Source organism: Anser anser (assembly GCF_964211835.1).
Source record: "Anser anser genome assembly, chromosome: 1".
Lineage (NCBI taxonomy): Eukaryota > Metazoa > Chordata > Aves > Anseriformes > Anatidae > Anser > Anser anser.
In genome coordinates this window covers 68,171-182,440 of record NC_139720.1, presented here as the reverse complement: position 1 = coordinate 182,440, position 114,270 = coordinate 68,171, and the positions used below count along the sequence as shown (strand labels likewise).

General features: G+C 44.3%; 3 protein-coding genes across 14 annotated transcripts; 1 reads left to right on the top strand and 2 right to left on the bottom strand.

Annotated features, from left to right (window-relative positions):
• Positions 1 to 9,842: 9,842 nt before the first annotated feature.
• Positions 9,843 to 21,349, top strand: LOC310902380 (olfactory receptor 5AP2-like). The gene has a single exon (XM_083843865.1). It carries the CDS (start codon positions 18,263 to 18,265, stop codon positions 19,250 to 19,252), a length of 990 nt encoding a protein of 329 aa, XP_083699991.1. The 5' UTR covers positions 9,843 to 18,262; the 3' UTR covers positions 19,253 to 21,349.
• A 131-nt stretch (positions 21,350 to 21,480) lies between these two features.
• LOC310902373 (hematopoietic lineage cell-specific protein-like) lies at positions 21,481 to 37,427 on the bottom strand. 5 transcript variants are annotated; one of them, XM_083843826.1, is made up of 15 exons: positions 37,287 to 37,427; positions 34,916 to 34,999; positions 33,316 to 33,389; positions 32,296 to 32,425; positions 31,422 to 31,532; positions 30,686 to 30,740; positions 28,750 to 28,860; positions 28,252 to 28,362; positions 27,504 to 27,559; positions 26,240 to 26,309; positions 25,860 to 25,996; positions 25,127 to 25,237; positions 24,333 to 24,636; positions 23,960 to 24,031; positions 21,481 to 23,570 (listed from the first exon to the last, which is right to left on the bottom strand). In XM_083843826.1, the coding sequence occupies exons 2-15, from the start codon at positions 34,997 to 34,999 to the stop codon at positions 23,434 to 23,436; spliced, it is 1,563 nt and encodes a 520-aa protein (XP_083699952.1). In that variant the 5' UTR covers positions 37,287 to 37,427; the 3' UTR covers positions 21,481 to 23,433. The 5 variants fall into 5 exon arrangements, with proteins under 5 accessions (XP_083699952.1, XP_083699954.1, XP_083699953.1 ...); XM_083843828.1 differs by having other exon boundaries at positions 25,127 to 25,234; XM_083843827.1 differs by having other exon boundaries at positions 25,860 to 25,993.
• Positions 37,428 to 39,878: 2,451 nt separating this feature from the next.
• GOLGB1 (golgin B1) lies at positions 39,879 to 112,358 on the bottom strand. 8 transcript variants are annotated; one of them, XM_083843737.1, is made up of 24 exons: positions 109,993 to 112,358; positions 105,713 to 105,866; positions 100,488 to 100,584; positions 99,727 to 99,879; positions 99,127 to 99,279; positions 93,598 to 93,756; positions 91,402 to 91,524; positions 90,839 to 90,952; positions 85,906 to 86,314; positions 84,311 to 84,396; positions 83,910 to 84,009; positions 76,518 to 76,591; positions 73,463 to 73,553; positions 71,838 to 71,905; positions 65,440 to 70,484; positions 59,443 to 61,393; positions 57,200 to 57,378; positions 55,769 to 55,934; positions 54,486 to 54,617; positions 52,769 to 52,927; positions 52,545 to 52,639; positions 51,749 to 51,883; positions 42,868 to 42,973; positions 39,879 to 41,605 (listed from the first exon to the last, which is right to left on the bottom strand). In XM_083843737.1, the coding sequence occupies exons 3-24, from the start codon at positions 100,575 to 100,577 to the stop codon at positions 41,471 to 41,473; spliced, it is 9,723 nt and encodes a 3,240-aa protein (XP_083699863.1). In that variant the 5' UTR covers positions 100,578 to 100,584; positions 105,713 to 105,866; positions 109,993 to 112,358; the 3' UTR covers positions 39,879 to 41,470. The 8 variants fall into 8 exon arrangements, with proteins under 8 accessions (XP_083699863.1, XP_083699864.1, XP_083699867.1 ...); XM_083843738.1 differs by having other exon boundaries at positions 110,265 to 112,358; XM_083843741.1 differs by having other exon boundaries at positions 110,420 to 112,358.
• Positions 112,359 to 114,270: the final 1,912 nt, after the last annotated feature.

The window sequence follows — 114,270 nt, the reverse complement described above, 5'->3', positions numbered from 1 at the left end:
CCAATGCGGTAACCCCATTGTAGAAGGCCACCAGATTTGTCAGGCGTGATCTGCCCACAGTGAAGCCATGTTGGCTGTCACCAATTACCACTTTTTTCCATGTGCCTTAACATATTTTCCAGGAGGATCTGCTCCATGATCTTGCCAGGCAGATGTGACACTGTCTTCCTTTTATCACCAATATGCCTATAGAAACCTTTCCTGTTGCTCTTGCTGTTCTTGTCCAAATTTAATTCTAATTGGACTTTAGCTTTCCTAACCTGTTTCCTGGCTGCATGGACAATGTCTCTATCCCTCCCAGGCTTCATGTCTTTGCTTCCAGCCTATGTAGGCCTTCTTTTTCTGATTGAGTTTGGCCAAGATCTCCTTGCTGCAGTGCTGGACATGCTTGAACTTCAATATGAACTTGAATCAAAGGCAGCCAAGTGGTATGTCACAAATGATATCTCTAAAGCGTTTTTCTCTATCCCTTTGGCAGCAGTGTGCAAGCCACAGTTTGCTTTCACTTGGTGGGGCATCCAGTACACCTGGAATTGACTGCCCCAGGGGTGGAAACACTGCTCTACCGTTTGCGATGGACTGATCCAGACTACACTGAAATGGGGAAGCTCCTGAACACCTGCAATACATCAGTGACATTGAGTGGGGCAACACAGCAGCAGAGGTTTTTGAGAAGGGGAAGAAAATAATATAAATTTTCCTGAAAGCTGGTTGTATCATTAAATAGAGTAGGGTCAAGGGACCTCTAGAGGAAATCCAGTTCTTGGGGGTAAAATGACAGGCTGGATGTTGCCACATTCCAACGGATGTGATCAACAAAATAACTGCTATGTCTCTGTCAACTAGCAAAAAAGAAACATAAGCTTTCCTAGGCCTTGTGGGATTCTGGAGAATGCTTGTTCCAGGCTATAGGCAGCTTGTGAGCCCTCTATATTGAGTGACTCAAAAAAGGAACTATTTTTAGTGGAGCCCCAAGAAACAATAGGCGTTTGAACAAATCAAACAAATAATAGTTCATGCGGTAGCCCTTGGGCCTGTCCGTACAAGACCAAGTGTGCAAAATGTATTTTACACTGCAGCTAGGGAACATGGCCTCACCTGGAGCCTCTGGCAGAAAACCCCAGAAAACTCGAGGTCAACCACTGGGGTTCTGTAGCTGGGGCTATCGAGGATCAGAAGCCAATTACACCCCAACTGAAAAGGAGATACTAACAGCATATGAGGGTATTCAAGCTGCTTCAGAAGTTGGTACAGAAGCACAGCTCCTCTTGGCACCACAACTACCTGTGTTTCACTGGAAGTTCAAAAGGAGAATCCCCACTACATGTTACGCAACCAACACTACGTGGAGTAAGTGGGTAGCGTTAATTACGCTGCAGGCTTGAATGGGGAAACCCAACCACCCAGGAATCCTGGAAGAGAACATGCACTGGCCGGAAGGCAGAGATTTTGGAGTATCAACCGAAGAGGTAACTTGTGCCAAAGAGGCACCACCATATAACGAGTTGCCAGAAGACGGAAAGCAGTATTTATTATTCACTGACGGATCCTGTTGTGTGGTAGGGAGCCATCAGAAGTGGAAAACTGCTGTGTGGAGTCCCCCGCTCTGAGCTGTAGAGGCCATAGAAGGGGAAAGTGAGTTGAGTCAGTATGCAGAAGTGAAAGCCATCCAACTGGCTCTAAAAATGGCTAAAAGAAAAAAAGTGGATAGTATTCTATCTCTACACTGATTCATGGATGGTGGCAAATGCCCTGTGGGGGTGGCTGCAGCAATGGAAACAGAGCAGCTGGTAGCGCGCAGAGGTAAATCTATCTGGTCTGTGGCAGGATATTGCTGCCTGCATAGAGAACCTGGCCATAAAGGTATGTCACATAGATGCTCACATGGTCAAGAGTCGCGCCACGAAAGAACATCGGAATAATGAAGAGGTGGACTGAGCTTTGAGAGTTGAAGTGTCTCAGGTGGACCTGGACATACAGGTGAGATGTTTGTAGCTTGATGGGCCCATGAAATATCAGGACATCTGGGGAGGGATGCCACACACAGATGGGCTCATGTTTGAGGGGTGGACCTGACCACTGAGGCTATCACACAAGTCATGTGAGCTGCGATGAGGTGAGCTATGAGAGTAATATTCTCCCTGGAATAGGGGTCAGTGTCTAGGATTTCGATATGGTGAGGCCAGGCAAATTAACTATATTGGACCACTCCCACAAACTTGTCAAGGCAAATGTTACATACACACCATGGTAGAAGCAACTAATGGGTGGCTGGAAACATACCAGTAAACCATGCCACCACCCGAAACACCGCCTTGGTCCTGGAAAGGCAAGTTCTGTGGCATCATGGCAGAACATGGCATCACTTCATTAATGACCCTGTATCAGGGAGAGTTGTGATAGAACAAGGGGGAATTATTTTAAACTAAAAGAGGGTGGCTATAGATTAGGTATTGGGAAGGTGGGTGGTGGTGGTGGAATTAGGTGGTCTTTAAAGTCCCTTCCAGCACAAACCATTCTATGATTCTGTGAAAGTAAGATGCGCCTGTGAGAGAGTCAACTTGTTTGTGTAGTTAGATTTAAAGAGACAAATCTTGTCTTTATTGTTATCACCATTTTATTTCTCCACAATTGTGGCAACAGCTGGATGCTAGCTACTGAATAAGGTCAAATGTGTAAAAGGAAATACTAAATAGCAATGGACACCACCTGAGCTGGGCATGGTCTGGATTATGGTCAGAATGGGAGGAGGGAGAGATTGACCTGTAACTCAGGTACCCACATGCCCACTTTGCATCATCTGCAGCTGAGCTCTACTGCAGCCCCACTCTAGAGTCCTCACCAGAGATACTCAGGCTCCACCACATGTGCCACGCATGTGCCACCTTTGCCCAGGTCACAGAATCACAGAAAGATGGAGTTTGAGAGACACCACCAGAGACTAGCTAGACTAACAACCCTGCTCAAAGCAGGGTCTCCTACAGCAGGTTGCTTTGGTGGTTGTTTTGTTACCTTTACTGAGGAAAAAAAAAATAAAAATAAAATAAAGTGTTAAGTGAATTTTTTAGTCTTTCAGTTTGTACCTGTTGTCTCTCATCTATTCACTGGATAGCACTGTTTTTCTTTACTGCCTCCCATCAGGTATTTATGTGCACTGGTAAACCCTTCTGAGCTTCTCGTCTTAAGATTGAACAGTCTCTTGGCCTCTCCTCACGTCAGATGCTTAAGTCCCTTAATCATATTCATGGCCCTTTGCTGGACTGCAGTTTCCCTATGGCTGTCTTGTCTTGGGGAGCCTAGAAGTAGTGAGAGTACTCTAGAGTAGCCTTACAGGTGCCAAACAGGGCGTGAAAGATCTCCATTGACTTGCTGGCAATGGATGCTAATGCATCTGACGATGCAGTTGGCGTTTTTTGCCACAAGGGTGCATTGTTGGCAATGCTGCTGACCAGTGTCATGGTAAGCTTGTTGGTCACCAGGACACCCACGTACTGAGCATTGGCACATGGAATTATTCCTGCCCAGCTGGAGGATATAATATTCCCCTTTACTGAACTTCATCAGATTCCCGTTGGCCCATTTCTTCCTTAAGGAAATGAAGCCCAGGGAGGAACCGCGCCAGATCAGGAATGCCCCCAAGGGACTGAAGCCTGTGGAGGACCCATACTGGAGCAGATTCAGTCCTGAGGGAACTGAAGATCATGGGTGAAACACAGCTGAGCAGAGAAAATAAGAAAGAAAAAGTGTTAGAAGAAATAAGTAAGAAGCAAGGAGTGGCAAAAGATAGCACAATGTGCTGACCTCAGCCTCCTGCAGTCTCATCTCACCAAAAGAATTGGGAAGAACTGAGCATAACATGAAAGAAAACAAAGGGAGTTGGTACCAGAGAGAAGAGGAGTTAGACTGAAGCTGAGCCTTGGAAAGGGGAGGAAAGGTTTTTATTTTATTATTTTTTTGGCATCTTGTTTTTAACTCAGTACCTGAATGAGTAATTAAAAGTTTACATTAATTGGCAGTGAGTTAAGTGAAATTCCTCAAGCTGAGATTGTTTTGCCCATAATAGCAAAGGTTAAGGTCCAGGGATGACAGGCTCCTGGGACTGTGGGCAGAGAGGGGGTGGAGGTCCCAGGTGAGAATAGTCAGCAGTATTAAGGCATATTAGTACCCTCAGGTCCTTACACTTTTTGCCTTGCTTGTTCCTCTCGGTTTCCTGACTTCCTCCACGTTGTGGTTACTGCATGTAAGGCTGCCCCCAGCCTTCATATGCCTGAAAGCTCTTTCTTATTCATGAGTACCAAGTCTGGTAGAGAGCGACTTCCTCTATCAGGAAGTCAATGGCAATGCTCTCTTGAAACCTGGATTGCTTGTGCCCTGCTTGGCATTGAAAGTGGTGCATACCTGCAAAATTGGCTTGAAAATGCCAAAGGTCAGAAATGCTGGTTATTGGAAACAGATTCCAAGGATGCTCAGGCTATCTTATGCCTGGCACTGGTCTTCAGCGGGAACATGATTCTGAGCTGTTCCAGCCTGACAGGTCAGGCAAATTGTTTCCTGGCATGGTTTTGGCTGGGATAGAGTTAGTTTTCTTCTTAGAGACTCACACAATACTGTATTTTGGATTTTTGAAGAAAATAGTGGGATAACACACCACTGTTTTAATTGTTACAAAGCAGTGCTTACACAGATCTAAGAACCTTTCTGCTCCTTGTGCTGCCCTGACAGTGAGGAGGCTGGGGGTGTACAAGAAGTTGGAAGGGGACGCCGCAAGGACAGCAGACCCAGGATGACCAAAGGGATATTCCCTACTGTATGACAACATGCTCAGCAATAAAATCTGGGGTAAATAAGGAGGAATGAGGGTGGGGGTGGGGATTTGAAGTGATGGCATTTGTCTTTCCAAGAAAGTTATGTGTGATGAGCCCTGCTTTCCTGGAAGTGGCTGAACACTTGTTTCCTGATAGGAAGTAGCAAATGAATTCTTTGTTCTGCTTTGATTGCATGCACAGCTTTTGCTTTACCTGTCCTTATCTCAACCCCTGCATCCTCAAGCTTTTACCTTTCTGGTTCTCTCTCCCATCCCACCTGGGGAGAGTGAGCAAGCAGCTGCATGGTACTTAGCTGCCTGTGGGGTTAAATTACAACACTCCCCAAAACACCTGTTGCTCTCCATTGTTGAGCAGAGAGCACAGAATGACTACTGCAGGTGAGTTTGTCATCTTTGTGCTACATTCAGTTACTACTCTAAACACGTCAAGAAATCAGTGATTTGTCTTTAAATTTGGTTATCATACCAGTAGCACTGTCTTTCTATGCAAAACTTTTCTCAAGGGCTCTTGCTGTGCTCCCTCCATTTGCTCAAGGCATGCTGCATTCTGGCCTCCTGCATTGCCGCAGACACTCTTGCTAAATTATTCAAGCAGGAAACCATTTCTAAAACTTTAAAACATACATTTCTAATTCTCTGTCCTAGCTTCACATGGTGAGACCACTCTCCAGGTGCTTACAGCAGACACTGAAGCTCTGACCAACGTGCTTTTGCAGCACCCGTGTGCAGCTGTGATCTGGCTCATACCACTCATGAAGTGGGTCTTGTTGCTAAATGCAAACATCTATCTCCCTATGCACACACCCTACAGATGGGTCAGGAACCTGTTACTCCCAGTAAAAGGAAGGAATATCAAACTGCCCTTCCTAACTATAACAACTGGGATATCTGATATGGCTGTAGTGTACATGTATAGCATAGACATACTGCCTCTGTGTAGAGCAGGAATTTGAGCACGAAGGTAAAATCAGTATTACAAGTGGTTATGGAACTTCAACTTCGTATTTTCTGTTGCAATAATTTGTGTTTTCCACAAAGTTTGCTGACATTCAGGTATTTCATAATGACTGATAAGGCACTGCTAAATTATTTAGCTTTTTCTCTTTTTAATACTTCAATAACTCTGTGTGTACTTTTTTGGCCTAGAGTGCGAACATTTCAAAGATGGGAAGGTGTTCTTTCTCCATTTTTCATTCTTTTTCTACATTCTGATGCAATTGATTACAGCAGATGTAAACAGATTCAAAGTTATTGCATGAGTGACTACATCAAACTTCTAATAGCTCCCTATGTGCCTTGTTTAGAAGTTTCACAAAAACATGCTAGGTGGCAAAGTGAAGTGCTCTGGGCATTTAGTACTTGGCACCGAAACCCTGGTGTCATATTCTCTGTGGAGGGAAGCCAGTAGGGAATGTATACCAAGCAGACAAACTGGAAGCAAGAAAACTTTTCTCTCAAACTTCAGCATTCTATTTAATTCTATTCCATTTAGCATTCTATTTCATCTTGTTTGAAGTGCAGTAATTGGTCCCCGGGGCAGGCTTGGTGCCCAAGTCTGGGCAAGGCCCGGGTGAGAAGCCTTAGAGGTCTGGCTCTGTGCAGCATGAGGACAGGGCTGGCCAAAGGATGAGAAAGGGATGGAGATAGGGCTGCAGTTGCCATAGCTGTCCACTAAATAATCATTAGGCAAGAATCATAGAATGATAGAATGGCTTGGGTTGGAAGGGACCTTAAAGATCATCTAGTTTCAACCCCTCTGCCATAGCCAGGGATGCCTCCCACTAGATCAGGTTGGTCAGGACCTCATCTAACCTGGTCTTGAACACCTCCAGGGATGGGACATCCACAGCTTCTCTGGGCAACCTGTGCCAGTGCCTCACCACCCTCTGAGTGAAGAACTTCTTCCTAACATCCAATCTAAATCTCCCCTCTTTCAGTTTAAAACCATTCCCCCTTGTCCTATCATTATCTACACGAGTAAAGAGTCCCCCTCCATCCTTTCTATAAGAACCCTTTAAGTATTGAAAGGCTGCAATGAGGTCTCCCCAGAGCCTTCTCTTCTCCAGACTGAACATCCCCAGCTCTTTCAGCCTTTCCTCATAGGAGAGGTTCTCCAGCCCTCTGATCATCTTTGTGGCCCTCCTCTGGACGCATTATAACAGGTTGACATCTTTCTTGTACTGGGGGCCCCAAACCTGGACACAGGACTCCAAATGGGGTCTCACAAGGGCAGAGCAGAGGGGGACAATCACCTCCCTTGACCTGCTGCCCACGCCTCTCTTGATGCAGCCCCGGATACGGTTGGCCTTCTGGGCTGCAAGCACACGCTGCTGGCTCATGTTGAGCTTCTCATCTACCAGAACCCCCCAAATGCCTCTCTGCAGGGTTGCTCTCAATAGGTTCTTCTCCCAGTCTATATTCATGCCTGGGATTGCTCCATCTCAGGTGCAGCACCCTGCACTTGGACTTGTTGAACCTCATTCGGTTCACGTGGGCCCACTTCTCCAGCTTATCCAAGTCCCTTTGGATGGCATCCCTTCCTTCTGTTGTATTAACTGCACCACTCCGCTTTGTGTCATCTGCAAACTTGCTGAGGGTGCACTCAATCCCATCATCTATGTCATTGATGAAGATATTGAAAAGCACCGATCCCAAGACAGACCCCTGAGGAACGCTGCTTGTCACTGGCCTCCACCTGGACAAAGAGCCATTGACCACTACTCTCTAGGTGCAACCTCCAAGCCAATTCCTTATCCACTGAATAGTCCACCCTTCAAATTCATATCTCTCCAACTTAGAAATCAGAATGTCACGTGGGACCGTGTCAAAAGCCTTACAGAAGTCCAGGTAGATGACATCACTTGGTCTTCCTTTGTCAACTGATGCTGTCACTCCATCACAGAAGGCCACCAGATTGGTCAGGCATGATTTGCCCTTCGTGAAGCCATGCTGGCTGTCTCAGATAACCTCCTTGCTTGTCTTGCACGTGCCTTAACATTGCTTCCAGGCGGATCTGTTCCATGATCTTGCCAGGCACAAAGGTGAGGCTCACTGGTCTGTAGTTCTCCAGATTTTCCTTTCTACCCTTTTCAAAAATGGGAGTGATGTTTCCCTTTTCCAGTCACTGGGGACTTCACCTGACTGCCATGACTTTTCAAACATAATGGAGAGTGGCTTGGCAGCTACATCAACCAATTCCCTCGGAACCCTGAGATGGATGTCATCAGACCCCATAGACTTGTAGCTGTTCAGTTGCATCAAGAGGTCCCGAACCTGTTCTTCGCTTACAGTGGGAGGGACTGTGCTCCCCCAGCCCCCGCCTAGAGGTTCAGAGCCTTAAGAGGTGTGGGAAGCCTGATTGGCAGTGAAAACCGAGGCAAAGAAGTTGTGAAGTACCTCAGCCTTCTCCATGTCTGTTGTTACCAGTCCTCCATCTACATTTTTCAGAGGTGGTACACTCTCCTTAGTCTTTCTTTTCTGGCCAGTGTACTTGTAGAATCCTTTCTTGTTATTTTTTTGCATCCCTTGCCATGTTTAGCTCTGTCAGTGCCTTGGCTTTCCTGAACCCATCCCTGCACATCCGGACAGCGTTTCTGTACTCTTCCCAGGGCACATGGCCCTGTTTCCACTACCTGTGCAGTTCCTTTTTTTGCCTAAGTTTGACCAGAAGGTCATTGCTCAGCCATAACAGTTTCCTGCCTTCCCTGGTTGATTTATTGCACATGCGGACGGAGAGCTCTTGCGCTCTAAGAAAAATATCCTTAAAGAGTTGCCAGCTCTGACCAGGTCCTCTTTCCCTAAGGACAGTATCGCACGGGATCTCATCCACTAATTCTTTGAATAACTGGAAGTTTGCTCTTCTAAAGTTGAGGGTCCTGACTTTGCCCTTTGCCAGGCCCACATCCCTCAAGATCACAAACTCAACCAGGGCATGGTCACTGCAACCCAAACTGCCTCCAATCTTAACCTCTTTAATGAGGTCATCCACACTGGTGAGCACCAAGTCCATAAACGCTTCTCCTCTGGTTGGTTTGTCTAATACTTGGACTAGGAAGTTGTCCTCAATGCACTCTAGGAGTCTCCTGGATTGCTTACTACCTGATGTGTAGCTTTCCCGGCAGATATCTGGGTGATTGAAATCCCCCAGCAGGATGAGAGCCCATGAGCATGATGCTTCTTGTAGTTGGAGCAAGAAGGCTTCATCAAAAGGCTCCCTTTGAACGCTGCTCATTAGTCACAGGACAGCCTTTCCCTATCCCTTTCCTAGTGCAAGCTGGCCAGGAAGAAAAGCTGACCCTGGGGCTGGTGACAGGGCCCTGTGAAGTTGTTACACCTCCCCCAAACCCTGCAACGCAGGGATGATGCCACAGGTTAACAAGTCACTTTACATTGCCTGATCCATTTATGCAAACTCTCAGCCCCTGGCAAACACAAGTAAATCAAGTCAGCTTTGGCCCTCTTTATAGATGGATTATGTAGGTGCAACCATTACTGACTTTTTTATTTTTCCCACAAAGTAAATACTATTGGTCAATTAAATGGAATGAAAATCATAGAACCATTTAGCATGAAAAAGAGCTCTAAGAACATCAAGTCCATCCATTAACCTAGCAGTTCTAAGTCTACCGCTAAACCATGTCCATAAGCACCACATCTACACATCTTTTAAATAGCCGCAGGGATGGCGGCTCAACCACTTCCCTGGGCAGCCTGTTCCAAAGCTTCGCATCCCTTTCAGTGAAGAATATTTTCCGAATACCCTCTGATCCAACTTGAGGCCATTTCCTCTTGTCCTGCTGCTTGTTGCTTGGGTGAAGAGACCAACACCCCCACCTCACTACACAGTATCAAACCAGTCATGCCTGTTCCCTGCTACAGAGTAGCTTGAGGCACTGCAGTTTTCTTCAGAAAATTAATAAATAAATGCAAGTCTTAGAAACAAATGTCACACTGTATTCCATTACCACTTTCAGAAGATACAGTGTGAGGCTTTTGTCCTATCTTGGGCAGACCGAACTGGAAATGCCAGATTTTCCTTATTCTTGCTTATGGACTGGTCTAGTTAGCAGAGTATTCCAGGCAATTTATCTGAAAAAAAAAAAAAAAAATATATATATATATACACACACACATATACTTCTTGAAGGAAACTCAACTCTTTACTGGAAAAAAAGCAATGAGAGAAATCTGAAATAATGTTCTTACAAAACCTGATAATAATTTAATTTCAGAGGTCAGACTTACGCTAGTGGGAAAGAGGTCCAACCCTGCTCAGATCAGGACCCATTAGCACAGGTTGCTCAGGGCTGTGGGCAGGTGAGGGCTGAGTATCTCCAAGTACAAAGAGTCCATAGCTTCTCAGGGCTTAGATATAGTGCTTGAAGGATTTTTCTTCCCAGAGGGGGATGTCTCTCATTACAACTCGGGCCTGTTGCCCCTTCTCATCACAATGCACCTGTGAGAAGAATCTGTCCCCATCATCTCTTCCTGCTCGCATTAGGCAGCTGCAGACTGCAATGAGGTCTCCCCTTCACCTTCTGCTCTTCAGGCTGAACAAATCGAACTGTCAGCATCTCTGCATACATCCTGTGCTCCAGCCCCAGAGCCTCCACAGAAACCACTGGGCAATGTATGGCAATGACTGACTCGTACAAGGGAGCTGGAAGTTTGGTATGCTCAATTGTGTCGATGCTATAGTAAAAGAAGGCATTTTCCTATAATCTCTGTCAAATAAGTCTGAGTGCTAAAACTGTGGTATTTATAAGAAAATCATGAAGAATATTGCCCATGGAGCTTTCTAAACAGGGATATTCAGGGGAAAAAGAGAACACAATGCTGAGCCAGTTTGTATTAAAACTATTGGAACTACTGTTTGGATGACATCTGGCAGAGCAGTTTTAGCACCATCAAAACTACATCAGTAATAGTCCAAATCACTGAGGAAAAAACAAACAAACAAACAAACAGAGAGCACAAGCCTGCTGCAGACAACAGGAAGAAACATTGCCATCAACAAAGCACTGAGCTCCTCAATCAGACATGACCACAGAAAGGCTGGGCAAATGGAGTTGCCCAGCCAATAGAAGTGTGTTTAAAAAAAAAAAAAAAGAAGAAAAAAAAAAAAAGACAGGAAGAAAAAACAGGAAGAAAAATGCATTCAGCTTGCATATGTCAAAGCAATAGTGATATCAGTGAAAGCAGTGGTATAAAATTATCTGGATCATCAGGTTCAGAGAATGGTGATTAACAAGTCATTCTCTGCCTGGATACCAGTGACAAGTAGAGCATCGCAGGTATCTGTCCACCTCACCTGTATTGTTTAGCATCTTCATTAGTTATATGGAAGAGATGGCACTCTTGTCAAATTTGCAGGTGACACCAAATCGAGGGTGTGTATGTTCAAGGGTTTCCTTCCAGAGGGACCTGGGCAGGCTGGAGGCCTGCTGGAGGCCAACAAGAACCTCATGAAATTCGACAAGAACAACTGCTAAGTTCTATGCCTGGAAAGACAGAGCACCTGGCAACAAGACAGGCTGGGGATGCCTGGCCACGTAACAGCTCTGTGGAAAAGGCCCTAGGAGCCTTTGTTGGACAGTGAGCTGGATATGATGCAGCAGTTTGCCCTGGCAGCAAAGGTGGCCAAGAGCATTCTGGGCTGTGTGAACTGAAGCAAAGAAAGTAGAATGAGGCAAGTGGTTATGCCCCTCTATTTGGTACTCCTGAAACCATATCCAGATACTGGATCCAGTGCTGGGCTCCCCAGAACAATATGTCAACAAACTGGAGGAAAGTTTCAGTAGAGAGCCACCAAGATGACCAGGACTGGAGCACTTGCCTTGTGAGCAGAGGCTGAGGGAGCTAGGCTTGTTCAGCCTGCAGAAGAAATGGCTTCGGTGTGTATCAGCTAGCAGCCTTACTGTACATATGGGAAGGATATCAAGAAAATAATGCCAGGCTCTTCACAATGGGCTTGGAGAGAGGAAGAGAGGCAGTAGGCAAAAGTCAGGCAACAGGCAAAGATATTTCAAGTTCAATATACTTCCTTCTGAATGGATGTAAGGAACAACAGTGACTCTGAAGCTTGTGAGGTAGTTGATCAGGGTCTCAGAGAGGCTGTGGCATCTCTGTCTTCAGGCAGTTTCCAGGCCTGATTGGATACAGCCCAGAGCAGCCTTGTCTGACCATGGAGCTGGTTGTGTTTTAGGCAGTGGTTGGACCGTGCAGGCAGATTACTGCCACCTGGAACAACATCATGAATTGCATTGTTTTCCTTGGCTCTGTGTCCAAAGGAAACATTTGTGTCCAGGTGCAGTCCATTAAAAGTGAGTAGGCACTACAGCTATAGTGAGCTGTGGTATAAGCGATGGTGGTTTTTGCTTGAGAAAGAATTCTTAAGCTGGTAAAGATACATCTGTCAAAGCAAACAGGGAAACATAGAGAAGTTCACGATTTTTTACAATAGTGTATTTGTTTTTTGAAAAGCTCAGCCATTACAATTGGACAAGTTAAGGGCTCTGCACCCAGTTGAGTCTGATCTCCAGAACTGCTTAGTACTCACAGGACCTGAGCCCAAACCTCGTGGTTACACAACCCAAGGATAGATTTGATATGCCTTGGTAGAGCAGAGGAGGATACAATTTTGAAGTTTCTCCTCATAAAGTCTGCCCTGAAGAAATAACTACAAAAAAATGGACATGGATTGCCAGAAATTGATACCAAGTTTCTGGCATCTGACAAGATTTCAGTATATTTTAATATTTCTGCCAAGTGTTGATGGTCTCAGCAAAGCCTTATTTCAAATATCAGTGTGGGAGGCGGTTTCTCCAAGTGCTGCCAACATGTGTCCTCATCTAGAAACCTGAGAGAGTAGCCAGGTTACACGGGAATACCATGCCACTGAATTTCTGTGTGGAACAAGGAAATATTCATCATTGCCACAGGAGAAAGGCAAAATTTTTTAAAGTCTAAGCAAATGACTGTGTCAAAAAGTCCTTTTGTCATGGTGCTTCTACCCTGTCAGCCCAGCTTCCCTGAAAATGCTCTCTCAGACAGGGCCTGGCTGAGCTGCCCTTGGCACAGCCTGGAGCAGCATGTGGGGTCAAAGTGAGTCCTGTGTCAGGAGGGCTTCATCCCAATGGCTCAGATCCCACTTGTGTAGGCTGACTGGGGTATGTGTCTCTGCTCCTTGCCAATGAACAAGAACTACCTCTGCAAGCCTCTCCCCCAGGGTCCTCATGAGGTTAAAAGCAGCTCCTCTGCTCACAAGCCTAGCGGACACAGAGGCCCTTCCTCATGCAGGTAAGATGCTGTGGGCAGCACTCATGAACATTGCTAGTTTTCCTCTTGTAGCAAGCACTGGATGTCTGCCAGAGTTTGCTGTTGGACATGGAGGTAAGGGAGTGCAGGAAGGGCAGGCCCACTGCCCATGGTGGGGACAGCAGTCCTGTTTATGGTGGGATGCTCTTAGGGGTCTTACTCATGGTGGGACCACCTCAGGGGATCCTGTCAGCACACGGTATGGCACCCAGGGCTCCTAGGTGTTCCAGGCATGCAAGCAGGCTGTGGCTGCTAGTGATGCCTCAAGCAAAATAATCCAGTCTTTTTCAGAATAAATTAGTCCTGCATTATTGCTGGCTTCCTTAGTTCAGCCATCACCTCAAACTGGTCCTGGACCATACCCAAGTTTCAGGATTCTACCTCCCATGGCTACTTGCTCCAGGCTATCTGGTCTGCTCAGCTTGGTGCAAATGGGCCTTGATAGCTTGGAGAAGAAAGCCACATCCTCCTCCAGGAGCAGCTAGCTTCCTTGGGTGGGCACACAGCATATTTGGCTTCCTGTAGGAGGTAGGGTGACACATTGCACCCCAAAATGCTGGATCTATGTAGAAGTGCACTGAGGTGATGTAAAGCACCTTCTTTAGGCATTGCACTAGTGGTAAGTTGGGTCTCAAACCAGTGCATCGCTATCACACCAATCAACAGTGCCTTCCTCCACCTACGGGGAGCGAGAGAAACCAACTGCCTCCCCAGCACTAACAGCACCAGTGCTCCCTCTCTGCTCACCCATCCAGCCTTTTGGGGCCGGTCAGCAGTGGACAGTGGTGTAGCTTTACTGGGAAACAGTTGGAGGTCATTAGTGACCCTGAGAAATCTTTTTCGGTGCAAGTGAGAGGGTAAGGAAAGGAGCTGGTGCAAGGTGGAGACTTTCAAGGCTCAATCCTGTGCAGTGTGAGGGAGGACGGAAGATTTTCCTACCATGTTTCCATTTCATTGTGTACAGGATGTCTGAGGACAAAAGATTTAAATCAGGCATTTCTTGTCATGTGGCTGTGTCACTGACTGCTACATTGCTCCATACGATGGTGAAAGATTAGGTTCAGCTTCTGTGAAGCTTCTGTGTCTGCACTGTAGTCCTGTGCCTTCACACCTAATCCAGTCTAAATTTGTCAGCATGGGGAGTACATCATGGGCAGGTCTCCAGCCCTCTCTCACTCCTGCAGCAGAACTAACAATTCCCCGCGGTGCTGGAAATACCATGACTGACATATCATCACTGTGTACTTGCATCGACCCAAGGGCTCATTGACATCATGTGATGGGCTCACTCACCTCTTTCTCACCTACTCTTATTTTCAAGGGTTGAGCTCAGAACATAAACAGATGACTAGCCCTTACATACCTAATCTCCTACTTTGAATTTATTCTTATTTTTAGCACTCCTTGACATTCCCCTGTCCCTCCTGTGTAACAGGGAGGTCCCCACCTTAACTGGAGCCATCTCCACTATAATTTGTCAGTAGACTCCTGCTGCTGGCTAGCAGGTCAGTAGTAAAAGCACCTGACAAGGTCCTTAGCAGAGCATGCACTCACACCTGGACCACGGAGGCATCTATGGCCTACCAAAACTAACTGCCTCAGTGCTGTGAATGTTCATGCATACATAGTTTTGAACTTGTACAGAGAAATGTGCACATTATGCAGCTTTGCAGACAGGAACAAATGGAGACAGGAGATGTTTCCAGGGGAACACTGCTATGTGCTGTTCCAGCTCTTGTCTCTCTCAGGAACATGATACTGGTTGCTTTCAGGACCAAAGCAACACTGGGCCAAACAAGCTGTGCTATTCTTGCATCAAAATCCATATTGCTTTGGCTGTGGACTGACTTGAAGGAAGAGATCATTCCTAATTTCCAGAATAATGGATGATATAGTCCTTATGTACCAGTCAAACATATGCAGAAATAGTAATTAAAACAACAACAAAAACACTGTTAAAGAATACAATGACTTTGGACACTGCTGGAGAGCTTGACCAAGCAGTTGCATCTCAGCGTTGCAGCACCCACACTCAAGATGGAGTATCAAGTTTTTATGTCATTGGATGTGCTAATATGGATGTGTACAGACTTTTCAGGACAGATAGGCAGGGTAGGCAGAGCTGGAGTAGCCCTCTATATGAGGGAAGGTCTTGATTTTATGGAGCTTACTTATAGTGATGAAAGGGTTGAATGCCTTTGGGTAAGTCAAGAGAAAGGTCGACAAGGGAGCTATTGTGGTAGAAGGATGCTATAGACCACCCAACCAGGATGAAATATTTTATAAGCAACTAGGAGAAGTGTTGCAATTGCTAACACTCATTCCCATGGGAGACTTCAACTTTAAGCGCAGGAAGTTCTGGCTGAATATGAGAGGGCACTTCGTTACTGGGAGGGTGACAGCACTGGAACAGATTGCCCAGAGAGGTTGTGCAGTCTCCTTCTCTGGAGGTATTCAAAACTCGCCTGGATACCGTCCTGCGCAATGTGCTCCAGGTGATCCTGCTCGGCAGGAGGGTTGGACTAGATGATCTTCAAAGGTCCCTTCCAACCTCAGCCATTCTGTGATTCTGTGATTCCCAGTTGTCTGCTGGAAATACAATACAGTGGAGAAGAAACAGACTAAGAGATTCCTGGAATGTGTGGCGGTAACTTCCTGACACAGGTGGTGAGAGAACTGACTTGGGAAGATGTCCTACTAGACCTGTTGTTTACAGGGAAGGTCTTGTGGTTGATGTGTTGGTTGGAGGCTCTCTTGGGCATAGCGATCTCAAGATAATAGAGTTCTTGATCCTTTGGGAATCAAGGAGGGCAGTCTCATTCTCACGGCTTGGACAGATGTACTGTTTGTTGTGTAGAAAACTATCTGGATGGCTGGGAGTAATGGAAGTAATGCTTAGGGACACGGTTTATAGGTGGAGTTGGTAGTGTTAGGTGATGCTTGGGCTTGATAATATTAAGGGTCTTTTCCAACTTAAATGATTCCATGATTATGGTGAATTAACCTTTTGACTGAAAGTTTTCCTCTCAGTATTAAAATTAGAACCAAAAAAATAGAGAGTAACAGAAATGAAACAGAACTAAAAATAGTAAACTTCACCATGGAAACATTAAAGCTCTTAGTCTGCTTAGCACATTGAAACAAACACTAAGACTGATCACAGTGTGCAAGTGTAGAAACAAGGAGAAAATACTATCACAATAGAGACTACCTAATCTGGAAGAGAAAGACCTGAAAAGCATAAATGGGACAGAGCTGACATTCCAGCAATTCCATCAGAAAAAAAAAATGCACAAAAAATTTAGCAATGTTTTTAATTTCTTAGAGAGCCTAAGGAAAAAAAAAAAACTCCAAGAAAAAGCAGTAAATTCTCCATTGCTCACTGTTTTAACATCATGCTGCAATATATGACAGGGGCTGCACAAATGGAGAGCAACTTGGCAGAAAAGGACCTGGGGGTCGTGGTAGAATACAGGTCAAACATGAGCCAACAACGTGCACTTGCCACAAAGAAGGCTAACAATATAATGGGCTGCATTAGGCAAAGTATTGCCAGAAGGTCGAGGGAGGTGATCCTGCACCTCTACTCAATACTGAGGAGGCCACACCTCAAGTGCTGGGTCTGGTTCTGGGCTCCCAAGTACAAGAGAGACATGGACATGCTGGAGAGAGTCTAATGAAAGGTCTCAAAGATGATGAAGGGACTGGAACTTTTCACCTATGAGGAGAGTCTGAGAGAGCTGGAACTGTTCATCCTGGAGAAGAGAAGGCTGGGAGGGGATACCTGAAGGGAGGGTGCAAAGACGACAGAGCCAAGCTCCTTCCATTGGTGCCTACTGACAGGACAAGAGGAAATGGGTACAAACTGGAACACAGGCGGTGCCATCAAGAAACATTTTCTCACTGTGTGGGTGACCAGGCACGGGTTGCCCAGAGAAACTGTGGAGTCTCTCTTCTTGGAGGTCTTCAAAAGCTATTTGGACATGATCCTGGGTAAGCAGCTCTGGGTAGCCCTGGTTGAATAGATGGCCCTAGTTGGACAAGATGATCGCCAGAGGTCCCTTCCAAACTCAGCATTCTGTGATTCTGTGTTACATGCTTTGGACAGAGAAATTAAAAATGTATAAATGAATGCTAAGCAAGGATTTCTGCCTGAAATAATTTAATCATGTTATTTAATATAGTGAAGAGACAGGACAATTGTAATCAGTTGCTAAAAACGTCTTTAAAGAGAAAGGGATTTTGTGTGTGTGTGTGGCATATTCCCTTTGGCCTTGTATAATGGCAATGGAACCCTGAATAAGCATCAGGAAATATCTCTAATGTTCACTAAATGGAGAGTGACAGGAACTGATAGCTTGTGTGGGGACATTGCTGAATCCTGATCACAGGAGGTTTGTCAGAGAAGACTGAACTGTTACCCATGAGGAAAAGCTGCTCACAGATACCCTTTACAGATGCAGGCAGGCAGACATGATGGCGTCTTGTTTTGAAGTGTACAATTTCCATGTCAGAATAGCAGAGAACTACTTCCTTGAGTTCAATGATGTGCAGTACCCCACCTTGCACTCCAGCCATACCTGGTGCTGTCAGTGAAAACCAGTCCAGAACCCAGCAGCAGCTAGAGTTCTTGGCAAAGACATGCTCAGTGGCGGTTGCTACACTGGCCAGTTACCTTATTCTCTGATTCAGGAATATTATAGAGTACTAACATAGAATCATATCATAGAGTGGCTCAGGTGGGAAGGGACCTTAATGAAGTAGGGAAGCGTGCGGTCACCATAAGTGCAAACAGGAGAAAAAGAAAGACATGCTGGGTCTTCTTCAATGCAGTGGGTGAACCAAGGAAGTGTAGGTTAGTCAGGATGCACAATGGTCATGGTTTCTCCTGTGTGACTCTTGCAGTCAGGTCACCAACACTGAGTAACACATCTCTTGACTGTAAAATGCCACCATCTATGAAATACCAGTATGGGAGGCTTTCAACTGTTATGGAGATAGGACTAAAGCCATTATACCAGTGAAATCCTTGCTTTGTGGGTGGGTGTGCATCAGTCCCGTTGCTCACAATCTCCACCTCTCCCCAGTGCTTTCTGCCTGCAGACCAAACCAGCTGGCCCCATGGCAGGAGAGAACCAGACTCGGGTGACAGAGTTCATGCTTCTGGGCTTTTCCCATGGCCAGCCCTTCCTCTTCGTCCTTTTTCTGGTTATTTACCTGGTCACGCTTCTGGGGAATTTTGCAATACTTGCCCTTGTGTCCCTGGATCCCCATCTCCACAACCCTATGTACTTCTTCCTCAGACATCTGTCCTTCTTGGACATCTGCTACTCATCAGTGACAGTACCCAAGATCTTGGCAAATGTGCTACGCTCACAGGCAACCATCTCCTACTGCGGGTGTCTGGTGCAAATGTTCTTCCTGATGGCATGCGCAGGGGCCGAGTGTGCACTCCTAGCTGTCATGGCCTATGATCGCTATGCAGCAATATGCCAGCCCTTGCACTATGTCCACACCATGAGCCAGGGTGTCTGCACAGTGGCAGCTGCAGGCTGCTGGCTCTGGGGTATGTTGGATTCAGCCGTGCATACACTCCTGGTTTCTAAGCTGTCCTTCTGCGGGGCTGCCCATCTCCAGCACATCTTCTGTGATGCTCCCCCACTGCTGAGGGCAGCATGCAGCAACACCCACCCTGTCGAAGTGGCACTCCATGCTGCTAGCTTCTTTGTGGGCCTCAGCCCCTTCCTGTTTGTCATCATCTCCTACCTCCGCATCCTGGCTGCTGTCCTTGGGATGCCTGTGGCTGCTGGCCAGCACAAAGCCTTCTCCACTTGCTCTGCCCACCTGCTTGTGGTCACCTTGTACTTCGTGACAGCCAACCTGAACTACAACCGACCCAGCACTGGCTACTCGCCAGTGGCTGACACAGTGGTCTCTGCGCTGTACTGCATTGTCACCCCCATGCTGAATCCTCTCATCTACAGCCTCCGCAACCAGGAGGTGCAGAGGGCCCTGCAGAAAGCCCTGCAGGGATGGGGTGTTTGGGGCTCCCCCGGCAGCAATGCTGATGTGGTGTTGGCCCCTCATCAGCTGGCTGTAGGAAGTCTGTGATGGCAGCAGTAGGCTCGGGACTGCCTGGGAAAGCAGGGGCTGCTTATAGTATACTGTCATCACATGTCTGACCCTTGGCATATCACTGATAAGAAAATGGCAAAATCAAGTCGGGATCAAGGCTATAGTTCCAGGATTATGTATCACATGCTGAGCTCAGTACAGGACCCACCGCAGCCACATTATCATGGAATCATAGAATCATAGAATCAATCATAGAATAGCTTGGGTTGGAAAGGACCTCAAGGATCATCTAGTTCCAACTCCCCTGCCATAGCCAGGGATGCCAGCCACTAGATCAGGTTGCTCAGGGCCTCATCTAACCTGGTCTTGAACACCTCCAGGACTGGGGCATCCACAACCTCTCCGGGCAACCTGTTCCAGTGCCTTACCACTCTCTGAGTGAAGAATTTCTTCCCTATATCTAATCTAGATTTCCCTTCTTTTAGCTTACAACTGCCCACACTACCATCCCCCCATCCTATCACTGCCTGCCCATGTAAAAAGTCACCCTCCATCTCTTATAAGTCCTCTCTAAGTACTGAAAGGCTGCAGTGAGATCTCCCCAGGCCCTTGTTTCTAGCCCTCCTCTGTTGCAGAAAAGGCTGAGTGGATTGAAAGCAGGATAAGAGGAAATGTGCATGATATTTATTTATTTATATATTTATTAATATTTAAAGCAGTATTCAGGGGACAATCCAATGCAAACTGAAGCCCTCCCCTAACCCAGTGTGTTCCAGGCTAGATGCTCAATATGCCACTGTAAGAGTTGGCTGTTGGTATGTAAGTAGCATCAACAAGTCCAAGTGCAAGGTGCTGTACCTGGGCCAGGGCAATCCAAGACAGAAGTACAGACTAGGAGAAGAACTCATTGTGAGCAGCCTTACAGAGAAGGACTTGGGGGTTCCAGTAGACAAAAGGCTCAACATGAGCCAGCAGTGTGCACTTGCAGCCCAGAAGGCCAACTGCATCCTGGGCTGCATCAACAGAGGAGTGGCCAGCAGGCTGAGGGAGGGGATTGTCCCCCTCTACTCTGTGCTCGTGAGACCCCGTCTGGAGTCCTGTGTCCAGGTTTGGGGCCCCCAGAACAAGAAAGATCTGGACCTGTTAGAGCAAGTCCAGAAGAGGGCCACAAAGATGATCAGAGGGCTGGAGAACCTCTCCTCTGAGGAAAGGCTGAGAGATCTGGGGGATGTTCAGTCTGGAGAAGAGAAGGCTCTGGGGAGACTTTATTGCTACCATTCAATACTTAAAGGGGTCTTACAAAAAAAGATGGAGAAGGACTCTTTACTCGGGTAGATAATGATAGGACACGGGCGAATGGTTTTAAACTAAAAGAAGGTAGATTTAGACTAGATATTAGGAGGAAATTCTTCACTGTAAGGGTAGCAAAGCACTGCAGCAGCTTGCCCAGAGAAGTTGTAGATGTCCCATCCCTGGAGGTGTTCAAGATGCATGCCTGCAGGCATGGCAATGTTTCTGCAGCTGTGCCACAGAGGAACACAGTGGCTGGAAGAGACCAAAACATGATCATCTATACTTTGGTTACCAAAAAGACACAGCAAAATTGGGGGGGGGGGGGGGGGGGGAAGGGGGGGAGATTAAAAATCTCCAGAAATTTTGAATTAAAAATAACGTCTTACCTAAAACATAATGTGTCTTTCCCATGATTGGCAGACAGAGACTGTGATTTTTTTTCAAACAGTCTCAAACAGTAAGCAGGGATGCTGTAGTGCCCTTCAGGAGCTCATATGAGTTTTTTCTTGTCCAGGTGCAGGACAGGCCACAACAAACCTGTGAGCTACACTGGAAGCCAAAGGTGCCATAACGGGGTCCTCCACACCCCTGCTGCTGGCATTTGGCACTGTGTTGGGATGTGTTTCTGCAGCTTCTCACAGGCTGCAATGCTCAACAAGTCCTTGATTTATTCCTGATGTGATGGGACTTGCATATCAACAGCCAACTCCTATAGTGGCATGTTGAGCATCTAACCTGGAACACACTGTTAGGGGAGGGCTTCAGTTTGCATTGGATTGTCACCTGAATGCTGCTTTAAACATTAAAAATAAATGTCATGCACATTTCCTCTTATCCTGCTTTCAACCCACTTGGCCTTTTCCTCATATCTGCAACAGAGGAGGGCTAGAAACGAGGACCCTTTTCACTGTGCAAGGAATGGAGCCTACAGCAGACACCTGACACGTGATAGCATGAAAAACAGGACACAATTTTGATCACGTCAGAACAGAAGCAGTTTATTACTAGTGCAGTGCAGCAGAAGGACAGGCTCTGCTCACATGAACTCTGTTCAAATGAGGCAGTTACAAAATTTATATACCTTTAGGTTATGCAACTTGTTCTTTTCCAATCTGTGCCAGAGAAGCAGGATACGGTAAATAGCAATAGCAATGGGAATTCTTCAGATAAGGAGCCCCTAGCCTGTACATCCTGTCATGAATAATTCACTCCCTTGTTAATTAAATCGTGCTGACTGGTGAGATAATTAGCTTCAAATAGTCCTTAATTAGTGAGGCCTGCAAAGACCTAGGAGGCATAACTATTTCACTTCCATGCTAGGAAGTGGTGGCCTGACTTCAGCACAGAGAGGCAAACCACCCACCAGTACAGGGAAACGGAGCCGAATACTGGATGGAGGAACCCACCTTCATCACTGACTGGAGAACATGCTAGAGTCTTTAGGCTAGAGAAAAGCTGTGGGTCTGTTTATCCTGCACGTGTGTGCTTATTTATACTGTCAGAACTGTTAATAGGAAAAATGGAACTCAAAAATATACTACTGGCTGTATCCAGCAGCACTTATTCTGACTCATTTTCCAGAGGGAAAGGATTTCCCTGGAAGAACATTCCTCTGCTGGAATGCCTGGATGGCGACCGAAACAGTTATTAACATATTCCTTATTAAGTGAAGCCTTTTGGTATTTTTCTGTTGCTCCAAGACATATTTACCAAAGTCATTGTTCTCAGAAAATAATCTAAATTTTTTACTTCCTTTTTCAAAGTTTACCCCAGAAACAACATAGCCCTGTGTTCTTGGCACACAGGGGAAAAACAAACAAGTAATCTACTACCATAGTAGATAGCATCTACTATGCTTCATCTTCATTGACCAACACACACTTGTCTTGTTTAATGGAACAGCTCATTACATCAAAGCTTATGTCTGTTTGTAGGCAAACTCAGCAGTGTTCAGTGTGAGGATCAACTGTTCCCAGGTGCCAGCCCTGAATCTGCCCAGATAGACCCAGCTCACATTTCTATACTCTGCACTGCAAACATATTGCATCTTGCAAGTGGAAACTTCTTGGGAAAAAAGGCAAGTTCAGTCTTCACTGTGCTGTTTTCCCTTGACAACTGGGTAGGATAAGGTCCAGGGCCATAGCTCAGGGCAGTATCTCTTATTCTACAGCTGTATATTCTGGACTTAGTCCTATGAAGAAAGAAGGCCTGTCAGATAGAGGTGACAAATGGCAGTTCAAAAATAAAAGGTCCCTTCTGCCCTGACTAGATTAGTTATTTTTTCTTGCTGTGAATTGCCCTGCTGAAACAGGAACGGACACACTTCTCCTGCAAGCTTTCCAGTTGACATATGGGACAGTCTAGACAGAAAATATATCACATCCACATGTTCTGAAAACCATCCCATATAGGACTGGATGGGAAACAGAATAAAAATATCTGAGGGAGGGTGTCAAGAGGATTGAGCTGATCTCTTTTCAGTTGTGCCCAGCAATAGGATGGGAGGCAGTGGGCACAAACTGAAGCACAGGAGGTTCTGGCTGAATACGAGGGGGCACTTATATACTGTGAGGTTGACAGAGCACTGGAACAAGTCGCCCAGAGAGGTTGTGGAGTCTCCTTCTCTGGAGATATTCAAAACCTGCCTGGATGCCATGCTGCGCAATGTGCTCTAGGTGATCCTGCTTGGCAGGGGGGGGTTGGACTAGATGATCTTCAGAGGTCCCTTCCAACCTCGGCCTTACTGTGATTCAGAATCCATCTTAGGCACAGGCCAAATATTTTGTCAGAAACTGCCAGTTTGCTCACTGGTACTTCTTGCACGTAGACATGCCAGGCTGAGCCAAATTAAGCTAACAATATGTAGAAGGCTGAAGCAGACAGAGGCAGAAGTTTGGAATAAGGCAGTTTGGACAATGCTGGTCTCACTGCAGAAGCTTCACATAATTTGCTGGGAAGAGGCCTACTTTGCCCCGGCACTGACCCCGCCACCAGCCTTCATCTACCATCTCGATGTGTGTGATTGTGTCATCGGGATCAAAAGAAATTTCATCATCTCCATCTGCAAAGATTGATCAGAAAACAAAGTCACAGTGTAAAGATAACCCCAGAATTAACTGTTTTTACACCCTCCCTTACCTCTCCCCAGGAGAATACAGAACAAGAAGGTTGATAAATCCCCGAGTTCATCTTATCCCATCTATTTCTACAAACAGCACAGATAGAACAGAGAAGGAGCAGGACTTCACAGATGAAAGATGAAGTGTCTATGTTCCAAAGTAAGGTCTCATTCTGTTTTTCCATGAGGAAGAAATTGAAATAACCAACTCAAAATCTTTTTGCCACTGTTGATGGTGTGAACAACCATCTCCCCACCCCACCTTGGCCAAACTCCCAGTGCCTCTCCTGTCAGGATGATTGCCTTTCCCATAGCCTGGATGGCACACCCACCTCCTTGGTAATCATAGAGAGCCACAGCACAGGTCCCAGGGCTCTCCACCTCATAAACATTGTCCGTTTCCCCTGCAGAAGACAGGATGGGTAAATAAGAAAAGAGGCTGAAAGCAACCAAAAAGATCTGGTCAGTGCCACCCTCCACCCTTCTTCAGCAAAGATACCTGCTGCCTGACACACCATCCCATGCAGCTGATTTTGCATCTTGGAGCAGGGCAAGGGGCTGGGAGACATAAAGTCTCTATCAGCATGGATTGTTAACTTGACCACAGAAAATTTCAGGACACAAAATCCCTCTGGAGTCTGTCCCATACATCCACTGATGCAAACAGACAGATACACTCTCCAAGATTCTTCTCTCTGTACTCACCCACGCAGGGCTGGCTGGACTCCTCAGGAAGGATCTCCTCATAGTCCTCACCTCCATCTCCTCCACGGTTGATGACGGCATCTGGCTTTCCCAAGGGTGCTGGCAGTTCCTCATAGTCAGCACTTGCACTGATACCGTCACAGTAGTCAGAGTGCTCTAGCAGCTCCTCATAATCTCCACTGACATCCAAACTCTCACTGTAGATGGGCTGATCCTGGCTGGGAAACTTGGACAGCTCTTCACCCAGATCTGCTGGCCTTGGTGGCAAAGTGGGGGGTGTTTCCTCATCCTCCCCTTTTGCCTCCTGCCAGGAGGTAAGAAAGTGACAAGAAAGTCACCAGGAAAGCAATCACTACAGGCAGCTCTACCATGACTGCACAGCACCCAATGCAAGCAAGCCCACTCTGCTGCATGTTTTTAGTACTATCATGACACAAATAGAACATCATCCACAAAAGGAACTCAGCCATTAGGTCTGGGCTGAACTAGAACCTGGGAGTGCTGAACACACTTTCATGGCTCATGTTTTTGAGCCTATCTCACATACATAGCTACAGTCCACTCTACTGCTGCTGCAGTGACCCCATTCCAAGAGCCTGTTTTGCATGGCATAAGGTGCTGTGCAGCCATGTCCCATCACTATCCCAATATTTCCCCCTCACTCTTTGCAAAGCCTCTTCTGTGCTGTGGCTGCACCCCTCTTCTTTGTGCATGGCTACCTGTGAATCACAGTCCCCTCACAGGCTCAATCCTCTCTGCTCCCCTTTCTGGCTCCCCCCAGCCTGCCTCAGCACCTGCTCTCCTTGTGACACAGGACTGTCTTGGACAGCTCTCCCAGGGACCCTTGGTGTCACAGTCACAGGAACTGTCTCTCTGTGGTCCTTCGCTCTCTGTGGGATTTCCTGCTGGAGAAAAGTCATCAGAGCTCCTCAGTCCCTTTGAAACAGGTCCATTCCCAACCGAGCAACTCTCAAGACAATTTTTCTCACACCGAAATCTGTTCCAGCTGCCATAAACCTGCTATACAGACTGGACACCAGCAGGCCTGTAACTACTACTGGGTCTGCAGGAAGCAGACTCGAGGAGGGAATACATTAGAGAGTGTTTTATTGAAGAAACCTTATCTGCACATCAAACATAGCAACAGCGCAATGTAGAAGGAGGTCTTTTAAATATGAAGGTTTGGGTACAATCTCCAGTTTGGAAAACCTTGAATACATACTGCTGGGATGGCAATACCAAGGAGGTGCTATTGCACTGTGCTTGCCTGGCACTAAAGGCAAGGAGACTAGACCAAACCGCAGGGTGTCATGGTTGGGTGCTCACACATCCTGATCCGTGTGCCGAACCATGAAACATTGATTGAATAGCATGGTATTCAATGGCAGTCCCTGGCAGTTACAGGGAAGCTGTTTAGACAAGAGGTCACTGTAACAAGATCTGGTAGAAGCACATGGACCTCTGTGGTCCTGGGGAAAAGCCTGTTTCACAAGCCTTGGGGGACATGGGAAGATGGTCATGGCTCACCTTCTGCCGAGCTGCCTGGCACTCCTGAGCTTGACGCCTCACCCGGTCCTCTTCTGCCTGCCTTTTGCTCTCCTCGTCTGCCAATTTAGCCAGGTTTTCAAATCTCGACCGCAGGCTGCTGGTGCTGCTGGAAGCTGCTGTGGAGATGACAGCTGCTCAAGCCTGCCCAATGGCTCCTTTCCACCACCCCAAGCACCCAGGAGAAACCTGGACCTCTGCCTCTGCCAGAGAAACTTGCAATATAGTCACCTTCTTCAGTTTTTCAACACAGGCTAAATCCACAGCCCACCACAGCCCCTGCCTGCCAGTGTGCTGCTACAAAGGGCCCATGAGATTCACAGCTTCCCACCAAGCCCAGGGCTGGTACACAATTATCTCACCTGCCTCCACTGGTCTTGTTTTCTCATATGAGGAAGTTGGACTTGCCATCTCGTTAAAGCCAGCAGCACTCTGCAAAAGGAAGTGTCCAGCTTGTTAGGCAAGGCCAGTACTGAGATTCCACCAGATGGGTTTGGCTGTTGGTGACCACAAACAAGTCACAGCTTTGTTCCCAGCTATGTCTGCCTTCATCAGTAAAACTGCCACAGCCCTGTGGGAAGGGAGGCTGCTGGCTGCAGTCCTGCTTTCCAGTGCCTCCCTGCACTGCCAGAAGTATCTGCTGATCTCCAGCCAAAGGCAAGGGCTGTTCCTATAGAGAGGCAATGCTCCGAAAACTTCTAAAGGCTATGTGGAGCCAAGCCAAGGAGGTTTAACAGTGGCAAGAGGACTCCTGTATGGGACAGGAAGGCTGGGCACTCAAGGCAGGAGCGCTCACATATAATGCTGCAAACAGCTGGGGTGGTGCCTGACAGTCCTCCTCTTCCTGAGGTCCAGGTAAGTGGTGAACCAGTCCCCTGCACTCCCAGAGGTATGGGGCATGGAAGCACTTTCCTGTTGAATGCACAGCGGCAGCTGCACAACCATGAAAATGGCACCGCCCTTCAGCAGGTCGTTGCCTGCAGTATATGTACACAATAGCTGGGGCTGGAAAACAGTAAGGAAAAATGTGTGTGACTATCTGAGATCCTGATGGCTTTATGAGGTGTGAAGAGATGGCTAAGCTGTTAATTGCATCAATCAGATGTTTGTAGCAAGACACACCTCAGACTTCTCACAAGGCTGTATGCTCACAAAATTTCATTTCGAAAGAGCTATCATTGCTCATCATGACTGTATTGGTACATGTAGGGCCTGCAGGAGTAACAGACAGCAGGCAGACAGTATGCCCCCAGTACCTCAAATGGCACTACATGTACAGGACAGCACAGTTTAATTCTCTTAGAGAGTTCTTCACTGGCTCTACTCATAGTCACATCACTAAATACTACTACAAGAGAAAGCAGGTGTATGACTGGTCAGTCTGAGAGTGGAATGATTCAAAAGCAACTGAGAATGGAAAATATTCTTCCTTTCCTCCCTAGCTCCCCAGGCTGCATTCCTCTGTGCCCTCTGGCATTTACACTGGGTCAGTTCCCTCATGCCTGCAATGGTTGTGCAGTGACCAGTGGGACCTCGTCTCCATCTGGGAATTCTAAACTCCTGCAGTAGTGCAAAGAGCACTGACTAGCAGGAGGCAATAGCAGACTCCTGCATGCAGAGACTTACCTTATCTACCCTGTCCTTCTGGACCCCGTAGCGGCCTCCAAATCCTTTGGCATAGTCTGTATGGAAAAAAATGAGGCTAATTTATATTTTATAGGCTCCTCTGACTTCAGCATGCTGTGACTAGTGAAACAAGTTAGTTTTGTCTTAAAATGAACGGCACAATGTCTGGTGGCTAGCAAGCTGCATCTCATCACACAAGGAACTATGTAAAGGAGGCAAAATGCTCTACATGGAAGATTTTAAGACTGATTTTTTCATTCCTTTCAGTGAAGTGCACAGCTGTTCACTGCTGTATGATGGCAAATCTCCTTCCAAGTCACTGGGTTGAGAAGCCAGTCATGCCATTTGAGTGCAGTGTGGCCTTGTTCACTGAAGTTAGATATACAGTGCTAGAAGCATTCAAGCCATTTCCTTCCCATGTGCTCATTTTCTTTCATGAGGTTATAATCAGGACTGTACCTGACAGAAGAAAGCATAGCACAGTTGGAGAAGCCTGATTCAGGCACTTGTATTCACATGTCTGTCACTGATCCAAACAAGCTGCTCTCTAAACCCTACTCTGGCAGAGTTTATCCTTGTGCTTTGGGGGTTCACAGTGTCTCAGCTGCTCCACCTGCCTGCAATTCCACAACATGCTATACACATTCAGTTTATATCAGCTGGATCTCTGTCAAGTATGAACAGGTAGCTCTACACCTACACGTGCTTCAAGGCAATTATGCTGCCACCTCTGGCAGCATTGCTATACCTGTTTGGGATGCATGGGGTTGCACTTCCTCCTGATGGTCCCAGCCAAGAGCACTCTTGTCCTGTCGATCCCTCTGGACCCCAAACTTCCCACCAAAGCCCGCAGAATAGTCTTCAGTCATGGGGATCCAGACCATGGAATGGAGGCGAACAGAGAATGGAGGGAAAGAGAGAAGTGGCAGCACTGTGAGCACAGGCTGTTCTCACAGGAGCAAGTAGTTTTTCCTGCCCAGGACTTAGAGAGAGATGAGGACAGACAGGGAGCAAGGCCAGAGCTCTCCACTGGTGGATACATCAATAACCCTCCCTCCTCCTTGAGACACATCACCTGCAATCAGCTTCTCAGCATAATCAGCATTGGGCACCCAACAGTTCCCTTAGCATTCCACCACACATACACCAGGTTGTAAGCACCAAGCACAGAACTACATGGCCCCAACGGGGATAGTCCCAAGCCCCAATCCTGACACTGCTGCTGCAACTGGCTCCCCAAGCTCACCTTTCTGAGAGTCGTGCTTCTCCACCTGGCTCTTGTAGTCGAACCCCACTGCTGCTTTGTCCACCTTGTCCTTCTCCACACCATAATGGCCGCCAAAACCCTTGGAGTAATCTAAGGGGGTGCATGGACTGAGGTTCTACCCCAGGTATGGGGCTGGTGAAGGAAAGACTTAAGATGGGGAGGAGCATCAGGGAGAAGGATGAGTAGTAAAGATGATGGACAACACTAGAAACAGCAGGCACTTGGAGAGAATAGAGTGGAGGGCAGGGAGTACCGAGGGCCATTGAGGATGAGGGTCCATGGGAATGGGTGCACAAGAGAAGTCTGGGTCACGCCAGCAAGAGCTCAAGAGCAATGGGCAGCAGGAGACATGGCATGCACGGAGGGCAAAGAAGGCAGGTAACATGCCAAATGCAGATGAGGAGGCAGTAGGAGCTCCAGCCATCAGAACATGCATAGCCAAGACATGACTTAGGGGCCCTGAGTGCCTGGGTATCCACTCACTCACATATCCGCACAGCAAGCATCTCAACCTGTGGTCTGCCAGTCTCTGAAAAGGTCTTTGAGTAAGCCTTTGAAATCACAGAAGAAATGGCAAACTTTTGTTGTATGGCTTATATTTGCCATAGTGGAATCTCAACTTCTACACGGAAACGGCTGAGTCTGGATGCTGCAGCAAAGGCTGAAAGCCACATTTCTGGAGACATGCTACAGATCCTCTCAGTCTGTCTCTGTCTCTTCTAGAGAAGCCTAGCAAATTCAGCCTTATCAATCCATGAAGATTTTGCCCTAGAGAAACATGCATGAAAACATTTTGGATTCAAGAACGGCTCTCAGAATAATATTCACTCAATTTCATGGAAGCTCAGTCACTTAAGGTTGAATAAGAACAGAAAGTAATTATTAAAATCTGTAATTCTGAGAAATTTCTTAATTTTCTCTCACTTAAACTATTATTTACTGATTAGGCCACCACAAAACAGATCTTTTAGGAAGTTGTCTTCAGCAAATATAGATTTTATGACTGTTACCTTGATGCTAGAGTTTTCAACATTGAAACATTTTTATGAAAAATAAAGCAAATACGCAGCTGTTCAGCGTAACTTCTCCTTGCCTTGCTTCAAACATTTTCATTTTGTCCTGAGTGATTTCTGTGGTTTTACACTGCCTGACATTTCATGCCTACAATTTACTATGAGGCCTCTTATACAAGAATGTGTTAATGTAACACAATTTTGCTTGACTTATTACTTTAAGATCAACTGAAAATGCCTCAAATCTTCTTCCTTCTTTTATAATTTCCTCTGAAAAATAATGATAGCAGTCTTCTTTTCTTGGTAATGCAGCATTCTTCACATTTATGTGAAACAGTAACAGGCCTTGCCCTCTCTTCTTCTCTTGTCTGCAGAATATTTAACCTTTCATTTCAGTTCTTGCAACGTTCTTTCAGAATATAGCTGCTTTTATTTATATGTCAAAGTTTGATTGAATGATCTCCAGAACTCTGCAAGAGTTTGAGTGCTATAAAGGCTTTTGTTTCCTTATCCATTGTTGTGCCTTTTCTTATATGCCATTTTTTCAGAAATCATTTCTTATATCCTACAGTGATTGGGTACTCTCTGTAGCAGTTTCTCAGAAGGACTTTTAAAGGAATGGGAGAATCATCCATTTGTCAGCAGATGTGTGTGTGGGGGTGTCCTCTCTGCTCAGTCAGGATGCAGCAAAGCAGAACAGAGAGGCAAGAGGGATGTACAGCAGAAAGGCGGTTACAGGACAGCAGGCAATGAAGCCACAATGGTGAATGACTGAGAATAGGAATCTGCAAAAAGTGACAGGAGGATAATAAAGGAGGCTGTGCCACAGCAGACAGCACAGGATATCGGGAGAAGAGAAAATGGGTGAAGTATCAAGGGACCAAACATGCCCATGGACTTGCCTTTCTGGGACGAGTGTTTCTCCACCTCACCCTTGTATTCAAAACCCAGCGCTGACTGGAACAAGAAGGGGAGGAATGTCAGTCATCCTGGGGGCCAAGTCAGATTTCATCTACCCTCATCCAGTGCCCTGGGGCCTGGCTGGGACCCTGCTCCCTGTCCTGTGCTCAACATGCAGATACATGGCCACTGCTCATCTGGCAAGGACCTCCTCAGACTTGCATTCCCATTGTCCCTGTGGCAGAATGCCCAGGAATGCAACTCAGGTAAAAGGGCCATAATCCTGACCCCACACCCTGTTAACTGCCAAAGCACCTGGGCAGTGTCTGCAGGATATGCACAGGATGGAGGGCAGCCTGCTGTCACTGGCCAGTCCTGCCGTGGCCAGTCACTGCATATGGCAAAGCTTGTGGGTTTGGAGATGAGAAACACCACAGCTCCCAGGAGCAGCGATGTCCAAGACACAAACACAGCACTGCCTGGATAGGACACTGCAAGCATATTAATGCACACCAGAGAGCCAATCTGCATAAGTATGCTGCAAGTTATCAGCTACTGTCCTGCACACAACAGGTGAGCTATGTTACCGTGGAGACCATGGTGAACAGCATACCTAGACCTGCTCCGATCAGCACATTGAAAACTGCAGCAACAATTCTAAATGTAGTAATACAAATTTTAGCGGCAGTACTCAGCGTAGGCTGCAAAAACATACTTCAGTTGCTCCATTCAACACACCTTATCAGTTCGGTCCCGTTGGATTCCAAACTTCCCACCAAAGCCCTGTGCTGCATCTGTCTGTGAGGAATGTTTCCCGACGTCAGCGACATACTCATGGCCCACAGCGCACTAAGGAGAGACAAAGCATGACATGAGCTCCTCGACACTCAGACCAGTGGGCTAACAGAGACATGGGCACCGAGTTGTTCTGCCCTGCTGACAAAACGCTTGTGGCCATAAGGAGACAGGTCCAAACTGACCACAAGGCAGGAATGTCCGAGTATGACTGCTCCCTTTTGGCCTCCTGGAAACTCTGCTTCTCACCCTGTCATCCTGGTACCATGCGAATCTACAGTGACCCCACAGACTGAATACTATTGCAGTCTTATCATCTCACTTCAGACAAAAAGGTATTAAAAGCTGAACGCTATAGAGAAGATTATGATGATGATTAACAGAAAACATAAAACATTTTATATGAGAACAAAGATAACAAAGATTATGGACCAGGGCTTCACCTGGGGGAGGTATGAGAGAGGTCTGTAACGCAGAATGTGAGTGGGGGATTATTATTCATTATTTCTCCAAGCACAAGTAGGGAACCACCTAATTTAATTGTTATGCAGCAGTTTTGAAACAAGCAGTATAAAGTCCTTCTTCACAGAGTAGTTAACTCAACTAAGGGGAATGTTGCAAGGAAGCTGTAGAGACAAAATATACAAATAGGTTCAAACACATCCTGGAGACAGACTATGGGCTAGATGGACACGTGTGAATCATGCCAGCTCTCCATTCCTTCCCTTCAGGGTCAGGCCAGAAGACAGGGATGCTGTCTCCTTGATGCAAAAGAGCCTCGTCCAATAAGCCCAGGGAAGTCCTCTACAACTGTTACCTTATCCATTCGGTCCTGCTCTGTTCCAAATTTGCCCCCATAGCCATAGGAGGCCTTGGGGCCAGTCTCCAGCTCCTTCTTCTTGATGACTTCGTGTTCCTCTGACACCTTGTTCCTCAGCTGGTGGATGCTGGCAAGACAGTGTCAAGGCAAGTCACTGTGGGATTCTGCAGACCTGTGCATTCAGCTGGAGCATCCCTGTGCCACTATGCCACCCAGAGCCCCATGCACATAAGCACACTGTCAGCAGCCACCGCGTGCCCTCAGTGGGCCCCTCTGTGTGGCAGCCACACCTGCAGCCACTGCACAGTAGCTGGGAGGTGATGTTACCGCGGGGCCTGGCAAAGGACCCAGAGAAGCAGGCTCAGCAGTTGCACCCAGTCCCTAAACTGCAGTCCCATTCAGGACTTTCACAGGAACCCAAGCTTTCCTTCTGTGTGCTGCAGTACTTCACAATGCACAAGGCAGTACCAAATGTCCCACGGGAGCTGCTAGATAGGGGTGGCTTTGGAGAGAGAAGGAGCAGGATGCCTTTACCACAGCAGAACAGCCTCGGTCCGAAGGTATTTCACATTTAACCGCTGACGGCATCACCGTCAGTCCTGTGAATTTTGCTTCTGGTGCAACACGAGCATCTCAAAACAAGAGCTTGGGTGCAGCCGGCCGAGCCTGGACGGGCAGGCGGCAGTGCCGGGCGGCCCAGGCCCGCCCCTCTGCTACCCCACCGTTTTCTGGGGCGAAGGGTGCACCACGGCTGCTCCACGGCAGCCGGCAGGCCCCTCACGCCGCTGCCCAAGCTCTCTCGGGCCCCTTGTACCCAGCGGCCCGGCAGACAGCCCGGGGCGGGCAGCGGGGGCGGCCCTGGGTCCCGCTCCGCCCCTGCCGCGGCCCCGTCGCGCACCAGCCCTTTTTTGGCAGGTTTCGGCCCGCGGGCGAGGCCGCGGCGGCGGCTTCCCCTCACCGGCCGTGGCCGCGCCGACAGCCCGCCGCAGGCTTCCCGCCCCGCCCGGCCGCACTTACTCGATGTGCTCGGCGCGTCCAGAGCCCGCGATGGTCTTGGCCCCCCAGCGCTGCTCCTTCTCAGAGATGTCGTTCTGCAAAGCGAACCGCAGCCGTCAGCGGGCGGCGGGGCCCGCCCGCTCCGGAGAAACGGGGCTCCAACCCCCGGTTCCCCGCGCGCCGCCGGCTGTCCTCCCGGAGGACCGCGCTCGCTGCAGCCTCGCAGGGCCGGGCCTGGCTTTGCCCGCGTCCGGACGACCCGGGCTGGAGCGAGCGAAGGGGGCGCGGACAGGGCGGAGGGTTCCCGGGCACGGACAGGACGGGGCAGCGGGCGAGGCACAGCGCGGGCGGGCGAAAGGCGTCTGCCGCCCTGCCGGGCCGGCGCCTGGGGAGGCCGGGACGTTCCTTCCCTCCTCTGAGGGAAGACCTAGCAAATAAAAGTGCTGTAGAAATCAAATGATTAAGAAAATGTTAGAAAAACGCCAACATTGACATTTTACTCAAGGTCGGCTGTTCTGCTTCAATTCTTATATGACAGCAGTTGTTCTGCCTTTTTGTAGGTCTGAAATTGTATTTGACCAATTGAAGCATGAGTAAGCTCTTTCCTAATATAAAGCTAAAAGTAAGTATATACAAAATAGAATACACAGTCTCATTCTGTTGGGGCTTATTTTAAATATAGTCACAAATGGATGAATTAAGTAAAAATAATTTTGATGTCACCGATTTTTTTTTAAACATTAGTAATTTGAGGAATGTGAGAAGGGAACTTTCTCTTCCATCCCAAGCTAGAATTTCTTATTCAGAATTACTAGGCAAGACTGAATCTCCAACACAGAGGGCACTAGCTGTGTCACTGAAGAGACTGTCCAGCAAAAAACTCCCTTGGAAAGGAAAATTTCACATAGCTCAGAGAGACTTGTGATGGTAAGGCACGGCTGGCACTCCTTAGTACCACAAGGAGCAGAACTTTTCCTGTTCCCAAAAGGTTTAGAAAAAGAGTATGAAGAATGAGATGTTCTTGTCTTGAGCCATGAAAAGATTGTTTAGGTTGACCAAATACAGGAGACAACACAGTGCAGAAAAATCTTGTGATGCCATATCAACAGGTGATAAAATTGTAAATGAAAGCTAGTGTTAATAAGTACTAAAAGCATATGGGAAAAAATAATCCTGTATCTGAACAATGATGGTGCCAAAATATTCATTCAGGAATGAGTATGAAATAGGGAATTGCATGCAATTATGTAGGAGAGTAGCAAATAAGGAATTGGCCAAAAGGCCAAAGTGTGAGTAACTTATTGGGAAAGAAATAGAGAACTAAACAGAAAGCGTCATAACACTTTCTGAATCCATAGGGTTCTCACAGGCTGAGCACTTCTACGCTCTCACCATCTCACCTAGAGAATTACAAAAGATACAGGAAGAGAACAGAGCTATTTAGCGGCATGGAGCTGCACTTGTACTGGGTGACAATAACTACTGGGATTTTTCCATTCGGAGAAAAGACAGAAAAGGACAATGTTAGAATCCTGCGCCAAGCCCTCAAGCATAGCTGACAAGCATGTGTCCAGAGACAGCGAGACTCTCAGTGACATGACTTTCTATACCACACACTCACCACAAAATCGGGGTCAGTGTCCCAGTCGTCTCCCTGAGCCTCAACCTTCACCGACACATCGTGTCCCACGACCGCTTTCCACATCTGCACAGGGAGTACATTTTGTCACCTGGGGCCTGGCCTGCAGGCCCTACTGGCTCGCTGCCATGGACCTGTCATATCACAGCAGTCATGGCATAACTTGGGCTGGAGGGGACCTTTGGAGGCCACCTGCCCCATCGAGCTTGTGCCTCATACAGCACAGGGCACCCCAAAATAGTTTCTCTTGAGCCCCAGCACCTCTTTCAGCAAAACACACAGTGAATCTAAGAGTAAACCACAGCCTTCTAGCCCACCATCTTCACAGTTAAACTGTACACTTTATTTTAATGCACGTTACTGCTAGCATCTGACTATCAGATTCTGTTTTTTTCCATCATATATTGATTTTCTGTGCTCTGTGAGGTTCTTCATGCATTAACTTCCCATTTGCTAACCACAGTCACGGCATACCACCAGAGGCTATGGCTTTCTCTGCTACCACGATACAACACATATTTAATTGAGATTGAACTCCTGAAGTCTCCTGTTTTTCAAACTTTTAATCACTGCTTAGTGTGCTAAAGACAGTTCAGAGAAAAATTGCATGTTGGTCTTACAATGCTGGTAGAGTGTGCTGTGTGGTGTTTATGTCAGCTATATAGTAAAAGCAGGAAATGGAGGCTAAAAGCATTAAGCGTGCATGGTGGGAAAGGCTGAAACTGCAGCAGTACAGCTTGTACAAGCTGTCCAAAGAGGCCTGGAGGAAGTGACAGACCCAGGAAGAGGAAGTCAAAAAAAGTAATGTGAAATCTAAAGCTCCTGAATTTCATTTTCAAGGTGACTCTGAAAAAAGATGATGAAAAAGCCCCTCCCAAACAACACAGTGTCTACAAAATGAGAAACAGAAGAAAGATTACATGGCTTGCTGGCCCATATACAACAGATCAATCATTTTCATCAGCGCTCTCACTTCTCACCTCCTATATTTCTGCCTGTGGTGTTGAGGAGCCCTGAATTGTTCTTACTGTAGCCCAAAGAAGCTTTTCACTAGGGCAGAGAGAAAGACTGAACAGGATGTGCAGCATTGTGCGTGAGCCCTGTTTCACACCACTGCAAACATCCCATAAAACAGTGAACAAACCAACAGGAGGGAAGAGAACTGCTCTTTGCTGATCCTCATAACACAGCATCTTTTTATTATGTGCTTCTCAACAGGACCAACTCCTCAAGCCCACAACAGGACAGAACATAAACTAGCATACAAACTGACCCCATGTGCCCAAGATCGTTGCTTTCTGCGCAAACAAAATGTTTATGATGAACTGGGAATGTATAGTCGCAACAGCTGAATGAATAACCTTCCAGCCCAGCTCATTGTCCTGAGTTAAATTGCCCAGACAGCACTGAGAGATCAGGGAGCAGACAACAGGAAATGAAAGAGGAGAGCAGGGATGAACCTTTCATTTGGTTAAAAAAAGCCAGACAGGCTAAGCCAAGGGAGAGTATTTAGGACCTAGGTAGGTACTGTGAAGATCTGACTTTAGGCCTTCCCCAGGTTGCATCTGGAGTTAAAAAAAAAAGTGTAATACTCCAGAAAACAGGAGGCCTGGAAACATACTCTGTGCTTCTATGCTCTGACAGCAATCCTATGACAGAACATAGCTAATAGCAAACAGGTGAAAAAGGAAGGTTGATGTGGCCAACATAGCACAATCTAACAATACATTTCATCTCCTTTTCCTCTCCCTAATTTATTAGCCTCTCTCACTCCAAAGACTTTTGAAGTTCGTGGCTCATTTTTCTTTGTGTGGCTCATTTTTGTTTGTGTTAGAACAGCAGCAATAACAAACTAGCACAGGGCTTTTCAACTCAGGGCAGCTAATACGAGCGGCCAACTCTAATGCAAGTGGTTTAGGGTTTTAAATCCTGCTGTAAAAGGTTATTGACCACTTACTCTCCAAAGCCACCCCCATGCATCTTGGGAACCATAACAAACTACAGTCTGTAATCACACCACAGGACTCCAGGCAACCTCTAAGAGACATACTACCAAGAGCAGTTCATCAGTCTGCTAGTTTGTTCTGTTCTTTCCCCAGAAGCATCCACTACAGCACAAATACAGGGTACCACTTAGCACAGCTGTACTGGATTTGGAAACTTGTTTCTTCAAAGCCTCAAACACAAAAGCAACAATGATGACAATGAATCTATGATATTATGACCAAGGAACAGAGAAGTAAATACTGAGCATTATCAACTCACACATGCTGGGTCAGGAATCTGCTCTCTCTGCCCACCAAAGTACTACTTTTGTTGTTGATCACTTTCCACTCTCAAAAGCCAGTCTTACCTTAAAATGCCCACCAGCTCCTGCTGGCAAACTTGCTGCTTTTTGCCCCAGCACCTGATGCTAGTAACAGCTTCTAGGCTTCCGTGCGTTCTGGGTTCCTGTTTTAACTTCAGCTAACTTCACTTCCTGTGTCCCAGCCCCCAACTTTGCTCAAGTAATGAGCACCAAAACCTGCTCTAGGGTGCTGCAGTTCCCTTGCACACTGCCTGTGCTCTGGAAGGCTGACAAGGAGTATACACAGGACACAGATTACTCCGTCTATGAGTAGGGCTTAAGGGGGCATGAATTTCTTAGTGTGCAAAAAGAGAAAGAGACTGTGATCTCCAGAGTAACATCTCCTCCACAAAAAAAAAAAAAAAAAAAAAAAAAAGAACAAACAAAAAAAAACCATTCTGACAGAAAAGAAACAAAAATGTCTGAAGCCGTGGGCTTGACAATTACAAAGAGATCCCAAGAAAGCAAACTTGGTTACAGAACTTGTTACAATGCTTGGATCTGTACTTTACAGCCCTATCAAAAAAAAAAAAAAAATCCATATAAACATGTATATCATAGAATCGTATCACAGAATCATAGAATGGCTTGGGTTGGAAGGGACCTTAAAGATCATCTAGTTCCAAACCCTCCCTGACACAGGCAGGGGTGCCACCCACTAGATCAGGTTGCTCAGGGCCCCATCCAGCCTGGTCTTGAACACCTCCAGGGATGCAGCATCTACATCCTCTCTGGGCAACCTGATGCAGTGCCTCACCACCCTCTGAGTGAAGAATTTCCTCCTAACCTCTAATCTAAATCTCCCCTCTTTTAGTTTAAAACCATTCCTTCTTGTCCTGTCAATATCTGATTGAGCAAAGAGTTTCTCTCCATCTTTTTTATAAAAAGTCCGCCTTCAAGTACAGAAATGCTGCAGTGAGGTCACCCCTGGAGCCTTCTCTTCTGTAGGCTGAACATCCCCAGCTCTCAGCCTGTCTTCGCAGGCAAGGTACTCCAGCCCCTTGATCATCTTTGTGGCCCTCCTCTGGACTCGCTCTAGCAGATCAACCCTTCTTGTGCTGGGGGCCCCAAAGCCGTACACAGTACTCCAGGTGGGACCTCACAAGGGCAGAGTAAAGGGGGACAATCACTTCCCTTGACCTACTGGCCACTCTTCTTTTAATGCAGCCCAGGATGCAGTTGGCCTTCTGGGATGCAAGTGCGCACTGCTGGCTCATGTCAAGCTTTTCATCCACCAGAACCCCCAAGTCCTTCTCTGCAGGGCTGCTCACAATGAGTTCTCCCAGTCTGTGCTCATGTCTGGGATTGCCCCGGCCCAAGTGCAGCATCTTTCACTTGGACTTGTTGAACCTCATTAGGTATGTGCATATATATATACACACACACACATAAATTAAAGCTCTTCCAGGTCAAAAAATGTAAATACCCTTAAGCAGAAATATGGAAAGGATGTAGTTAAAGAATCCTAAGCACTTAAAGACCAAACTCTTCAGTATGTTGCTCAGTGGTGGGAAGTGCACAATTTTGGAATGACTAGCATGGATCACACTGGTTCAACACCAAACTTCTCAAACCAAAACTACCTCCTTTCCAAAGTGTCAAGTGACGCAAGCACTTGCGCAGTCATTTCTATTTGACTCAATGACAAGATACTCGGGGCTTTTTGCCTAATCAAAAAAGTGGTCAGGACACATGCATCCACAATGGGAAGAAACAAAAGGTTGAAACATTCGAAACAGGAATCATCAGGTAAAATTCTCTATCTTTCATTAGGTCAAATCACAGATCTATTAGGTCAGACTATGCTTATCAGATCAGGAGATTCTTCTGAGGTTTTATTTTATTTATTTATTTATTTTAAGCTCTAACCATTCCGTCTGAAGGTGTAAGATATTTAATGTCCCCAAACCAGCAAAAGGTTGTCTTATTTCAGTTTACAAGAAAAGCAGATCCTGAATTTGAGTCCTGTGCATCATGGGCTTTAAGGAAACATACTTCACTTGTAATTCTTGCTCCTATTAAACGCACCAGGACCATCATATACATATACATGTCATATACAGTCTTACAATACCCTATTATTAACTTTTGTTCTAATGGTAGGTAGATTATAGTAGTGAATATGAACAAATGTACCTGTCTTTGGCTACAAAGCTGAAAAAGAACAGTATGTTTTAACTGAGTCCCACCTAAGTTAGTGGCATATTTCCATCTTGCTGGTGCTAATGCCCCTGACTTTCTTGGGGGTTGTACAACTCTAACAGGATGCACAGTTCAGTTAAATCTATGTAAGCATAAATAGAAGTAAACCCAAGCAGACCTTCAGTTTTATTTGAATTGCTTTCAAAACTAAATTGCTCTTTCCTTCTTTGGTCATTACAGCTAAAGTGGAAAAAGGCTGATAAGTGAGATAGCAGAAAAGGTCATCTTCATGAATGTTCAAATAATATGAAGAAACATATGTTCTGTAATTAACACACAAGCAAGTGCACACAAAAATGACATACAGTTCCATGGTGGTCCTGTAAAAGGCATTCTATAGCAGCACTACACCTTCAAGAGACCTCTGACATATACATGACAACGTTACACGACTTCCATCTGAAAATAATCTTTATTATGTACAGGAGCACATGCCCCAGGAAGCTATAGGCAAAGTATTTGGTCGCAGAATTTTATGCAGTTGAGGAAATTCACACAAATCATCAAGGATAGTGCACTAATGGCTATTTTGTGCCAGTGTTCTGCCAGAGATCTAATTATTTTAGCTACAATGATGAATTCAATCCATCCTCAAACAGGTTTTATTCAGTGCCTAGAGACTCTTAGGTTACCAGCAATATCAAAAGGACTCTCTCTTTCCCATGTGAAAAAATGCAAACATGAATAGTCCAGCAAAAGGCAGATAGAATCCTTCTGCCAAGTACTCTGAACAGAGCGATGGCTTGGTCTTTGACAAGAAACTGGACTAGCACTATCTTCTTTGCATTCAACATTCTCCCTTTGGAAGAGGGCACTGTCTCAACTCCAGGACATTTTCAGGAGTTCTTTAGAAAAACACAGCTTTTCATGTATCCTATTTGATCAAGTCCATTTACATCAGTTTGCTTTAGTCAAACAAGTCCAATGATCACAATTAGCATTCTACAAGCTTTTCTTAAAGCAACGATGCCAAAGGCCTCAGAACTCTGTTCCATTCCCCAGCACAAGGGGAACAGTTATAGTTCAAGTTCTTCTGCATTTGATTTGGACCCACATACCACATTATGGAAGCTTCAACACAGCCTGTACAGGTTTAATCTTGTGACAACGGTACAGTGGAGCAGAATGCAAGAGCACGGCTGCTCTCTTTTCAAGAAGTATGCAAGCACTTTCTCTCTTCAGTAAGAGGTGCACAAATGCTATAAGCAGCAAGGTTATTAACTTGGAGCTAAACAGTTTCTTCCTCCTATTCCTCTTCAATAATTACATTTCTGAAATTATTTTACAAGCTTGTCAGAGCAGACATACAACTGTTTTTAAATGGATTGCTCAGTAGGTCCAAACATACTAATTTTGTCCCTATTTCAACAGGCAATGCAACTGAGCAGGAAGCATGATTTTGAAATTCATATTCCTGAAAGTGTCCACAAACTCGTTAGGACATACATTTCAAATAGCACTGAGCTGTGGAGCATGAAATAGGGTACGAAAGAAAGGGAAGAAGCTTTCCTTTCTTGTACCTAGTTTTCTCAACCCAGCTCACTGATTCAGTCTAAGAGGGTGAAGATCCTGCAGTTCTTAGAAGCATTGAATTACTGCAGCAATTCATGAATATCTTATTTATTCCTACCATATCACGATATTACATAAAATGAGTGATGCTACCTCCAGGTATGGGATCAGATGCTGTCCTTTAAACTGTTAGCTTGAGGACCCCAGTTCAGAAAATGTACTGCTCAATCATTTAAAACCACTGAATGGAATGACAGACGTCCTGGAAACATACCCCAGGCATCAGCACTGGCTGCTGCATATTCAGATAGCAAGCAACTTGTGTTCAGGTTGCTGGGTGGTGCTGCCCCTTAAGGGCTGATTTGGAAAGGGAAGGCAGCTGGGAGGTGTGCTGGTTACAGCTACCTGGTGGATAGGGAGTACAGGCTCAGGGATTACACAGAGGGCTGTGGCTCAAGAAAAGGCTGTTGTTCTGTTCATAGGTGGCCTGTAAAGCACAGGAAGAGCAGGGCATGAAGAGCAAGCAGATACATGGCCACTAGCAAAGGCAAGTGGGTCCGGGAACGGAAGAGAGAGCATAACAAGCGTCGTAGTCCAACAATATTCCGAGTCTGGAAGAGAAAAAGAGAGACCAATCAGTGTTAGGAATGGCTAAGTCCCTAGCAACCTTCACCAAAAGTTCTCCATATCACAAATATAAGATTGTTTAAGCTAAATAAGCACAAATTTTCCCAAACCCATTCCAATGTCAGATTCGACCTCTAGAGCCAATCCTCACTGAAATACTCCCCTTTCCCATTTTCAGGTTTTCACAGAAAACCTGCTCTCTTCAGATTTCTCATGAACTAGCTCTCTCCAATTTCGAATGAGAAAGGACAACAGAATGCAGAATGTTTCCCCCTAACATTTGTTCTCTACAAATTCCTAGCCCCTCCCAGTGAAATACAAACAAACTGATCAATGGTACTTTTCTGCTAGAGACTCAAACTATTAGGAATCCTGATTCACCCATCCTCTGGGCTAGAAGAAGAAAATGGTTATTTATTTGATGAGATCTTTCATCCTTGCAGCTGAAAGGACTTTGGATCCTGTTGAATGCGCTGCCCTATGGTGATCTTATACTACAGGGGCCTTCAAGGAATCCTCAGACAATGTAACATCTACTGGCAAATTTCCATAACAAAGAGAAAACTGTCTATTCTAGTGACAAACCTCCAGCATTAGCAGAGGGTTCCATCCAGTTGTGGCTCTTGCCCTACTTCCAGTGATGCTGCTCTTGGGAGCAGCACCCCCAAATGCTGAAGAGATAAGAGGCCAAGCTCTTCAGCAGGGTTTATTCCTTAGCAAAACAGGACAAGTGGCTGTCAGACTCTTATTCAGTACAGTGAAAAAGCATCTCTCCACTTTGGATCCCAGCCTGACACAGGCTGAAAGATCGTGACTGAGGGAAAACTGAGATGGTTGCTAAATAAAAGGTCAGGCTCTCCAGACATTGCAGATGCTGGGCCAGTAACATGTATACTTCGTATGTAAGATGTTTGCACAGACTTTGCCTGTTGCTCACCATTGGGGCCTTGACTATGCCACAAGGAACCTGGGACCAGATCCTGGGCACAAACAATGCTGTTCTACATTTCAGTGGCTTCTGAAATTTACTCTGTTTCTGCAGATTGTAGCAGAAAAACAATTAGAACAGTATGTGGCTTTTGGCATGGAAAGCAGAGCAAGCCAAGAGCAGAAACCCACCAGACCTTTACAGACCTAAATATGCCTACAGAAGGATTTAGCTGCTATTGATTCAGAGTTTTCAGTTCACATTTTCTTACATCAGCCAGGGCTCACGTCATCGAGAGCTGTGAATGAAAATTCTTACTTTGCTGAAATTATTATCCGTGGAGTCAATCAGCAAGGAATGCTCATGACCTGGAGTCATATCAATGCTACCACTTAAGGAAGATGTCCACTCACTCGACTGCAACCTGCCACAAAAACAAACAAACAAACATTAAATCAATGAGTAGAAGGACTGGGTGATCCAAGTAGCAACAGTCCTCTTTCATTTTGTTAAATATGGTTTCAAAATTAAATTATTGCCAGATTTTCTGTAGGCTAGTGAAAACGTAACAGAGTTGGCATATTGTTAATCCATAATCGTTATACTTGCTCAGTGTAGCCTCTTTCTGTGTCCAAAGTCAGAGAAAAATTGAAAATTTCCATATTGCATGATTACCATTCCTCACCAGTAGAGGGAAGTTCACTTGTTGGCAGTGAAGTCCTTTCTCTCCTAATTTATGTCCTATAAATTCAGAACTCTTGATTTCTTTTTTGGTGCTGCTTTTCCTCTTCAGGAATTTCAATCTCTAACTTAACTGAGGTGTCTGTGTTGTGCATGGGGGCTTTTAAGTGAAATTTAATAGCATGTGATTTGAAAGAAGACAGGGCATATGATTTAATTATCTTAAATTCCATGAAAATATTTTGGAAGCCAGCTCAGGTCCCAACAGTGCTGGTTCTTGCTAACTATTTCCCAGTAACATATCTTCAAGACTGGTAAGATACTATTAAAGGATGAAATGCACAAGCAGCACTGTCAAATCTTAACATCTAGTCTATGTCAGACTCCTTTTCTCTACTGACTGTAATGGTACCTGTCAAGTAACCTGGGATAAAGTGGGCATAAACGGCAAGGTTTTGGTAACAGGGAGCTGCAGGGGGAGACTGTGTGGTAGGAAGCCATGAATTGCCCTGTGTCATTGACAGATGTTTTCATCTAGCTTGGCAATGGATGATGACACCTCACTGCATGCCAAAACATCAGAGGAACATATCGTGCATTTGCTTATTTAAAGAAAGGGTGGTAGCTCATAGGGGCAGAAGGAAGACACACGTGGGCACAGAAGAAGATACATGAGGTGGTATGTGGAAAGGAACATTCTGGGCAACACAGATGGAGATTCACTCTTGTAAGGAGACACTCCATGCTGGAGAAAGCATGTCTAGGACTGTGTCTCAAAGATAAGACATGCTGGAGTAGCTACATCCCCAAAGGGACTGTGGCCTATGGAGGAAGCTACACTGGAGCTGGTGTTCCCCTAAATAGCCTGCAGCCATGATGGGAGCAGTTATGGGGGTAACCTGACTGTAGTAACAAAAGGTCTGACAACCTGAGAGCCAAGCCCAAGAACTTGGCCTAATTAAATGAGCCTGGGAACCAACATCCTTGAAGTGTGGCTGAATACTCATAATGGGGAGGCATCCTGAAGATACCACGCCGTTGATCAGTACAAAACAAGAAAAGGAGAACGACTTATCATCTGAGAAGGTGGGAATCGATGTGAGAAATAAGTTTTTGTTTAAAGGAAAATAGCAGAACCAAGAAATTTTATTTATTGACTCTCTCAGCAAGAAGACCACTACTAACAGCACCTGTTGATTACGTAAGCATGCTGTCCTACTCCTTCTTATGTCTCAATAATATAAAATGGGCCTGATTTTCACCCAAGACAGAGTTTTTCTCTCTGAGAAACATCTCTTTGTTTCCTTTGTTCCCTTTTCCCTCCTTAAACAAGTTGAAGTTTTGCTGGAACTTTAGGTTAACTTTGTGACTTGGCCAGGTCTACTCCTAACCCCCCTAATACTCCTCAAGTGGTGACACTTCAACTTTGAAGTGTGACTCTGTTACTTTATTCCCTTTCTGGGCCCCTTGGGGTTGTCCGTATTTTGGGGAATTGTTTTGTTTTTGACCTGTTTGGTAGTCAGTCTTTTTGGACATTGTTTTATTGACATTACCACCAGCCCCTTCCTTTGTTCCCTTTTAGGATCTGTTTGATGCATTCAGTACTGGTAGTTCTATGAATATGTATGTATATAATCTGTCGTAAGTCTAGAATTGATAAGGGTAACCTATCGTAAGTCTGTTTGCTGTCAAAGTATTGATAGGTTTGTCATAAGTATTTTCACTGTCATAGTAATACTGATAACTTTGTAAAACCTATAATTACTCCCAAATCGTATCTGCTGTTACATTACTGATTTTCTTACCTCAAATTGCACTTCTACTACTCTTAAGTGATATTACTATTAATTGGTACTACATCCTTGACACTTGTTGCATATATCTATACCTATGCATGCTTGCTTCCTGGTAATATCTGTAATAGCTTGTTATCTATCTTTCATCTTAGAATCACAGAATATCCTAAGTGGAAGGGACCCATGAGGACCATCGAGTCCAACTCCTGACTCCACACAGGGCAACCTAACAGTTAAACCATACACCTTAAGAACATTTTCCAAACACTTCTTGAACACCAACAGTACATCTTCAGTACAGAAGGGAAGGTCCAACTAGAGAAGGACGTATTTATTTTTCCCCCCAGTGGCACCAATCAATTTTGTCAGAAATACAATTCCATCTGTATTTGCCTGATTAATCATAGCATTCTTGCTAGTGGTGATTCACACTGATTAGTAATAAATAGAAATTCTTAGTGAATAAAGCCTGTGTGTCCTTGTGTATCACAGAATCCTACAAACTCACTGTTACGATCGTTACGATCATTGGGTTGGGCAGTTTCCTTCCCTCTTTGGATCATGATAGGCCAGTAGAGGAACCCACAGCAGAGCAGAGGAAATAAGTAAGAAGCAAGGAACAGCAGAAAGAAATCATAGCATACTGACTCCAACCTCTTGTGCTGCCTTTTGCCTCACTGAAGGAAATGAGTATAATGTAAGGTGCAAACAGGCATGGAGACTAGGAAAGGGGGAGGAGAAGTGTCTACGCTGAAGCTGAGCCTGGGGTAGGGAGAAGTGTTTACCCTAAATTAGTTGTTTCTCAATACCCAAAGTTTATGTTCATTGGCAATAAATTTAAATTCAGTGAAATTCATCAAGTCAAGATTGTTTTGCCCAAGACAGATAGGTGCTTACTAAAGAGACAAAACCCTTGGAAATATTGGGTATTGCCCTCTGTGTTAGGGAATGGATTGATTTGGAAAAGTTAAGGACCAGACCAATAAAGGGCACCTTGTGGTTGGGGTCTGCTACAAGCCAGCTGATCAAGGGGAGCCTGTTGATGAGGACTTCTTGCTTCACCTACAAGAAGCATCATGCTCACACACTCTCATCCTGATGGGGGACTTCAACCACTCAGATGTCTGCTGGAAAAGCTACATAGCAGGCTGTAAGTAATCCAGAAGATTCCTAGAGTGCGTTGAGGATAACTTCCTGGTCGATGCATTAGACAAATCAACCAGAAGAGAAGCGTTACTGGACCTGGTGCTCATCAATGCAAATGGACTCATTGAAAAGGTTAACATTGGAGGCAGTCTGGGCTGCAGTGACCATGCCCTGGTTGAGTTTGTGATCTTGAGGAATATGGGCCTGGGAGAAGAGCAAAGTCAGAACCCTGAATCTCTGAAGAGCAAACTTTGAGCTGTTTAAAGATCTAGTGGACGAGATCCCCTGGAACACTGTCCTTAGGGACAAAAGAGCTGAACAGAGCTGGCAACTCTTTAAGGATGTTTTTATCAGAGAACAAGAACTCTCCATCCCCCTGTATGTATAAAAGACCATGCAGCGAGGCACAAACAGTCCAGGAAGTTCCTGCAGAGCACTGATGGTAACTTTTTGATGCAGGTGGTCGAGGAGCCAACGAGGAGTGGTGTGCTGCTGAACACTGTGCTTACAAACAGAGAAGAGCTTGTTGGAGATGTGAAGGTTGGGGGCAGACTTGGCTACAGTGACCATGAGATAGCAGAGTTCAGGGTCTTGCGAGAAGGAAGCTGGGCAAGAAATAGTATTACAATCGTGGACTTCAGGAGAGCTAACTGGCCTCTTCAGGGACCTACTTGGAGGAATCCCATGAGTCAGAAGGTCCAAGAGAGCTGGTGAGTATTCAAGCATCACTTCTTCCAAGCTCAAGAACTATGTATTCCTATGAGCAAAAAGGCAAGCAAAGGGGGCAGGAGACCTGCTTGGATGAGCAAGGAGCTCCTGGAAGGACTCAAATGGAAGAAGGATATATAGAGAATGTAGAAAATGGGACAGGCCACTTGGGAAGAATATAGGGACACTGTCAGAGGATTCAGGGATGCAACAAGGAAGGCCAAGGCCCATTTGGAGTTAAATCTGGCAAGGGGTGCCAAGGACAACAAGAAGGGCTTTTTCAAATATATTAATAGCAGAAGGAAGACTAAGAAAAATGTGGGCCTGCTGCTTAACGAGGTGGGTGCCCTGGTGACAAAGGATACAGAGAAGGCAGAATTACTGAATGCCTTTGTTGCTGAATGTCTTCATTTTTAAGACCAGCCCTCAGGAATCTCTGGCCCCAGAGACAAGGGAGGAAGTCTGGAGAAATAAGGTCTTTCCCTTAGTCAAAGAGGATCAGGTCAGAGATCTCTAAGGCAAACTTGACACCCACAAATCCAGGGGCACAGATGGGATGCATCCGTGAGTGGTGAGGGAGCTCACGGATGTTATTGCTAGCCCACTGTCCATCACCTTTGAAAAGTCATTGAGAGGTGCTTGAGGACTGAAAGAAAGTCCATGTGACCCCAGTCTTCAAAAAGGGCAAGAAACTACAGGCCAGTCAGCCTCACCTCCATCCCTGGAAAGGTGATGGAATTACTCATCCTGGAGGTCATCTCCAAGCACATGGAGGAGAAGGTGATCAAGAGTAGTCAGCATGGGTTCACCAAGGGGAAATCATGCTTGATCAACCTGATAGCTTTCTATGCTGGAAAGACTAGCTAGGTGGACAATGGCAGAGCAGTGGATGTTGTCTACCTTGACTTCAGTAAGGCTTTCAACACTGTCTCCCACAACATACTCATAGGCAAGCTCAGGAAGTGTGGGGTGGATGCGTGAACGGTGAGGTGGATTGAGAACTGGCTGGATGGCAGAGCTCAGAGGGTTATGATCAGTGGTGCTGAGTCTAGTTGGAGGCCTGTAGCTAGTGGTGTCCCCCAGGGGTCTGTACTGGGTCCAGTCCTGCTCAACTTATTCACCAGTGACCTGGATATGGAATAGAGTGCACCCTCAGCAAGTTTGTGGATGACACAAAACTGGGAGGAGTGGCTGATACACCAGAGGGCTGTGCTGCCATTCAGAGGGACCTGGACAGGCTGGAGAGTTCAGCAGCGAGGAATCTCATGAAGTTCAACAAAGGCAAATGCAGGGTCCTGCACCTACGGCAGAATAGCCCCATGCACCAGTACAGGTTGGGAACTAACCTGCTGGAAAGCAGCCCTGTGGAGAAGGACCTTGGATTCCTGGTGGATAGCAGATTTACCATGAGCCAGCATTGTGTCCTTGTGGCCAAGAAGGCCAATGGTATCCTGGGGTGTATTAGGAAGAGTGTTGCCAGCAGGTCGAGGGAGGTGATCCTGCCCCTCTACTGAGCCCTGGTGAGGTCTCACCTGGAGTACTGTGCCCAGTTCTGGGCTCCCGGTACAAGAGGGACACGGAGTTCCTGGAACAAGTCCAGCAGAGGGCTGTGAAGATGATGAGGGGACTGGAGCATCTCTCATATGAGGAGAGGCTGAGAGAGCTGGGTTTGTTTAGCATGGAGAAGAGAAGACTGAGAGGGGATATTATCAATGTGTACAAGTATCTGAAGGGTGGGAGTCAAGAGGATAGGGCCGGACTCCTTTTAGTGGTACCCAGTGACAGGACAAAAGGCAACAGGCACAAACTGAAACATGGGAAGTTCTGGCTGAATATGAGAAAACATTTTTTACTGTAAGGGTGACAGAGCACTGGAACAGGTTGCCCAGAGTCTCCTTCTTTGGAGATATTCAAAACCCACCTGGATGCGATCCTGTGCAACACATGGTAGGTGACCCTGCTTGGCAGTGGGGTTGGACCAGATGATCTCCAGAGGTCCCTTCCAACTTCAACCATTCTGTGATTCTGTGTAAGAAAGCAGGCAGGAAGGACAGAAACTGGGATGGCTGTGCAAAGACCTGCGAGTCAAACTGAAGTGGAAGAAAGAAATGCACAGGCACTAGAAGCAGGGACACGTGTCCTGGAAGAGTACAGGGATGCTGTCCCGATGGGCAGGGATGGGGTAAGGAAAGCCAATGCACAGATGGAAATGAGCTTGGCAAGGTATGCAAAAAATAACAAGATGGGATTCTATAGGTACATTGGCCAGAAAAGAAAGGCCAAGGAGAATGTTCCCCCTCTGATAAACAAGAAGGTAAAAAAAAAAACAACAAACAACCAAAAACCAACCAACAACAACAACAACAACACTGATAATGACAGGCATGGAGAAGGTTGAGGTACTCAACAACTTCTTTGCCCCAGTCTTCACCTCCAGCCAGGCTTCCCACATCTTTCATTTCTCTGAATCTGTAGATGAGGGCTTAGGGAGCAAAGTCCCTCTCACTGTAAACAAAGAGCAGATTTGAGACCGCCTGATGTAACTGAACAGCTACAAGTCCATGGGTCCCGATGACATGCATTCCAGAGTCTTGAGGGAACTGACTGATATAGTTGCCAAGCCTCTGTCCATCTCCATATTTGAAAAGTCCTGTCAGTCAGGTGAAGTCCCTGGTGACTGGAAAAGGGAAACAACACTTCCATTTTTAAAAAGAGTAGAAAGAGGGACTCTAGGAACTACACACTGGCAAACTTCACCTCTGTGCCTGGGAAGATCATGGAACGAAATCCTCCTGGAGGCAATGTCAAGGCACATGAAGGAAAAGGAGGTGATCCAAGACAGCCAGCATGGCTTCATAAAGGGCAAATTGTGCCTGATCAATCTGGTGGCCTTCTATGATGGAGTGACTGCATCAGTTGACAAGGGAAGACTGACCGATGTCATCTACCCAGGCTTCTGTAAGGCCTTTGACATGGTCACACACGACATCCTGATCTCTAAACTGAAGAGAGATATGGATTTGAAGGGTGGACCATTCAGTGGATAAAGAATTGGCTTGAAAGCCACACCCAGATAGTTGTGGTCAATGGCTCTATGTCCAGATGGAAGCTGGTGACTCCCTCAGGGGTCTGTCTTGAGACCAGTACTGTTTAATATATTTATCAGTGACATAGACAGGGGGATCAAGTGCACCCTCAGCAAGTTTGCAGATGACGCAAAGCTGAGTGTTGCAGTTTATATAATAAAAGGAAGGGATGCCATCCAAAGGCACCTGGACAAGCTAAAGAAGTGGGCCCATGTGAACCTAATGTGGTTCAACAAGTCTAAATGCAAGGTGCTGCACTTGTACGTGGAGCAATCCCAGACATGAGTACAGACTGGGAGAACTCATTGAGAGCAGCCCTGCAGAGAAGGACTTGGGGGTTCTGATGGATGAAAAGCTTGACATGAGCCAGCAGTGCATGCTTGCAGCCTATAAGGCCAGCTGCATCCTGGGCTCTGGGGAGACCTCATTGCAGCTTTTCAATACTTAAAGGGGGCTTACAAAAAAAGATGGAGAACAACTATTTGCTTAGGCATACAATGACAGAATAAGGGGGAATAGCTCAAAACTAAAAGAAGGGAGATTTAGATTAGATGTTAAGAGGAAATTCTTCACTCAGAGGGTGGTGAGGCACTGGAAAAGGTTGCCCAAGATAAGCTGTGGATGCCCCATCCCTGGTGGTGTTCAAGACCAGGCTGGACAAGGCCCTGGACAGCTTGATCTAGGGGGTGGCATCCCAGTGCATGGCAGGGGGTTTGGAACTAGGTGATCTTTAAGGTTCCTTCCAACCCAAACCTTTCTATGATTCTATGAAATACCTGAAAACTCCTTTTTTGTCTTCATCCAATTCTCATATCCAAATTATATTTTCCAATAGTTAATATAATTCATTAAGAAAATTGGCATTCCTAGTCAGAATTTGTCTTACATGAGTTTTCACTCAGTTGTCTCATTCAGTCTTTGTCTACAGTTGAAGGATAGACATGGTATAGTCATTTCAATGTCCAACAGTGTAGAGAACAGTCATACTTGTTCTGAGAAGCACAAGCCATGGGCAAAGAGGAATTGAGCATCTTGTTCTAGTTTATCTCTTATACAAACTTCGTGGTTGGAGGTCCGCAAGCTTGATGAGAGGTTGCTGAAGGAGGGAGTTTTGTGTTGGTGGGACAGCCCTGTTTTGGCAGCAGAGCAGAATCTTAAGGGCCACTGTGCATGAATGTAACCTTTTGCTTCATTATGTGTAACATTAATATTAAAATTCACATCGCTGAATATGATAATGAGCTTAAAGAAGTACATGCTAAACATGTACGATTATAGTACTCAACACTTCACCCAGATCATGCTAAACGTCACCCCAGGGAGGGAAGAGATGATAGATAAGGTTAGGATATAAAAGAGTGTTAGGAGTTAGTGTACATATATAGGAGAAGAAAAAAGAAAAAAAATGAGAAGATGAAGTTAGAGTGAAGAGCTGGGGGGTTGGGGGGGGAAGAAGAAATTCTAAACGTAGAAGAGGATGTGACCTTTCTCCTCCACCAAGACAGGGACACCTTTTTGGTAAGCTTTGTGCCTTTACCCTTTGTTGAGGAATAAACGGGATAGAATTTTGCTGGCGCTATTATCATATATTAGCACTATTGCAGTAAGTGAATTTATTAATGACAATCCCAAATCTGTTATACCTGTCACGTTATTAAATACATTAAAATATTGTTGAATGTCATGTTGAACATATGAATGTAATGAAGTGCAGAAATGAACAAAGAGCTATGATCACCATACTCTTATGGTAATACTGCCCATTTGGTCAAGCTCCCTCACCTCCTGATCTGATCCTGTGCTGCAGAGAGTGCTTCCTCTACAGCAAGACGACGGTCCCGTTCTTCCTCCAGTTGCTCCTCTAAATACCTCAGATCTTGCTTTGTGCTGCTGTGTAAATTTTCAGTTTCAGACAACCTGTCAGAAAATAACCAAGCACATGTGAAAAAATGGGCTAATTCACAGACTATTCTGTTTCTATTCAATAATGCAGTATGTGAACAGATTCCAACTCCCTTCCACTTACAAAGAAGATGGGTATTTTTCATGAATATATTTAAATTATTTGGAAATCAAGAGTGAGAATACAAGCCTCTTAAAGATTCTGTGTCACATCTGGAATGAGCTTCTTGGCTTTGTCATCCATGACCCCACCTTCTGCTAACTGTTTTGAAAGGGCACAGTGAATCATGTGCTAGGTTTCAATTCCAGACACACTCGCAACAACACTGAGACCAGGCTAACAACTAACAACACTGAGACCAGGCCAAATTAATATACTTCGGCAGTTACTGAGGAACCAGCCCGTCAAATCAAAGATGGTAGTTCGGCTGGTGATGGTGAACCGGAATTGCTACTGAATGTTGTCTCTTCGTTGTTTGAAGTTCTATGCAAAGAAACAACTAAATATAGCTGTCAAGCATGTGTGACAGTACCTCCACTTCAACAAAGTCCTAGTGTGGAAATGAGCTGCTGAAAGCTCTGACAAAGTGTAACTCAACTGTGCTCTTCCCAGCCTGAAGATCTCCGTCAGGACTAACACTCCTCCTGGCCCCCCAGTTTCTTAGGCTTTCTTTACCTCAGCTGCAACTCCTGTAGTTCAGGTGTGTAACTCCCTCCAGGCTCATTCTTTTCTTGGGGTGCTCCAGGAGCAGCATCTGTTGTAAAAGACTCCTGAGAGAAAGCATGAATATATGGCATAGGGCACTGGAAGAAGATAGAAACTAGCTACAATGCTGCACGCTTAGTGGAGCCATCTGCAGTAAGTTTTGCACTCTCTTGCACCCAGAGGAAGACCCTTACCATGCTCTTGTCTGCAGACTGCAGCTCCTGGAGCTGCCTTTCAAGCACCAAGCAGCGGTTCAGAACCTCATTGTAGTGCTGGTGACTATCACAGATGTTTCGACTGCTACCACGCAGCTGGAGGGAGAGGGCATTTTTCTCCTCAAATACCTGAGAGAGCTGAGAAGAGAAGACAACTGTTGAGTAAAGAACTCAAACATTTTTGTGAAAGTGAAATTTTCTGTGTAACTGAGGCTAATAATTCTAATGGGAACATAGGTATTACCACATTGTACATTTCTAAGGTTCATAGACCAGTGATAATCTCCAACAGTAGCTTGTGGCTAAAGTTTCCAGCATACTTTTACTTTCTGCAACTTGGGGACTTGCCAGTGAAGACAGGCAAAAAAGTCATTGAGTACCTCAGCCTTCTCTGTATGCTGGATAACTAGGTCTCCTGTTTCCTTCTGGAGAGGGCCCGCAGTTTCCCTAATCATCATTTTATTGCCGACAAACCTATGGAAGCTTTATTGCTGCCTTTCTCACTCTTCCTCCTTCCCCTGCTTCCCTTCACTCCCTCTCCCCTTCCTCCCCCCCAACCCTTCATCTAGCTATCAGTTGGACAAATGAATTGCTACATAGGCCCAAAATTGGCTGGACTCAAAGGTAGTGGTCAATGGCTTGACAGACAGCAATGGACAGAATACTCCTCTGGCCTGCCTGAGGTACATACTGCTAAGTACTGACAGCAACATAAATTGACACAGTATAGCATCAGGAAATTTGCAGGCAATATTGAATTTGTGGGATTGGCTGACATAACAAAGACTGAAACTTCAATCTAGAGGGACCTTGTACCAACAGAAATCTTTAGTTCAATAAAGGGAAGTGCAAACTTCTGCTCCTGAGGCAAAACCCACGCATCAATACAGGATGGGAAGAGACTGTCAAGGCAACAGCTCTGCTGTGAAGGACGGGAATTACAGCAGCTGCCCAGCTGAATACAAGTCAAGAGGACACTCTCATTGTGGACAAGGAAAATTGTATCCTGGGTTACATTAGGAGAAGCAAGGCCAGCAGACTGAGGAATGCTACTACCTGATCTGTTTGGTAACAGTAAGACTGTACCTGGAATACGGTGATTAGTTTTGGGACCCAGTTTCAAAATGGACAGAGAGAGTCCAGAAAAAGGCTACAGTGATAGTCAAAGGATTGAAGCACATGATGCCTGTGAGAGCTGAGCTGCTTTATCCTGGTAAAAGGAGTCTTAAGGGTGATTTTACAGTATTTTACAGTTACCTTAAAGGGAGTCATAAAGCAGGCAGATTGAAACTCTTTTTGGTAGTGGCAGAAAATATAAGAACAGACCATAGACGGTGGCTTACAGAAGTCAAGCTGGACATTAAGAAAAACATTTCATTAAAATTGTAGAGCAGCATTGGACAAGGACCGAGAGAGGTTCTGGAATATCTGTTCTTGGTGGTTTTCACCACTTGGCTAGGGAAGGGCATGGATGACTTCATCTAATGTTCCTGACAGTGTTGCTTTGAGCACCAGAAGGGTGTACTAGATCATCTCCAGAGGTCTCTTCTAACTAATATTTCTGATTCTGTGTTCACTTCAGTGAACGCCCACAAAAACAGAACGATCTATTCCTGCTCCCTGAGCCTTATTCAAGCCTACCCTCTTCCTCACGTTCCTCAGCCCAAACTCTGCGAATAGAAAATGTAATTTGTACCTTACTGTTTAAATGCTGAATTCTGAGTTCTTTTTGGTGCAGTTCTTTCAGGCAGTCACTTAACTGGGACTGGAGATGTTTTGTCTCTGTTTCTAGGCTTGAAAAGTCCCCTCTCAGAGCTTCTGGAGAAATCTGCCAGGGAAAGTATAATGAAGAACATATCACGTGCCAATCTATTCTCATATTATTCCTCCCTGTTTAGTACTTCAAGGTTAAAGCCCTACATTATTCCTAGACTGGAACTTGATCTGCCCAAGCAAAACAGCAAATGGCAAATAAATAGAAATAACCCAAAAGCCATCTGAAAAGCTAAACAATTAGGAATGATCACTCTATGTGCACATAGGATGGGTCTTTCTCAAAAGCTGTCTCGGGCCTGTCTACAATACAGGAAGAAAAAAAAAGCATATGGAAGAGAACAGGAAAACAAGACAAAACACAAATCAATGTCCTGATTACTCTCATTCAGCACAGACTAAAAGGTTAGCACTGAAGCATTCTCCTGGGAAAAAAAAAAAAAATCACATGCACATTGTTCTAGCTTTTTCTTTGTGTATATGCATGTGTGTCAAAGGGATAGGGAAGGTTTCCTCCCTCCTTCACTAACAGAAAAGCTTTTCACTGAACTGTTACAGATATTGACAGGAGAGTGCTTTCCTTATTCATAATGTTAAGGTACTGCACACGCAGCAGGGAAGTGTCTTTCCCTAGACCAAGCAAAACAGTCAACTTATTCCACTCTTAGGACTGCCATATGAAAAAAAGAAGGCAGAAAGTGCAACATTCAATCCTCAACCTCTCTGGGCTTGAGTCAGGATTGTAGATTCCTGTCACAGTACAAACAACAATAAAAATTCTGTAAAAGACTTAAAAATTAGAATGTGACACTACAAAGGACTAAAACAGAAAATAAGATTTCAGACTCAAAAACAGTGCAAGAGGCAACTCTAAAATAGACAGATTGAAAGACCTGAGAAGATCCAAACTGCTCAGAGGAACAAAGGTGCCTATGAAGCCCCATCTCTTTTACTCTCTTTCTTGAAACATTAGGAAAAGTGAATAAAAGGAAGTGCATATAAGGTTATGTCAGAGTTTTCTAAAAGTTTTCAACAATTCAAGTTACAACACTGGTATAGCCCTTGAAGGCCACACAACACAATACAATACTACACTCTGGAAAATGTTTGATCCCCAAGATCTAAATACAAGCAACACACGCTACTTTGGCTGAATTTCAAACCTCACATTTCCATGCAGTACAGAATCTGTATATTTCTACTCACCTTCTTTTGGTACTGCTCCTCTACAGTTTGAAACTTGGTAAGGGGCAGCCTCATTTCTTGCATGATCTTTTGGAAATGGTTCAGCTGCTTGTCTTTTTCTGCTATGACCATCAGGTACTGCTCTTTGATGCTGCAGATCTGCTTTTCCCAAGTAATTTTCTCTTGCCTGCAAAGCACCATGCAAAGGAAGTTACCAGGAAGTTACTAGTATTGCTTATGACATCCAGGCACCCAGCTTAGAATGAGACAAGAAGGATTACAACTATTTCCTACCACTATTCCATGCCAGATAAGAAGTTTTATAACGAAGACAAACCGAAACAAAAACCACTGAAGTACAGGAACCTTAAAAGCAAGTATAAGGAAGTGTTCTCCATTCAGCTCAACAGTGCAGATTGTTCAAGGCTCATAGTTTTGGTATTCCTGGATATTGTCTTGTTCTTGCTGAACAAAGCTTTTTTCTAGGATGCTATTAACAATGCCTCTTGTCATTATAACATTAGCACTGCCTCAGTCACATATGCACAAGAACCACAGCATGGATCACAACATACAGACTTGGGGCCTTAGTATCGCTTGTGTTGTAAAAGCTATCCAAGAAATAACCCTTTTCTTCTATCAGGTGATACATAAAATTTGTAAGCTGCTTCACACTTAATGAGATTTGTTTAGTTTGGAGGTCAGATTTGTGGGGAAGGGAAAAGGAGCACTAAAAGCTGTTATATAACTTTGGACAAAGATAAGCCATACATCTTTCTACCAAATGCCCCCTGCTCTTCCCCCTCCTCCCCCTTTCACTCCAGGTTCAGTCATTCTTGCAGTCATTCTTCAGGATCTCTGAAGTATCTGAAACATTTTTTTTCCCCATTTTTAGCACAGAGCCTATTTGTCTGATTAGTTTTAGTCCAATGGGGGATGACAACTTACTAGACTTAAATTACAGACATTTTTTAATACAAGATGTAAAGCAAGTGAAACAAAGGATTAGACAGTCATACAAAATTAGTATTTTCTATACAATGATATCAGAAAGGTAATAAAGGGTGTTCATTCTATTATCAGCTTTGAATGGAGGGTGCTATAATTATATATAAATAAATTCCAATAAAAGAAACAGCTTAAGTTTCCTCTGAAGCAGATAACATTGGCCACCACTGGAGGAAGGAAATAAAAATTAAAAGGCCATTAACTATTTCACAAAGGCTCTTCCTTCCAGTATGTCAGGCCGTAAATCTCCACTCTAAGCGTGAAGTAAATTGCTGAACAAGGGAAATGTGTGCCCACACCTGAATAGGGCAGGTGATTTCGTGACAGTAGACACATGTGAGGCTGAGGTACTCAATGTTTTCTTTGCCTTCTGCCCACAATGGCATTTGGAAAGAAAGAAATGATACATTAACAACTCTGAGAAAGAAAGAAGATAATTCTCACCTAAGCTGCTGGAGCTCCTGCTGGTAGAAAATACTTTCTTGCTCCAGCTGCTCTTGGAGATGGTGCTGTTTATCTGCTTCTTGCTGATATTCCTGTACTTGTGCCTTTAAGCGAGAGTTTTCAGCTGATTCTATCCCAACTAGTATGTATTGCTGCTGCAGATTCTTCAGCTCTCTTACCTTTAATTAAAGGGAAATATCAGTGTGCATGACAACTGAGCAAGCAGCTATGTTTACTATTTCCAAGCATTTAAGAACATTTGTCACTGTGGCATCTGGAGAAAAAGTCATATTCAAATGACAGAGAAACTAGAAATTGACATCAGTGATTACAACAGGCTACTAAGAAATGCTCAGAAAAAAAAATATCAGAGAGTTCTGTTGTGAATAACAGCATAGTGAGTTTTGAGACCTTCCCGGAAGATTTGACACACATCAACAAAAAGACCCTGGACTACAACATTAATTTACGTATTCAGAGGAAACCATAAAGTAAGACAGAAGGAGCTGGTTAAGAATAAATCCTGAAGATGGTACTTAGTGTAAACTAGAGCACTGAGGAACTAAAATCCTTCCAACAGTCTACTCTGACTGGAGTTAGAATAAGTTGTCATTACATTGCAACCAGTTTTTGAGGTCTAGATGACATGATTGAGTCTGGAGACATAATGAGCCAGATCTCTCTACTAAGGCTCTCTCTTAGTATTAGCAGTGCTACACAGGTATGCAAGTTCAACAGAACAGTAGTAGAAGAGACATAAGTCTACAAATAACTGAGATATTAAATGGACAAAAATGGTCCTTTGTGAGGAGGGCCACGAAGATGATCAGAAGGCTGGAGCTCCTCTCCTCCAAAGAAGACAAGCTGAGAGAGCTGGGGATGTTCAGCCTAAAGAAGAGAAGGCTCCGGGCTGACCTCATTGCAGCTTTTCAGTACTTAAGGGGGGCTTATAAAAAAGATGGCGGGAAATTTTTTGCTCAGATAATGACAAGACAAAGGACAATGGTTTTAAACTAAAAGAGGGGAGATTTAGATTAGAGGTTAGGAGGAAGTTCTTCACTCAGAGGGTGGTGAGGCACTGGAACACGTTGCCCAAAGAGGTTGTGGGTGCCCCATCCCTGGAGGTGTTCAAGACCAGGCTGGATGAGGCCCTGGGCAACCTGATCTAGTGGGAGGCATCCCTGCTCATGGCACGTGGTTGGAACTAGACGATCTTTAAGGTCCCTTCCTTCCAACCTGAGCCATTCTGTGATTCTACAAAAAAAATAAGTGTTTAAGACAGTATCACAAAGTATGTTGTGAATTAACAGAACAAAGAGAAAACTAAGACCAAGCATCAGTGGAAAACGATGGTAAAAGTCTGTCATCCGAGCAGCAACTAGAAGTCAAACTCACTGAGCTGCATTGTGTCAGAGAATACACAAAGACAGACACAATAAGTATGCAAGCAAGGATATTAAAATGAAGTTGCAATGTCTTGTACCTGTCTTGAGAATCAGAAATCAAGAGGAGAAACCAACCCTTGTCTTAGATTACTAGCAGACTATAGCAAAGACCAATGCACGAGCTTCCACAGATGGCAGACTAACAGGGAACACATACCTTACTTCTATGGTTCCATGTTTTAAAAGAAACTAATAAGAGAAACTACTTTGCAAAGTTAACTATGAAATCATAATTAAGCTTCCCTATGTCAGAGAGGGTAAGATAGATGGCACATACTAAGTTCATGGGATCCAATGGAGTGCACCCACAAGCAATGAGGTCACTGGCAATTCTCAATTACCTTTGAAATATCATGGCAATCAGTAGAGGTTTCTGAAGACTGGAAGAGGTATCATCCCTACCTTCAAGAAGGGCAAGGAGGAGGATGTGGGAAACTGCAGGCTGGTCACCCTCACCTCAATCCCTAGGAAGGTGATGGAGCAACAAATCCTTGAAACCATTTCCAGATATATGAAAGAACAGGTTGTCCAGAGGACTTGTGGAATATTCACCACTGGAGATACTCAAAACCTGAGTGGACACTGTTTTGGGCAACCTGTTCTAGCTGACCCTCTTTAAGCAGAGGTGTTGGATTTGATTTCCAGAGGTCCCTTCCAACCTCAGTGATAACTGTGGTTCTGCAAGGACAATGATCCGTTTTTAACACTGTGAATGACAGATTAAATGTGATGAATTCTGAAGATCCTAATCTCCTACGGAGCTTTAAATAAGAGCAAGAAGAGAAAACAAGGACGTACTAATCTGTCTCTGTCATTCTGCAAGGAGGACAGTGCCTTCTTAAGACTCTGCACTTCTGAAGGAGTCGTCAAAGTGCTCCCTTCTGCTCGCTGCTTTGCTTCTTCAATCTTACGCGTTTTGTCTAATTCATTCAGCAGACGGTCTCTTTCATCCTGCAGGCTTGCCATAGCCTTGGAGAAAGATTTGACTTGGTTGGAAGAGCCTTCCAGTTCTGAAGACAAATGGAGAAGCTCATCATCTTTGGCTCTGAGCTTCTTATAAAGTTTCTCAATCTGGGCCAAGAGACCTCTTTCATCAGTGGCTTTCTGCAGTTCTGTCAGCTCAGACCTCAATGTGTCTCGGTCCCTGGCAGTAGAATTTTGCTCCTCTTGTAACTGAACCATCTTTTTCTGAAGCTCCTGCACTAGACTCTGTTGTTCCTCCAAGTCTGCAGAGTATTTCTGTTTCAAAACTTGAAGCTCTTCATTGGCCTGGTCCCTGCTATCCTGAAGAGAGCTCATGGACTTCCCAAAAGACTGAATTTGGGCTCTCAGATCTTTGTTTTCATCTGTAACTGCAAGAAATTTCTGTTCCATTTCCATCAGGTCCCGTGCCAACTCTGCTACTCTCTCCTCTGCTGTTTCTGTTTCATTCCTCATTATCCCTGCATCATGATGCAGGTACTTTAATTCCTTTTTAAGCCTGTCTTCAACCTCTCCCACTCTTCTGGCTGCATCCCTTTGGACACATACTAGTTCTCCCTCAAGTTCCCTTATTCTTTTCTGTGAGAGGGCAAGCTTATGATTCAGTTCTTGTGCCTCTTCCTGTTGGGCCTTCAGTTGTGCTTGACACTCCATGATAGGACCCCCCTCACATAATGCTGCCATCTCACTCTGTACCCGGGACAGAGAGGATGTAAGGGTTTCAACCTCTTGAGACATACTGACTTTATCCTCTCTCAAGACTTCCATGCACTTCCTGAGATTATCCTGAGTATGCTCAGACTCCTTCAGCTGTGTTTCTACTATTGCCTTCTCCTTTTCCAGAGTCTGTATCCGCTGAAGCTGTGTTTTGAGAAGTTGCTTCTGTTGGGAGTCCTTTATTGAAATTACTTGGTTCAGATCTTCTCTGTACCGCACCAACTCTGCACTCAGCTTGGCATTCTCAGAGTTGAGGTCATCCATCTGGCTATGAAAACTTCTGATTTCTTCCTTGAGTTTATTATTTTCAGCTGCAGCCTCTTGAATTAGTTGGTCTTTTTCCAAGATTATAACAAGATGACGTTCCTCAAGTTGCTTGTAGTCTCTCAGTACACGATCTCTGTCATCTTGCAAAGATGACATGGATTTGGTGAAGGATTCCAGTTGTGCCTTCTGCTGCTTATTTTCTTCTCTGATTATCTTAATCTTTTCAGTGAGATGATCAAGTTTGTCAAGAAATTTGTTCTTCTCATTTTCCAAGGCTTTTTTATCTTCTTCCTCCTTAGTTAGCCTATCCTCCATCAATGTCATTTCTTCAGAATATTGCTGCCGTAATTCAGATAGAGCTGCTGTAACTGCTTCTTCCTTGGCAGACAGCAAACTAATGATCTTTTGATCTTTGGCACTGGTTTCTTCATGCAGCTTATTTGTTAAGTCCTTGGAAGCCCGCAGATCAGCCTCAAGCTGTTCATAGCTGAATTTAAAATTCTGGATACTGGTCTCTTGCTGCTTGACCATACTCTCCAGCTCTTCTCTGACCAATTCACATCTGGCAAAGGAACTCTGCAAGTCAGCAAGTTGGTCTCTCAGACTCTGGATTTCTGACTCCAGTTTCTGCTGTTCATTCTGAGACTCCTTGTACAGTTTCTGAGACCCTTCTAGCTGAGTTAAAAGCTCCTTTTTTTCTGCCTGCAATATTTCGCATGTCTTTTGATGATGCTGAATCTCCTCCTTATATTCAGATTCCCAGTCTTTCTTATTGCATTCCAGCCTGAAAACAGAGAAAAGAAAATCAGTCACAAATCAATGAAGCATCTCAGTATTCAAAACCACACAGAAAAGCCACACAATTAGTTTTACTGTAAGAAAATTATCTAGAAATATCCAGATTATTAGCTTCCCTCAATTTAAAATTCAAAGTATCAGGCGCTCTTCTGGACCTCATACACACCAACAAGCGGCTTGTTGGGAATGTGGTGGTCAAAGGCAGCCTTGACTGCAGTGACCATGAGACAGTGGAATTAAGGATCCTGAGGACAGGGAGGAGGGGGGAAAAGGAAGCTCACAAGTCTTGATTTTCATGTCCCTTCTGCTCAAGCAGGGACACCTAGACCAAGTTGCCCAGGACCATTTCCAGATGGCTTTTGAAGATCTTCAAGGTTGGAGACTCCACAGCCTTTCTGGGCCGCTTTTGCCAATGCCTGGTCACCCACACAGGGAAGGAGTGTTTCCTAATGTTCAGATGGCACCTCCTGTGTTCCGGTTTGTGCTCATTGCCTTTTGTCCTGTCACTGGGCACCCTCCAGCGTCTTCTGGTGTCTGGAGTTGTTCTGCCCTGGGTTCAGGACTTTATACTTTTCTTTGTTGAAATTCATGAGGTTTCTATCAGCCTGTCCAGGTCCTGCTGGATGGCAGTATGACGCTCTGACAAACATAATCATAGAATGGTACACACCTTAAGTAGCAAACAAAATCTGAGCCTCACTGTGCATGGAAATGAATTTCTCCTATAAAAGACTGAAGATGAAACAAGCTGTAGCTTGGAATGGAAAGGGCATAATATTTGCATGTTCTAGAGAGGACCATTGTGTCTTGGCTAATGTAATTATAGAATCATAGAGTCATTTATGTTGGAAGAGACCCTTAAGATCATCAAGTCCAACCATCAACCTAACACTACCAAGTCCACCACTAAACCATGTCCGTAAGTGCCACATCCATGTCTTTCTTAAATACCTCCAGGGATGGTTACTTAAGCACTTCCTTAGGCAGCCTGTTCCAATGCCTAGCCTCCTTTTCCATGAAGAAATTTTTCCTGATATACAACCTAAAGCTTGTGCAACTTGAGACCATTTCCTTGCATCCTATCACTTGTCTCCTGATAAATGAGACTGACACCCTCCTTGCTGCAACCTCCTTTCTGGTAGCTTTAGAGAGCAATGAGGTCTCCCCTCAGTCTTGTTGGAGTATCAGCCACTCGTCCCTGTTTTGTGTCATCTGCAAACTTGCTGAGTGTACACTCTGCCCCATCATCTAGCACATCAATAAAGATGTTAAATAAGACTGGACCCAGTACTGACCCCTGGGCTACACCACTAGTTACTGTCCTCCAACTGGACTTTGTGCCACTGCTCATCACTCTCTGGACCCAGCCATTTAGCTAGTTTTCAACCCACCTCACTATTTGCTCATCCAGACTGTACATCAAGAGCTTGTCTATAAGGATCTTATGCGAGACAGTGTCAAAGGCCTTACTGAAATCAAAGTAGACAATATCCATTGCTCTCCTCTCATCTACCAGGCTGGTCATTTCTTTGTAGAAGCTTATAAAATCAGTCAAGTATGAATTCCCCTTGGTAAATCCGTGGTAAGTGTTCCTCATGAACATGAGCCAGCAGTGTGCCCAGGTGGCCAAGAAGGCTAATGGCATTCTGGCTTGTATCAGGAATAGTGTAGCCAGCGGGACCAGGGAGGTGATCGTCCCCTTGTACTCTGCTCTGGTGAGGCCACACCTCGAGTGCTGTGTTCAGTTTTGGGTCCCTCACTACAAGAAAGACACTGAGGCCCTGAAGCATGTCCAGAGAATGACTACAAAACTGGTGAAGGGTCTGGAACGCAAGTCCTATGAGGAGTGGCCGAGGGAACTGAAATTGTTTAGTCTGGAGCAGAAGAGGCTCATGGGAGACCTTATTGCTCTCTACAACTACCTGAAAGGAAGGTGTAGGGAGCTGGGGGTTGGTCTCTTCTTCCAGATAACTAGTGATAGGACTAGAGGGAATGGCCTCAAGTTGTGCCACAGGAGGTTCAGGTTGGATATTAGGAGAAATTTCTTCTCAGAAAGAATAGTTAGGCATTGGAATGGGTTGCCCAGGGAGGCGGTGGAGTCACCATCCTTGGGGGTGTTTAAGGAAAGGTTTGATGTGGTACTTCGGGACGTGGTTTAATGACTAATATTGGTGGTAGGGGGATGGTTGGACCAGATGATCTTGGAGGTCTCTTCCAACCTTAACGAATCTATGAGTCTATGATTTTCCTGTCCCTCATGTGCCTGGAAATGGTTTCCAGGATTAGCTGTTTTATCATCTTCCTAGGGTTTGAGGCGAGGCTGGCCAGGCCTGTTCCCTGGGTCCTCCTCCCTGCTCTTTTTAAAGATAGGAGTGATACTTGCTTTCCTCCACTCTTCAGGCACTTCTTCCTTTCACCATGATCTATCAAGGTTTATCAAGAGTGTCCTTGCCATGACATCTGCCAGCTGCCTCAGCACTCATAGGTGTATTCCATCACGGCCCACAGTGAATGGGCCCCATGAATGTCCAGTTTGCTTAAACCTGATACAATCTGATCCTCTTTCTTGGTACATCTTCCTTGCTCTGGCCTTTCACTCTAGTCTCTGGGACCTGGGATTCCTGAAGGGAAGTCTTGCCAGTAAAGACTGAGGCAAAGAATGCATCCGAGTACCTCAGCCTGTGTACCTTTACCCTGTCCTGGGTACCCTGGTACCCCATTTCATACAGCAGCAGGCCCACATTTTCCTTAGTCTTCCTTTCATTACTGGTGTACTTACATAAGCCCTTTTAATGATCTTGGCCAGACTCAATTCCATTCAGGCCTTAGCTTTTCTGACTTCATGCCTAAATGCTCAGACAATGTCTCTGTATTCTTCCCAGGTTACTCATCCTTGCTTCCACCCTCTACAAGCTTATTTTTGTGTTTGTACTTGGCCAGGAGCTTCCTGTTTAGCCATGCAGGCCTCCTGGCATTTTTGCCGTTCTATTCATTAGGGTGGACTGCTCTTGAGCCTGAAGGAGGTGATCCTTGAATATCATTCAGCTTTCTTGGGCCACTCTTTCTTCCAGAGCCTTATCCCACAGGACTCTTCCAAGCAGAGCCTTGAAGAAGCCAAAGTCAGTTTTCCTGAAAACAAGATGCCAGATGTCCCTTTCAACCTCAAACATTCTGTGATTCTGTGAATATTTTTCAGTGTTCAGTGAAATAAATCTTTATGTCAATATTGTCAAAAATTGTGAAGGTTAGATGTTGAGTATTATCACCTCCTTTTCATCAAAATACTCCTTTCTCTCACCCATTTCATCTGGGAAATATAAATCAACGAAGTTGCTGTTCTCAGTTGCTTGATACTCATTTCACTTTCCAGCATACAAAAGTAGAGCATTTTGATTGCAAACTTTGTCAAACGATTTTCCTCATGAAAGAATGGGTTGGTTTTTAATTTGGGAAAATAAAAGATACGCATTTCATTATATTTCTCTTGCTCCATCTTTCCCTCAAAATCTAATTTGGGATTAAACTGGAATTATGTATCCCAACCCTCTATTGACCTGCCAAGTTTAATCTCTAGGAGTGACAATACGATGCAAAAGAATATTTCAAATTTCAGAGTACTAAAGACTCGGGATAATACTCAGTTGGCTACTGCCTGTTACAGGGAATAGATCTAAGAGCAGTACTCTCATGATGAGAAGGGGGAATAGTTCACAGTGTTAATCCCCCTGCATCTTTGTGCATTCAACAAATACATACTAACTCCCTACAGCGTAACTCCAAACCTCTTTTCTGTTCAAATGCAAGTGATCCAAGAGATGAGACTAATTATGTTTTTTTTAGGAAGAATAATTCTGCTCTCCATCTTAGGCATTCATTAATTTTGCCAGCTGTCATGTTTAGCATATTTCTGTATTCATAATTCTTTCTTTACAGTATGTTGCAAAAGGAAGTGGAAGTCCTTCCTTACCTCTGTCTGCTGCTTCTTAAAAGGAAATACATTAATACCAGCTTAGTCATTATCACCTTCTTTACCTGGATATATGAATCTGAAGTTCTTCCACACGTACAGTCATCTGCTTCATCTGGTCCTTTAGCATAACACACATTTCCTCTTTTGAACGTATTTCTTCCTCCTTCTTTTGAATAGTTTCTGTGAATTTCTTCTCCCATGTTTTGGATTCATCTATCACTCTATCCCTGTCATCCTGAAGGGAAGACATGCTCTTGGTGAACGCTGCAAGTTGGGCTAGTGTTTTGTTTAGGTTGCCTTCCAATTCCTTGGCTTCTTGATCCTTTGTTGTCAAGGAGCCTTGAACATCACGAACAGTTGTTTCCATGTAGTCTTTCTCCCTCTGCAAAGTTGCCAGCTTTTCTTCCATGTTCTTGATTTCCTTTGAGTGCTTGTTTTTCTCCTGTTCCAGTCTTCTTTCAAAGTCCTCATCTTTTTTCTTCATTTGAATTTGAATATTCTCTTTGTTTGCCCGTAACTCTTCTTTTACTTTGACACTCTCTGCTAGAACCCTTGCTGCCTCACTCTGTGTGTCATCCAATACTACTCTGCAGAGAGCAAGCTCTTTCTGGGCTTTACTGGTGTCTTCAAGTGCTTTTGCTAAAGTCTCTTTGGCTGCTTCTAGATCTTTCTGAGACTCACTCCGGACAAATTCCAGAGCTTTAACAGTTCTTTCTAAACTACTGATTTTTTCCTGGCTTTTAATACAGTCTTTCTGCAGCTGCTTAATCTCCTGCTGTTTCTGTCTCAGCAATTCCTGAAGCTCCTTTACATGTGTGCTACTGTCTCCCCTCCACGTGTTTTTTAGATTTTCTAAATATTCCTTTTGCTTTTCTGAACTTGCTTTACTATTCTCCTTTGCCATCTGACGTTTCTCCTCCTCTACTTCATGTATCATTCTCTGCAAACTCTGAAGCTCACGTTTCAGTTGCTCATTTTCAATTTGGAACTCTGTTGCATTTTGCTGATAATTTCCAATACTCCCATTAAGTTCTGCCAGCTGATTCATGAGCCGTTCTTCCAAATCATCCTTCTCAGCCTCTAGAGTGTCTTTCAGTTCAGACATCCTGATGAGGTCTTCTTTTGTGTTTTGAACTGTTTGCTCCATCTTTGCTACTGTGTCCTGGAGAATATTCAGTTCATGGACTTTCACTTCCATTTGGGTCTCTAAAGCCCTTTTCTCACCTGCTAAAGTCTCCACACACACGCGGATGTCACCCAGCTGTTGTTCTGAAGCCCTCCTATTATCTTCTAGTTCTGTGATTCGCTCTGTGAGCTCAGCTATCCTTTTTACATAGATATTAAGATCCTCAGATAAGCTACTATCTTCAAAAGCTTTTTGTTCCAGCTCTGCATTAGGAGATTTTGGTCTAAAGCTTAAGTCCACTTGATTTTCAGTCCTCTCCATAGGTGGTGGCATGACAACTGCCTGATTTGTTTCTTCCGCTGTTGTCTTCTGGGCAACATACTTGTCTATCAGTTCTCTGCTTTCCTTCAGCTTGGATTCTGTTAACTCCAAGTGATGCTTTAAGTCTGTGATCTCTCGAGTAAGAGACTCTTTTTCAGCCATTACTGTTTCAAGCTGAGTAGAAAGAGACTGATAATCCCTCCTAGAGCTCTCCAGATCTTCTTTCAGGCTAATATTTGTAAATAAAGATACATCTCCGGTCCTGTGTAGATCCTCATCTGTAGAATGCATCTCTGATCTAAGCTTCTCATTCTCCTCCTCTAGTTCCAGGATCTTTTGTTGCTTTGATTTTGCAAATTTCCTCATTTTCTCCTTCATTCCATCAATTTCCTGCCCAGCTTCCTGCAGCTGCTTATCTGTTTCTTCACTTTTTGCTTCAGCACTTTTCAGCTTAATGAAAATTTCCTGCTTTTCCTGTCTAACAGTTTCCAAAACACGCTGAATCCGCTCAACCTCATTGCTCACATTTTCATATGACTGCAGGAGAGTTTCATATTCTGTCTGAAGCTCCCTGTATTTCTCACGCCACTCAGAACTCTCAGCAGCTTGAAAACATTTCAAGGATTCCATCTCCTTCTCCTGCTTCTCCTTCTCTAGAACAACTCTGTCTAGAGTCAATTTAAGGTTTTTACAGCATCCATCAAGATTCTGATTTTCTCTAACTACCTTATCAACTTCTGCAATAAGTTTTTCTCGCTCTTCAGTGAGACCCACTAACTTTTCTGTTAAACTATCTGTTTCTTTAACATGGCCACATATTTGGCTTTCCCTATTTGTCAACTTGACAGAAAGATTCTCAATAATAGTTTTGGCATTTGCCAGTTCCTCTTTCAGAGATTTGCTCTCCTTTAATGCTTCTTTTCTAGAAATAAGTGCAGCTTGCAACTTTCTCTGCATTTGATTCTTCTGTTTAGCTGTTTCTGCATTGTCATCTTGCTTGTGCTGAATTTCAGGCTGCTCAGTTTGCAGTCTCTTGCTTTGTTCCTCATGTACCTGAGCTTGAGTTTCAAACTGACTACAGAGTCTCTTGACTGAATCTTCTTTTTCCAGCAACTGTGCCTGTGCGTTAATGAGAGCTTCACTTTTCTGCCTTAACTGCAAATTAAGGAATTCAATTTCTTCATCCTTTTGATGCATAATTGTTTTCAGGTCTTCCAAATTGCCTTCTCTAGAAACTTTTACTTGACCTTCCTCCAATTCTATCTTAAGTCTTGCTGTGTCAGCTTCAGCTTGGTCAGAGGTTCTAGTCAGTCCTTCTGTCTCCGGAAACAACTGTGCTATGCGCTCTTGCAAATGAAAGACTAATTCTGATTTGCAAGCAAGTTCACTTTCCATATGGCTGACCTTATGTTCCAACTCCTCTTTTTCCATCTGCAATTTCTCAAATTTTGTCTTATACTCTTCCCCAGAAACACCTGCAACTTGTATAAGCTTGCTGTTTGTAGTATTTTCTGCTTCCAAGCACGAAGAATCCAACCAACCTTGATTCTCAGGAATACTCTCTGTTGATCCTCTCTGTTCTTGAAGTTGTCTGAGCTGAGCTTGGATGCTTTCCTTCTCTTTGCTTTGCATATCAAATTGTTCTTGTAGAATGTTGTAATCATCTTTCTGCTGTTTAAGCTGTTCTCTGTGATGCCTGTCTTTTTCTTGAGCCTTCTTTATAGTGTCTTTGCGAGACACCAGGGCTTCCTGAAGTTTTTTTTGAAGTTGTTCTTTTTCTTGTTCAAGAGTTGAAATCCTCTCTTTCAGAGCAGACTTCTGGTTTTCTTCAAGATTTGTAGCTGCTGAACAATTTTTTTCATTTTCTTCATAATCTTCTGGGCTTTTATTGGTTTCAGTTAGTTTGTCAGCAATTGTCTGACTTTCCGTGATTTCAACTTTAATTGAATCAATGTTTGTCTTTCCTTGCAAGCTTTGCTTCATTTCCTCAGTCACTGCATGTAACTGTGCTTCAGCAGTTTCTTTATCCAGCAGGTCCTTCTGGATGCTCTGCAACTCAGATTCCTTTTCAGAAAGCAGTTGAATTAGATATCCCTCTCTGGGATGGCTTTCAAGATTCACTTCTTGGCTTATTCTAATTGTTGTATTTTCCCCTCCTTCAGCTTCTTGAGCCACTGAGTTTTCTGATTCAGCCTCTCTTCTCAGCTGTACTAATTCGTTCTCCAATTTGCTAACCTTCTTCAGGAGCTCCTTCCTGTTAACAAGTGCTGCTTGCAGCTTCCGCTTTACTTGTTCATTTTCTTTTTTCAGAAGTTCAAGTTCACTTACTAACGTCTCACTTTCTTTACATGCTGCTTCTGTCTCATACTGCTGCTCAGATGATTCACGGTTCAGGTATGTATCTTTTGCTTTTATGTTTTTGTCTTTTTCCTCCTCGGCTTTTAATAAGAGGCTTGTTTTCTCTTTGAGACTCTTTAACTCAGTTTCTAGAGAAAATTTTTCTTCATTCAGCAGTACTATTTTCTCAGACATGCTGACACTGATCTCTGTCATCTGTTCTTCTTTGTCAAACAAGGTTTGTTGCAGGGTCTCTATACACCTGGTACGTTCAGCAACAAGCTGTTCTAGGCTTGCTGCTTCAAGGCCCTTTAAGGCTAAACTTTGGGAAAGCTCTTCAATCTCAGCTGTGTTTTTCCTCAGAAGTTGCTCCAGATCAAGTACTTCACATTCCTTGTTCTGGACCTGGCTTCTCATATCTTTTAGTTGCAGGTCCTGATCAGAAAGCTGAAGTTGTGCTTCATCCAAATCTTTTTGCAAAGCTTCAATTTTTCTCTCTTTGGATTTAAATTCATGTTTTAGGCTTTGGATTTGTTCTCTCAGAAGACTGCTCTGACTGTCTGACAGTCTCTGCTTTTCTGAATGAGCTAGATTTTCCTCCAGTTGCTTCACTTGCTCCTTCAGTTCTGTTATGGTAGAAAGGTCCTTCGCCTGACAAAGGAGCTGATCTCTTTCTTCAGCCAAAACACAAAATGCACTGTCAGAATCCTCTATCTTTTTTCTGTATTCCTCAGCCAACTGGTTTAGCCTATTTATTTCTTCATCTTTTTCTCCCAGATCTTTCTTATAGGATTCTTCTGATTTCAGCAGAATTATTTGCAGTTCTGTAACTTGGTTTTGCAGCTTTATCAGCTCTTCACATTGAGAGATGCGAGGCTCTGAAACTGTTGTAGAGACTTCCTGTGTTGCTTCCATTTCCCTTCTGTCATGAACAGCACTCCCCTGGGGCACTTCTTGAAGACTGGTTTTGTTTTCCTGAAGTGCACTAATTTGCTGTATTTCTGTTTCTCTCAGCAATGAGCTATTGATCAACTCATTTTGTGCATCTGAAGCCTTTTGCTCTTCCCTGTCAAGATGCCGTGTCTGGGAATTATCTTCCAGCTGGTTAGTTTCTTCTCCTGCTTCATTTACTGCAGAAGTTTGACTGTTTGGGTCCTTGAGCTGCCCTTTCAGAAATGCTATTTCTTCTTGGGCTTCTTTCAGTTCCAGCAGCAAAACTGACAGCTCCTTCTGTTTCTCTGCAGCAAGATATTCTAGAATTCCAGACATACATTTTTCCCCAGTAAACTGCTCACTTCCCCTGGGAAAGCCATCTGTTCTTGCCTAAAACACAACAAAAGGTTTCAATTTTCCTTTGAATCCTGTCAAAGGGACACTTTTCATTGTTCTCAGAGTATCTGCTTTCCACATTTTGTAGCTTAAGGTTACCCTTACTTGTGCTAGCAGGTGCAATACCCTTATTAAAAACAGGACTCCTCCTCAGGTCATTTCAGTTCCTGAATATGTTAAGGACAATATAAGGACATGGTTGTATTAGAGCAAGTCTAGAGGAGGGCCACAAGGATGACCAAAGGGCTGGAACATACCTCTCCTATGAAGACAGGCTGAGGGAGGTGGGGTTGTTCAGCCTGGAGAAGAGAAGGCTCTGGGGAGACCTTATAAGTGGCCTTCCAGAACTTAAAGAGAGCCTACAGGAAAGCTGGGGAGGGACTCTTTATCAGGGAGTGTAGTGATAGGACAAGGACTAATGGCTTTAAACTAAAAGAGGGTAGATTTAGATTCGATATTGGGAAGAAGTTATTTACTATGAGGATAATAGTAAAATTTATTTACTGGAACAGGTTGCCCAGAGAATTTGTGGATGCCCCATCCCTGGAATTGTTTAAGGCCAGGTTGGATGAAGCTTTGAGTAACTTGGTCTAGTGGAAGGTGTCCTTGCCCACGGCAGGGTGGGGGGGGTTGGAATTAGATGATCTTTAAGGTCCCTTCCAACCCAAGCCATTCTATGATCCTATGAAGCTGCAGCATGAAAGACTCTGTTTTGAGGATTAAACCATAAATGTAACTTCCTGTTCCCTTATTTCACATTCTTTCTTGGTTACAGGATAGTATGATTCTGAAATGTCTCAGTTCTCCTGTAATTCTCAGATGTATTCCACTAGACTTATACGCTGTATCCATAGTCTCTGAAATAGGAGGTTCTGTCCCCTATTCTACTTGCCCATTTAACATGGTTAAGAAATAATATAGAAACCCATATTCCAGTATGTGTCTATCTCCAAAGTATGAACACTAAACAAAACAACTGGTCTAAAGTGCTTGATTTTTTCCAAATATTAATCTTAAAGTTTTCTGCTACCCCCCAAAACAGATGAAAAGACAAAAACAGTCACAAATCCTGGCCATAAAGCATGGATCACCAGTACACAAATAAGTCAGTATCTTGTGTTGCAAAGGCTGTCCATTCTACCAGGTTGGAGGGCAGAAATAATTTATCAGGAACTATTAAAAAAAAGCTATGTGTTAAAGCTTACTACACCATTGCAACAACTAGTTGTTATTATGGGACGCTAAAACAAAAAACTGTTCTTTGGGGCTTCTGAAATTACAAGTAGTTACCATATCCATGGATGCATACAATATTGAGAAGTAAAAAGTATAGGGTAAAATTTGTACCTCAGGTAGCACCGAAGTATCATCAAAAGGCTTTTGCACTTCTGAATTCACCATCTCTCCTGACACACCTAGTCATAAAATGTACATGTCACCATAAGTAAATGAGTTGTACATTAATTCAGTAGGTAATCGGACAGACAATTTACAGGACTGGAGTTTCTCCAGTTTCCAAGGTAGGAAAGAAAAAAAGGTCAAGAGTTTGAGCCTATGTACTGGGTCCAGACATCCCCAAGCTCTGCAGATGCAAAAACTACTGCATTTACTGCATGCTGGCATCACCCAAGTCTACAGTATATCTAACCTCTACAGAAGAATGAAGAGAAAAAGAGAAAAGTGAACCAGTACACTTGCACCCTTCAAAAAAAAAAAAAACACACAGGATTTAATTATGAATCCTGTAATTACACCTCTTCTTTGAGAAAATAACTTTTCTGATAGCTAACAGCTAGCTCTGTCACACTGCTAGAATTATCATTAAAAAAACTCTGAAACCTCAGTTTCTGTTTTGTTTGTTTGTTTTGGGTTGCTTCTTTTTTTGTTGTTTTGTTTGTTATTGTTGTCAAAAACAAAAAAAAAATAGAAAGCTATAAACGTGTGCATTAAGAAAAGCAAGGTTGTAAATCTAAGCTCTTAAATGCTAGGAAACACCAGAGATTATAGTAGTTGCCCATTCAGGTTTGACTTTGCTATTTTGTACGTATTTTCTCCAACTACCTGAAAGGAAGTTGTGGGGAGCTGGGGGTCAGCCTCTTCTCACAGATAACTAAGGACAGGACTAGAGGGAATGGCCTTAAGTTGCACCAGGGGAGCTTTAGGTTGGAAATTAGGATAAATTTCTTCTTAGAAAGAGTAGTCAGGCATTGGAACGGGTTGTCCAGGGAGGTGGTAGAGTCACCGTCCCTTGGGGTGGTTATGGAAAGGTTGGACATAGTGCTTAGGGATGTGGTTTAGTGGGTGATATTGGTAGCAGGGCGATGGTCGGACCAGATGATCTTGGAGGTCTTTTACAACCTTAATTATTCTATGATTCTATGATTGTTGGCAACAGCTTAAACGTTCAAGCAATTAAGCAAGTGATCATCTCTTCATGAAGTGCAAGAAGGTAGAGATATGAACATTTAATCATAGCATTACTAATTTTTAGAAGCCTTACTCTGCAACCACCCAGGTAACAGTTTTTAGTTGGTGGTGATGGTGGTTGGTTTTTTTGTTTGTTTGGTTGGTTTTTTGTTTTTTTTTGATAATTTAGGGGTAGGGTGGGGAGGGGAGGCAGTAGTACCAGAGACAAAAAAAAAGCTTGCTAGTTTGAAGACAGGAACCCAATCCTTCATCTTACCTTAAGTCTCTTCCATGTACGACACATCAGTCTCTGCATCTACAAACAGCCTCCTTCAAAACGTTCTCCCTTTCTCATCTTAGGGACTACTTTTTTCTTCTCTTCTGATGTATTACTTCTTGCCTGCAATAGTGTTTTCTCTTCTACCTCCTGTGTATCTTTGCTAATTCCTGTATATCTTTAGATTCTGACTTCAAAGCTCCTCTTTCCAAATTGCCTTGGATTTTTCCATGACGATTCTCAAATTTCCACAGTTTTAAGATCAATGTAATTTATTCTATGTCCTTACCTCTCAGCGTAGGAGAGCAATCTACATAAGAGGCTGGATCTTCCAGAGTCTGCAAGTCTTGCATTTTCACCTCAGATCCAGCATTTTTGTTCTATTGGTGGAAGAAAACATACTTAGTTTTGAGCTACGATCTTTGCATTGGAAGACAGCTATCTTAGCTGCTATTCTGCCAAGCTTTGTGTAAAAACTGACATTTCCTACTTTAAACCCATCTCTGATGCCTAACAGAAATAAAATTAAAAAAAAAAAAGATTATTTATGATGTTAAGCAAAAGACTAAGATGTCTTTCTAAGACAAAAGACTAAGACATCAGATTAGGGTATCCGATCAGATTTAGGATATGAGTTCAGGATATTAATGAATGCAATTAATCTCCTTCCCACCTTGCTTCCTCTTTCATCTTCAGTGCTTCAAAGCAACTGACTATAGATTCTTAACTTTTCACTGAACCATCCAAGCAGTGAATGTGAGAAGTCATGTGTTTGTCACTCTATGCTTTACTGTTAGAGCAGATAAAGAACCTCCAGTCTCTCAAGGAAAGTTACACTAGGCTACAAAACATAAACAAATGAACTACTCATCAAGAATCTATTAACTGCTATACATCTCCTGCTTCTCTTTCAGATAGGAAAGAACCTGACTGCTGAAGTTGGAGCATACTGCTAAGAGAGAGGAGACTTTGCTATTTCACAGACACAGACTCCTTTTGCCCACACAAAGATGTTGAATAAAACTCAGGAAATTGGTTAGTTTGCTATTGACATTCATAAAAGAAGTAAGACTTACAGGTCGAGTTGCACTTCGAGCAAATTGCAATATTCCATGACAGTTCCTAACATACACTGTCTCTCACAACAACTACCTCTGTGGGAAAAGGTTTGAACTAGAGTACAAAGGGACTACGAGTCAGAACTAAGTAGAAATATTTTGTTTGTCTGGGATAGAGTTAATTTTCTTCATAGTAGATCATATGGTGCTATGATTTGGATTTGTGATGAAAGGAGTGTTAATAACACACCAATGTTCTTTTAGTTTTTGCTGAGCAGTGCTTGCACAGCATCAAGACCTTTTCTGTTTCTCACAATGCCCAGCCAGTGTGTAGACTGGGGATGCACAAGAAGCTGGGAGGGGACACAGCTAGGACAGATGTCCCCCGCTGACCAATACGGTATTTCAAATATGATGCTGTGCTCAGCAATCGGATGAAGAAATAGTGAATGAAATCAGATGGGAAGTAGTGAATGAACTCCTTATTTTGCTTTGCTTGTACACACAGCTTTTGCTTTACAATATTAAACTGTCTTTATCTCAACTCTGGAGTTCTCTCACTTTTACCCTTTTGATTCTCTTCCCCATCCCACTAGGTGAGAGTGAGCAAGTGGCTGTGTGGTGCTTAGCTGCTTACTGGTGTTAACCCACAACACTAGAGTAAAACATCTTTAAAAAAAATCTACTCCTCTCTCCTCTTGAAAAACAAAGACAAAAAAACAACATCCCAGCAATGTAAGGACATAAAACAAAATGAAGTGAATAGAATTAACACTTGCTGTAACTATCTAGAACGTAAGTACATGGGGTGCTAACAGGTTACCCAGTCATACAGAAGCAATCTCCAGACCCACATTCTAGAGTACTTTTGCCTTTGCAAGCTGCACACACTGAAATGAAATGTATGGGCTGCATTAAAATAATTTGTGTACACAACACAAACGCATGTACTGGATTTGGATTCATACATATCTTTGCCTAAAGTAATGGGTCAGGAGCATAAGTGGCAGGATACAGCTGTCCAAATGTGAACACTCCACAAAAACTATTTATATAGGCATATATATGTATGAAGGCACTGAAATGGACGCTTCCAGAGTTGGATTCGTCAACTGTTTTAAACACCCACCTTGGTCAAGGTGAATCATATGCTAAAGTACCTATTCACACCAATGCTTATAAAGGAGCTCTATAAAATAGCTCAGAGGCTTATAGCTGCCCTTGAAAAGACCACATGCATGCATGTGTTTACGCGTGTATGTACCTGTTGATCCACTAGATTAGACCTCAACAATAGGCAATTGGAATGTAAGGCTCTGAAGTCAAGCAGGATGAACTGACTCAGAATGCATGAGTCCCAGATGTCAACTTTTGCCCTAATTACTTCACAGCAGTAAAAACTTAAGGAAACAGTCTTTGGCATTTTCATATGTAACACCTTCCATCCCCATTTTTTAAATCAGAAGCTAATAAAAAAGTCATTAAATATGAAGCTTGATATTTTGCTATGCAATTACTGGAGAAGGAGAGAAGCTGGAAACTTTAAACCACCAACTCTCTCAGTTGGAGAGGACTGTTTTAGATAAAACACAGCATCATCTTCTTCCCCCTGCAGGCAGACTGGAACAGAGCGTGGCAGTCTGGAAAGAGCCAAGACCTTGCTCTAAGCTGACAAACAATTCTACAACAAATTCGTACTACAGGTATACACTGGCAGCCATCTCCATCACCTGGCTGACTGAGTATAAAGCAAAGTAGAAGGCAGGCAACCCTGCACTCTTCTCACCAATGGATTGCCTGCAACTGTACCTAAACCTGTTCACAGTGAAAGAATATAAAGATACAGTCTAGTCTCCTGTTTGACAAAGAGAACTCAGCTTCTTCCAGTCAGTCTGCCAGATCCCCAAAAAGGCAGCGGGGATAAGTAGGGTTTGAAAGGTATCCTATAATGACAATTGAACCTTTGGAATCGTGTTTCCTGAGACTTCCCCCAGTTTAGCCTATGATTTTGCTGCAGAACTAACTCATAAGAGGTATAAAATAGCAAGAATATGGATTGGGTGAATGAAGGACACAAGAATTCCACACAGACAGCAAAGGGAAATACAGTCTGATAAGAACACAGGACAAGCAGTATTTGGAAGCTATTTCTGTCTTTCACCATTAATCCGGTTAATAACAACCTTTCAAAGAGGATTGTTAAAAAAGGCCATAACAGCTTAGCTGTTTTAAGGCCAGTCCTTGACCTGTATTAGTTTTGGCTTATTTCTGCTGCTTAATCATTACCTCCTTTGAATTTTCTGCAACCATCACAGCTTCCTGCTGAGGCTCCTGGAGAACAAGTTGCAAGCGTTGTATCTCTGAAACATTCAAAAACGCATGCACATGAAACAATTTCTTTGAAAATTAAAACTCTCGTTTAGAGAGTGACATGATATTCTTTCAGGAACTTTAGAGAACAGGACACATGGCTCCACACAGCACTTCTGCACAGAAGATATATAACATTATCATTGGATAACGTGTTAGTTATTTTTTTCCCTGAAAGAAACAAACCACCAAAACAAATTAATGATTTTAAGCACCTTTTAGAAAAGAAAATTTATTGTTCTTTTCCCTTTCTCCTTCCCCTGAAGAGGGGAAATAGAGAGAGATGTGATGGTCTCTTCTCTCTGGTAACCAGTGATACAGAATGTGTGGGAATGGTATAAAGCTGCACCAGGGAAGATCCAGACTAGATATTTGGAAAAATTTCTTTACCATGAGGATGGTCAAACACTGGAGCAGGCTTCTTAGCAAGGTGGTTGATGACTAATGGCTGTCAACATTCAAGAGGCATTTGGATAACGTCCTTAATAATATGCTTAAACTTTGGGCTAGCCCTGAAGAGGTCAGACAGGTGGACTTGATGATCTTCGTTGGTCCTTTCCAACTGAATTATTCTATTCTATTGTTATTTAGATTGAAATTAAAGGATAGCTGATAGAGCTTCAAGTTTTAAAAATCATTCTTAAAAAGTAGGAGAAAGAAAGAATTATTGTAGCAGAATGCTTCAAATTTCATTAGCATAAAAATGAAAAGAGAAATTGTCAAAACTGGGAAAGAATAAAAACACTGGAGGGCCATTGTCCAAATCAAGAACAGTACAAGAACTCATCTGCTGTTTGACTCAGGATATTTTTATTTTTATTTCTGAGAACTGGCATATAAACACCTTTCATGATAGGTATGTCACTATACTGTATATGATGAAATGACTGGACTGGTAGATAAGGGGAGAGCAGTGAGTATTGTCTACACAGACTTCAGTAAGGCTTCTGCCACAGTGCAACATAAAATCCTTACAGACAAGCTCTTGAGGTATGGGCCAGGCCCAGAGGATGGTTTTTAGCAGAACGAAGTCTAGTTGGAAGCCAGTAACTAACCACAGAGCCAATGTGTCAATACTGGGTCCAAGGCTAGTCAACCTCTTCATTAATCATCTAGAGACCAACAAAGGCCACTAAGATGATTAAAGGGTTAGAGCATGTCTCCTGTGAGGAAAGGCTGAGAAAGCTGGGACTTTTTAGCCTAGAGACCTGAAGGGGGGGGGGGGGAGGGGTCAGAGAAGATGGAGCCAGGCTCCTTCCAGTGGTGCCCAGTGACAAGACAAGAGGCAATGGACACAAATTTGAAACACTGTCTGAACACACAAAAAAAACATTTTTTGTTGTCTTTTTTTTTAAAAAAAACAAACTGTGAAGGTAACCAAGCACTGGTATATGTTGCCTAGAGAGGCTGCGGAGTTTCCCTTGGAGATATTTAAAAGACAGCTGGACATGGTCCTGGATAAGCAGCTCTGTGTGATCCTTCTTGAGCAGGAGGGATGGGCAAGATTACCTTCAAAGGTCCCTTCCAACCTTAACTGTTCTACAATACTCAAAACATTCTGATACTCAAAAGCAAAAGAAAGGCAAAAACATGTCCTGTACCGTATAGAATCATAGAATGGTTTGGGTAGGAAGGCACCTTTAAAGATCATCTAGTCCAACCCTCGTGTCAAGGTTAAGGACATCTTTCACTACATTACATCACTCTAAACCCCATTCAACCTGACTTTGAACACTTCCAGTGACTGGGCATCCACGACTACTCTGAGCAACTTGTTCCATTGCATCACAACCTTCATCATGAAACACTTCTTCCTTATGTCCAATCTAAATCTACCCTCTTTCAGATTAAAACCTTTGCCCCTCCTCCTGTCACTACAGGCCCTAGCAAAAAGCCTTTCTTATCAGCCCCCTTTATAAATTCAAAAAGGTCTCCTCAGAGGCTTCTATTCATGTCCAGGCTGAACAACACCAACCTTCTCAACTTTTCTTCCTAGAAGAGGTGTTCCAACCCTCTGATCATTTTCGTGGCCCTCCTCTGGACCTAATCTAACACGTCCATATCTTTCTTGTACTGGTGGTTGTAGAGCTAGTTACAGTACTCCAGGTGAGGTCTCATGAGCAGAGTGCAAGGAGAGAATCATCCTTGACCTGCTGGCCACACTTCTTACAAAGCCCAGGATATGATTGGTTTTCCAATCTACAAGCACTTGTTGCGAGCTCATATCCAATTTTTCATCCACCAGTATCCCCAAGTCCTTCTTTGCAGGGTTACTCTCAATCAATTCATCATCCAGTCCATACTCATGTTGGGGATTGCTCTGATCCAGGTGCAGGACCTTGTACTTGACTTTGTTGGACTTCATGAGGTTTACATAGGCACAGTTATCACACCTGTGAAGGTCCCTCTGGATGGCATCCCTTCCCACTAGTGTATCAACTGCACCATTCAGCTTGATGTCATCCGCAAACTTGTTGAGGTTGCATTCAATCCCACTATTGATGTTATTAGTGAAGATATTAAGTTGTATTGGTCCCAGTACAGACCCTTGAGGGACAGCACTCATTACTGGTTTCCATTTGAACGCTGAGTCATTGACTGTAACTCCTTGGATGCTGTCATCCAGTCAATTCGTTATCCATCTATCAGTTCATCCATCAAAACCATATCTACCCAATTTTGAAGCAAGAGTGCTGTGCGGGACTAGAAAGGCATTATAGAAATCCACGTAGATGACAACAGTTGTTCCTGCCTTGTTCACTGATGCAATGATCAGTTATGGAAACTGGGGTCCACAGTGACTGGAAAAATACAAATGTTGTATCCTACTTCAAACAAAAGAACAAAAAGATGATCTGGAAAACTGCAAGCTGGTATGCCTTACTTTGGTCTCTTGGAAAAATTACAAAATGTATCCTCTTGGTAGAGAGAATCATAGAATCATTCAGGTTGGAAAAGACGTCTAAGATCATCTAGTCCAACTGTTCACCTAGTACTAATGTCCACCACTAAAACATGACACTAAGGTCTAAACATACACAGTTTTTGAAGACCTTCACAGGTGGTGACTCAACCACTTCCCTGGGCAGCCTATTACAATGCCGCACAACCCCTTCAGTAAAGAAATTTATCCTAATATCCAACCTAAACCTCCTCTGGTGCAACTTGAGACCATTTCCCCTCGTCTAACCACTTGGTGCTTGGGAGAAGCACCCACCTCGCTACAATGCCTTTAAGGTAATTGTACAGTATGGTAAGGTCTCCCCTTAGCCTTCTTTTCTCTAGGCTAAGCAACCCTAGGTCCCTCAGCTACTCCTAATAAGGCTTGTTTTCTAGACCCTTCACCAGCTTCATTGCCCTCCTTTGGACACACTCCAGCACCTCAATGACCTTGTAGAGTGAGACCCAAAACTGAACACAGTATTAGAGGTGTGACCTCATCAGAGCCAAGTCTCATCAGAGCCAAGTACAGTGGGACGATCACTTCCCTAGTCCTTTTGGCCACATTATTTCTGATACAAGCCAGGATGCTGTTGGCCTTCTTGGCTACCTGAGCACATTGCTGGCTCATATTCAACAGGCTACCAGCCACCTAGAGAGTTTTTAATCCAAAAAAGAGTACAGCTGTCCAAGCCATGAGCAGCCAGCTTCTTCAGGAGAATGCTGTGGGAAATGGTGTCAAAAGCCATACTGAAGTCTAGGTAGACCACATCCACAGCCTTTCCCTCATCCACTGAGGATGACACCTTGTCGTGGGAGATCAGGCTTGTAAAGCAGGACCTGCCTTTGATAAACCTATGCTGACTGGGCCTGGTCACCCGGCTGTCCTCTAAGTGCTGCATGATGGCTCTCAAGATAATCTGCTCCATGAGCTTCCCTGGCACTGAGGTCAGACTGACAGACCTGTAGTTCCCCAGATCCTCCTTCTGGCCCTTCTTGTAGATGAAATGTATCACATTTCATAGAATCACAGAATCATTAACATTGGAAAATACCTCCAAGATCATCTAGTCCAACTGTCCCCCAATATAAACCACTAAACCATGTCCCTAAATACCACATTGAACCTTTCCATAAACACCCCCAGGGACGGTGTCTTCACCACCTCCCTGGGCAACCCCTTCCAATGCCTAACCACTCTTTCTAAGAAGAAATTTCTCCTAATTTCCAACCTGAACCTCCCCTGGTGCAATTTAAGCCTATTCCATCTTTTTCTATTTCTAGCTATCTGTGAGAAGAGGCTGACCCCCAGCTCCCCACAACTTCCTTTCAGGTAGTTGGAGAGAGCAATAAGATCTCCCCTGAGCCCCCTCTTCTCCAGACTAAATAACCCCAGTTCCCAGTCCCCTATTTGTTCCTCACAGGACTTGTGTTCCAGGCCCTTCACCAGCTTTGTAGCCCTTTTCTGGACACTCCACAGCCTCGATGTATTTCCTGTAGTGAGGGGCAATTTGCTAGCCACCAGTCAACTGGGACCTCCCTGGATAGGCAGACTGCTGTTAAATGATGGAAAGCGGTTTGGTGAGCACTTCTGCCAGCTCCCTCAGTACCCCTGAGCAGATCCCATCTGACCCTACAGACTTGCATACATCTAAGTGGAGTAGCAGATAGCTAACCATTTCCTCGTGGATTGTGAGGTCTTCATTCTGCTCCCTGTTCCTATCTACCAGCCCAGGGGGCTGAGTACCTGGAGAACAACTGGTCTTGCTGCTAAAGACTGAGGCAAAGAAGGCATTAGTTACCTCACCTCAGCTTTTTCCTCATCTTCTGTCACTATGTTTCCCCCCACATCCAATAAAGGAAGGAAATTCTCTTTACTCCTCCTTTTCTCATTTACCTATTTGTAAAAACATGTTTATTTTCTTTAACAGTGTCCTGGTTCCAGTTAGGACAGAGTTAATTTTCCCTCATAGTAGCTGGTAGGGTGCTATGTTTTGGATTAGGATGAGAAGAGCGCTGATAACATGCTGATGTTTTAATTGTTGCAGAGCAGTGTTTACACCAGGCCAAGGACTTTTCGGCTTCTCGCTCTGTCCTGCCAGCGAGCAGGCTGGGGGTGCAGCAGGAGCTGGGAGGGGACAGACCCAGGACAGCTGACCCAAACTGGCCAAAGGGGTATTCCATACCATCTGACGTCACGCTAAACAATATATAGGGGTGGCTGGCCGGGGTGGGGGGCCGGCTGCTCGGGGATAGGCTGGGCATCGGTCAGCGGGTGGTGAGCAATTGCATTGTGCATCACTTGTTTTCTTACACATTATTATTATTAATACTATTATCATTATCACTATTATTATTGTTATTATTATATTCCTGTCTTAATAAACTGTCTTTATCTCAACTCACCGGCTTCACTTTCCCGTTTCTCTCCCCCATCCCAGAGAGGGAGGGGGGAGGGTGAGCGAACGGCTGTGTGGTGTTTAGCTGCCAGCCGGGTTAAACCACAACAAACAGCAATAGTCAGACTGAGCTCAAATCGGGCTTTGGCCCTTCTAATTTTGTTCCTGCAGAGCCTCCTGACGTTTGTAGTCCTCCTGAGTGTCCCCTTCTTCTAAAGGTCATGAACCTTCTTTTTCTTCCTGAGCTCTAGCCACAACTCCCTGTTCAGTGAGGCTGGTCTTCCACACTGGCTCACCTTTTGGCATGTGGGGACAGCCTGCTCCTGTAAGTTTAGGATTTTTCTTGAAAAGTGTCCAACCTTCCTGGATTCCTTTGCCCTTCAGGACTGCCTCCCAAGGGACTCCTCTAACCAGTCTCCTTATCAGGCCAAAGTCTGCCCTCTGAAAGTCCAGGGTGGCAGTTCTGCTAACCCCCCTCCATACTTTTCCAAGAATCAGAAACTCTATTAATTCACAATTGCTGTGCCTGAGGTGGCCTCTAACCTCTTGAAGCACATTACCACGCACAGGGAAGAGGAAGTGGTGACTGAGAAATAGTCAGCATGCATTTACCAAGGGCAAGTCAGACTACTTGATTGCCTTCCATGCATTTGTGGATACGGAGAGAGCAGGGAATGTCATTTACCTTCACTTTAGCAAGGCTTTTGCCAGTGTCTCACAAAATATTTTTGTATCCAAGATAAGAGACGGTCTGGACTTCAGGACAACTCGATGCATAAAAAAAAAATGATTGTATGGTCAGGCTCAGAGAACAGTGCTGAATGAGTCATTCACTATCTGGAGGCTAGTAACAAGTGGAGCATCACAGAGGTCCATCTTGTGACCTCTTCCATTTAACAACTTCATCTATGACCTGAAGGTGGCAGAGTGCACACTCAAGTTTGGAGAACACATCACACTGGGGAGAAACAGTTGATACCCTCAAGGGCTGGGCTGCCGCTTAGAGAAACCTAGACAGGCTAGAGGAAGGGTGTTAAAGAAACCTCATGAAATTCAACAAGGACAAATGCAAAGTCCTCTCCCTGGGAGTACAGGCTAGGAACTAGTTCTCTGGGAAAGGATCAAGAAAATCGGATCGACAGTAGGCTAAATACCAGCCAGCAGTGTGCCTGGCAGTACACATCACCAGCAGCATTCTGGGCTGCATGAACAGCAGTCTAGCCAGCAGATACAAAGATATTATTCTTGTCTACCTGGCACTCGTTAGACTGCATTTCAACTACTGTATTCAGTTTTGTATGGACAATACAGGAAAACATTGATAAACTGAAGCAAGCTTAGAAGACCATCGAGATGGTCATGTGGCTGGAGCACTTGCCATGTGAGGAGAGGCTGAGGCAACAGGGCTTATTTAGCCTGGAGAAGACACAGCTTTGTAGACACCTAAAAGAAGCCTTCCAAAACCTGTGAAGAGGTTCTTGAGAAGACAAAGACAGGGTTTTTAGAGTGATGCAAGTTATGAGGATGTAAGACAACAGGCATATGCTGAAACAGAACAGGTTCCAACTGGATATCATAAAAATCATTTCTGCCATGAGGACAGTCAAGTGTCAGAAGAGGCTGCCCAGGAGGTTGTATAGTCACCATCCTGGAAGTTTTCAAGACCTGACTAGACAAAGGCCTCAGCAACATGGTCTGATCTCATAGCTGACCCTGCTTTGAACAGGAAGCTTGACTACAGTCTCCCTGAGATAACTTCCAGCGTAAATTATTCTGTGATTCATCTTAGTTCTAGCTAATTCTATTAGAGGTGCTGCCTGAACCCTTCAGTATAAGAGCTAATAAATTCTACTTTTAAGAACTGGAAAGGATTAGCATTTTTTAAGATCTTGTCAACAAAAGCATATTGAACCAGTAACCGTGGACATGTTTTTTTATCTAAAATAGATAAGAAGAAGGATAATAATACCATCTTCAGTCTTCCGTCTTTCCACGTTTTCTGTGGATAGTAGTAAAGTCCCAGTCCCATCTTCCTTCTCTATCGTTTTTTCCTGTGAAGTTGTTTCATCCTGTTTAAACATAGGATGGAGGAGAGAGACAAGTTTGCACACAGTTTTTACAGAAGCATTAGTCTTTGATTTTTCAGTTATCCCTTTAATGTATCAGTTGGCAACTTCTGAATTAGTCAGATTGTCTCCTATTTTTGCCCAGGCTCTTATAGTCATAACACGTCTGCCCATGAGCTGAGAGAACCCAAAAGAATGTTTCTGAAGCAACACCACATGAAAAAGAAATTCTAAACATTTCACTCTGTTTCAGTTCCTCCTCAACATATGGGAAAATTTTACGAGACCTATGAAAATACCATACCTCTTTGTTCAATTCAGAGACCTCCAACCAGGATTTCAGCTTATTCTGACAGCATACAAATTCTTCAGATTTCTGTATAAGTTCATCTAAAGGAGGAAGGAAAAAAGGGAGTTAAGGCGTATCTTTTTTTTGCTGAAATATACCCAGTTTAAATGTATGCACTACAGTACATGGAATCTCTATATCCCAGTCACTGCTCCAGTTTTGGGACCTAAAGTAGCTGGAAAAAATCAGTTTGAAATATTAGCCTCCAGTAAGATTAGTATTTTTAGTTCTGATTCAATATAAGCGTACAGAGAAAAGTGGTACAGTTTGCTTTCCTTGGTTGCTTGTTTAACATTTCAGTAGAAGAATCTGAAAGATTTTGAAGAATGTGGCACATCCAAGAAGAACTCGCACAAGTCGATGGAAGAAAAAGGAATCCAATAAATTATTAAAATTAATTAGAAATATATATATGGCTCAAGAAATTAGCAAGTCTCAAAAAATTATAGGCTACGACACCACAGGAAGAAAGTACAACAAATGCTACCCTTTTCAAATAATATTTGGGAAGTTGTGGCAGCCTGGTGAAGTGCCAGTGACTGGAAAAGGGGAAATAAAACCCCCATTTTTAAGAAGGGGAAAAAAGAAGATCCAGGGAACTACAGGCTTGTCAGTCTCACTTCTATGCCCAGTATGACCATGAAGTAGATCTGCCTGGAAACTACACTGAGGCACATGGAAAACAGAGACGACTGGTGACAGGTAGCATATCTTCACTAAGGTCAAATCGTGCCTGACAAATTTGATGGCCTTCTACAGTGGGGTTATAGCACAGGTTAATAAGGGGAGAGCAACTGATGCCATCTACCTGGACTAGTGCAAAGCACACAATACTGTCCTGCACAACTTTCTTGTCCCTAAAATGGGGAGACATGGATTGCATAGATGGACCATGTGTTAGGTAAGGAATTGGCTAGACGGTTGCATTCAAAGAGTTGTGGTCAACAGCTCAATGTTCAGGTGGAAACCAGGATATCCTGGCTTTTATCAGAAGTAGTGTGCCCAGCAGGACTAGGGAAGCGATCCACTCAGCTCTGGGGAGGCCGCACCTCTAATACTGTGTTCAGTTTTGGGCCCCTCACTACAAGAAGGACATCGAGGTGCTGGAGTGTGTCCAAAGAAGGGCAACAAAGCTGATGAAGGGTCTAGAAAACAAGTCTTATTAGGAGTGGCTGAGGGAACTAGGGATGTTTAGCCTAGAGAAAAGAAGGCTACGGGGAGACCTTATCATACTTAAGTAGGATATTAGAAGAAATTACTTTACTGAAGGGGCTGTGCAGCATTGGAATAGGCTGCCCAGGGAAGTGGTTGAGACACCACCCCTGAAAGTCTTCAAGAAACATGTAGATTTAGAACTTAGTAGCATGGTTTAGTGGTGGACATTAATACAATCTTAAAGGTTGATGATCTTAGAGGTCTTCTCCAGCCTGAAGGATTCTACGATCAGTAGTTTCTTATGAGCCATCATAAAAGCAAAGCCAAGTAGAAGGCAACCCAGTGATCCTTCGGTTCTTGAAAACCTGCTTCACCAAAATACCATGCTTACTCACCTTGTAGTTTCTTTATTGTAGTACTGTTCTCAGCAGACAGCATCAACAGCTGGTCAACATCCTGTTTCAGCTTATCATTTTCAGCTACAAGGGCAGCATAGCTAGATTGGAGTTCTTGCTCAGCCACCTTTAGACAACTGATCTGTAGGTTTTTCTCTTCCACCTCCTGCCTTCGTTTCTTCTCCAGGCCTCTGTATCTCTCTAATTCCACTTGCGCCCTTCTTGTCTCTTGTAGCTGTTCTGAGAGACACTGTACCTCCTCCTGCAAGTGATGGCAGGACAGCTTCCTCTCGGCTAGTTCCATCTCCATTTTCTCTCTAAGACTCCGAGACTCTCGTCTCTCTGCATCTAGCACATCTTTCAGGGAGCTTAGATCCACTGACATCTTCTGGCATTGATCTTGTAACATCTGTAAAAGGATATGAAAATTAAATTAACTCTATCTAGATCAATTCAGCACCAAAGCGAAGTACCTGAATTAAATCTTAAAATTGCCATTATATCCTCCTCAAATATTTAAGTAGCAGAAAGAATGAAATAAACATGAGAGGAATCTCAATTTGTTAGAAAGAACCTGCCCTACTACTTGCTTCTTGAAAGGATATAAAGCTGGGGTAAACATGAACTCACAATTTGAGTTCAACTCCCAAAACTAAAGAAAAGAAAAATCTAAATTTAGTGCAGGGGAATAGACAGGAAGAAAACAGTAGAACAGTTACCATGAGTTGTGTTTTAGAGGGAAGAAAGCTTCCCAAAAAGGTGAGGAAGCACTACAACAGAAAAAGGAGAATTATAGACGACAATTAACAAATGGAACAAAAGTGTATATGTGAAATTGGGTTAAAAATGTTGAAAAAGGAAGCCATAAGTGACAGAACACTCTACACAATGCCCAGTGATTCATGAAAGATCTCAGAAAGCTGGTGGACACTGACCACAGATTTAAGACAAACAAGGAACAGACACAGAACCTATACTTGCCAGAATTCCTTTCATCAAATTTCCTTCTCCTAGGCCTATGTATGGTCAACATAGTTAGTTTCTGGAGGAGGCTGATGAGGAGCTCCTTTTACACTATGGGTAGGAAGAGAAGCTTCCACCCCATGGCCTTAGGGTATAGGTACACCCGGATCTCCTGATGACCATATAGTGGGCACAAGGGGATTCAGGGCATAGAAGAGGAATCAGGGGACCCCAACAACCATGCCATGAAGATATCCATGCTATCACTCCACAAAACTCTTTGGCAAGCAGTATAATCAACAGTGAGTACAAGTCAGCTCACCGAGGTCCTTCACCTCTTCTTGACAGTAAGAGGTCCCACCACTGTGCCTGGTTGGGACACATGAACAAGAAAATAGAGTGGTGCATAAAAGTTTTAAAGAAAAGAAAAAAGTTTCCGAAGTGAGGCTCAGCACTGGACGGGCTTTGCGGAGTGCTGTGTGCGGAAAAGCTATGAAGGCTTGCAAAACAGATGCCCATGAGGGACATCTGGGTATCACGTGGGAAATATTTTCTCTCGGCATGTGACTGAAGCAAGACAGGACTCCTGGCCATTGCTGGAGGAGTTATTGGGCAGGCTACAATTCTGACTCATTATGGTGACTCCTATGAGAAGAGGTCCAGAGCATCTTGCTTACTTGTAAACTGTATTGTAATCTAGCATTACTCTACCACTGGGGGATGGGCTATAAGTGGTCAGAAGAAAGCCATTGTGAAAGAGCTCCAAATTGTGTTTACAAAACCTATTGAAAATCAGAGCTCTTCAACCAATATACATGAAAGGAACAAAAAGTGGCTTCTTGCCTCCTCATCAAAACTACATTTCATCCACTAAACACCTTATGCAAGTTCTATAATAATAATGATAATAACAAAATACACGTACATTACCCACAAGAACCACCAAAATAAACGTATGTTTCTCTGTTCATTGTCTTCAAGGTCTAAACAGGAAGAAACTATTTCCAAGATATTTAAGAAGTTTCCAGCATTTTGGTCAGAAATCAATTTCTTTCTGCTTCTCTCCAAACGTACAAGACAATGAATCAGCTCACATTTGCTCCCTACAAATACCTTGAGAGTTTTCAAAGCCTGACCAAAAAATCTGGAAGTAGATCAACCTGTTGTGTTCTGATAGAGAATAATTATAAATAAATAAAGGAAGAGAGGTGGTAGAATTAGATATTGCTTTGAGACCAAGGATATTTATAATAAAAGCTAGCATTTCTCCAGGAAGAACAATATTAATGTTCAAAACTTGAATTAACTAAGGACACTGGAGGACAGCACAACCAATGACAACAGTAGAGGTCCCTTTTGTTTCTAAGTAGAAATGATGAGCATTTGAGCTTAAAAATGAATTTGTAACATATCTGCTTGTTTGACCAGAAGTGCAGCTGATGTACTGCACCACCCTCCCATGAGACTGATAAAGCAGAAGTTCATTCTGAACGGTGGAGATTTTCAGTTGTGCTACTGAGGAAAAAAAAAAGGTACTCATCATACATCTGCAAACAAACCTTTTAAGGGATCTCATCTCAAGGGGCACATGTATATATAGTCATGTATGTAGAGACTTGATCTCATTTTATTCACACTCCAAAATGACTAGGTGAGAGCCAATACCACTGCAGAAGCTGTGTCATATTACCAAGTCCTTCACAAGTTGCACCAAAGAACATCTGTCTTTGATCTGGCCTGGACATTGTAGTCCAGAACAGTGTAGCTATATTAGCACCATGCTAGGTACTTTTGCCTTAGGTGAAGCACCGTGTATTTGTCAGCTTTGAATGCACCAGGCCGCACTGCACAGTATGGTTAGATTTTGTCCCTGTTCACATGCACAAAAACTGGGCTGCTAGAGAGGTCTTCTGAAGCATCTTTATCCCTGTTGCTTGGCTGGACCAACTGTAAGCAATGCACAGAGACCTGTAGCTCTAAAACCTGCCTTAGAAAAAGTTCAAGTTCAGTGCAGATGCACGTGTTAGTGTGGTGGCTAGAGCCCCCTAAACAGCTATCACCTGGAAAATCTATAGCTAGCCACAAAACCAGATTAATAGTTACAGAGCCTTGTAGTCCAATAATGTAGCATTGACACTACTAGTAACAGGACTCAAAGCTTTACATTGCATTTACAAGTCCTCTGGAACAAGGCTCGTCAAGCCTGCTGTTTGAACATGCCTTAAATTCCTGGAAATGATTTTACTCAGTTTAGCTACAAAAATATTTTCTCTTACCATGTAATTAAGCAAAATTTGTTTTACTTATCTTCATCCATTTACATTATTGCAGCTTTTTTTGTTTTTCTGTAACAGATAGCAGCTACAAAGACCTACTCTTTGTAAAATGAAATAGGTATGACTAACAACAGTATAGTGTAGAAAAATGTGGGCCTGGTGAGACAGCAGAGGCACTGAGAAGCAGGAACACAGAATGGGATGCAGGAAGTACATGAAGGCAGGGAATGATAGAAGGTGAGGCACACATTGGAATTGGAGACCCCAACGCTATAAACACTTCACCAGTGGTCAGTTGAAAAAATGCAATCTGGGAACTGGAGAAAATTGGATAGAGTAGTAACAAAATAGACAAAGAAATAGAACTCTATTTGATGACATAAAGCATGACATATAGACAATATCATTTTATTTCTATGACATAAAACACATCATGTATAGTAAAATCAGATGCAGCATGAACTTGCTTTCTAATGAAGACAAAACAAAGTGTAAAACCATTTTAGCAAACATAAAAATAACTCCAAGTGGATCCTGGATTGAGGAATAAGCTACGGACACAAAATTCCTCCTGTTTGGAGATTTGTGGTGCTGTCAACTCGCTGCAAGCCCTTATCCTCAACCAGACAGAAGCCATCAACTTTTGGGGAGACTATACAAGGCTGAGCATAAAGCCAGAAATAAGGTTAGAAAGTGTGCCTAGTAATCTTTAATAGCAATATTATTGAAATCTTTTCTGCATAGTAGTAATCATTTTCTTTTCTTTTCCAGAACCAAAAAAATCTGTCCTCTTCTTTGAAAGGGAGGAGTATCTTAATTTTGAGGTAACAATCACATGATTCCCCACTCAGACTAAATTTTCTCTTATCCAAGAATTAACATTTTTTCTCTCTGAGCTGAGGGATTTGCCAGCTTGATTTCATGCTCGAAACTTGGTGCCAGAAATAAGCCGGTCTGGTAACTGGCTACTGACAAAAGTCCAGTCCACCGCATTCAGTCTGGTGCACAAAAAGTTTGACACGAGCCAGCAGTGCGTGCTTGCAGCCCAGAAGAACAGCTGCATCCTGGGCTGGATCAATAGAGGAGGGGCCAGCAGGCCAAGGAAGGTGATTTGGCCCCCTCTGCTCTGCCCTTCTGAGGCCCCACTTGGAGTGCTGCATCCAGGTCTGGGGCCCCCACAACAAAAAGGATGTGCACCTGTTAGAGCAGGTCCAGAGAAAGGCCACAAAGATGATCAGAGGGCTGGAGCACTTCTCCTATGAAGAAAGGCTCAGAGAGCTGGGTCTGTTCAGACTGAGGATGAGAAGGCTCTGAGGAGACCTCACTGCAGCTTTTCAATACTTAAAGGAGGCTTATTAAAAAGATAGAGAGCATCTTTTTGCTCAGGCAGGTACTGATAGGATAAGGGTGAATGGCTTTAAACTAAAAGAGGGGGAATTAGATTAGATGTTAAGAGAAAATTCTTCACTCAGAGGGTGGTGAGGCACTGCAACAGGTTGCCCAAAGAAGCTGTGGATGCCCCATCCCTGGAGGTGGATGAGGCCCCGGGCAGCCTGATCTAGTGGGGTGGCATCCCAGTGCATGGCAGGCGGTTCAAACTAGATGATCTTTAAGGTCCATTCCAACCCAAGCCATTCTATGACTCCACTAAAGAGACATGACAGTAAAGCAACAAGCAAAACATGAAAAAGTACCTGTTTTTGTTGTTCAGCCATATGCAATTCCTGCTCCAGAAATTCTACCACCTGAGTTTGTTCTAGCAGAGCTGTTTCCTTTTCCTGTAGCTTTCTCTGAAGTGTATGCAGGTTCTGTAAGAGAGACAGCACTGTAACAGTAATCTGAGAGGCTAACATAAGAAGGCTAGATTCCCTTGTTTCATCCATAGACCTACTTTTCATAACACAGTTACTTTAACAGCCTAAATAACTTTGTTCTTTATTGACATTTATTCTGGAACCATGGTACAGTAAGAGCACACCACTGTTTCACAAATAGGGAACTAGAGCTCAATAAACGAGTACTTCTTAACTGTGACAGGGAAGGTTTTATAGCAAATCAGCACACTGAAGCTGGAACTCTGAAAGTCTAAGATAGCATCCTAAAAGTAAACAACCAAAAAAAGCAGACAATCAGATCAAATCCCTTCTCGTCCCTTCTGACTTACTTTGCTGAGAACTGCTTTCCCAGTGAGTCCTCAGACTAATAAAAATTATTTTCTTTTCTCTTCACCTTCATAAGATTATAATAACAAATATACCTGCTGCATCTCTACATTCAGATTTGACTCAGCCGCTATCTTCAGCAATTCAGCTTGGTGCTGTTGAACCTGCTCTTTTAGGAAAGCTTCCTTCTCCTCAATTACTTCCTGCAGGTGACTCAGCTGAAAACATAAGCCACAATATATATATATATATATAAACAAACAAACAACAAAAACAAACAAAAACCTGCACAACAACAACAAAAAAAACAAACAAGAAAGTTATGAGCTTAACAAATGTGCAGGCCAGCTTTCAACATCAGCACACCACGTGTGTGTGTGATGATGTCTTCAGCTTGGTAATCTTTTACGTCACCTTGGTCACACGGTATCTTTAACCTCCTAATATATATACGTTAACTGATATTTGTGATTCCAGAAAGCAGAAAATGTAGAATTTTCATTTACAACTACACAGAACGATAAAAGATATAATTTCTATATAAGTCCAACTTCATAAAACTTCTGGTTTTGTATTTGCGTAGGATACAGTCTATTTCACATACCAAAACCTAAAACTGACATCCATAGTATTAACATAAATCATTTTATAAATAAACACAATAGCAGCAACAGCTGTTAAGTTATGTGATAAAAAGCTCATCTACACATCCATGGCAGAGCAGAGAGAGGCAATGGCAGGTGTGGGAGTCAAAAATAATACTGTGTCCCAGCTACTCCAAAGCCCATCACAGGACAACAATAATCCCACCAAAAGCCCACCTACGCAAGCCTAGAAGCACAACGGCAGGCAGACAGGAAACCAAATTCTGACTCAGAGTAAGGGACACCCTTCCAAGGGCTGCTTCCGTAGTACTTCTTCCTCAGAGAGCCATCACTCCCATTATTCAAGCATGAGACTCATTAAGATAACTGCAGAGCACTTTTAGCAGTGGCTACTGCCTAGGGATACAGGATGTATTAGTGGAAGCAGCCAAAGAGGACTGCAATTCTGGGACTGTACAAGACTTATTATGGGATGTTTAGAAGAGGAAGCAAGGGCAGGGAAATGGATGGATCTAGGATATCTGGAGAGGAGCAAGCATGAAAAAAACCAGGCAGTAAAGGCATACAAAAATAAAAGTCAGTTGTGTGTGCAAACAGTGGCTTCCCTGGCCATGCCCTGTACCTGATCAGCAGTCTGTCCGATCTTCTTATAAAAGTCCATTTCTCTTTTTCTTTTCTGTGGGAAGCACCCTCTATCCAGCGTGCATGTGTGTGTATCACGGGGAGGGAGGTCTGAGTACCAGTAACTAGTATCAGACCGTGGGTCAAAGGGCCCATGTGTCTGTGGTGCCAGCAACTGTAGCAAGTGTCAGCATGTAAATGAGTGTATGATCACTTTCTAATACCAAGCCAGACTATCTGGCAAGTAGGTGAAGAGGCCTGGGAGCCAGGACAGAGGGTGTATGGTGCCCAAGGACAACCACAAGCAGACTTGACGACTGGATGGCCAGGGGAGCTTTAGCTAGCTACCAGAGACACCACTGGGTCCTGGTGAGGTTCTCTAAGAGCAAGACCTGCCTTTGTGTATTTGCATGTCCCTGAGGGTGAGACCACAGGGAGCTGGCTACTGGAAAGACCAAAAGAGTCCTGGTCAGGGTGTGCATGAGTGTATGTTATGTATGTCCATTAGTACGCCTGTACCTCTCCAAGGCAGGTACAGAGAGTTAGCAACTGGAGGGACCAGGGGAGTCCGAGTCAGCTCTGTGCGTGTGTGTGAGCAGAGGAGTGGGGCTGTGGGCCCTGTGGGTTTGCATGTCTACCTACAAGCAACTGGAGAGACTAGGATCCAGGGGGCAGTTACTGGGCAGTGTCAAAGCACAGCTGCTGGTAGGAAACAATCTCTGTCTGTACATATTCTCACTATTCTCTCATCTGAACTGAGAGGCAAATAGGGTGAGGCTTTTGATACTGCGTGTGTTCATGCAAGTGCTGGTGCTTCATTCTGTGCTGATCTGTATGGCTGTCTGTGTACATGTATAAATGAGCTGTACATGCATAGCTGCCAGGAATTGCATTTTCAGGCTGCACCTGGGATCATGGAGCTATGGTAGCCTCACTTCTGTCAAGACTGCCATATTTGGCCATATCCCCTAAGCAGCAGCATGTCCTCAAGAACAACTGTCCTAAATTATGCCAGTGTCAGTGGTGGAGTGAGAAACACATAAAAATAGAAGCCTTTTTGTGTACCTGTGTCGCGTACTTGATTTCAGCATCATTAAGATTCATCTTGGCTAGAGCCAGCTGTTCCTTCAGATCCTGAACAGTATCCTCTTGTGCCCTGAGCTGCTCTATTAGTCCTTTGACTTCATCTCTGTGCCCTTCATTTGTATTTTGATTACTCTGACACTGCAAGAAGAAAGAATTGAGAAGAAAAGAAACACAAGAAAGAAAACTGATTGGTACTATTGCTCAATTTTGAAAATAAACAAAATAAATCAAACATGAAATGCTACATCACTCTTTACTCCTAATCATAAAACATTTTTTTATTTCTTTACTTATTCTTTGTTTCTTAAAATGAAGTTAGGCTACATTAAGTAACATTTTTCCTCATTTCTATATAGGCATGTACAAGATGTCTTTAATTGGGAAGTGTTTCCTAAGTGTTTGCATTGACAAATCTGGTGGCCGCCTACAATGGGGTTACAGCATTAGTGGATAGGGGAAGAGCAACTGACATTATCTATCCGGACTTGTGCAAAGAATTGGATACTGTCCCACATAATAGCCTTGTCTCTAAACTGGAGAGCCATGGATTTGACAGATGAGCTGCTTGGTGGGTAATGAATCGGCTGGATGGTTGCACTCAGAGTGTTGCAGTCAACAGCTCAGTGTCCAAGTTGAGATAAGTAACAACCGGTGTTCTTCAGGGGTCAATTTCTTTGTCACTGAAATGGACAGTGCACAAGCAAGCCTGCCAACAACACCAAGCTGTATGGTGTGGTCAACATGCTAGTGGGAAGGGATGCCATCCAGAGGGACTATGACAGGCTTGAGAACCTCATGAAGGTTTGTACAGGTTCATAAGGCCAAGTGCAAGGTCCTGCATCTGGGTCCTGCATCTGCAAGCTGTGCATACCCCATCCCTGGAGGTGTGTGACATCAGGTTGGACGAGGCCCTGGGCAGCCTGATCTAGTGGGTGGTATCCCTGTGCATGGCAGGCATTTGGAACTATATGTTCTTTAAGGTCCCTTCCAGCCTAAGCCATTCTGTGCTTTTATGTCTAGGTCTTTCTTGTACTGAGTACAGGGGAAGGATCACCTCTCTTGACCTGCTGGTGATAATTTGCCTAATGCAGCCACTAGCCTTCTTAGCAGCAAGGGCACATTGCTGACTCATGTTCAACTTGGTGTCTACCAGGAGTCCTTGGTCCTTTTCTGCAGATCTGCTTTCCAGCTGAGTAGCCCCAGCCGGTACTGTTGCCTGGGGTTATTACAGTGAGGAGAAAGCCCCTGTCATGGAGAGGAGAAAAAAGGCAAACCAAATAAGAAAAAGTTTTGCTGTGTAGATCCCTCATGATTTCCTAGTTGAACCACTTATGTTCAACACAACATGCAACCCTAACCTGAATGTTTTTTTTTTCCTTCAAGTAACAAGATATCTCCCGTGGAAATATCACCATTACTCAAGGCAGCATCTTCTTAGGTAAATAATTATAAAGGAATCTGTAGCTTCTCAGTAGGCATAGCCTTAAAACAAAATATTTGGCAAGTTATTTCTGAGTCAAATACATAATATTGCCAGTAATTGTCCTAACATCATTTCTCTGAACTAAAACCCGGTAACACTCTGGTGCCCAACATTTCCGCTGAATGCTGTACCAAGATCTCTTTCTTCTAATTAGAAGCTTTTTCTAAACCATTTTTCTTAATAGATAATTAATACCCACTCATTCACCTGTCATTATGGTCCTTTCACTTTGACAGTTCTGTCATTTTCTTGGTGCTTACTTTCCTCACACAGTTCTAGAAAAAAATTGTGGCCTCTAAGCCTTTGGCTGACTAAATAGCCAAAATATTTTGCATGTCTAGTAAAAGCAGTTGCTAGTATGACTGGGAAACAGAAAGTCCTTTGCTGCTGTCAGAATTCATCTTTCCTAATTCTAAGTGATCTGAACATGAATACACTCCATATTAAGGCCTTGCCACTCTTGATATAATGGGACAACTGTTTGCCTTAAACAAAAACCTACCCTTTTAATGAAAATCTACATCACATTGATTCACTGGTAATAAACTCTCTCTGATTTTGCCTTCAACTGATGAATTTGAATTTTGCAGCAGAAATGCTCATTAGTCCATAACAGTCTACAAAAAATAATGCAACAGCACACCGGACTACACATGCTACAGCCAAATAAGGTAAATAAAGCCTCAGTGAAATAAAGCCTGAGTGACATATCTACACAGACTGAGGATTTTTTTCCATGGCCTTGCAGTATACAGTGGCGGGATACCAAAACTGCTTGATCTCCTGTTTGTTAAATTGTCTCATTTTCATATTATGTTAATCCTCAAAATCATCCAGTTCCTCCCGTATGAAAACCAAGTGCTACTTTGTATTGAAAAAGGTTATCAAGATGATAGTGTAAAGCAATTTACAGCAACAAATTCCTGTAATTTTTGTGATGTCATCCATCAACAATATTAAGTACAAGTCACGTAGCCAATCATTACTCCATTAGAATCATAGAATATCCTGAGTTGGAAGGGACCCACGAGGATCATCAAGTCCAACTCTTGGCTCCAGACAGGACCACCCATAAATCAGAACATATGTCTGTGTTACCCAAATGCTTCTTGAACTCCATCACACTTAGTGCCATGAACACTTCCCTGTGGAGCCTGTTCCAGTGCCCAACCATCCTCTCAGTGAATAACCTCTTCCTAATATCCAGCCTGAACCTCCCCTGACACAGCTCCATGCCATTCCCTTAAGACCTGTTGCTGGTCCCTATAGAAGAGATGAGCGTCTGCCCCTCCACACTCCCATCATGAGGAAGCTGTCGGCTGCCATGAGGTCTCCCTTCAGCCTCCTCTTCTCTAGGTTGAATGAGTTAAGTGTCCTCAGCCACTCCTCATGCATCTTGTCCTCTAGACCCTTCACCATCTTTATGTAGTCTTCCTTTGGACACTAAGAGCTTTATGTCCTTCTTATATTCTGGCACCCAAAACTGCACACAGCACTCACGGTGAGGCTGCACCAATGCAGACTAGAGCAGGACAGTCACTTCCCTCAACCAGCTAGCAATGTTGTGCCTGACGCACCCCAGGATATGGTTGGACCTTTTGAAGGCCATGACACACGGTTGACTCAGATTCAGCTTGCCATTAATCAGAGCCCCCTAGATCCCTGTCTGTGGAGCTGCTCTCCAGCCTCTCATCTCCCTAGTCTGTACATATATCCAGGGTGACCCCAACCCAGGTGCAGAATCCAGCACTTGTTCAACTTCATGTGGTTGGTGATTGCCCCGGTCTCTAATTTGTCAAGATCTCTCTGCAAGGCCTGTCTACCGTGGATGAAGTCAGCCACTCCTCCCAATTTAGAATTGTCCACAAAGTTACTTAGTATACCTTTGAGTCCTGCATCCAAGTCCCTTATGAAAACGTTAAAGAGAACTGGCCCCAAAATAGAGCCCTGCAGAATCCCACCAAGTGACTGGCCACCAGCCTAATGTAACCCCATTTACTATAAACCTTCGAGACTGACCTATCAGCCAACAGTTCACCCACCGTACTATGCATTTGGTCAGCTGTATACTGGACATTTTGTCCAGAAGGATACTGTGAGAAACAGTATTGAAAGCTTTACTGAAATCCAAAAAGATTACATCAACTGGCTTCCCTTGGTCAGCTAAGTGGGTACCTTGTTACAAAAGGAAATTAAGTTCATTAAACTGGTCCTTCCCCTAGTTAATCAGTGTTGGCTGTGACCAATGACTGGACTGTCTTTCAGGTGTCTTTCAATTAATAGCCACTCTTTACCTGACAGTTCACCATTAAATATCACTTACACTCACCTTTTAACATCTTCCATAATCTTTTAATCTTTTTTTCAATGTTTCTATTAGCCCTCATCTTCCCTAGTGTAATGAAGATCATCTGCAGCCAGTTCTCTTTAGTATCTTTAACAATGAAACGGACAAGAGGATCAAGTGTAACCTCAGTAAGTTTGCAGACAACACCAAGTTGGGTGGGAGCATTGATCTTCTTGAGGGCAGGAAGGCTCTACAGAGGGATCTGAACAGACCGAATTGATGGGCTGAGGCCAGCTGTATGAGGTTGAACAAGGTGAGATCCTGCACTTGGGGCACTACAACCCCCTGTAACACTACAGGCTGGGGGAAGAGTGTCTGGAAAACTGCCTAGCAGAAAAGGAACCTGGATGTATTGCTCAATAGCCAGCTGAACATAAGCCAGCAGCGTGCTCACTTGGTCAAGAAGGCCAACAGCATCCTGGCTCACATCAGAAATAGCATGGCCAGCAGGACTAGGGAAGTGATTGAAACCCTGCACTCAGCTCTGGTGAGGCTGCACCTCAAACACTGTGTTCAGTTTTGGGTCTCTCACCCACTACAAGGACATAGAGGTACTGCAGCATGTCCAAAGAAGGGCAACAAAGCCAGTGAAGGGTCTAGAGAACAAGTCTTATAAGGAAACATTGAGGGAACTTACTTAGTCTAGAGAAAAGGAGGCTCAGAGAAGACCTTATTGTTTTCTACAACTACCTCAAAGAAGGCTTTAGCAGGATGGGGGGGTCAGTCTTTTCTCCCAGGCAACAAGCAATAGAACAAGAGGAAATGGCCTTAACTTGCACCAGGGCACGTTTAAATTGGATATTAGGAAAAAAAAAGTCCTCGTTGAAAGGATTGGGAGTCACTGGAACACACTTTCCAGGAAAGTAGTTGAGTCACCATCCCTGAAGGTCTTCAAAAGACGTGTAGATGTGATACACGGGGACATGGTTTAGAGGTAGACTTGGCAGTACTTGGTTAACAGTTGGACTTGATGATCTTAGAGGTCTTTTCCAGCCTACATGATTCTATGAGTCCAATGTCCTGTGATCCGTTTGGACTTCTATTGCATTTGCCTTGCCTAGTCATATTAACTTTTTAAAGAAAAAAGTATGTGGTCAGCAGAACAATTTCAAAATTTTTCAGAAATTGCCAACCATGGTAGTTTCTAGCTAGTAGCTAATAGCTTCTCTCTCTCTACACTCTTTCTCCCTACTTTTACCCAGTTTTATATGAACAGGTCTTGTTAGTCACAAAACTTTGAGGTAGCACAGCAAGCTACATGGCTTCAAATGCCTTTCAAATTTAATGACCTTCTTGTTCTTGTATTCCAGCCAACCTCATCTTTCCTTTGCTGTACTTACATGACAGGTAATCTTTTGAAACTTACAGCTTAGACACAGAGATGTGATTTCTGCAGGGAAAAACTTAACTGTAACAGATTACCAAAGATATGCCAAAGGTATGCAAAGTGAAACTGGCCCACACCCTTGAGGACATCAAGCTGTGCACCCCAAGGGCATCTGTAGTACAAAAAAGCTAGACAGACCAGCTTCCTACAGGACAGACATCCTAGTTGGAACTATGAATGACCTGCTAATAACAGAGATAGGTCCTACTAGCTCTCTGGGACCTAAGATGTAAGAGAATACCAAACTATATATAGAGGCTAACATCTTTTAAGTAGCCCTGTTCTCCCAACCTTAGAATACACTTGTTCTTCTGATAAGGTCTGTGTAGGCATCGGTGATCCTTTCTCTGTCAACTCCTCAATGCGTTTGTTCAGAGAGGCCAGTTTGGCTTTGGCCTGAAGTTTCAGCTTCATCAGTTTTGCATCTGCAGCCTCCCGCTCTTCCTGTAAAAGAAGGATTCAAAGGGATTATGCTTAAAACACATACATATCTTTGGTTACGTGCCATAAAACCACTGGACTGCTGGATGGCTGCAATACAGCCCATTCTGTCTCAGATACTCTGAACTGGAAAAAAAATCACAAGAGATATTAGTATTTTTTATACTAGTATAACAATATATATGAGGACTCCATGTGGGCACAGAGGAGCTCCACAACAAAATACATGGCATGCAATGTATCTACTCTAGAGGCAACTACACCTAAGGTAAGTGTAATCCTACATCTCTATGGTTAGCGCACATTCTTTGGAATTTAATCACTCTGAAATTGATGCATTTAGTAGTGCAGATATCTCTAAGGCTTGGAAGAAAACAGAGACTGACTTGCACAGAAAGCTGATGCAGCATTTCACTCTTGTTCCCAGGTCCCCACTAAAAGAAATGATACCTTGAGTACGGTTTCTTTTTGCTGGAGCAGAGCATCCTTTTCTCGGATCAAATCCTTCAGCTGGACAACTAGTTTTTCTGTTTGAGCTAGGCGCTCCAGTAACTCCCCAGGTGCCTCCTCCATGCTTTCTGCTCCTGACTCTGAAGTTTGTACCTGAAATGGTGAAATGAGCACTCTGGAGGAAAGAAGTCCAAAAAGACTGAAGTATAGCATCCAAATGGTATCTTCATTGCCACTCCTAAATGCTGCACTCTTTCATGCAGCCTACAGAACTACACACAATTAGGTGAAACCAGGAGAAAAGCTCGGGATAGCCTTGAAAAAAAATATACAAGAAAAAAAAAAAACAAAACATTTGCCAAAGACAACAGCAAATCTGAAACAGTTTGGGGGGGATGCTACTACCCACATGTTCTGCACTGTCTCAGGTATCAGAGAGCAACGTGCAGATCAACCCTTCCACTGTAACCCAATTATGCAGAGCTCCCTTTTAAGCTTTACAGAATATTTAGCACTCTCATAAGTCTTTCTTCACTCAGAATTTTTTTTTCTATATGAGGTGCTGAAACTAAGACTATGGTCTGCATCGCAAAAGTGCTGACTTAAGAGGTCAGAAATACAGGAAACAGAGTGGAATGCCAGTTCGGTCTAGCACTCAGCAGCGAAGAAACAGGAAACGGTTTTCACTGAAACCACATACTTTACACTCCCCAAGTAACTCTCAATAAGATGTGAAAATCTTTCCACTACAATGTACTTACAGTCACAGAGGATTCAGTAACTGCATCTGCACCATCACCTGACAGCTCCTGTAGAACAGTATTTGCTAAACCTGACAAACGGCTCAGCATCTTCAGCCTGAAACAAAACAAAGAGTCAGAATACAGTTGCAGTCAAAACTGCTAGGATAACGCAGGTATCCCTCCATGCTGATTTTCAGTGTTACAGAGGAGACCAGTCTTATAGAGAATACATCTCTTCTGCCAAGAGAGTGTCATGGCTTTGGATGGGATAGAGTTAATTTTCTTTGTAGAGGCTCCTATGAGGCTGTGTTTTGGATTTTTGATGAAAATAGCGGTGGTAACACACCAATGCTTTTCGTGGATGGAGAGTAGTGCTTACATAGAGTCAAGGACCTTGCTTCTTATGCTGTCCTACCAGCAACAAGGCTGAAGGCACACAAGAAGACTGGAGAGGATGCAGGTAGGACAACTGACCTGAAATGACCAAAGGAATATCCCATACTATATGACATCATGCTCAGCAATAAGAACTAGGGTAAAGAATCATAGAATGAATCATAGAATGGCCTGGGTTGAAAAGAACCTTAAAGATTATGTAGTTTCAACCCCCCTGCTCTGGGCAGGGTTGCCAGCCACTAGAGCAGGCTGCCAAGAGTTGCATCAAACCTGGCCTTGAATGCCTCCAGCGATGGGGCATCCACAACCTCCCTGGGCAACCCATTCCAGTGCCTCACCACCCTCTGAGTGAAAAACTTTCTCCTAATTTCCAACCTAAATCTCCCGTCTTAGTTTAAAACCATTCCCCCTTGTCCTATCGCTACCAACACATGTAAGCAGGTGTACCCCCTCCTGTTTATATGCTCCCTTCAAGTACTGGACTGCCGCAATGAGGTCTTCCCGGAGCCTTCTCTTCTTCAAGCTAAACAAGCCCAGTTTCCTCAACCTTTCTGCATAGGAGAGGTGCTCCAGCCCTCTGATCATCTTAGTGGCCCTCTTCTGGACCCATTCCAAGAGCTCCACATCCTTCTTGTGCTGGGGACCCCAGGCCTGCACGCAGTATTCCAGGTGGGGTCTCACAAGAGCAGAGTAGAGGGGGACAATCACCTCCCTCTCCCTGCTGGCCACCCCTTTTTTAATGCAGCCCAGGACATAGTTGGCCTTCCAGGCTGCAAGCGCGCACTGCCAGCTCATGTCCAGCTTCTCGTCCATCAGGACCCCCAAGTCCTTCTCCACAAGGTTGCTCTCAAGTTCCTCTTCTCCCAGTCTATATAAATACCTGGGATTGCCCCAGCTCAAGTGCAACACCTTGCACTTGGCCTTGCTGAACCTCATTGGGTTCTCATCGGCCCACTTCTTCAGCTTGTCCAAGAAGGTGGACAGCAGAGACGTTTGGAGCGATGGTGTTTGTTTTCCCTATGTGATGAGCTCTGCTTTCCTGGAAGTGGCTGAACACCTACCTGCTGATGGGAAGTAGCAAACTGATTCCTTGTTTTATTTTGCTTGTGCACAAAAGTTTTGCTTTACTTAGTAAGCTGTCTTTACCTCAACCATGAGTTATCACATTTTTACCTTTCCAATTTTCTCCCCCATACCACATGGGTAGAGTGAACAAGAGACTATGTGGTACTTACCTGCCAACTCGGGGTGAAACCACAACAGAGAGAAAAGCCAAAGCCAAGCCTCAGGAGTTGTGTTGGGTTTACATGGCAAGGTTTTGGTAGCTGGGGGGGGCTGGCCTCTATGAGAAGAGTCCAGACGCTTCCCCATGTTAGATAAGAGCCAGTTCCAAACAAACTGGTCCAGCTCCAAAAGGGACCCGCCATGGGCCAAAGTTAAGCCAATGAGTAACGCTAGTTATGCCTATGTGAGAGCATGTTTAAGGTTAAGAAATGCTGTACAACAGCAGCTGAGAGAGATGAGTGAGAAAACGTTGAGAGAAACACCAAGGTCAGTGAAGAATGAGGGGGAGTAGGTACTCCAGGCACTGGAACTGATCACCTGCAGCCCATAGAGACAACCATGGTAGAGCAGGCTGTCCCCCTGCAACCCATCTCCCTGCAGCCCATAGTGTATCACAGTAGAGCAAATATCCATGGAGGAGCCCACAGTGGAATAAGCAGGTATGGCCTGAAGGAAGTTGCACCCCGTGGACAGTCCATGCAGGCAGAGACTCTGGGCCAGAACTGCAGCCTCTATAGACAAGCCAATGCGGTAGTAGGCTGTCTGGCAGGAGATGCAGCCTGTGGAGCACCCATACTGGAGCATGTCCATTCCTGAAGGACTGCACCCCATGGTATAGACCCACATTGGAGCAGCTCTTGAAGAACTGCAGTCTGTGGGAAGCCCATGTAGAATCAGTTCAAGGAAGGACTACATCCTGTGGGAGGGACCCCACTCTGGAGCAGGGAAAAAGAATACGGATGAAAGAGTGGCAGAAATGAAGCATTATAAACTGACGATAACTTCCATTCCCCACTCCCCTGTGCTGCTTGGAGGGAGGAGGTATAAGAAGGTGGATGTGAAGGAGTATTTAAGTTTGCTTTTAGTTCTCACTGCTCTACTCCATTTTTAATTGGCAATAAATTATATTCGTCCCCCTTATGCTGAGTCTGTCTTGCCCATGACAGTAACTGGTGGGTGATCTCCCTGTCCTCACCTCAACCCACAAGCTTTCTTTCATCATATTTTCTCTGCCTGTCCTTCCGAGGAGGGGGAGTGAGGAAGCAGTGTTGTGGTGTCTGGCTGCTAGTCAGTGTTAAACTACCAAAGGAATACATAAGTGGTCACGTAACCAAGAAAAGCCAAACTCTTTAAACACATAAGCAGATGTATTGTTAAGATAAGATGGTATCTTTACCACTCTACACGCGTTATTGCAAAATACATTTTTATACAGGATTTCAATTTACCCTCATAGTTCATTCTTGACCTTCCTTAACAATGTCATTACATAACCACAGACAAAGAATCGTCAAGGTTGGAAGGGACCTCTGAAGATCATCTAGTCCAACCCCCCTGCTGAGCAGGATCACCTAGACCACGTTGCACAGGATGGCATCCAGACAGGTTTTGAATATCTCCAGAGAAGGAGACTCCACAACTTCTCTGGGCAATCTGTTCCAGTGCTCTGTCACCCTCACAGTAAAGAAATGCCCTCTCACGTTCAGCCAGAATTTCCTGTGCTTCCGTTTGTGCCCGTTGCCTCTCGTCCTCTCAATGGGCACAACTGAAAAGAGACCAGCTCCAGTTTACTGAATTATAGTTATTCAAAAGAAGAATAACTGACTCTTACACGAATAGACGCTTCTTTCCAGGCCAAGCATATATACAGGCAACAATACCTGCAAAACAAGCTTTCTAGTTATAAGTAGTGGGAATGCTGAACTGAGTCCTGATGCTTAAGTAGATGAAGGTATGTCCCATGAGAAAGAGGAGACCTTTGCATAACACATATATGACAGGACAGGACCTTGACATAGAGATACAGACTGGAGAGGGCATATATTCCCTGGCTGACACTTAGCATACCTTCTTTCCTTTCCTTGAAACTCAGAAGCCAAAATGGGGCTGAAGAATCACAAAATGGCAGCCGTAACACACAGCAACACAATTTGCCATCCTGGGATAAGTGGCAGAATATGATCTTCATTAATAACCTGAACAAGGGGATGCAATCCACCCTCAAAAAATTCTCCAAATTGTGAGGAGCAGTTGATAAGCCAGAGTACAGAGCTGACAATCAGAAGAATGTCAGCAGGCTAGAGAAATAGACTGATTGAAACCTCATGAAGTTCAGCAAACTCAAATAGAATCCTACACGCAGGGTAGAATAAACATATGCAGAAGCACAAAATAGGGGCCAACTGGCTGTAAAACTGTGCTGCAGAAGACAAACTTGGGATGCTTGCAGATAAGTTTAAGACAAATCAGCAGTGTTCCCTTGCAGTAGAGAAGACCAAGTACATACTGGTTTGTATTAATAAGACTGTACCAAGTAGGCTGAGGGAAGCAATTCATCCTTTCTATTCAGCACTTGTAAGACTACATTTAAAGCATAGTGTCCACTTTCAGGCTCCTTGGTACATAAAAAAGGTCAGGAAGGAAGTGGAGCAAACACAGCAGAAAGCTCCCATGATGATCAGGTTCTGGATTTCAAGACACAGAGAGGCTGAGAATGCTGGTTTGTTCAGCTTTGAGAACAGAGGGCAAGAAGGGACATATAATCATTGTCTTCCCTGTAATAGAAAAGGACCGAAGGAACAGCAAGAAGCTACATCAGGTGAAGTGCATATTGGGTATTAGGAAAAGGTTCTTTACTGATAGGGTGATCAGTCACTGGAACAGGCTCCCCAGAGAAGTGGTCACAGCACCAAGCCTGATGGAGTTCAAGAACTGTTGGAACAAGGCTCTCAGACATATGATTTAGTTTTTAGTTAGTCCTCTGTGGAGCCAAATGTTGGACTCAATGATCCTTGTGGGTCTCTTCCAACTCAGGATATTTTATGATTCTGTGATTCTATAATCACAGAACGGTGTTTTCTATCCATCAGGTAGTTGAAGACAGAGCCAGACAATTCTAAAAGGTTCACAGCAAAAGGATACGAGTCAGTGCACACAAGTTGCATGCAGTATATGGAATTTCAATCAGAGAAAAAAAAATAAACAGCAAAGGCGACAAAAGAAAACAAAACACACAAAACCACACTGGAATAGGCTTACAGCAACCTGATCTAACTTTAAAGTTGGCCAGACTAAAAACAGAGGGTTGAACCAAATGAACTCCCAAGATCCCTTACGACCTAAGTTATTCTAACATACTATGAAGACCAGGTCACATGGGACATTTGACATCTCTCTTAACAAAAAAACATGCTATCTGTCCCAACTGTAAGACATGCAAGTATCACATTAGATATAAACTCTAGTTCATATTAGAATAATTATCTCCACCATACAGAATCTTTCAGTTTGACAAGATGTATGTTTTACCTAGAGGTAGGCTTCTAAGGCTGGCTACAATGATCTACTTATTCTTGCCCCCATTTATCTTTGTAAGCTAATCTTTCACATTACATTGCCACTTAAAGCATGGAAATACTGACAGTTAAGAGGACACCGGTGCATTACTTTTTTGTAGCAGTCACCTTTTAACTACCTGATTTTACAGAAGTAGAAAATCATAGAATCATGGTAACAATGCACATTTCAATATCAGTAGCAGAAAATGCCATGTGAACACCAACCTCTCCCATGCACTGAGTAGCTGGTAGGTATGCTTATTCAGCAGTGAAGAGACTTCCAGACAGTACTATTCGTCATGCACAGGTCCTTCACACCATTCTTTTTTTTTTTTTTTTTAAATCTCTTGGATACTGACAGGTCACAGGAACCAAGATTCTTGGGGAGAGAAGAAAACAATTTAACAGTAAGGAAATAAGCACATTCTTCATCCTACACAGCACACTCTTGGATTATTACAATCACTCATTTGGAATAAGCGTAAGAAGTGAAAAGTCTTCCTTGTTCATAAAATATAATTTCTCCTGTTCTTGCAAACACACACTCTGATTTCTAATGCTTAATGGCATGAACTTAAATCTCTGCAGCCTACAGAATAAAATACTTACGAAGTTAGTGAAGCAAAAAAAAAAAAGAAAGAAAGAAAGAAAGAAAGAAAAAGCCAGGCCTCAAATAGTCTTTCCTGCAAAGAATTCTGGAGATGACACTGCTGCTGGAGAAGGACACCGTCATAAAGCTATGATTGCACATGTTCTGTATCAATATGATAGCCAGTGAAAAAAAGCACTAGCATTTTGCACACATCTTAGCTGGCCCTGCACGAATCTAAGTCATAGAACTCCACAGTAATATAGGCTTTATAATTTCTACCAGAGACATTTCTTCCTTCAGCATTAACTGGTCACCAAGTCAGTAATACAAAAGACTCATTTAAAGACCTGAAATCACTGGTTCATAAGAACAATAAGCTATTAAAGAATAAAAATAATAAAGGTGGCTTGTAAACCACCACCCCCACCGTCCTCCAATGAGGAACACGCCCTACTCTCTTGGCAGTGGTAAAAGCATATTTCTAAAATGTCAGCCAAATGCACAAATGCCTATTGGTGACAATCACCAATATTTGAAGAGGATGACTCTGATTTTCCTACTGACCATTAGGCTACATCTCAAAGTCACAAATACACAATATGTGGCTGAGAGGTAACATGAAATATCATACAACATGATTCAGGATTGATAGAACTTAAATGCTACACGAAAGAGGAATTATTAGAAGTGGTATTAGAAACATGGGGGAAAAAATATAGAATCTAGGCATCTGCAGGCATTCGTTGTAAGCAGAATGTGTTATAGGGCTCAACACGTATCTTTAGTCTACAGGAATTACAATTTCAAGCGTCTGCACATGGACTTTGAGGAGAAACTTAAGATTCCCTGGCCTATGTCCAGACTGACTGCAATAACCTGATACTGAACTACAGGTTCTTGCCAGTCTTGGCTCAAAACTGGGCTCCTCAAGATGCAAACAGAGGAGCTGGTACCTATTTGCATAGACATGGAGTTTAATAACATGAGCTCAAGTCTTAAAGATTCATGTCTTTCTAACTCACTTTTAAATTATTTTCTCAGGTGAGTTGAATATGGCAAGGGATGCAAAGAACAACAAGAAGGGATTCTGCAAATACATAAACAGCAAAAGGAAGTCTAGGTAAAACATGGGCCCACTGCAAAATGTGACAGATGTCCTGATGACAAAGTGCACGGAGTGCTGAGGTACTCAATGCCCTCTTCCCCTCGGCACATACAGGTAAGACCTTCAGGAATCCCAGTGCCCTGACAACAGACTGAAAGTCTGGAGCAATGCAGATTTACACTCCGAAGAGGACCAAGTTAGGGAGCACAAACTGGTCATACACAAGTCCACAAGGATGTACCCACAAGTGCAAAATGAGCTAGCCGATACCATTGCAGAGCGTACCCTCAGCAAATTTTCACAACACACAATGAGGAAGAGGTGCTGATACACCAGAGGGTCATGCTGCCACCCAAAGGGATCTGGAAAGGCTGAAGAAACACATTGACAGGAACCTCATGAAGTTCAACCAACAGAAATGCAAAGTCCTGCACCCGGGGAGGAACAACCGCAGGCACATGCTAGGGACCACCCAGCTAGAAAGCAGCTCTGCAAAGAAGGACCTAGGGGTCATGGTAGACAACAGGTTGACCATAAGCCAGCAACACAGCCTCATGACAAAGACGAACAGCATCCTGGGCTGCACCAGGAGCATCGCCAGGAGTGAGGTGTTATCCTTACTCCCCACTCAGCATTGGCAGAGCCGTAACTGGAGTACTGTGTCCAGTTCTGGTCTCCCCAGTACAAGAAAGCTGTGAACTTGATGGACCAAATTCAGCAACTAAGAGAAAGCTGAGCGGAGGAAGATCTTTTTCACAGAATGGTTGAGGTTGGAAAGGACCTCTGGGGGGTCATCTTGTCCAACTCCAACGCTAAAGCAGGGCCACTCAGAACCACTTGCTCCAGACTATGCCCAGTTGACTTTCCAAGGAGGTCAACTCCACAGTCTCTCTGCGAAACCTGTGCTACTGCTTTGTCACCCATGCAGTTAAAAAAAAAAAAAAGTGTTTCCTGATGTTCAGAGAGAATCTCCTGTGCTTCAGTTTGTGCCTGCTGCCTCTTGTTCTGTCACTGCTCACCACTGGAGAGCTTGGCATCATCTTCTTTGCTCCCTCCCTGAGGTTAAATCCAAGAACAAGCTTAACACCTTCAAATACCATCCCAAAGCCAAGAGTCAGCAGACAAGCTGGTAGCTGTCCTATACATTAGCCTCACAGACCTGTAGCAGAAATAGCCTGGTGCTTGCACTTCATATTTACTTAGAATCATGTAACGGTTGAGGTTGGAAAAGTCCCTTAACATTATCAAGCCCAAGCACCACCTAATACTACCAACTCCATATTAAACCATGTCCTTAAGTACCTCTAGGGATGGCAACTCCACCACTTCCCTGGGCAGCCTGTTCCAAAACCTAACTACCCTTTCCATGAAGAAATTCTTCCCAGTATCCAATCTAAACCTCCCTGGTGCAACTTGAGACTGTTTCCTCACATCCTATCACTTATTATCTGAGAAAAGAGATCGACACCCTCTTTGCTGCAACCTTTCAGGTAGTTGTACAGAGCGATGAGGTTTTCTCTCAGCTGCCTTTACTCTAGACTCAACAATAACCTTCTTACAGTGAGGGGCCCAAAACTGAACACAGTACTTGAAATGCAGTCTTGCCTGTCCTGTTTACAGAGGAACAATTCCTTCCCTCCCTAGTCCTGCTGGCAACACCATTTTTGATACAGGCCAGGATGGCATTGGCCTTATTGGCCACTTGGGCACACCAATGGCTCCTGTTCAGCCATCTGTTGACCAGCACCCCCAGGTTCCTTTTTTGCTGGGCAGCTTCCCAGCCACTCTTCTCTAAGCCTGTACTGCTGCACTGGTGTTGCTATGACCTAAGTGCAGCAGCTGGTACTCAGCCTTGTTGGGCCACATCCCATTATACGGCATTCATCTATCCAGATTCCCCTGCAGAGCCTTCCTTTTCTCAAGTAGACCAATATACCCACCCAACTTGGCATCATCTGCAAATTTGCTGAGGGTGTACTCAATCTCTTCATCAAGATCATTAATAAAAATGTTAAACAAAACTGACCTCAATATTGAGCACAAAAGAATACCACATATGATCGGCCACCAACTGGATTTAACTTCATTCACGAGGACCCTTTGGACCCAGACATTTTTTTTTTTCTAACCCAGAGAACAGTACATCCGTTCAAGCCATGAACGGCCAGTTTCTCCAGGAGAATGCTGTGGGAAACTGTATCAAATGATTTGCTAAAGCTGAGCTTATAGCAGTAAAGCATTACATAGTGCTGGCCAATTTCCTTATAAACAGAAGTAGACAAGCACAAAAGGACACAGGTTATTCTGTGCTCCACTGCCTCACCCAAATAAGTAAACAGTACAGCTGGCAGAGGCAAGCATATTGCTCTTCTGGTATCATACTGACTTGGATTTCCATTTTCGCATACAAGCAATATATTAGGCATAAATGTATCCATTTCTATCTCTACATATCAATTAATGATGAAAGCCTTGACAGTATCTATAACTGATTTATTCTATTGTAACTTTATTATACATAAATTAACTTTAATTCTTTGTGTTTTTTTTTCCCTCCTTTGGGAAGCAAACAGGCATTGAAAGCACTGTCGCTATACAGAAGCCCTGGGACAAACCTCTCACGGGGAGCAGAGAGTCCCTAAAAGCAACACGGAACGAAGGAGCACAACAGGCACCAACCACCGCCGCCTGCCCACAGCTCCAGATCTCAAGGAGCCGGCAGCAAGCCCTGCCAGCGGGTTCGCCCGCGCGTCCCAACGACAGTGCAGCTACGGGAGCGTCCGGCTGCCCCGCCAATCCCGCACTTACCGGCGAGGACAAGGTGATCGCTATGCCTCCGGCGGGGCTCACGGCGCAGAAACCTTCCCAGGAAGGGCTCCACTGCTGGTTAAACCTGGGCACCGAGCTCAGACCCCCAACAAAAGAAGCTCGGTCGTAGCGCGGGCACCGGCATGCCGAGACCAGGCCTGACCACAGAGCCCGGTGAAGGCGGAGACCGCCGCCGGCCCAGCCCGCCCGGCCGTTCCTCACCGCCCTGGACCCCAAGGAGCCGCGAACCCGCCCCGATTCCTCCCACACACCAGCGGAGCCGCTCCCGCCAGAGCTGGCAGCGGTGCCCAGCGCCGCACAGCGGCCCGTGTCCGGTCCAGGTCCAGGTCCGCCGCCGAGAGCCGCGCGGCAGCCCCACAGACCTCACACAACCGCAGGACGGCACCAGGAGGCGGAAGGTACCGACCTACCAGCAACCGGCACGCAGCGACAACCGAGCCGCCACGGCACCGAGCCCGCCCCAGCCACCTCAGCACCGGAACGCTCCGCCGCGGCTTCCGCCTCCCGTCCGGCCCCGCCTACCCGCCGGAGAACAGCCAATCGGCTGCGGGGCGCAGGAGATCGCTCAGCCAATCGCGGCGAAGGACCCGCCTCGGCGCCGCGGTTGCGCTGACACACGGCACAAACCCACCAACCCCGAGGGGGCCTTGCGGGCCCGCCCGATAACGAGGAAGCCGCCCGTTAGCCGAGGCTTCTGAGGCATGCCGAGGGCTGCGGGGGGACGGCGGGCGGGACCGTGCATCTCGTCCGCGCGGGAGGGCGGGGCCACCCCGACGCTTGGACGCCCCGCCCCCGGCTGGCCCCGCTCCGAGGGCCCCGCCCCCGCACGGCCGCGCCGCGCCCCTCAGGCCGCGCTCTGAGCGCTGAGGGGCTGCGCAGCGCGGCGTTGGCTGCCGGCTGTGTTAACGCGGACGCTCGAACGCGCTGGTGTTTCTGCTGCCGATGTGACCACGATGTAACAAGGCATTGCTATGGCTAGGAACAGAGCGTCGGCTCTGTATTGAGCTCATAAGGCTACAGGACTGAGGCTGGTCTGAACTGTCTGAACCTTTGCGGTCTGTCTCTGGCTTCGTTTCACTTTGTTTAGATGAGAGAGCAATTTCTCTAATTATCAGGTGCCTATGGCTAATTTATTTACTTTTGTTTGTGTGGTATAATCATAGTTTCATATAGGTAGTAATAACAAGCAATTATTCTAGAACGATATTTAAAACTCTAACATTAGATGCAGAGTAGAGAAATGCAGGTCTGGTACACCGGCTGAGGTCTTGAAAAGTAGAGACAGTATTTGGTGTAGAGAATAGGTGCAGGATAACAAGAGGCATGGCACAGGCTCCAGTGCTGGAGACCCCTTGTCTATAAACAAGTAACTAATGATTAGTTTAATAATGTAGAGCTGGACAAAACAGGTTTTGGTATGTGTGCGGGGCACCATATCAAGTAAATTCAGATGTAATGGAGCTGCAGATCAGTGAAGAAAGATGCAGGCATAAATGTAGGTTACAAAACATAGATAAGTAAGCCTAAGGGGAAGGAAAAAGAGGAAAGGGAAAAAAAGGAGAAGGAAACCATCCACAAGGACATCACTTTCCTCCCAGTGAAGGGCTCAAGATGCTGACAACTGGCTATGACACCTCCCCACTGCCAACGCTACAGTGAACCTCAGACTTTAGGACCCAGAGCAGTGGTCTGGTGAATGTAAAACCAGAAATTGTGTCGAAACCATGTGTGTGTTTTGCAATATTGATTGTATCATTGCTATTAGTACAACTTTTACCTGAGTATAAGTACTCAATCAACATTATTTTTCTTTGTTTTTCTGTGATTAGATCTAGACTTACGATGATTCTTGAATTAGACTATTAAAATTTCCATTACACTAATAATAAATTCTTGGCTTTACATACGTACGTAAATTGTTCTTCCTCTTTGCCCATAAACAAGATTTTGAATGTGACACTGCAGTCTAAGTCTAAGAATGTTTAGTAATGTTTTCTAACAGAGACAGAAGCTATCTCCTTTATGTACTTATGTCTGTCTTACATGAATTACCATTGATATTTTTCAGGGCTCGGTTCCAATAGTATCACACTACATTCACTAACACCAACATTTTTGAATGGTCACAATGATTTTTTTTTTTTACATTATATAATGCTTCAGTATAAGTAACTGAAACATTTGTTATACATAGTTTTGTTGCATTGATTTAATATGCTCCTGAGAAAGTAAATTTATGTACTGCTTACATTGTTATATGATGCTAGACGTAAAAGATAAGTACATGCATTGTTTAGTACTGTTAATTGTTTCATCATCTAAAATTACTTCTGTTTTATTATAAAGTGTTTCTGTTTGAGGGGTTGTTTGTTTGTTCATAAATTACACTATAAAAATAAACTATTACTGTGTTTTAACAGAAACCAGTTTTTGAGGAAAAAACTTGGAATTACAACCATTCCTAAGTAAAGCAGGTAATTGTCTCTGATTCTTCTGTGCTGTTGTTAGGAGCTGCCAGATCTCCTGGCCTGATAGAAGTGAGGCTGCTACAGCTCCATGCTCCTAGGCCCAACCAGTTGCAAGGCTAAGACTGCGTTCCTAATAGGCACACTCACACAAACACATGTATATAATATGTGTACGTTACACCCAGCAAGCAACACAGACAGAAGCACCCAGCACTCACAGAAACACAATTAGCACCAATGGCTGCAGACTGTCCACGACTCTGGCTGATCAGGCTGATGATCCCTTAGAGGGAGATAAAAACATATACGCAATGCAGATCCTTCCATTAGTGGGGCTGAGATACTTGGTCTATGCTGTAACTAACCCTGCAGGCCCAGTCTCCCCAGCACCTGTGCATGCCAGACCCTGAGGCCCACAGTCCCACTACAGTTGTTAGTGTTCATGAAAACACATAATCCACAAAGTGATTATATAAAGGTGCTTTATTAGGCGCCGGAAGTTAGGAGCATGCCTGCCCAAATCTAACTTCGTCCGATTTGTTCACTCAGTTCTCTTTTATCTCCTAAAATATTACATATGCATTAAGTTTCACAACACATCTATGCATATTAATTTCCTAGCTCCACCTAGCCCCGCTTCGTATGCTAATTATCTTATCAGTCCTTCTGCGCTTGCGTATTACTCTCTGGTGGTCGTCGGGATGAAGTAAGATGTCTTCATCAGAGTTGAACTTTTTAACCTTTTCTTCTTACGCATGCTCTCTGAGCCCTCGGTCTCAGTCCAAACTGCAAGGTTGGTTTGATCCAGTTCCCAGGGTCCAAGAGGCCCCAGTTATCTAGATGTCTTGCAAATTGAGCATTCTTTTAGTCCTCCTTACTCCTCATCATGAATCGGTGCATTCTCCCATGGTATCCTTGCACATATATTTTGTATCTTCCAAGCGCAGCCCCGGAATAGTACATCGCAAATGTAACACATATTAAACAATATTGTATTATTTCATCTTCTATTACCAACACAGTTGCTGCTAAAGATCCCCTTGCACACACCCACACACAGAGAGGCACATGCTCTGTGGGTCCCATCAGTAATTGCAATACGACTCAGGCCATCCAGTAGCTGGCCCAGGATCCTTGCTCTGAAGGCTGTCTGTCTCCTGCACAGAGAAACACAGAGGAGTGGGTCTCAGTTGACTGCATGCCTTACAGTCTCTCCAACAGTTGGGCTGGACCCCAGGTCCTTCTCTGGTGGTTAACTCCTCCAGTCGTTTCACTAACATACACACGCACACATCTGGTTCCCAAATCAATAAACCTATCTGGTGCCTAGTCCATCTTGATATTCATTAACGATCCCATGACCACATACCGACAAGCATACTCTCACTTGCTCCATTTGCTGGCATCCAAGACATGCTGTCCCCACTCCAGTTCTAGTCCATCTAGTCCAACTCTCTGACCTCTTCAGGGCTAACCAAAAGTCAAAGCATATTATTGAGAGCATTGTCCAAATGTCTCTTGAACACTGACAGGGATGGGGCATCAACCACCTCTCTAGGAAGCATGTTCCAGTGTTTGACTACCCTCACAGTAGACATTTTTCCTAATGTCCAGTCTGACCCTCCCCTGGTGCAGTTTTGTGTCCATGCCCATGCATCCTGTTATCAGTTACCAGGGAGAAGAGATTGGTGTTGTCCTCTCCACTTCCTCTCCTCAGGAAGCTGGAGAGAGCAATGAGGTTTCCTCTTTGTTCTCCAGACTACACAACCCAGGTGTCCTCAGCCTCTCC

What these genes read in the sequence shown, in the direction of transcription:
- LOC310902380 (XM_083843865.1), top strand. Translation starts at nt 18,263, where the DNA reads ATGGCAGGAGAGAACCAGACTCGGGTGACAGAGTTCATGCTTCTGGGC.
- GOLGB1 (XM_083843737.1), bottom strand. Translation starts at nt 100,577, where the DNA reads ATGCTGAGCCGTTTGTCAGGTTTAGCAAATACTGTTCTACAGGAGCTG. An exon ending in AAGAACAAGTGTATTCTAAG is followed by an intron (nt 93,757 to 99,126) that starts GTTGGGAGAACA and finishes TTCTTCTTGCAG; the next exon opens with TGTCAGAGTAATCAAAATAC. An exon ending in TGAATGTAGAGATGCAGCAG is followed by an intron (nt 90,953 to 91,401) that starts GTATATTTGTTA and finishes TCTCTCTTACAG; the next exon opens with AACCTGCATACACTTCAGAG.
- LOC310902373 (XM_083843826.1), bottom strand. Translation starts at nt 34,999, where the DNA reads ATGTGGAAAGCGGTCGTGGGACACGATGTGTCGGTGAAGGTTGAGGCT. An exon ending in AGAAGGACAGGGTAGATAAG is followed by an intron (nt 26,310 to 27,503) that starts GTAAGTCTCTGC and finishes TTCCTTTTGCAG; the next exon opens with AGTGCTGCTGGCTTTAACGA. An exon ending in AACAAGACCAGTGGAGGCAG is followed by an intron (nt 25,997 to 26,239) that starts GTGAGATAATTG and finishes TCATCTCCACAG; the next exon opens with CAGCTTCCAGCAGCACCAGC.